The following is a 121,896-nucleotide window of genomic DNA, read 5'->3' on the forward strand; positions in this document are numbered from 1 at the left end:
GATCAAGCACCACACTCCAAGAGGGTTTGAGCAAAATGAAGCTACTTTACAATGCTATAACAATGCTATAAGGATATCCAGAGATAGTTTGTAATAATATATCTAGAATACAAATGTATTGTCCATCGTTACTGAAATTCAAAGGGTTGAAGTGCCTTGCTCAAGGGCACAGAGGCAGTAGGTGGCACAGAGATTCTGATGCCGGCAACCCTCCGGTTATTGGACTGTCTCGCTAACCTCCAGACCACCACCACTATAAAGAACCTGGCTCCACAAAACAATGTGCTACTTTATACACAATTTCTTCACGTAGCTGCTGCTCCCTACGCTGGGTTATGGCTAGAAGGGATGTAGCTAATGTCAAAGTGCTGAAAACAACAGCAGGGCGCTAGTTAAAATTGTAAAAATACATTTTGTTTATTTTGATGGGTGAGGGAGAAATAACCTGTAATATTGGTCACCATCTGGATGTCACAGTGACATGCCAATTAGCTAAAGCTACTGCCCTCGGGAAGCACGACAACAAGCCGGTCACCGGTGTTGTATAGAGGTGCTTGCCGATCCGGTCGCACAGCCTCGGACAATCTTTTAAAAGTTTTCAGTTGATGTGTGAGTAAAGACAGGGGACATCAATAATATATACTACCAATGGCTTAGTTCAGTGCAGTGGCATCCTATCACAAGAACAATAATAAAACACCTATTGTTTCACTGTCCATGGAAACAATAGGCCCAGCCTACAGCAGGTACAAAAATATATATTCTTGATTAGTAGATTGACTCAATGACTCAGAGTTGACTTAACATTTGTCAGACTTTAGAACTTAATTCCTTCACACAACACAAAGGAATGGGGTACCAAATAAGTAATTACTTTCCATTTAAGAATCGGAAAACTATTCCTTCAGCCTCTAGTCCAAAGAATAGACAAATTCTCCTTTCGGGAATGTGTATCATATTCTCTTATTATCCATGCAGTTATTTATTGGTGCTTTAACTTTAGAGAGTCTTTTCCCTCCATTTTAAGGGCCACTTTAAAAATCAGAAGACTGCCTCATTGACAGCCCTGCTCATTCTGCCAGATGATTACAGGCCTCTGCCTCTCCGAGCATGAAGGCTCCTCACATAGAATGATCAATTGATTGGTTGTGTTGAGGAGGACTTGAAATAAATAAATGCATGATGGAGTTATGGTGTTTGTGAGACTGTGAGAGGTATTACATCACAGGTTTGTGAAAGTTTCTGTTTCAGACTTGTGACAAAACCTTCATATAACATTTAATTGAATAACTGGTATAGACCTAATCATATGCCGGAGTGAGCAGGACCAAAAATCAGAGGAGTTGGAGAATTTGGCATTTTTCGAACACCAGAAACAGCTTTTTCCTGCAATCTAGAGCCATAATTATTAAAATATGTTTCTTTTTCTGCATATCTAAGCCTAACTCTTGAGCTGTCTGTCCTCCTGACTGGTGGTTCTTTTTTTTAAGAAACAAAATATGTTTATCTGCATCTCTGCTAAAATCGGAATATATTTTTTTAAGGGATGTGATTCTTAATTCAGTACTTTTAGTAATTGCTTGCTTTTCTAAAATCTACCATGCTTGCCAGCAGGCTTGCCAGCTAGAATAGTTAGACAAGCTTGCAAGAAAGGCATTTCACTGTACTTGTGCATGTGACATTAAAACTTGAAACTTGAAACAAGCTAGCTACTCTAACTTGATTGATAGCCTGAAATGGCTTCTTGGTAGCTAGTTACGTTGTTGGGAGATTGGGAACCTATCTGGCCTAGCTAAAACCAACTTCATAAAATTACTAGGTGGCTAGTATTAGAAAAACAACAACAAACAATGTTGTTTTCTTTATCAATATATACAGTGCATTCGGAAAGTATTCAGACCCCTTGGCTTTTTCCACATTTTGTTACGTGACAGCCAAATCTTCATCAATCTACACACAATACCCCATAATGACAAAGCAAAAACAGTGTTTTACAATTTTTGGCAAATTTATTAAAAATAGAAATCAGAAATACCTTATTTAAATAAGTATTCAGGCCCTTTGCTATGAGACTCGAAATTGAGCTCAGGTGCATCCTGTTTCCATTGATCATCCTTGAGATGTTTCTACAACTTGATTGGAGTCCACCTGTGGTAAATTCAATTGATTGGACATGATTTGGAAAGGCACACACCTGTCTATATAAGGTCCCACAGTTAACAGTGCATGTCAGAGCAAAAACCAAGCCATGAGGTCAAAGGAATTGTCCGTAGAGCTACGAGACAGGATTGTGTCGAGGCACAGATCTGGGGAAGGGTACCAAAAAATGTCTGCAGCATTGATGGTCCCCATGAACACAGTGGCCATTCTTAAATGGAAGAAGTTTGGAACCACCAAGACTCTTACTAGAGCTGGCCGCCCTGCCAAACTGAGCAATCGGGGGAGAAAGGCCTTGGTTAGGGAGGTGACCAAGAACCAGATGGTCACTGATAGAGCTCCAGAGTTCCTCTGTGGAGATGGGAGAACCTTCCAGAAGGACAACCATCTCTGCAGCACTCCACCAATCAGGCCTTTATGGTAGAGTAGCCAGACAGAAGCCTCTCCTCAGTAAAAGGCACATGACAGCCCGCTTGGAGTTTGCCAAAAGGCACCTAAAGGACTATTATACCATGAGAATCAAGATTCTCTGGTCTGATGAAACCAAGATTGAACTCTTTGGCCTGAATGCCAAGCGTCTTTGGCCTCCAAAAAAGTAAATGGAAACGCCCTCACAGCTCAATGGTAGATAGATTATACAGGCTTTACTATGACCTTTATGTGAGACAAGAGCAAAATAATATAATTGATTTAGGCTACATTATTACATGCTGTTTCTGATCAGTGATGGATGAGCAAACGAATAAATGAGCTACCACCTCCACTTGTCCAGCCAGAGATCAGACTGGTCTGCCCCTGCCATGTAGGCTAATGATAGGTATAAGGGCAATGTTGAACAAGCTATCCTCCTTATTCTCCTGTGGAAATGTTGAGATTAAATTAATTACCTGCATCATCTCAGAGGGAGGTGAAACGGTGCATGAAGCTCATGAAGGTAGGCTATAGACAGGCATTAATGTAACACACACACATACATGCACGCATGAACACTCGCGCGCACGCACACACGTACAGCCGCTCTCACACACATACATACGCGCGCGCGCGCGCAACTCGCACGGCGAAGGGGAATCACTGAAGCTTGGATTTCACGTCGAGCGGCTCTTGCCCAGTGCAATATGTTGCTAATCTGATAGACTGCGCGTTGAATCATTTCAGAGAGCCGCTTCATGCTTATCAACTTCAACCAGGGAAACCAGAGGCGGTTTTATCTCTTGCCCGAGCTCTCTCACTTTTTAACAAGGACATAGCCCACGCGTAAAACCTCGACAGGACACGTGTAATTTTGAGTCAGAACGGATGAAATAGAAGCAGGTTTTCTTCTAGGTTCTGAATAACGACGGGTGAAGTTTTGATTCATTAGGATCTGCAACCCATCGAATGCTTACTGTCAAAGTGCATGTGTGTTTTTTAGTAACAAGAAGGAACGTTATAGCAATTTCCTAATTGCGGAAATTCAGAGGAACTATTCTTTGCAAGGGGTCCTACAAGTATGTATGATATCAACATGTTTGTACTACTAGATTCCCATCTGGACCTCCTTTAGAATTGTAGAGATCTGTGCGGTGATTGAAGTAGTTTTTATGTGTAAACCTTTTCCCCCTTCTTATTGGAATAGTTCAAACAACATAGACCCTGTGGTTGACAGTCTTTCCCTTTACCAATGATGTCAAATCTCGGATTTTAAGATTTTCAGAGAATGGTAAATGATCGATGGAAAATCATGAACAGTGTTTCAGAACTCGAAGATGGACATCAGCATAAATCTCAGGTAGGCATTGCATGCTGCAAAGACTCATTCCTTGCTCTGCTCAAAAACAACAACAGAAAACAGGTGAAAAGCCTGCAGGTACCAGAAAGTATTTAATATAATAGCATTCATATTGTAGTGGCTCATAATATTGCATAGCTATTGCACATAGTTACACATAGAAAACAAATGACAATTTATTTCGTGGGGACTAAATGTGCCTTTTTAGGGAAAGCCATAGCCTACCTATCACATACGGTATATCTACAGTTCCGACTTTAAAGTTATGCTAATATGATGTGAATTGTGTGTTAAATTCCAATATTATATGATTTGCTTGTAGATCCATAATAGTGTAGGCCTATCTATTTAATTGCGTACATTCATTTATTGTCGTCTATCCATAAATTGTTGTTGAAGCGCTTGTATTGATGATGATTTCTAATTGACAAATGGAAAGATGTCCAAATGATCCATGGAAAAACAGAAATTGAAGCCTTCTCTACCATTGGGCTTTTTTCCCCTTAGCTTGTCATATTTTGAAATTAAAATATGTTGACCATTCATTGTCGGTCCACTTACTCAACAATTTGTGCATCTATTGCAACATGAGCCAGCTGCAAATCTGCGAATTTGTTTTTTAAATAAATGCCTGTGTGATGTGATCCTCATTGAACAGTTTCTTATGTCACCTATTAGCTGTATACTCGGTACTGGTACCCCGTGTATAAAGCCAAGTTACCGTTACTCATGTCACCTATTAACTGTATACTCGGTACTGGTACCCCCTGTATAAAGCCAAGTTACCGTTACTCATGTCACCTATTAGCTGTATACTCAGTACTGGTACCCCGTGTATAAAGCCAAGTTATCGTTATTCATTGTGTATTTATTTCTCGTGTTATTATTTTTCTATTATTTCTCTATTTGTCTCTCTGCATTGTTGGGATGGCCCTGTAAGTAAGCATTCCACTGTTAGTCTACACCTGTTGTTTATGAAGCATGTGACAAATACATTTTGATTTAAATTGATTTATAACAGTCACTGAAGTGAGTGAGAGCACTTCTATATGCTAGTTAACCATCTCAGTGGAGTATTTGGCATTGTGGAATGACATGCATAGGTTGGGCTAGGGTTGTCAAGTAGTATTATTTAAATGGAGTTTGGTGTCTGAGATGATACATTTTGGCATGATACACTTCTCTTTTTGCAGAGTATTAGAGAAGTACAGCATTAAGGGTCTTTTTATACAGATTAAGCTTGTATAGTAGGCCAGTGACTTTCAGCTTTTTGTTTAGTTGAAAGTGTGGATTTCTGCTGACAGGTGAACCAGGGGATCATAACCTTAGGAGCTTCTTATCACAGGTGAACCCACCATGCATGTTTTTCTCTCATTGTCATAATGACTATGATGTAGACTTTTAAGTTCACACACACACACAGAGAGAGAGAGCTGTCTCCATGTGAGCCCAATGAGTTTCCGACATCACCCTGATCAGCGTTCAATAAATGCTTAATTGCTCCAGTATGGAACAGCTATCATCGAGATGTTTGTTACAATTGCATCAACGCTGTTTAATGACTACAGGATCTGTGCATCTTTAACTTAAGTATTCCAACAGACCAATCCCAAACGTTCTTTCGTCCTTCACTCAAGTGACACAATACAAATGAATTTATGAATCATCCTTTCATAGAAACCAGTTAGGGATTCATTGGCTGCTTTGACTGGTGTTTAACAATAAAACACCCTCCCTACCGGAGAGACATAGGTCCCCATGGGACCAGTACAACTAACGCCTCTCATCCAGTGGAAAGAAGGAGAAGTGTATGGAGGCAGAACACTAACACACACACACAGAAATGCACACAGTATGATGGATGCGTTCGGTAATCCCTTCCCTTGCTCTTGGTGGCACATGCTTTTCCTGTGGAGTGTAATTTGATGAAACAGATGGCCTTGGCCCAACAGGTAGTGTATCTGTGAAAGAGGTTGACGATGTCCAGCCAGGGAGAGGTACCATATCTGTATAGCCCATATACAGTGTATCTTCTCATTAGAAAGATGGTACTTGAAATACTGTTTAGATGAACAGACGACCGCATTCAATAGCATTGAATGTTTTAACTCTCAAAGCAAAACAGGTATAGCCTGCTGATTCACATGGAACAGTTTCTTATGTCACCTATTAGCTGTATACTCTGTACTGGTACCCTGTGTATAAAGCCAAGTTATCGTTACTCATTGTGTATTTATTCCTCGTGTTCTTATCTTTCTATTATTTCTCTATTTTTCTCTCTGCATTGTTGGGAAGGCCCCGTAAGCAAGCATTTCACTGTTAGTCTACACCTGTTGTTTATGAAGCATGTGACAAATACATTTTGATTTAAATTGATTTATAACAGTCACTGCAAGTGAGTGAGAGCACTTCTATATGCTAGTTAACCATCTCAGTGGAGTATTTGGCATTGTGGAATGGCATGCATAGGTTGGGCTAGGGTTGTCAAGTAGTATTATTTAAATGGAGTTTGGTGTCTGAGATGATACATGTTGGCATGATGCTCTCTTCTCTTCTGGCAGTACAAATATAGCCCATAACTATGTTATATCTATGTTTATTATCAGCGTGCAGTTGACTACTACAAGGCTTTATGTAAAACTGAAATCCTTACAAAGAATGCTCGTATACAACTGACTGGGAACTCTGGCTTTGGTTGAGGCGAAGGAGATGAGATTACCGTTCTGTTTTATAGAGTCTGCCTCCATTCCTCACTGTTTGCTGTGACCAAGTGTTGTAGGCCTATCTACAGTATGAGCATTTTTGGAATGCTGCAGCAGTTGGCACATATTTTTAGCCAACAAATTATTTCTGTTGTGGACAGATCTTCTTCAACACCGTTACAGTATATCCTGTGAGTGAATCAGAAAATGAATCAGAAAAGTTAATGACCATGCATTTAGGGCATGCTGAGTTGATGGGGAAGGTTAGTGAAGCTTTAGGATTTATGGCTGTGGATAGTTCCACATGGACTCTGTCTGTACATTGGACCAGTGATGTAGTGGTAAAACAAAAATAGATGAGTAAAGTAACACTCCCTAAACTTTCAATGAATTTTTCCGCAAAAGTTGGTAAACTGTCAAGCAAAAAAAATGGTGGGTAAACTGTGTTTACTTGCAATTGCCCTCCACTACACCACTGCGTTGGACTAAATTAAGTATAGGTCGAGAGGCAGATATGAGAGTAGATTCTTGGATGGAAGTTATCAGCCTCATGAGGCCCAGTAAGACTGAATTTAACTCCATAAGTGGCCTTGATTGTACGGTAACACGCTGACCGCAGATCAGGGAGCACGGACGCACACGCACACAGACAGACACTCCACACACACACACACACACACACACACACCTGATAACTGGCTTTCTCTCCTTTGGCGTAATGAGAGAAGAAAGGGAATCAATCCATCTCTCTCTCTCTCTCTCTCTCTCTCTCTATATATATATATATATATATATATATATATATACAGTGTATATATATATATACAGTATATATATACAGTATATATATATATATATATATATATATATATACAGTATATATATACAGTGGGGAGAACAAGTATTTGATACACTGCTGATTTTGCAGGTTTTCCTACTTACAAAGCATGTAGAGGTCTGTAATTTTTATCATAGGTACACTTCAACTGTGAGAGACGGAATCTATAACAAAAATCCAGAAAATCACATTGTATGATTTTTAAAGAAATTCATTTGTATTTTATTGCATGACATAAGTATTTGATCACCTACCAACCAGTAAGAATTCCAGCTCTCACAGACCTGTTAGTTTTTCTTTAAGAAGCCCTCCTGTTCTCCACTAATTACCTGTATTAACTGCACCTGTTTGAACTCGTTATCTGTATAAAAGACACCTGTCCACACACTCAATCAAACAGACTCCAACCTCTCCACATTGGCCAAGACCAGAGAGCTGTGTAAGGACATCAGGGATAAAATTGTAGACCTGCACAAGGCTGGGATGGGCTACAGGACAATAGGCAAGCAGCTTGGTGAGAAGGCAACAACTGTTGGCGCAATTATTAGAAAATGGAAGAAGTTCAAGATGACGGTCAATCACCCTCGGTCTGGGGCTCCATGCAAGATCTCACCTCGTGGGGCATCAATGATCATGAGGAAGGTGAGGGATCAGCCCAGAACTACACGGCAGGACCTGGTCAATGACCTGAAGAGAGCTGGGACCACAGTCTCAAAGAAAACCATTAGTAACACACTACGCCGTCATGGATTAAAATCCTGTAACGCACGCAAGGTCCCCCTGCTCAAGCCAGCGCAAGTCCAGGCCTGTCTGAAGTTTGCCAATGACCATCTGGATGATCCAGAGGAGGAATGGGAGAAGGTCATGTGGTCTGATGAGACAAAAATTGAGCTTTTTGGTCTAAACTCCACTCGCCGTGTTTGGAGGAAGAAGAAGGATGAGTACAACCCCAAGAACACCATCCCAACCATGAAGCATGGAGGTGGAAACATCATTCTTTGGGGATGCTTTTCTGCAAAGGGGACAGGACGACTGCACCGTATTGAGGGGAGGATGGATGGGGCCATGTATCGTGAGATCTTGGCCAACAACCTCCTTCCCTCAGTAAGAGCATTGAAGATGGGTCGTGGATGGGTCTTCCAGCATAACAACGACCCGAAACACACAGCGAGGGCAACTAAGGAGTGGCTCCGTAAGAAGCATCTCAAGGTCCTGGAGTGGCCTAGCCAGTCTCCAGACCTGAACCCAATAGAAAATCTTTGGAGGGAGCTGAAAGTCCGTATTGCCCAGCGACAGCCCCGAAACCTGAAGGATCTGGAGAAGGTCTGTATGGAGGAGTGGGCCAAAATCCCTGCTGCAGTGTGTGCAAACCTGGTCAAGACCTACAGGAAACGTATGATCTCTGTAATTGCAAACAAAGGTTTCTGTACCAAATATTAAGTTCTGCTTTTCTGATGTATCAAATACTTATGTCATGCAATAAAATGCAAATGAATTATTTAAAAATCATACAATGTGAATTTCTGGATTTTTGTTTTAGATTCCGTCTCTCACAGTTGAAGTGTACCTATGATAAAAATTACAGACCTCTACATGCTTTGTAAGTAGGAAAACCTGCAAAATCGGCAGTGTATCAAATACTTGTTCTCCCCACTGTATATCTCTGTCTCTCTGTCTCTCTGTCTCTCTGTCTGTCTCGCTCTCTTGTCTCTCTTTCTCTCTCTGTCTCTCGCTCTCGCTCTCGCTCTCGCTCTCTCTACATCTTGTTCTCATGTGCTCTCTGTCACATGTCAGTCAATGCTAGCAATTGTCTCATTTCCTAGTTTGATATGTCTTAAAGGTAGACTCAGCCATATAACATCATCATACAAACAACAGGGCAGTTTCCTGCTTATAGACATCAACAACAACAGACTGCTCTTCCAATTTGCTCCCTCCCTTGGGGCATGCCCGCTTTGGGGAGAACCAACAGCGGCTGTAAGCAGGAAGTTGTCCGGTTGTTTATGATAATGTCATATTACTGAGTCTACCTTGATCAATATATTCTGTTTTATGACAGCAGCCATTTGTCCTGTATTGAATTTGTTTATCGTCACATGACCTTCTGCTAAGAAAATGTGAATGAGTGAACACAGCAAACATCAGTTAGCAGCACAATGTTGACGAAGTTTGATATCTGCAGAAAAACATAATTACACACCCCTAAAAAATTTATAATAATAATGGAAATGGGAACTTTTATTTCCACCTCAAAAGGCTGTTTTTATTTTTATGCATCAATAAGAACGCCACAGAGTTACTTTTACACCCAAATAATGTAACTTGATGTCAGATGATGATGTCTTCGGCATGTGTGTGTGTGAGCGCACACTTGTGTATGTGTTTCAGCTAGGGACTGGACTGTGATAGCAGACGCTGAGGAAGTCTGCTTACAGGGAAACATGAAGCGGAGATATTAATAGGGCCCCCTACTCTCCCCTCCTAATGTCTCTCAGACAGTTATCTCTGGGAGATGGCTCATTAGAGCATCCTGTCCTGCCACTGGCCCATCCAATGACTAGCCCACAATCTGCCAGCTCCCATTTGCTGCACGGTCGGACCTATTAAGATGTCCGAGTACGCCCACGTTACTGTCGTGTTATGATGAGTTTCTAGGGTATCAAGTGATTACGAATGTAAGGATGTACTTAGACACTTTTGATGGGGAGTTCATACAATATATTTAATATGTACCATGGTTAGTTATAACAGAAGGACAAAGCTTTGCCTCTATCATCTCCCTCACTCCAGAACAAAGATCCACTCTCTCTATATATACACTCTGTTACAAGTCTCTCCACGAACATCTGGTAATCATCATGGGCACTCCCATTCTTTGATGTTATTACTCTTTATCCCAAGTCAGTATATCCTGTCCATCAATCATGCTATCATAAACATCAGTAATCTCCTTTGACATAACGGAATGTAGACTCCGTGGCACCAAGCCAATTATCTACTAACTAACCTGGTCCCCACGATACTATGACATGACATCATAACACTATAAAAACCTAATATCAGGTCGTCAATCTGAACATGACAGTATGGAAACGATGGGTTGTTGTGTTTGCGTCTGTTGCATTAGCTTCTTACTGTATAAGCCAATTGATCCTAGATGTGGATATAGGATCAATTAATCAGATGTGGATATAGGATCAATCATTCACCATTTACCATGAGGAATCAATTTTTTGGATGAATTGTCCCTAGAATATAAATCTACAGGCTCAGGCCTCCTTGACTAAATTGGTACAAGTTATGGGGTTATTTTCTTGAGCAGTGAAAAGCAAGTTGTTAACATTTAGTCGTTGAAGCGGCAGAGCTCAAATCGTATCTTCAACAATGAAAGCGAAAAATACTCTGGCTAAAATGTCAGACGGGTTATAATTTGAGCTACCTCTACTGCCAATGCACACATGTTCTACCCTTTTCTCTCTGTTTCCCTCATTCTGATGTCCAACCATTCTTTGTTCAATGTGTTTTTGTTTTTTTCATATTCAATGTACCTTTTTTTATAGACTGCTTTGGTAACAACCTTCCATTTCTACCAAGCCTAAGGGAACCCTGAGGGCTCTTATAGCCCTGTTATCACTGACGCCAGGGATCACCCTGGTGTGAAGCCACCCGAAGGAGGTGCAAATGGCTTTGACCTGCTCCACTAGCCGGTCAGCAACCAGCGAAAGGAGCAGCAACACACACACTTACACACACGCACACAGACACATGCACACACACACAAACACACACACACACACACACACACAAGCCATTAAAATGAGAAGAAATGACGGTGTAGTAGAGAAACATTAATGCTGTTGATGACTTTTGAGTGGACTTGGCATCTGTCCCATCAGATCATAGACTGATAGACTGTCAAGCACCATAATCCATTATGGACAATCGAATCAGGCTTTACAGTACATTCTAAAACTCTTACCAGCCATGTCAATCTGTCAGACCGGCCTCAAGTCATCACAGTTCCAATGTGCCAACCTGACATCTAAGCAGAGCAGTGGTGTCACGGTTCCCTCAGACAGAACCCAGAAGCAGACCAGGACAAGGAGAGTTGAACGAAGGTGAGGGTTTATTACAGATTCAAAAAGGTGCAGGATAATCCAGGGAACAGAGCGGGCGGCGTGGATGAGTTGTTGAGGGTGCAGTGGTTGGTCCAATGATGGCTCGGCAGCCGCCGACCATCAGGCAGAGGTAGGGTGAGGGTTCCGGACGAGTGACTGGAGATGGAACAAAAACGGAGGTAAGTCAACAATAAACCAACAAGGTACAAAACAACAAAACTAACGCTAGAAGCTCTAGGACTGATACTCTGATAAACCTACTGTTCATGGCTAACGATCCGGCAGGAACTGGATGTTTGGCCAGAGCCTAAGAAGGGTGATGATCAGGACCAGGTGTGCAGATTGCTGATGGGATGCAGGTGCGGAAAACAAGAGAGCTCCCCGGAGCGTTCCCGAACCCTCGGGAAACTGGAGATCACGAACAGGAAAAACTAGTCACCAGACAGGACCCGACTCAGACTGCCGGGATCGTTACAGTACCCCCTCCGACAGACGCCACCGGGCGGACCTCCCGGAGCGCCAGGATGGAGGCGGTAGAAATCACTGATGAGGTCAGCATCTAGGACCTGTCGCCGCGGAATCCAACTCCTCTCTTCAGGACCATACCCCTCCCAGTCCACGAGATACTGGAAACCCCCGGCCCCGCCGTCTGGAATCCATGATGCGACGCACCGTGTAGGCAGGACCACCTCCCGATCATCCGAGGAGGAGGAGGAGGAGGCGGAGGAGGCAACAGAGGACTGAGGAAGACAGGCTTGAGGCAGGAGACATGAAAGGTGGGATGGACTCTGAGCGTCCTCGGTAGTTTGAGTCGAACTGCCACTGGATTGATCACCTTCTCCACCACAAACGGACCAATGAACTTCGGTAACAACTTCCTAGACTCAGTCCGTAAAGGAAGATCCCGTGTGGCCAACCAGACCCTATCTCCGATGGTGTAGGTGGGAGCGGGGATCCGGCGACGATTCGCCTGGAGCTGATACCGGTCCGAAACTCTAAGGAGTGCCTTTCTGGCCCGATGCCAGGTCCGGTGGCAACGGCGAATATGGGCCTGAACAGAAGGCACTGAGAGCTCCTTCTCCTGAGAAGGGAACAAGGGAGGTTGGTAGCCATACAGGCACTGGAAGGGAGACATCCCAGTGGCAGATGTAGGGAGAGTATTGTGGGCATACTCAACCCAAGGCAACTGAGAGACCCAGGAGGTGGGGTTGGAAGAGACCAGACAGCGTAGCGTGGATTCCATCTTCTGGTTGGCTCTCTCCGCCTGACCATTGGATTGGGGGTGAAAACCAGATGTGAGACTGACTGTAGCTCCAATGGCCAAACAGAAGGACTTCCAGACAGCAGAGGTAAACTGAGGGCCACGGTCGGAAACGATATCACTGGGCAAACCGTGGACCCTGAAAACCTCCCTAACCAGGATCTCGGACGTCTCCGAGGCAGAGGGAAGCTTGGCAATTGGCACAAAGTGGGCGAACTTGCTGAATCTGTCCACGATAGTCAGAACGACCGTGTTCCCCTCAGAGCGGGCAACCCAGTGACGAAGTCCAGGGCCAGATGCGACCATGGTCGCCGGGGAATAGGAAGGGGGGTGAAGTAGTCCAGAGCTGGGCCGATTGGTACTCTTATTCTGCGCACACACTGGACAGGCAGCAACAAAACCCCGAGTATCCTCGGCCATGGCAGGCCACCAAAAAGCGTCTGCGAAGAAACGCCATTGTCCGAGCCACGCCAGGGTGACAAGCCATCTTACTGGCGTGGGACCATTTGAGGACAGCAGGACGAACCGACTCAGGCACAAACAACCGACCCGGGTGGACCGTTACCGGGACCGGGCTGAGTCCGAAGGGCCGCCAGCACCTCCTCCTCAATCTTCCACATAACTGCTCCCACGACGCAGTTCCGGGGGGAGAATTGTCTCGGTCTTGGACCCACTCTCCTCCGTCTTGGAGAACATCCGGGACAAGGCGTCCGCCTTGCCGTTCTTAGATCCAGGTCGGAACGTCAGGAAAAACTTGAATCGTCCGAAAAACAACGCCCACCTGGCCTGACGGGAGTTGAGGCGTTTAGCCGATTGCACGTAAGCAAGATTCTTGTGGTCAGTCCAGACAATAAACGGTTGCTCCGCCCTCCAACCAGTGGCGCCACTCCTCCAAGGCAAGTTTCACCGCGAGAAGCTCCCGGTTACCCACATCGTAATTCCTCTCCGCAGGCGAAAGGCGACGAGAGTAGTAGGCGCAGGGATGGAGTTTACTGTCTGTGGAGCATCGCTGCGACAGGATGGCGCCAACTCCCACATCAGACGCGTCCACTTCAACGGCGAACTGACGGGCCGTGTCCGGTTGAGAGAGAATCGGTGCGTTGGTGAATCGCCTCTTCAAATCCAGAAACGCTCGATCCGCCTCCGGATTCCACTTGAAGGTCCTGATACTGGAAGTCAAGGCAGTTAATGGAGCGGCCACACGGCTGTAATCCCGGATGAATCTGCGGTAGAAATTCGCAAACCCCAAAAATCTCTGGAGCTGCAATCTCGTACCGGGCTGGGCCCATTCCAGAACCGCTCTAACCTTCTCCTGGTCCATCCTAATCTCTCCCCTGGAGATGATGTACCCGAGAAAGGATGTCGTGTGGGCGTGAAACTCGCACTTCTCGGCCTTCACGAACAGGCGATTCTCCAACAATCGCTGCAGAACCTGCCGGACATGCTGGACGTGGTCGGAAGGTTCCTTCGAGAAGATCAGAATGTCATCCAGGTAAACAAACACAAAGAGACCGATCATATCTCTCAGGACGTCGTTTCACCATACTCTGGAATACCGCTGGAGCATTGGTCAGTCCAAACGGCATCACCTGATACTCGAAGTGACCCATCGGTGTATTGAAACCCGTCAACCACTCGTCCCCCTCTCTGATCCGGACCAGGTGATACGCATTGCGTAGGTCTAGCTTGGTGAACACCGTAGCACCCTGTAAGGAGTCGAAGGCAGAACTCATCAAGGGCAGGGGATACTTGTTCTTGACCGTGATGTCATTCAACCCCCGATAATCAATACACGGTCGAAGAGAGCCATCCTTCTTACCCACAAAGAAGAATCCTGCCCCCAGGGGTGATGACGAGGGACGAACGAGACCAGCAGCTAGGGACTCCTTGATGTAGGTCTCCAACGCCTCACGTTCAGGTCGGGAGATACTGTATAACCTTCCCTTGGGGTAGACAGCTCCAGGAACCAGGTTGATGGCACAATCATATGGTCGGTGGGGAGGGAGTGACAGAGCCTTCTGCTTACTGAAAACTTCCCCCAAATCGTGATATGTCTCGGGAACCAGGGACAAATCTGGGGGTTTAGCCTCAATCACCTGACTGGGAACCGAATGGGGGCAGGCAGTCTTGAGACAGTTAGCATGACAATCAAGGCTCCAACTCGTTACCTTGCCCGTCACCCAATCGAACGTGGGATTGTGTTCCTTCAGCCAGGGGTATCCAAGGACCAGAGGAACATGGGAAGACGGCAGAATGAAGAATGAAATCATCTCAGAATGATTCCCCGACAACCGCATCTTAACCGGTTCAGTCCTCATCGTGATACGTGCCAGACTACTGCCGTTCAGAGTGGTCGCTTCAATGGCTTCCGGCAATTGCTCCTTGGAAAGCCCCAGCTGTTCCACCAACTCGGCATCAAGAAAGCTTCCATCGGCACCTGAATCGATAAAAGCGTTAAGCGCTAAGCTCTGATTCCTGTTCACAAGGGTAGCCGGGAAACGGGGTCTGACAGAGGTACTGAGAGGTTGAAACTGGCTCGCTAAAAGTCCTCCCAACTTTAGCGAGCCGGGCAGTTTGACGACCGCCGGGAACAAGTGGAGATGTAATGTCCCGAGCTACCACAGTAGAGGCAGCAGTTGGTCTTACGTCTATGTTGACGCTCCTCCTTGGTTAACCCGTGCCGCCCCACTTGCATGGGTTCAGAATCGGGAGAGAGGACCTCTCCACTAATCCATTGTGGTGGAGAATGATCGACGTGTTCTGGTCCACCACCCGACCCGACTGGGAACTGAGAAGCTGATCGATTGACGGACCCCATTGCTTCTCCCTCCTTCGCTCTCGGACTCGATTATCCACCCGAATAGACAAGGCTACCAAGCTGTCCAGGTCACTAGGCTCCGGATAGGAGATCAACTCATCCTTGAGCTGCTCCGACAGACCCTGGTAAAAGGCCGCTTGCAGAGACTCCTCGTTCCACCCACTCTCCACCGCCAACGTCTTGAACTCGATCACGAAGTCGGCCACGCTGCGAGTTCCTTGGTGAAGCGAAACAGGCGCCCTAGCTGCGTCCCTCCCTCGGACGGAATGGTCGAAGAGCTTCCTCATCTCGGCCGTGAACCCCTGGTATGAAGCCATGCAGGGGTCTTGTCGTTCCCAAACGGCTGAAGCCCACTCCAGCGCTCGACCACGCAGCAACGCAATCACAAAGGCTATCCTAGCCTTGTCTGTGGCATAAGAGTAGGGCTGTAGATCGAACACTAATCCACACTGCATAAGGAAGGAACGGCATCTTCCCAGCTCCCCCTCATATCTATCCGGCGTCGGAACCTCGGGCTCACGGAAGGACACAGCTCCAGAAGCGGCAGGCGAGATGGGTGAAACCGGTAGTGGATCCTCCACCGGAAACTTGCGTTGGTTCTGGACCTCCGTCAGACCGGTAGAAAGGTTCCGAACTGACAACGCGATCTCCTGTAGTACCGTGCTATGATGGCCCAACATCTTCTCCTGATGGGTAATGGCATGGCGAACAGAGTCCAGGTCCGCTGGGTTCATTATTGGCCGGATCGTTCTGTCACGGTTCCCTCAGACAGAACCCAGAAGCAGACCAGGACAAGGAGAGTTGAACGAAGGTGAGGGTTTATTACAGATTCAAAAAGGTGCAGGATAATCCAGGGAACAGAGCGGGCGGCGTGGATGAGTTGTTGAGGGTGCAGTGGTTGGTCCAATGATGGCTCGGCAGCCGCCGACCATCAGGCAGAGGTAGGGTGAGGGTTCCGGACGAGTGACTGGAGATGGAACAAAAACGGAGGTAAGTCAACAATAAACCAACAAGGTACAAAACAACAAAACTAACGCTAGAAGCTCTAGGACTGATACTCTGATAAACCTACTGTTCATGGCTAACGATCCGGCAGGAACTGGATGTTTGGCCAGAGCCTAAGAAGGGTGATGATCAGGACCAGGTGTGCAGATTGCTGATGGGATGCAGGTGCGGAAAACAAGAGAGCTCCCCGGAGCGTTCCCGAACCCTCGGGAAACTGGAGATCACGAACAGGAAAAACTAGTCACCAGACAGGACCCGACTCAGACTGCCGGGATCGTTACAAGTGGAGCTTTTTGGCTTCCATGTACATTGATTAAAGATTATGAATATGATAGAGAAATCACTTGTTATTGCCCAAACACCAGAGTTACAGTACATTCCAACAGACTGTAGTCGATAATGTGTATCTGAAAACTCCAAAGATTTATTTCCAGTGGTCTCTGGATTCTAGACTTCACTCCTCTGCATTTGGTATGGCCGACATCATATACATTTCTAAACAACACATTGCTATGCAATGTCTCTGTGTTGCCCGGCTAATGCATTCTGCTCTGATTAATGCCGACTTGTAAAGATGCTGTGAGCCACTAACTGAAAATAATGGATTACTGTGATTACCTGCAGTGGCTGAAACTGCCTTCCGTTCCTTTCTTCCAATGATAAAACGTTTCCATTTGCTTTCTACTTAAATGAGCGCTTACTGTTCATTTATCTTTGTAGTTGCAGGCAGGGCTGGGTCAAGGCGAGGGATAAGAAGATATCTATTTTCTACCTAGTGGTTGGTATTCATTTGATCCTACGGCACCATGGCTCCTAATGAATAGTCCTCTCCTGTCTGCTATCCACCACTGATTTCAATGTGACCTTTGAACTAGAATATAACTATTAGGAACCCTATTACCTCCTGACGATTTATTAATGAAGATTCTATTTTAACGGCAAGACCTAATACTGCATTTAGATGAGGGACACAAAAAACGTCATACCAGTAGGCATAGTGGGACAGGAAAGCAAGAAAGACGGTGATGGCAAAAGCAAGCCAGCATGACGGTATGCGTTGCTATGGTGATTTCAGTAAATAAACAGTGCAAATCAACATCCGGTAGAAAACAACACTACGGCAGACAACAAAAGTTGAAATATTTGAACTCTGGCGGCAAGTCCCATCTACCGTGGCAGCTGAAGGCATTCACCGCCAGCCTCTACGGCATATACCGTCGTTCTCTAATTGAAAACAATGACATCCGGTTTGGCGTCTAGCGTCTACCTTGTGCCATCTAAACGCAGCATAAGTCTATATTACTGTAGGAGGTTATGTGGATAAGCATGTTGCAGACAGTGAAATTTAATGAACAACGGTTCAGACCATTCATCCAGTATGTGAAAACTCCAAGGATAAAAAAAAATGTCTCACCCCCAAGCCACATCCAGGCCTGTGGAAGTGGTCTCCGGAGCCCGGCTCCAGCCTGCAAGACAAATTGCAGAGGAACCTGCCTGCACACTGGTGGCTACTGACACTGCAGCTGGAGACCCGGTCTGTCTGAACAGGAACTGTCTTTAGGCTGCAGGAGAGGAGGACAAAGGAACAGAGGCAAACACATAACTACATTCAGGCACATTGCACACATACACACCAGTGTTTCCCGTAAATGCATATAGGGGAAACACTGCACACACACACACACACACACACACACACACACACACACACACACACATACACACACAGACAGACAAACACACACTTGTATACAAAGTACCGATACGGTCCTATTTCTGCAGGTGCTTACCTGGTATTCATTAAAGGGATAATCCACCCCCAGAAATAGAAATCATGAAACTCCTGTCAATTTGGTGAAAGCCTATTTTCTATCAGTGGGTAACATTTTCTCCATGATTTAACTTCTAAGTGTTCCGTCTGTGAAGGAAGTTCCAACTAGGAACGCATCATAGCTACATGGTTCTCGTCACTGGAGATAGGGGTAACACACTATCACAGTTCATAACGCTTTTAAAACAATTATCTGCACTCCAGATCGCCAAATCAGCCAATAGATAGTATGGGCATACTTGTCTAGAACACATCCATCCGTTTATATCGTCATGACAAAGTATATATTTAGCTTACATCTGCTCAATCTAAACAGTGTACCAAATTATTAAACTCAGTTTCTCCTTCAAGTACCATCTCGCAATGCACCCTGTGTGTCTGTGGGAAACGTGGGAAAGGGCTGTTGTTGCCATAGCAACATACTCTGCACTCGCTCTGGGCAGAGCGAACTGCAAATTGAACTATGTGAGATATATTCCTAAATTGATAGTGCAGTTTGTTTAGGCGATTTTACAGCTAGCTAGCTACTTCACATGCTGATATTGACTTTGGCATTATTGTGTGTAGTTACATTTGCTAGCTAGCAGCCAGCCCAGAGAGAGTGCATTGCATTGTGGGTTTTGGAGTCGACTTGAACAGATTTCCACAACGATTTTCACATGTTGCTACCAACCTTGTTATAACGACAAAATTAAACATTTGTTCACAAAAAAACTATGTTTTCACATATTAGTGTTATTTTGCCATCCAAAATAGCAGTTGCTTCAAATGTTGATTTCTTACATTGTGAAATTAATGACACATCATGAGGATGGCCGCAAGTTTTTAGATAAGAATGAGATTCCCTTTTTTCATCCTATTGATTGATATCGGTGGAATTATCGTCCGATACCGATATAGCGTTAAAAGGCCAATATCAGCCGATCGGTCGGCTCTAGTGGAATTGCACTTTAGTTAAAATAAAAATAAGTTATTCCCATTGTGGCTCATAACTTCCTTATATGAGGTGAACATTTTGAGTTACCCTCTGTTCATATTTGCATTTGAATAGCTATGCATCATACGTACTGCTTACAGTACATTACCCCCTAGTTCCTCTACTCAGCTGATAAATATGCATCCGGCCATCCATTCTTTTAACATTATACAATATCAGTACAGGATAGCTTAACCACAACTGGAATCGAGCTCTTTCCTAATAATTTCTGCCCTTCCCATTGCACTCAATATCAGTTTCTCAATTAGAAACAACCTCCCTACCACTACCACTGAATGTACTGTATGTATTGCTCAGTATTGTCCTAAATACAGTGGCTTGCGAAAGTATTCACCCCCCTTGGCATTTTTCCTATTTTGTTGCCTTACTACCTGGAATTAAAATGGATTTTTGGGGGGGGTTGTATCATTTGATTTACACAACATGCCAGAAAACTTGAGCGTGCATAACTATTCACCCCCCAAAGTCAATACTTTGTAGAGCCACCTTTTGCAGCAATTACAGCTGCAAGTCTCTTGGGGTATTTCTCTATAAGCTTGGCACATCTAGCCACTGAGATTTTTGCCCATTCTTCAAGGCAAAACTGCTCCAGCTCCTTCAAGTTGGATGGGTTCCGCTGGTGTACAGCAATCTTTAAGTCATACCACAGATTATCAATTGGATTGAGGTCTGGGCTTTGACTAGGCCATTCCAAGACATTTAAATGTTTCCCCTTAAACCACTCAAGTGTTGCTTTAGCAGTATGCTTAGGGTCATTATCCTGCTGGAAGGTGAACCTCCCAGTCGCAAATCTCTGGAAGACTGAAACAGGTTTCCCTCAAGAATTTCCCTGTATTTAGCGGCATCCATCATTCCTTCAATTCTGACCAGTTTCTCAGGCCCTGCTGATGAAAAACATCCCCACAGCATGATGCTGCCACCACCATGCTTCACTGTGGGGATGGTGTTCTCGGGGTGATGAGAGGTGTTGGGTTTGCGCCAGACATAGTGTTTTCCTTGATGGCCAAAAAGCTCAATTTTAGTCTCATTTTAGTCTCCTTTTGGCGAACACCAAACGCGTTTGCTTATTTTGTTCTTTAAGCAATGGCTTTTTTCTGGCCACTCTTCCGTAAAGGCCAGCTATGTGGAGTGTACGGCTTAAAATGGTCCTATGGACAGACACTCCAATCTCCGTTGTGGAGCTTTGCAGCTCCTTCAGGGTTATTTTTGGTCTCTTTGTTGCCTCTCTGATTAATGCCCTCCTTGACTGGGCTGTGAGTTTTGGTGGGCGGGTTTTTGTGGTGCCATATTCTTTCAATTTTTTTATTATTCGCAAATGGAAGAAACACAAAATAACTGTCAATCTCCCTCTGCCTGGGGCTCCATGCAAGATCTCACCTCGTGGAGTTGCAATGATCATGAGAACAGTGAGGAATCAGCCCAGAACTACACGGTAGGATCTTGTCAATGATCTCAAGGCAGCTGGGACCATAGTCACCAAGAAAACAATTGGTAACACACTACGCCGTGAAGGACTGAAATCCTGCAGCGCCCGCAAGGTCACCCTGCTCAGGAAAGCACATATACAGGCCCGTCTGAAGTTTGCCAATGAACATCTGAATGATTCAGAGGAGAACTGGGTGAAAGTGTTGTGGTCAGATGAGACCAAAATTGAGCTCTTTGGCATCAACTCAACTCGCCGTGTTTGGAGGAGGAGGAATGCTGCCTATGACCCCAAGAACACCATCCCCACCGTCAAACATGGAGGTGGAAACGTTATGCTTTGGGGGTGTTTTTCTGCTAAGGGGACAGGACAACTTCACGCATCAAAGGGACGATGGACGGGGCCATGTACCGTCAAATCTTGGGTGAGAACCTCATTCCCTCAGCCAGGGCATTGAAAATGGGTCGTGGATGGGTATTCCAGCATGACAATGACCCAAAACACACGGCCAAGGCAACAAAGGAGTTGCTCAAGAAGAAGCACATTAAGGTCCTGGAGTGGCCTAGCCAGTCTCCAGACCTTAATCCCATAGTAAATCTGTGGAGGGAGCTGAAGGTTCGAGTTGCCAAACGTCAGCATCGAAACCTTAATGACTTGGAGAAGCTCTGCAAAGAGGAGTGGAACAAAATCCCTCCTGAGATGTGTGCAAACCTGGTGGCCAACTACAAGAAACGTCTGACCTTTGTGATTGCCAACAAGGGTTTTGCCACCAAGTACTAAGTCATGTTTTGCAGAGGGGTTAAATACTTATTTCCCTCATTAAAATGCAAATCAATTTGATTTTTTTGTTGTTATTCTGTCTCTCACTGTTCAAAGAAACCTACCATTAAAATTATAGACTGATCATGTCTTTGTCAGTGGGCAAACGTACAAAATCAGCAGGGGATCAAATACTTTTTTCCCTCACTGTATATACTGAGATCATGTGACCGACCATGTGACACTTAGAATGCACACAGGTGGACTTTATTTAACTAATTATGTGACTTCTGAAGGTAACTGGTTGCACCAGATCTTATTTAGGGGCTTCATAGGAAAGGGGGTGAATACATATGCACGCACTACTTTTCAGTTATTTATTTTTTTGAATTATTTGAAACAAGTTATTTTTTTCATTTCACTTCACCAATTTGGACTATTTTGTGTATGTCCATTACATGAAATCCAAAATAAAAATCCAATTAAATTACAGGTTGTAATGCAACAAAATAGGAAAAACGCTAAGGGGGATGAATACTTTTCCAAGGCTCTGTATGCTCTCACTTTGGTGTGATGACAAAGTGCAAATATCAGTGACGAAATCCAATGAATGCTTAAACAGAACAGCAGGGTGGCTTGTGTGTTTTCCCCTCTTGGCTAGAGGATCAGACTAACACACACACAAGAGGGAGTCTTAATCACCCAGCTGCGGAGGAATAAGTCGACTACTGAGCCCGGAGCACAAAGAGTCCCCTCTGGCCATTTCATTAGACCGTTTAAAAAGACAAAGGAGACCATGTCACAGCCCCACGACATATTGGATATTTTTGTACGATATCTTCATTAGGTTTGAGAGTTTGTTGGTTACTGGTGAAACTAGTCAACATGAGAAAGATGAAAGCTTGGTAGCCAGCTATCGATATACAGTGCAGATGTAGGCTCTTAATTTGATCACCCTGTTGCTTGAGAACTTTCCTGCAATGCAGGACATTTAAAACTTGTAGTGTATTGAGGTTTAAAAAGGCTTCTGAAGTTTGAAAAATGTATCAACCCCTACAAAAATTTCCATTAATTATAATTAACATTTCCTATTGCTGCAGGATTATTTTCCTGCTGAAGCAAACTGGCTCAAATTACAATCCTACATCAGTATAGCCCAGCTTTGCACTGTATCTCTGCAGCTTTGTCACTTCTAGGTAAGCCCAGTAGGAAATATGCCTAAAGCCATTTTAAAGATCAAGGGTAAGCCTCAGCATCTGGTCTCCTTATATTACAGACCTATTTGTAGGGATTGGTGCTCTCCCCAAAAATGATATGTTAGGATACAGTATGAGACATCCTCCTCTTGATTCGGGCAAACTCTGATAGCTTTCTGGGATTATTCTCCCATGGCTGTGGTGTCCAAAGATCAAACCGTTTTCTTAAATTTTCCATGTGCCCTGCAGCCCTCCCCTACTATGAAAGCTTGTCATTGACTTTATAAGTCTGGCTTAGGGGTTTGGATGACCATGCGCTAAATGGGCCCTCAGCAGCGTACTCTTGCAGGCATAGCAACCAGAATAGACCAATCCGGGGGAAATATGTACAATTGGTTAGACGTTAAAGAGACAAACATGAACTGTGCCGTCGAGTTGCCCGTTCACTATGTATGCATGGATGAGAATCATAGCATGACAGTGCCAGCACGGTCACAGGGGGGCAACTAGCTCCCTCGTGAGTATGCTTGAGAATGTTCAGTGTTTGTCTTGAAGGTGAGCTAATTCACCCCACTTATCTCTGGCACTTTCTGCCAGCTGCTGTTTCCAGATTATAATATAAATAATAATATGCCATTTAGCAGATGCTTTTATCCAAAGCGACTTACAGTCATGTGTGCATACATTTTTACGTCTGGGTGGTCCCGGGGATCGAACCCACTACCCTGGCGATACAAGCGCCATGCTCTACCAATTGAGCTACAGTGGCTACTGTCAGATTGAGTCCACTGTACATACAGTGGGGAAAAAAAGTATTTAGTCAGCCACCAATTGTGCAAGTTCTCCTACTTAAAAAGATGAGAGGCCTGTAATTTTCATCATCATACGTCAACTATGACAGACAAATTGAGAATTTTTTTTCCAGAAAATCACATTGTAGGATTTTTTATGAATTTATTTGCAAATTATGGTGGAAAATAAGTATTTGGTCAATAACAAAAGTTTCTCAATACTTTGTTATATACCCTTTGTTGGCAATGACACAGGTCAAACGTTTTCTGTAAGTCTTCACAAGGTTTTCACACACTGTTGCTGGTATTTTGGCCCATTCCTCCATGCAGATCTCCTCTAGAGCAGTGATGTTTTGGGGCTGTCGCTGGGCAACACGGACTTTCAACTCCCTCCAAAGATTTTCTATGGGGTTGAGATCTGGAGACTGGCTAGGCCACTCCAGGACCTTGAAATGCTTCTTACGAAGCCACTCCTTCGTTGCCCGGGCGGTGTGTTTGGGATCATTGTCATGCTGAAAGACCCAGCCACATTTCATCTTCAATGCCCTTGCTGATGGAAGGAGGTTTTCACTCAAAATCTCACGATACATGGCCCCATTCATTCTTTCCTTTACACGGATCAGTCGTCCTGGTCCCTTTGCAGAAAAACAGCCCCAAAGCATGATGTTTCCTCCCCCATGCTTCACAGTAGGTATGGTGTTCTTTGGATGCAACTCAGCATTCTTTGTCCTCCAAACACGACGAGTTGAGTTTTTACCAAAAAAGTTCTATTTTGGTTTCATCTGACATTCTCCCAATCCTCTTCTGGATCATCCAAATGCACTCTAGCAAACTTCAGACGGGCCTGGACATGTACTGGCTTAAGCAGGGGGACACGTCTTGCACTGCAGGATTTGAGTCCCTGGCGGCGTAGTGTGTTACTGATGGTAGGCTTTGTTACTTTGGTCCCAGCTCTCTGCAGGTCATTCACTAGGTCCCCCCGTGTGGTTCTGGGATTTTTGCTCACTGTTCTTGTGATCATTTTGACCCCACGGGGTGAGATCTTGCGTGGAGCCCCAGATCGAGGGAGATTATCAGTGGTCTTGTATGTCTTCCATTTCCTAATAATTGCTCCCACAGTTGATTTCTTCAAACCAAGCTGCTTACCTATTGCATATTCAGTCTTCCCAGCCTGGTGCAGGTCTACAATTTTGTTTCTGGTGTCCTTTGACAGCTCTTTGGTCTTGGCCATAGTGGAGTTTGGAGTGTGACTGTTTGAGGTTGTGGACAGGTGTCTTTTATACTGATAACAAGTTCAAACAGGTGCCATTAATACAGGTAACGAGTGGAGGACAGAGGAGCCTCTTAAAGAAGAAGTTACAGGTCTATGAGAGCCAGAAATCTTGCTTGTTTGTAGGTGACCAAATACTTATTTTCCACCATATTTTGCAAATAAATTCATAAAAAATCCTACAATGTGATTTTCTGGGAAAAAAAATCTCAATTTGTCTGTCATAGTTGACGTGTACCTATGAAGAAAATTACAGGCCTCTCTCATCTTTTTAAGTGGGAGAACTTGCACAATTGGTGGCTGACTAAATACTTTTTTTCCCCACTGTATGGCAAGAACATTAGAACGTCTCACCATGACTGACAGGAAGTGTGCTTTAACATGAATTACCGTCCCAAACGAAACACAGGATATCAACATCTGAGGCAAAAACAACAACAACAACAACAACATATGTTTGGCTGCTGTCCTGATTGCTTTTTTACCCCCTACTGTACATAGGTAGTGGTACACATTCTGTGACTGTGACTGTGTCTGCGTCTGCCCAAAGACTGATCTAATAATAATAATAATAATATGCCATTTAGCAGACGCTTTTATCCAAAGCGACTTACAGTCGTGCGTGCATACATTTTTGTGTATGGGTGGTCCCGGGGATCGAACCCACTACCTTGGCGTTACAAGCGCTGTGCTCTACCAGCTGAGCTACAGAGGACAGGCAGTGGCTCGGTTGATGTCCTTGATCTAGACCCCAACGTCTTTCCCCATTCCCAAGTGGAAGACCAACCACCCTCGACATCTGCACTGACCTTCTAGAACACGGGGAGTGAACTTCTAGAACACTGAACACGGGGAGTGAACTTCTAGAACACTGAGAGCAGTCAAACCTCACGACAGCAGGCCAGTTAAGGGTTCTAACTGCTTCACTGAGCAGAGGTAGTTACATTTCCTGCAGCTACTCTTCCTGGGGTCCAAACACATTAAGGCAGTTAAATCACACATAAAACAAAGATAAAATAGTACATCATATAACATTATTACACCACTACATATCTACAATACAAAATTTATAATACCACCATACAACAATATTAATAAATAATATGCCATTTAGCAGACACTTTTATCCAAAGCGACTTACAGTCATGCGTGCATACATTTTAAAAATGTTTTGTGTATGGGTGGTCCCGGGGATCGAACCCACTACCTTGACGTTACAAGCGCCGTGCTCTACCAGCTGAGCTACAATGTACGTGCATGTAGAGTGCGTGTGCTAGCGTGTGTGTGTGCGTATGCGTGTGTCTGTTCCTGTGTGAGAAGGTAGAAAGCTTCAAGTTCCTTGGCGTACACATCACTAACAAACTTAAATGGTCCACCCACACAGATGGTGTGGTGAAGAAGGCGCAACAGAGCCTCTTCAACCTCAGGAGGCTGAAGAAATGTGGCTTGGCACCTAAAACCCTCACAAACTTTTACAGATGCACAATTGAGAGCATCCTGTCAGGCTGTATCACCTCCTGGTACGGCAACTGCACCGCCCGCAACCGCAGGGCTCTCCAGAGGGTGGTGCGGTCTGCTGAACGCATTACTGGGGGCAAACTACCCGCCCTCCAGGACACCTACAGCACCCGATGTCACAGGAAGGCCAAAAAGATCATCAAGGACATCAACCGAGCCACTGCCTGTTCACTCCGCTATCATCCAGAGCGAGGTCAGTACAGGTGCATCAAAGCTGGGACCGAGAGAATGAAAAACAGCTTCTATCTCAAGGCCATCAGACTGTTAAATAGCCAACACTAGCACACTAGAGGCTGCTGCTGCTGCCTATTGAAATCACTGGCCACTTTAAGAAATGGAACGCTAGTCACTCATAGGTATATACTGTATTCTTGAATGTTCTACTGTATCTTAGTCCATGCCAACTCTGTCATTGCTTGTCCATATATGTATATATTCTTAAATTCCATTCCAGATTTGTGTGTATTGGGTATATGTTGTGACATTTTTAGATATTACTTGTTAGATATTACTGCACTCTCAGAGCTAGAAGCACAAGCATTTCGCTATACCCGCAATAACATCTGCTAAACACGTGTATGTGACAAATAAAATGTGATTTGATTTGATTTGTGTGTGTGTGTGTCTCTTCACATTTCCCGCTGTTACATAAGGTGTATTTTTATCTGTTTTTTAAATCTAATTCTACTGCTTGCATCAGTTACCTGATGTGGAATAGAGTTCCATGTAGTCATGGCTCTAGATAGTACTGTGTGTCTCCCATAGTCTGTTCTGGACTTGGGGATTGTGAAGAGACCTCTGGTGGCATGTCTTGTGGGGTATGCATGGGTGTCCCAGCTGTGTGCTAGTATTTTAAACAGACAGCTCGGTACAATCAGTTTGTCAACATGTCTTACAAAAACAAGTAGTGATGAAGTCAATCTCCACTTTGAGCCATGAGAGATTTACATGCATATTATTAATGTTAGCTCTCTGTGTACAGTTAAGGGCCAGCTGTGCTGCCCTGTTCTGAGCCAATTGTAATTTTCCGAGGTCCCTCTTTGTGGCATCTGACCACACGACTGAACAGTAGTCCAGGTGCATTAAAACTAGGGCCTGTAGGACCTGCCTTGTTGATAGTGTTGTTAACAAGGCAGAGCAGCACTTTATTATGGACAGAGTTCCCCATCCAACATGTTTTGGCCATGACAGTTTACAATCCAGGGTTACTCCAAGCAGTTTAGTCACCTGAACTTGCTCAATTTCCACGTTATTCATTACAAGATTTAGTTGAGGTTTAGTGTTTAGTGAATGATTTGTCCCAAATACAGTGCTTTTAGTTTTTTAAATATTTAGGACTAACTTATTCCTTGCCACCCATTCTGAAACTAACTGCATCTCTTTGTGTTGGTGTGTGGGCAGGTTTACATTTATTGGGATGAATCTTGTCCTGGAGGCTATCAGCTGCAGAGTCAAAATTGTCTATATGTCAAAACAATTCATGAAAAAAGTGTTTTGGTCTTAATTTAAGGTTAGGGTTAGGCATAAGGTTATCAGCATGGTTAAGGTTAAGGTTAAGGTTACGTTTAAAATCAGATTGTATGACCTTGTGGCTGTGCCAGCTAGTGATACCCTGCAGAGCTGCCTCCATCCCAATGAATGTCAACCTGCGATGTGTTGTGTCTCTGTGTGTGTGTGTGTGTGTGTGTGTGTGTGTGCTCGAACCAGGCCTTTTTGGCATGTACAGTACTGAAATTAAATTGCTGCTGCGTCAGCCTCATTATTCCCAGCCGGCAAGGTTTTTTGATTTGCTGCCAGGCTTTTAGCATGAGACACGTATCCTGGACCCTGTGCGCCCTCCCAGTACCCATAGCATGGGTACAACATTAAGGCCAGCACCCCAGCTCATGTCACACCAGAGGGTCTTGACTTTTACTATCCCTGCCTCTTTTTAATGGTGCACAGATCTGAGCTAGCTTCCCCTCTGACTCCCTCCACATAGGCTGTGTCTGAAATGGCACTCTATTCACGGTATAGTTTGCACTACGTTTGACCAGAGCCCAGGGTGCCATTTCGGACGCACCCTAGCTTCCGCTCTGCCACCCTCCACATAGAAAACCGTAGTGCAGTTGAAGACATCCTGAGGACAAGCATGCTCTGTTTAAGTGAGGTCTACAGCTCAGAATGGTTCAGATCCAAGGTTATCTGCTCAAGTGGATTATTGTGTGAAGTGTTTCAGGCTGAGTCATGATCTGGGAGCTATTAAACCATCGCCTGACAATTAACAGCCTGATAGCCTCCCAAATAGCATGGATCAGCATTATGTAGTACAAGCATATATACTGGCCTTGTGCAGGAGAATACAGTGCCTTCAGAAAGTATTCATACCCCTTGACTTATTCCACATTTTGTTGTGTTACAGCCTAAATTCAAAATGGATTGAATAAATAAAAAAATCTCACCCATCTAAACACAAAACTCCATAATCATAAAGTGAAAACATGTTTTGAGAAATCTGTGCAAATTAATTGAAAATGAAATATATAAATATCTCATTTACATAAGTATTCACACCCCTGAGTCAATACATGTTAGAATCACCTTTGGCAGCGATTACAGCTGTGAGTCTTTCTGGGTAAGTCTCTACGAGCTTTGCACACCTGGATTGTACAATATTTGCACATTATTCTTTAAAAAAATTCTTCAAGCTCTGTCAAGTTGGTTGTTGATCATTGCTAGACAGCCATTTTAAAGTCTTGCCATAGATTTTCAAGCCGATTTAAGACAAAACATTAACTAGGCCAATCATCTTGGTAAGCAACTCCAGTGTATATTTGGCCGTGTGTTTTAGGTTATTGTCCTGCTGAAAGGTGAATTTGTCTCCCAGTGTGTGGTGGAAAGCAGACTGAACCAGGTTTTCCTCATAGGATTTTGCCTGTGCTTAGCTCTATTCTGTTTATCCAAAAAAAAACTCCCTAGTCTTTGCCGATGACAAGCATACCCATAACATGATGTAGCCACCACCAAGCTTGAAATATGAAGAGTGGTACTAAGTGATGTGTTGTGTTGGATTTGCCCTGTTTTTTTTGTTGCAGTTTTACTTTAGTACAAACAGGATGCATGTTTTGGAATCTTTTTTATTCAATACAGGCTTCCTTCTTTTCACTCTGTCATTTAGGTTAGTATTGTGGAGTAACTAAAATGTTGTTGATCCATCCTCAGTTTTCTCATATCACAACCATTAAACTCTGTAACTGTTTTAAAGTCACCATTCGCCTCATGGTGAAATCCCTGAGCACTTTCCTTCCTCTCTGGCAACTGAGTTAGGAAGGATGCCTTTATATATGTAGTGACTGGGTGTATTGATTAACCATCCAAAGTGTAATTAATAACTTCACCATGCTCAAAGGGATATTCAATGTCTGCTTTTATTTTATTTTTTACCCATCTACCAATAAGTGCTCTTCTTTGCAAGACAATGGAAAACCTCCCTGGTCTTTGTGGTTGAAGTTGTGTTTGAAATTCACTGCTCGACTGAGGGACCTTACAGATAATTTGTATGTGTGGGATACAGAGATGAGGTAGTCATTCAAAAATCATGTTAAACACTATTATTGCACACGGAGTGAGTCCATGTGACATGTTCAGCACATTTTAACTCCAGCACTTTTTTAGGCATGCCATAACAAAGGGGTTGAATAATTATTGACTCAAGACATTTCAGCTTTTCATTTTTAATACATTTCTAAAAACATAATTCCACTTTGACATTATCTGGTATTGTGTTTAGGCCAATGGAACATAATCTCAATTTAATCCATTTTAAATTCAGGCTGTAACACAACAAAATGTGGAAAAAGTCAAAGGGTGTGAATACTTTCTTAAGACACTGTACACTGTAGCTCCCAAAAGCATCTGACTTAATTCTTAATGATCATGTCTAGTGAATGGGCTTTTAGAGGTCGGTTCAGTTTCAGTTTGATTATTAATGTATTATTACGGTATCATTTGATTATTATTATTATTACGGTCTCATATGGTTGGTGTGTTTATCCGCCTCTGTCCGTGGCCCGAAAGAATAGGTGCAATGGATTATGGTCATTGTAGTTAATTACCACGTTTATGCACTGAACTAGGTTGCATATTTGCCTAATGAAAATTACAACTTCCAATCAGCCTAGCGTCCCACATAGTTTTTGACTTAATTTATCTCGTGAATTATTTGATTTCTATCTAGAGAAACAGCGCGTTGAGCTCACAAAAAAAAGACTAAATGGAATTCCAGTAATTGAACCGACGTCGGTCAATTAGTTGTTTAATAACTCCCCAAAAAACTACATTTCATTTAATCGCTCAGCACTACCACTTGGGAAGGTGGATGATATCATCTCCCATAGTATTGATCAATAATAAATATGATATGACAGAGATTAATATTTTTGGCAGTCGCTGTATTCTCATCTGTCCTTATTTCTAAGACTTAATTGAGGTGTAAAAAAATGACAGTAAAACCCACAACAATATTTACACACAAAAAACACAGGTCCACCTCAAAGTGTCCCTTCCTTTTAGTTTATGCTCCATTCCATTGTGAGTACTTGACACTTCGCCTTTCACAGTCTAAAGAAGCAATCAGTACTGCTGTCACCCCCTGTCTCCTGTTTGAGTCAGCAGCAGTGACCTCCCCTAGTCCTGAGGTGTTCAGTGTCACTGCCTGTCTGGGCCCTGTCTGGCTGCACCAGGTGAAACAGGAGAGAGGAGAGGAATTGAAAGGAGAGGGAAGGAGAGATGAGGCGGAGTAGAGGTAGATGAAGGGGTGGAGGAGAGGAGAGGAAAAAGGGGGGCTCATTGTGTTCAACAGCTCACTGCTGGTGCTGCCCATGCCTGTACTCCCAGTGAGCGTTTCTCTCTCTCTGCTGCATGGACGGATAAAAGCTGTTCTCAAATATTGTCTGTGCTCGGCAGAGTTTGCTTTTTCAATCCCAACCTCGGTGCCAAACATGGCCAGAGGTGGCAGAGATGCCAAGATATGAGCGGCTGCTTTGACGTTGTTGTGTGCCGTCGGGACTAGCAGTGGTACAGCATCAGGACCCTCTCACTCTCTCTGAACGCTGGGCAGACTTGTCTTGCTTTGACGATTCAAGGGCACCACGGCAGAATTGGATATGAGAGGTGACTACTTGCCTCGCTTTCAATTGCCTGTGGAGGAGAGTGCACACAAAGAGATTGATGTGACACACACACACACACTCACACACCTCTTATGTGGCTGTTTTGGTGTTGTGTGAAAGGCTGATAATTCTTGCAGACAGGCGGCATTGTTGCTTTGGTGTAACAAATTGGTCGGGGACTCTTTCCTCTTGTGCAGCATGGCGCAGTAGGCTGGGATCCTTTGTGCACATTAATTGTCTTTAAAATAAATATGACAATGCCTGCAGAGGATGCTGTGGAGGATAGTAAGTAGCTCCACACTCTGTGGAGGGGCCAGGCCGGGCCTCGTTTTAACAGGCTGGATGCTCCACTGCAGCAGTGGCACTAATTCAATGACTGGCTGTATTTCCCATTTCCTCTCTGATACCGTGCCCAGTGGGCAAAACTGGTAGCAATGATGTAATTCTGATGTCTTTTGTGACGTCATGGTCGGGTTGTATGTAATCTGATGAAAAGAAAAACACATTGGTAACTGGTTGCAATCTGGTTGGTCAGATAACAACCGACATCCTTCCCAGATCAACTTCATTTCTTTATGATTGACATCGTTACCTGGTTTTAATCCTGTCATTTGACGTCTCTGCAACCAGAAAATGAATTTACAACCACAAAATTATGTCATTATGACATCCCATGCCAAATTTTGCGAGCTGAGTAACTTTATAGAGTACATTCATTACTAGGAGGCAGTATACACTGTAGGAGGGAGAAGACATTATGACCATGCTCTAGGTGATGCAGTAGTGATAGAGCATGTACATATGTAGAAACATAATTTGATCGCTCTTTTGTTGCTGAGGATTTTCCTGCACAGCAGCAAATGCAAACTTGTAGTGTAGTTGAGTTTTAAAAAGACTTGATCTGCCCTAACGAAAAGTGTATCAACCCCGACTAAAATGTGCATTAATTATAATCCACATATTAATTCACATTTCCTGTTGCTGCTAGATTATTCTCTTGCTGTAGCAAACTTGCTCAAATTAAGATTCTACATCTGTAGGCCCCACTCCCAAATACAATGCTACTGTATGTCCACTCACTGCGGTAGTTCTGTAGCTGTCAGTATGTAGTGTTTGTAAGAGAATGCACAAGGAAAATGTATGAAAACATTGCTCTGGGATCACAAGAGAGAGCAGTCTCTCCTATCAAGTAGAAACAAATTTAAATGGGATTTGAAAAACAGCAGGAGGGGGAAAAAACGTTTTCCTTGAAAAATAAACTACAAAGCAAGGCCTTCAACATGGCAGTGACAGGGTTTCCTGGGCTGTAGTCTCTGCCCCTCATATCACTTAATTGTTCATTTAACTTATGTCATGAACACGGAAAGCCTATTGTAGTTCTCATTTATTTTCATATTCTATGACAATGGATGTCAATGATATGTTTTGGATATTTAAAGATTTCAGAATTGTCTGTGTGTAAGGATTGTGAGGTTATGTGTCTAGTGGTTAGAGGGGTTTTCTACGAGTAGGTGAGTAATAATCTGATTCGTTGAGGCAAGGTTGGATCATAAAGAATGTTTGCCCATCTCAATCAACATTTATTTGCGAGTTGAAAGGGAACGCATGTACAGTATTTCAGATAATCTATCAAAATGACATTATACAGCACATTTTGTTTTGTCACAATTTACTGTCAATCTGTGCATTCTATAAGCGGTGGTTTTACTATTTCTCACTTTTTGAAGGCCATACCTGAGATGTGTTATTTGTAATTATAAATCACATATTGATGTCAATGAGATGTATGCACGAAAGTTTGAGTAAGTTACACGCACTTATCTCATATTAAGATTCAGCCTAGAAATCTATCTAGGTTAAGTTACTGTACCTTCACTGGTGTGTTCTATTCTGGATGCACACATAAACCCTTTATAAGGCGTATATAGATATCAGTAATAAGCAAACCATGCTACAAAAGGTTAATAGAATAGAATATAATTACTTAATTTTTCCAGAAGGAACTTCAGTTGTGGCAAGTCGGATAAGATAAGATAAAGAAACATATAAATAGCAACATTAACACGATACAAATGATGACAAGGTACAGTGGGGGAAAAAAGTATTTAGTCAGCCAACAATTGTGCAAGTTCTCCCACTTAAAAAGATGAGAGAGGCCTGTAATTTTCATTATAGGTACACGTCAACTATGACAGACAAATTGAGAAAAAAATTCCAGAAAATCACATTGTAGGATTTTTTATGAATTTATTTGCAAATTATGGTGGAAAATAAGTATTTGGTCACCTACAAACAAGCAAGATTTCTGGCTCTCACAGACCTGTAACTTCTTCTTTAAGAGGCTCCTCTGTCCTCCACTCGTTACCTGTATTAATGGCACGTGTTTGAACTTGTTATCAGTATAAAAGACACCTGTCCACAACCTCAAACAGTCACACTCCAAACTCCACTATGGCCAAGACCAAAGAGCTGTCAAAGGACACCAGAAACAAAATTGTAGACCTGCACCAGGCTGGGAAGACTGAATCTGCAATAGGTAAGCAGCTTGGTTTGAAGAAATTATTAGGAAATGGAAGACATACAAGACCACTGATAATCTCCCTCGATCTGGGGCTCCACGCAAGATCTCACCCCGTGGGGTCAAAATGATCACAAGAACGGTGAGCAAAAATCCCAGAACCACACGGGGGGACCTAGTGAATGACCTGCAGAGAGCTGGGACCAAAGTAACAAAGCCTACCATCAGTAACACACTACGCCACCAGGGACTCAAATCCTACAGTGCCAGACGTGTCCCCCTGCTTAAGCCAGTACATGTCCAGGCCCGTCTGAAGTTTGCTAGAGTGCATTTGGATGATCCAGAAGAGGATTGGGAGAATGTCATATGGTCAGATGAAACCAAAATATAACTTTTTGATAAAAACTCAACTCGTCGTGTTTGGAGGACAAAGAATGCTGAGTTGCATCCAAAGAACACCATACCTACTGTGAAGCATGGGGATGGAAACATCATGCTTTGGGGCTGTTTTTCTGCAAAGGGACCAGGACGACTGATCCGTGTAAAGGAAAGAATGAATGGGGCCATGTATCGTGAGATTTTGAGTGAAAACCTCCTTCCATCAGCAAGGGCATTGAAGATGAAACGTGGCTGGGTCTTTCAGCATGACAATGATCCCAAACACACTGCCCGGGCAACGAAGGAGTGGCTTCGTAAGAAGCATTTCAAGGTCCTGGAGTGGGCTAGCCAGTCTCCAGATCTCAACCCCATAGAAAATCTTTGGAGGGAGTTGAAAGTCTGTGTTGCCCAGCGACAGCCCCAAAACATCACTGCTCTAGAGGAGATCTGCATGGAGGAATGGGCCAAAATACCAGCAACAGTGTGTGAAAACCTTGTGAAGACTTACAGAAAACGTTTGACCTGTGTCATTGCCAACAAAGGGTATATAACAAAGTATTGAGAAACTTTTGTTATTGACCAAATACTTATTTTCCACCATAATTTGCAAATAAATTCATTAAAAATGTGATTTTCTGGAGAAAAAAAATCTCATTTTGTCTGTCATAGTTGACGTGTACCTATGATGAAAATTACAGGCCTCTCTCATCTTTTTAAGTGGGAGAACTTTCACAATTGGTGGCTGACTAAATACTTTTTTCCCCCACTGTATATATAAAAGATAACTGTCAGTCACACAAATCTATTTTAATTTAAGAGCCGTGCTATGCAAAATAAAAATAAGTCAGACAATTTAATTTGTATTTTCAAAGCTCTACTTGTAAATGATTTGTAAAGTATCTATGTAGTGCTTATGAAGCCTTTATGAATGCTCTATAAAGCCTGTATAAGTTGTTTATTTAAAGTGGGTCCTAATCTAATGCTATTCTCTCCTCTCTGTGTCTCTCTCCTTTCTCCCCAGAGGATGGGCTGTAGCTACTTCCTGTGCACCATCATGCTCTTTGTGGCCGTCCTCCTGGCCGTCACGGCAACGGGTACCATTCTCTTCATGAACCACTATCAAGCCCCGCCCCCCAGCACTAATAACGGCCCCCCGCTCATCTCCACCAACCAGGACGAGGGCAATGCCCTGGTGACAGTCGAGCGGGGCGATGGCTCCCGCATCAACATTTTCATCGACCCCAACTGCCCCGACTACAACAACAACTTCCTGCGGCTGGAGGGCGTGCAGAAGTCGTTGCTCCACTCGCTGACTGACCACGACACAAGCCTGAAGTCGGTGAAGGGCCAGGACCGAGCCTTGCTGGTGAAGTTGGCTGAGGAGGTGGCCAAGCTCTCGGCCCACGCCAGCCAGCTCAGGTTGGAGTACGAATCTCTGAGGCGAGGCCAGGGGAACCTGGGACAAGAGCTCAACACTCTGCAGACGGAGCAAGGCCGACTTATCCAGGTTAAAGCCCTTCCCTCAACGCCCCATAGGCCCCAAATACCCATTCCTCAGCTGACCCAGGGAAAGTGGGAGTTTAATGGTTTCTTTACTTTCATCCAAAGTGACTTCCACAGCTGTCCCATTTTAGATTTTTCTAGCTGAGTATGTTCTGTACTGGAGTAATCCAGGTTAAGTATTGTGCTCAAGGGCATAACTGCACTATTCTCCACCTGACATTCAGGCCACCAACCTTCTGGTCAACCTTCTGGTAGCTACCATTTACTGCTTGCCTCTACTGCTGCATATGCTCATGAAACTCATACACTCTTAGAAAAAAGGGTTCCAAAAGGGTTCTTCCTCTGTCCCCATAGGAGAACCCTTTTTGTTTCCAGGGAGAACCCTTTTGGGTTCCATGTAGATCCCTCTGTAGAAAGCATCCTACATGGAACCCAAAAGGGTTCTACCTGGAACCAAAAAGGGGTTTTCAAAAGGTTCTCCTATGGGGACAGCCGAATAACCATTTTAGGTTCTAGATAGATACAGCGCATTTGGAAAGTATTCAGACACCTTGACTTTTTCCACATTTTGTTACGTTACAGCCTTATTCTAAAATGGATTGAATAAAAAACATTTCCTCATTAATCTACACACAATACCCCATAATGACAAAGCAAAAACTGGTTTTTAGAAACTTTTATTACCAATAAAAAACAGAAGTACCTTATTTACATAAGTATTCAGACCCATTGCTATGAGACTTGAAATTTAGCTCAGGTGCATCTTGTTTCCATTGATCATCCTTGAGATGTTTCTACAACTTGATTGTAGTCCACCTGTGGTAAATTCAATTGATTGGACATGATTTGGAAAGGCACACACCTGTCTATATAAGGTCCCACCATTGACAGTGCATGTCAGAGCAAAAACCAAGCCATGAGGTCGAAGGAATTGTCTGTAGAGCTCCGAGACAGGATTGTGTCAAGACACAGATATGGGGAAGGGTACCAAAACATTTCTGCAGCATTGAAGGTCCCCTAGAACACAGTGGCCTCCATTCTTAAGTGGAAGAAGATTGCCAAACTGAGCAATCGGGGGAGAAGGGCCTTGGTCAGGGAGGTGACCAAGAACCTGATGGTCACTCTGACAGAGCTCCAGAGTTCCTCTGTGGAGATGAGGGAACCTTCCAGAAGGACAACCATTTTTGCAGCACTCCACCAATCAGGCCTTTATGGTAGAGTGGCCAGACGGAAGCCACTCCTCAGTTAAAGGCACATGACAGCCTGCTTGGAGTTTGCCAAAAGGCACCTAAAGGACTCTCAGACCTGATGAAACCAAAATTTAACTATTTGGACTGAATGCCAAGCGTCACGTCTGGAAACCTGGCCAATAACATCCCTATGGTGAAGCAAGGTGGTGGCAGCATCATACTCTGGGGATGTTTTTCAGCGGCAGGGACTGGGAGACTAGTCAGGATCAAGGGAAAGATGAACGGAGCAAAGTACAGAGAGATCCTTGATTAAACCCTGCTCCAGAGCACACAGGACCTCAGACTGGGTCGAAGGTGTACCTTCCAACAGGACAACGACCCTAAGCACACAGCCAAGACAACGCAGGAGTTGCTTCGGGACAAGTCTCTGAATGTCCTTGAGTGGCCCAGCCAGAGCCCGGACTTGAATCCGATCAAACATTTTTGGAGAGACCTGAAAATAGCTATGCAGCGACCCTCCCCATCCAACCTGACAGAGCTTGAGAGGATCTGCAGAGAAGAAGGGAGAAACTCCCCAAATACAGGTGTGCCAAGCTTGTAGTGACATACCCAAGAAGACTTGAGGCTGTAATCGCTGCCAAAGGTGCTTCAGCAAAGTACTGAGTAAAGGGTCTGAATACTTATGTAAATATAGTATTTCAGTTTTTGATTTTTAATACATTTGCTAAAATTCTAAAAACCTGTTTTTGCTTTGTCATTATGGGGTATTGTGTGTAGATTGGTGAGGGAAATCAACAATTTAATCAATTTTAGAATAAGGCTGTAACGTAACAAAATGTGGAAAATGTCAAGGGGTCTGAATACTTCCAAATGCACTGTATATACTCTATAAAGGTTTTTGGTTTGAATAATAGCTCAAAAGTTGATCTCCCAGCTTCCTCGCACTTCCTACTACAAAGTCTAGGTTCACCAGACTAGACTACCCTTAAACAAAAGTATTCCCATTTTTAGACAAATTGGTTAGTTCAAATCACAAGCCCCATGTTCTCCAGCATATACACTACATGACCAAAAGTATGTGGACACCTGCTCGTCGAACATCTTATTCCAAAATCATGGGCATTAATATGGAGTTGGTCCCCCCTTGCTGCTATAACAGCCTCCAATCTTCTGGGAAGGCTTTCCACTAGATGTTGGAACATTGCTGTGGGGACTTGCTTCCATTCAGCCACAAGAGCATTAGCGAGGTCGGGCACTAATGTTGGGCGATTAGGCCTGGCTCGCAGTCGGCATTCCAATTCATCCCAAAGGTGTTCGATGGGGTTTAGGTCAGGGCTCTGTGCAGGCCAGTCAAGTTCTTCCACACTTATCTCGACAAACCATTTATTTATGGACCTCGCTTTGTGCACGGGGGCATTGTCATGCTGAAACAGGAAAGGGCCTTCCCCAAACTGTTGCCACAAAGTTGGAAGTACAGAATCGTCTAGAATGTAATTGTATGCTGTAGCATTAAGATTTCCCTTCACTGGAACTAAGGGGCCTAGCCCGAACCATGAAAAACACCAAACTTTATAGTTGGCACTATGCTTTGGGGCAGGTATTGTTCACCTGGCATCCGCCAAACCCAATGGCGGTGAGCTTTCCACCACTCCAGCCAACGCTTGGCATTGCGCATGGTGAACTTAGGCTTGTGTGTGGCTGCTCGACCATTGAAACCCATTTCATGAAGCTCCCAACAAACAGTTATTGTGCTGATGTTGCTTCCAGAGGCAGTTTGGAACTCGGTAGTGAGTGTTGCAACCGAGGACAGACGATTTTTACACGGTACGCGCTTCAGGACTCGGCGGTCCCGTTCTGTGAGCTTGTGTGGCCTACCACTTCGCGGCTGGGCCATTGTTGCTCCTAGACGTTTCTACTTCACAATAACAGCACTTACAGTTGACCGGGGCAGCTCTAGCAGGGCAGATATTTGACAAAATGACTTGTTGGAAAGGTGGCATCCTATGACGGTGCCACGTTGAAAGTCACTGAGCTCTTCAGTAAGGTAATTCTACTGCCATTTTTTGTCTATGGAGATTGCATGGCTGTGTACTCGATTTTATACACCTGTCAGCAACAGGAGTGGCTGAAATAGCCGAATCCACTAATTTGAAGGGGTGTCCACATACTTTTTTATATACTGTACACTGTAACTAATAGAGGTCAACCTGGTATTGTCCTTTCTGCTGTTTTGACATGAACAGTTTGTTTATTCTCATCAGCACTTATTTCAAACTCACGCATTAGATCAATCCCGAGCGTGGTAAGAATGAGATTAGTTATTTTTACACAATCTGCAATATCCCACTGGGAGCCTGACAGCGGAAGGAGTTCATTCTCAAGTACCTGGGTTAATATTTGTCGAAAGCACACACACACATATAAACACACACACACCATTATCACTGTGAGTTTCTCACTAAGACAAACTACACCATTGTAATCCGATTAGTCCTGCATCAGGAAGACAATAACACTGTCTGTACACATTTACTGTAACAGAGTGTATATAGTATTTTGTGTGGCCTGTTGTTAAGTCCCACTGCTGTTGCTCGGCCATTGGAAGACTTGCTTGTCAACTCTGTGGACAGAGATGTGACCAACATCATTTAAAACTCTGCATCAACGTGGGTGTGTTCATTAGGGCATTCAATAGAAAACGTTTCAAAACTCTTTACAACACGTTTTCCTCTAATGAACACGACCTACTGTAGTGTTGCGCAGTGGACTTTTCTTAGCAACGTTCAGATCAGTCAATTTTCATTTAATTTTCTAACGAGAAAATAAATAACACTTCAGTCCCATTAGGGAGGTGATAACCTAGAGAGGAAGCTATAGTCACATCCCAGGGGCTGCTCTGCCTGCAGCAGGCTTTAGATCGTCAAGGGGACGGATACATACACTCACCGTATAGGATGTGAATATATATTTGCTGAAGAAGGCTCAAGGTTAGGTAGTTTTATCTTGTCATAGAAGTGTTTCATAGTGCTTATTTTCAGGGGGTAAAGAATAAACACACCATAAATTGTATTCATAGCACAGGGGCATTTTCACTTGCGATTACCAAATTATATTTTCATTGGTTGAGTGAGTCTCACATGCACTACATATTTGGTTTTTGTCACTATTGATTCGAGAGTGATTTGGAAGGATCTTAACTGAGGACCCAACACATATACAGAACAGGATATCAACGATACCTCAGTCACCTATCAAAAAGGGATTATTCATGGTGAATGAGTCAGGTGAAGCTGCTGCAGTATTGGCATTTATCATGCATTTTCAATGCTGTTGTTCCCCTCTCTAATCAATAGAGGAGCTTTCATCTCCTACTGAATGGTAATGGTGATATGCTAAGTGTGTGTCCTCTGAGTGCCTTTGAAACCCGGATGGCAGTGTAACCCTGGGAGCCTGACTCTGCACAGGAGCACTGTCACTAATGAGGCCTGAAGACACCCTATATCCCCCTCATTATCTCAACACACACACACACCACCTGCATGGAAAATACAAAATGCTTCATACTATAGGCTACATACTGTAGGATACTGTTCATATGATACTGTAGCAGCAGAAGGAGAAATGCAAAATACAAAGCAACAAATCTTCAAGATCCATTCAACAGTAACTAGAGCCTAAATTGCACCAGAGTACTGTATGTCGGGATGCAGACAATAACCGTCTTCCATAGCCCAGTTGTCAAACCAATTAAAGGCCCAGTACAGTCAAAATTATGTTGTTCCTGTGTTTTATATCATATTGTACAACAGCTAATGAAACTAACACTGTAAAAGTGTGAAAACATTTGATCAGTGCTATTTCCTGATAGTTGCTGGTTGAAAATACAATCTACACAGGACCTTCTAATCAGCAGGTTTTCATGGGCGGGAGTTTTGGCTTTTCCATGGTTAATAGACCAATAACAAACAGAGTTCCAAACAGCTGGTTTCAAAAATTCCCTCCCCACTCAGACCATTCGCAGTCCTAGCAAAATCCTTGAGAAATATTTTTTGCCTAAAAAGCCCCCCGCCCCCCAAAAAGCCAATTTTAATGGAAATATATTACAGTAGCTAGGTTTCCATCCAATTGGTGACAGATTTTCTTGCAAATATTCTAGAATCCTCATAAAGACAATATGCAGATTTTCACACAAATGGTGTGTTTCCACCAAACGGACTTGTTGCGGATAAAAGTCAGTGCGTGATGATGTATTGCACACAAAATATACTTTTTTGCTTACGTTTTCATGTACCGAATAAAAATCTAAAGTTCAATGTGTTTCCATCGCATTTTCAGCTCTGCCAATAGTTTTGTCACAAAAACTGTTGTGTTAAATAGCACATGTGCCTACTCTGGTCTTGCACTTTATCCAACAGATCGCAGATACAGTGCAGTTAGGGTTTGAGGGTAGGCTAGTCTACATGATGAGATTATTATGGATAAGATCGAAAATATTTGTATTTGTCAAACGGCAGTCAAGCATCAATCATCATCTCACCAGAATAAGACCCTCCATATTTATCCATATATATCAAGATCACCGTGCATTCTCACCACCCTGTGAAGTTCATCATAATTTATTTAATCTGTAGCCTAATAAAATGCGTGGTTTCCCGAGTCATAGTGGGAGAACCACACACCATATCATCGCGTGACTCCAAGTTTACTTCGATATGATGGTTATTATATCAATATTTGCGCATAAAGGCGTTTCCACCACCATTTCTCGCATAATTAACTTTAAAAAGATCCCACCATGTCAAACAAACAAATTGTCTGCAGGCATTTATAAAATTGTACCGAAACTACTTGTTTCCATCACAGTTGTCGTGATTTTTTTTATACGCTATGACTTTACTTACATAAAAACTGTGGATGAAAATGTGGTTAGTGATATAAAATGGCTGCATTGGGCCTTTAAGGTCTGCCAGAGAGAAAAACACTTTTTGGAAAGTCTTTGTCTGTATCTCCTCTCATACCTCTCTACTTGTTTGCCAACTCACTCTACTTCTGTAATATTGGATTTAACTACAAAATGGAAAAAGAGATCTACTTTCCTAACCTACTGTCTTTTCTACCTTTTATCAGGGGGAATCACAACAGCTAAGTAGGTCATAATTAAGCAATAATACATTAGAGACCATGTGTTGTGACATTTCTATCATGGCTGTGACGTGGTCATAACAACGAGATGAAACCAATCTATTATGACCCGTCTATGGAAAGATGAGACTCTAACAAACACGTACATGTTAGTTGTTTTGTTATAAGATGCCCACTAGCCTCACAAGACTCGTCTGAAGGTTGCCAAGTACCAGTTAAAAAAAATTAAGGGAAGTACAGTGGGGGAAAAAAGTATTTAGTCAGCCACCAATTGTGCAAGTTCTCCCACTTAAAAAGATGAGAGAGGCCTGTAATCATCATAGGTACACGTCAACTATGACAGACAAAATGAGGGAAAAAAATCCAGAAAATCACATTGTAGGATTTTTAATGAATTTATTTGCAAATTATAGTGGAAAATAAGTATTTGGTCAATAACAAAAGTTTCTCAATACTTTGTTATATACCCTTTGTTGGCAATGACACAGGTCAAAAGTTTTCTGTAAGTCTTCACAAGGTTTTCACACACTGTTGCTGGTATTTTGGCCCATTCCTCCATGCAGATCTCCTCTAGAGCAGTGATGTTTTGGGGCTGTCGCTGGGCAACACAGACTTTCAACTCCCTCCAAAGATTTTCTATGGGGTTGAGATCTGGAGACTGGCTAGGCCACTCCAGGACCTTGAAATGCTTCTTACGAAGCCACACCTTCGTTGCCCGGGCGGTGTGTTTGGGATCATTGTCATGCTGAAAGACCCAGCCACGTTTCATCTTCAATGCCCTTGCTGATGGAAGGAGGTTTTCACTCAAAATCTCACGATACATGGCCCCATTCATTCTTTCCTTTACACGGATCAGTCGTTCTGGTCCCTTTGCAGAAAAACAGCCCCATAGCATGATGTTTCCACCCCCATGGTGTTCTTTGGATGCAACTCAGCATTCTTTGTCCTCCAAACACGACGAGTTGAGTCTTTACCAAAAAGTTCTATTTTGGTTTCATCTGACCATATGACATTCTCCCAATCCTCTTCTGGATCATCCAAATTTACTCTAGCAAACTTCAGACGGGCCTGGACATGTACTGGCTTAAGCAGGTGGACACATCTGGCACTGCAGGATTTGAGTCCCTGGCGGCGTAGTGTGTTACTGATGGTAGGCTTTGTTACTTTGGTCCCAGCTCTCTGCAGGTCATTCACTAGGTCCCCCCGTGTGGTTCTGGGATTTTTGCTCACCGTTCTTGTGATCATTTTGACCCCACGGGGTGAGATCTTGCGTGGAGCCCCAGATCGAGGGAGATTATCAGTGGTCTTGTATGTCTTCCATTTCCTAATAATTTATTCAAACCAAGCTGCTTACCTATTGCAGATTCAGTCTTCCCAGCCTGGTGCAGGTCTACAATTTTGTTTCTGGTGTCCTTTGACAGCTCTTTGGTCTTGGCCATAGTGGAGTTTGGAGTGTGACTGTTTGAGGTTGTGGACAGGTGTCTTTTTATACTGATAACAAGTTCAAACAGGTGCCATTAATACAGGTAATGAGTGGAGGACAGAGGAGCCTCTTAAAGAAGAAGTTACAGGTCTGTGAGAGCCAGAAATCTTGCTTGTTTGTAGGTGACCAAATACTTATTTTCCACCATAATTTGCAAATAAATTCATTAAAAATCCTACAATGTGATTTTCTGGATTTTTTTTCCTCAATTTGTCTGTCATAGTTGACGTGTACCTATGATGAAAATTACAGGCCTCTCTCATCTTTTTAAGTGGGAGAACTTGCACAATTGGTGGCTGACTAAATACTTTTTTCCCCCACTGTATATCGTATATGGAAGTAGTTTAGTGCCTAAAAAAAGGGGTTACATTTTTTTTTAAATATCATTCCCTGATCTTTCTTCCTGATCTTTAGATATAGGACAGACACTTCAAAACAAACTTCCTTTTTATTTATTTTATGACTATCTGTTTTTCCATGTATGAATCTGTTATTCAATGTGTTTCTATGGGCTAATAGCAGTAAGACCAAATTCAATGTTTCATCAAATAATTATTTTATATATTCTTTTTATAACTAAAGGGGTCCTAAAATTCCTAATTAAATATCTAAATTATCCTTGGTATGACCTTCATAAAACAATTCCATATGTTAGCCTAGTATGGCAAGCAAAAGTGGTTGCATAAGGAGAGTGTGAGGTATAGGGGCTGTGAAACTAGCTTTGCAGTCCTTTGTAGCTTAGTTGATAGAGCATGGCGTTTATAACACCAGGGTAGTGGGTTTGATTCCTGGGACCATCCATATGTAAGATGTATGCACGCATGACTGTAAGTCGCTTTTGGATAAAAGTCGCAGATATTATTTGCAGGGCATCATTTTTAGACAGTTGTGGTAGAAGTGGATGGTTCCAGAGTCTGGTCTAGTGGTACAGTAGTGCTGCTGACTTCAGACCATCTCCCCCAGGGGTTCTAAACATGTTTGAGCCCTTCCTATCTGACTACCCCCTCTGCATCTGTCTCCTTTTCTCCTTTCTACTACGCTGTCCTAAATAATGGAATACGAAAGGGAATTGGAATTCCGATCTCCTTAAAAAAAAGTAATAGAGGTGGTGCTGTAGTAGTTCACTACCTCGATTCCCGCTGTGAATTCAATGTCCTGCAAGAGCTCTGCTGCATACTGTCACTTTATTATCAAAGTAACCTCATTAAAACGATCACTACAGGCGATAGATACCCGGTCCGTCGCTACAGTGCTAGATTCCATCAGGGCCGGGGTGATTATAGCCTCTGTCACAGAAACAACCATCTCTGCCCTTTGCCGTCTCTACCCTCAGAAAGTCATGGGAATCAAGAAGGAGGCATGACTCACCTCGATTCATCTGTCACCCGAGCCGTTAAATTAATACTGGTTGGCACTTCTCCCCCTCCCTTGTCCTTGCCCTCTTTTCAAGTGGCATCCCCTTACTGACAGCCAGCCCGACTCTGCTGCACATTCACATTCACATTTACACACTGAGTGTCTGAGACCCATAGCCTAAGATGTAGAAACACTCTCAGACGAAATTGACATTTAGAGAGTAGAGCCAAGGCCTTCTCCCTCATACAAGGTAGCAGGTAAAAGCGAGGAGTGTCGTTGTGCTTTCCAGGCAGTGCTTTCTGGGAAGCCATTTGACAGTGTTGAGAATAGTCAGTGCGTGTAGAATAGAGAGATAAGAAAAACGTTTTGGAGGAAAGGAGAGAGAGGTGGGGTAATTTAGTTATTGATTTTAATGGAGAGACCTCTGTATGTGTTTTCAATTATAAAGGGGTGATAACTGAATCTCAGAGCACAGTGTAATTTCTATATTTGGCACCCCCCTTGTCATATTTATTGTTATTTTGTTGTAGGGCACATATGATATGTTTTCAAATGATAATTGTAGGCCTACATCACGTTTTCCAAGCCGAGAGTTCGAGCAAATCATATCCTGGAGCATTTTCACAGTGACAAAATGTATCGTGGCACAATTTTACAAGACAACATATTGCTGGAAATACAGATACTGTGTTCTGCTCGTAGTTTTATATTCTGTGTATTTTTCCCCCACAAAGTACAGTATATCAAAGTACAGTATACCAAAGTACAGTATATCAAAGTACAGTATATCAAAGTACAGTATACCAAAGTACAGTATATCAAAGTACAGTATATCAAGTACAGTATACCAAATTACAGTATATCAAAGTACAGTATATCAAACTGCTGTAGGAGTTGTTCTACCGCGTGAGAAAAGAGAGGGCTTCAGCAGATCAGAGGAGAAGAGAGGAGTGGAGTGTACACCTCCTGTGGTTAGCATGTATTTTTCATACCAGCGTTGTGGTTTGAGGCCCACTCGTGATTGACAGGCAAGTGCTGTTGCTACAGAAGTGTGTTAGGGAGGGGGCGAGGGTAAGGTTGGGGGGGGTATGTGCAGAGAGTGATCATGTTTTCACCATGTGCACAGGAAGTGCGCTCCCATCAGCTGTCATCAATGTCAACCCCGGGGCATTGTGGGTCTCCAAAGAGTTCCTATGTCACCTCTCCTTACTGTAGACTTAACCTCATACAACCATCCAGAAATCTTGTGAGCTTACATTCTGTTTCGCTACTCAGATTCCAGTCTGGTAATTACGAGGCTACTGTAGACTTCCTAAAACATCCTCATTCTGATGAATGAACACTCACACTCAGGGAGAGCCCTTTTCTAATAGCATTTACTCCCAATTGTGTGGGGTTTACTGTTAGTCGTATGTCTATCAAGAGAAATCTAATCTAATTTGTGTGTGTGTTGTTAAATTGTTTTTCCAACTACAGAGTGGGTGTTTTAATGGATGTTTGTGTGTTTGTTTCCAGCTGCTATCTGAGAGCCAGATCAACATGGTGAAGGTGATGAACTCAGTGAACGATGCCCTCAACTCCATGCAGAAGGAGACGGGGAACCTGAAGGGCAAGTTCAAGGCAGACCTCCAGAGAGCACCTGTCCGCAGTGCCCGGCCCAAAGGCTGCTCCAATGGTAGGCCTATGGATGGACACCAGTGGTGGCTGGTGGAAGGAGAAAAAGGCAATGAGTGCATGGACATCTCCTAACTACACCATGTCAGCTGTAGAAATGGTTGATCCTTTGAGCTGAAGTGAACCATATGTTTGGCCAACTAAATGTATTTACTGTCTGACAAGGCTATTGTTGTTCACAATTGCACTAGAAGGAAAAAAGCACAGCTTCATATTGAAATATGTTTGCATACTACCTCTGATACCCCAAATTATTTTTGTACAAAAATTGCATTTCTATACTGTACAATATTTGGACATGATGAAGTGAAGCTGTCTGGACAGATTCAGACAGGGCAGACTATTAAGAGAAGAAAATGTTGGAGCTCACTGGTTTAATTGAATAATTTCTATGATAAAATCCAGGATTTAAACGTTAATCAGGTGTCTATCTGATCTCGCTAGGCTCCAGACCTCGGGACTGCAGCGATATCTACGCAAGTGGCCAGCGGGAGGATGGGATCTACTCTGTCTTTCCCATGCACTACCCTGCTGGCTTCCAGGTCTTCTGTGACATGACAACGGACGGAGGAGGATGGACGGTGAGTGTCTGATCCCTGTATCAACCTGTGTCACGCCCAGCTGTTGTGTAGGGGAATCGCCAATGTTTATGAATGGTCCCAGCAAACCAGGAACATTCCCAGAACATTAGCTAAGATTCCCATTAAAGATGCACGATGCAGAAATTGCTCCGCCATTTCCTGGTTGCTAAAATTCTAATAGTTCGCCTATTTTCAGTTTATGTCACAAAACAAGCAACTATAGTGTAGAGAATCATTGTACCATCTAAACTGCTGTAAAATATATTTTACATAATCAAAAATATTGTATTTTCAGCTGTTTGAAGCTGGTGTATAAAAAAAAAGTTACAGACGCAAAAACAAAATTTTAAAACAGGATAGAAATAGTGCACATAGAACAGATCTATCACTTTTTAGACTTGCTTTCAATGATAATGACAGATCTATAACTGACAGTTCTATGTGAATTTGATCGGTTCGCCCAAAAAGTTACATATTGCAGCTTTAAGTTCTAGTTAGGGTTTTATCTAACATTAGGATGATAACATCCCAAAAACATTCAAATAATGTTTTTAATAACATTTATTTATTTATTTGTTATATGTTTTAAATGAAATATCCTTGGAACATTCACTAAAATGTTGTGCACACCATCTGAAACAACCACCACAGAACATTCCCCAAAAGTTCTCATTAAGTTTCCAGGTAATGTAATAACACAATGTACCAGTAATGTTTTCCCAGCAAACCAAATATTGGTTCTGTGAAAGTTCTCAGAACATTCGTTAGGTTGCGGAAAATGTTCTCATAACACAAACACTGTCCAGTCGTGCTGATGAATATACTGTACAATGCTTGTATAAAACATTTGCCTGATGTTGCAAGAACGTTCCCAGAACACATGTTGTCTGTTCTTTGAAGGTTTCCAGAATGTTTCATTAGGTTATGGGTACAGTCTGGTGGGAACATTGTGCGGACATCACAAAAGATATGTTCCTAAAACACTAAAAAGTGTCTAGTTGTGCGGATGATTATACAATGTTTCTTTTAGGGTGAAAAAAACATTCACCTGATGTTACAAGAACGTTCCCAGAACACATTTAGTCTGTTCTTTAAAGGTTCCCAGAATGTTTCTTTAGGTTGTGGGAACGTTGTGGGGATATGACAAGAGATAGGTTACCAAAAACATTAAAACTGTCCAGTTGTGCTGACATTCAGATAATTTGTATCAGGGTGTTGCTGTTTGGTGTTGACCTCAATTTCAAACAATTTCTGGGTAACAATTAAGTACCTTACTGTGATTGTTTTCAATTAAAATTGTCCCCCCCAAAAAAGAAGTGCTAAATCATATAATACAGTGTTACAAGTGCACAGCATAAGAGGATGGGAACATTTTAATGACTCTGAAATTGTGTTCTGTGTCCTGATTGACAATATTAGACTGAAAACGGAAGCTAGCTGTTCTCCGGCTACACCATGATGCTACCCTACTGTAGACCTTCATTGCAAAACTGTGTGTTTTAATCAATTATCTGGTGACGTGAATATATTTAGTATAGTTTTATCTAAAAAGGATAATAATAAAAATTTTATGAAATTCACTGAGGAGAATGGTCCTTCCCTTCCTCCTATGAGGAGCACACAGGTAGCTTAGTGGGTAAGAGCGTTGTGCCAGTAACCGAAAGGTCTCTGGTTCTAATCCCCGAGCTGACTAGGTGGAAAATCTGTTGATGTGCTCTTAAGCAAGGCACTTAACCCTAGTTGTTCTGGATAAGAGCGTCTGCTAAATGACTAACATTTACAAGAGACAGACAGACAGATGCAAGCACCAAACCAACGTTGTTTGTTTGTTGTTAATTGCGACACAGAGCAGTTAAAAGTATGGCCTTTTCTAAAAGTATTACTCACTAATTAATCTGGCATATTATATTATTTAATCAAATACATAGGAGCTTTAATTGTGGTCCGCAAACTATTAGAAAAGTTCTAAAGAAGTTTAACTTTCAGGGCATGTTTGGACAAATTCATTTGTGTTACTTTTCTCATCACTATTATTAAAGTGACCTCCATTACTTTATTGCTCAAAAAGCCAATTATTCTGGCTCTATGAGGGATCACTTAAAAGTGCCTCTTTCTCAATTTTCAAATGCATCACAATGTGTTTAAAATACAATGCCCAATTAACTTGTCAAGTGCCTTGAAGATAATATCCAGGGGCTCCTTGGCTTTCCTACCTCTCTTGCATTTTATGTTGTTCTAGACCAGGGCTGCCCAACCCTCTTCCTGGAGATCTACTGTCCTGTAGGCTTTCAGTCCGACCCTAATTTAGCATATCTGATTCAGCTAGTTAAGGTCTTGTTGAGCAGCTAATAAGTAGAATCAGGTGTGTTAAATTAGGGTTGGACTGAAAAGCCACAGGACGGTAGAACTCCAGGAAGAGGGTTGGACTGAAAAGCCACAGGACGGTAGAACTCCAGGAAGAGGGTTGGACTGAAAAGCCACAGGACGGTAGAACTCCAGGAAGAGGGTTGGACTGAAAAGCCACAGGATGGTAGAACTCCAGGAAGAGGGTTGGACTGAAAACCCACAGGACGGTAGAACTCCAGGAAGAGGGTTGGACTGAAAAGCCACAGGACGGTAGAACTCCACGAAGAGGGTTGGACTGAAAAGCCACAGGACGGTAGAACTCCAGGAAGAGGGTTGGGCAGCCCTGTTCTAGACTGTAGTGTAGCACAGAGCATCACACTTTACATATGACAACATGACATGAGGTCAACAAAATCCTGCATGGAGTTTGCTTTATTTGTCGGTCACCCGCTGGACATCCTCTGCTTTTAAAATGGCCACCCGTATGTCAGTAAAGTGGAGGCTCTATCCCGCTGGTGCAGTTTGAATAAGTTCCATTTATTTATCCTGCTGCAGTCACTCTCAAGGTCTGCAGAAACCCCCAGATGGCTTGCGCTGAGAGGAGTTGCGGTGAAATTGCCTTTGAAACTGAAAAGAGTGTGATATTCATACATTCCCCCCGCAGGATGGCAATAGCTGAAATAGGGACCGTGCAGCATTGCCTCTACGACTTGTTGAGGTCTCCATGGCTCTAGAGTCATCTCCCCTTAGCTTGATGTCAAGAGACGGGCTCAGGCTGGTTTAGTAGGGCAGTACCAGGAGACACATTCCCAGACCAATGAATCATTCATGGGGAGCCCTTTGTTAGCTCTCCATTAAACCAACTGTGGGCAACCATCGCTCATTAGGACCAATGGCTCTGATATACTAATTAGCCATAGTAAGGCAATTAATAAGGAGAATATTACAGACCAAGCTGCTTCCCACCAATGAGAGCATTAGTTTCCCATATTTCAGATACATTTTCTTCCTTCTGAGCACATCTCAGCAGTGGGAGACGGAAGGCGAAGAATGGCGCTTTTACAGGGAATGAATACTCACAGCGACCCTATTCATCATCGCTGGCTTCCAGCAGTTTTCTGATGAGGATGCAGTCTCATCTCTCTCTGCACCGCTGAAGAGCTGGGAGCTGTGCTTTCCTGAGGTACAGGAGGGCTGCTGGTACACACTCAGACATGCACCATCTCTCCCCTCTCTCTCTCTATCTCTCTCTCTCTCTCTCTCTCTCTCTCTCTCTCGCTCTTCTTTTTCCTCCATTTGTTTGCCATATATAAACACATGAATAGAATATGAATGAGGAACCAATTTATGATGTGTGGTACGAGCCTTAGCCAAGTGCTTCAAGGTCATAGTGTTGGAATCCAGTATTACCGTAGTGTTAGCCTCGTGAGAAAGACAGATCATATCATACAACCCTAATGGAAAGCATGGATGAAGGTACACTACATGGCCAAACGTATGTGGATACATGCTTATCGAACATTTCATTCCAAAACCATGGGCATAATATGGAGTTGGTCCGCCTTTTGCTGCTATAACAGCCTCCACTCTTCTGGGAAGGCTTTCCACTAGATGTTGGAACATTGCTGTGGGGACTTGCTTCCATTCAGCCACAAGAGCATTAGTGAGGTCTGGCACTAATGTTGGGCGATTAGGCCTGGCTCGCAGTCTGCGTTCTAATTCATCCCAAAGGTGTTCGATGGAGTTCAGGTCAGGGCTCTGTGCAGGCCAGTCAAGTTCTTCAACACCGATCTCGACAAACCATTTCTTTATGGACCTCGCTTTGTGCACAGGGGCATTGTCATGCTGAAACATAAAAAGGCCTCCCCAAACTGTTGCCACAAAGTTGGAAGCACAGAATCATCTAGAATGTCATTGTATGCAGTAACGTTAAGATTTCCCTTCACTGGAACTAAGGGGCCTAGCCCAAACCATGAAAAACAGCCCCAGAACATTATTCCTCCTCCACCAAACTTTACAATTGGCACTATGCATTCGGGCAGGTAGCGTTCTCCTGGCATCCGCCAAACCCAGATTAGTCCGTTGGACTGCCAGATGGTGAAGCGTGATTCACCACTCCAGCAGACGCTTGGCATTGCACATGGTGATTTTAGGCTTATGTGCAGCTGCTCGGCCATGGAAACCCATTTCATGAAGCTCCCGACCAACAGTTCTTGTGCTGACGTTGCTTCCAGAGGCAGCTTGGAACTCAGTAGTGATTGTTGCAACCGAGGACAGACCATTTTTTATGCGCTACATGCTTCAGCACTCAGCGGTCCCATTCTGTGAGCTTGTGTTGCTCCTAGACGTTTCCACTTCACAATAACAGCACTTACAGTTGACCGGGACAGCTCTAGCAGGGCAGAAATTTGACAAACGGACTTGTTGGAAAGGTGGCATCCTATGACGGTGCCACGTTGAAAGTCACTGAGCTCTTCAGTAAGGCTATTCTACTGCCAATGTTTGTCTATGGAGATTGCATGGCTGTGTGCTCGATTTGATACACCTGTCAGCAACGGGTGTGGCTGAAATAGCAGAATCCACTAATTTGAAGGGGTGTCCACATACATATGGCCATGTAGTGTATTTTCTCTGAGGCAGCCCTGATGTTGACAAAGTGACAAAGTGCACAGGACAAGCACTTAGTGGTTCTTTGTAGCTCAGTTGGTAGAAAATAGCGCTTGTAACGCCAGGATAGTGAGTTAGATTCCCGGGACCACCCATCCGTAAAATGTATGCATACATGACTGTAAGTCACTTTGGATAAAAGCTTCTGCTAAATGGCATATATTATTATTATATATTATTACAAGCCAGAGTGAGTTGGCAGATGTCACTCAGATCTCTCTGATTTCAGTTACATGTTGAGGCTTAGCATCAGCTGTGGTGGTGAAGGAAAGGGTTACCTGCTAATACACTTTTTGACAGTTAATCGTTCCCCTGGTGGATGCCCCATAACCAGGCCTTCTTTTAGATGAGCTGCTGTGAAATACTGGGCATCTAACTCGATTGGGATGGTGTTTTAATCTGGTCTCCACCTGTTTGGCCACTCCCACTGTGATGTCAGGTTAGGATACTGTAGCATCTTGCCTTTGAAGTTTGCTGGAACCCCAGAGGCAGTAGAGAGGTTAACCATCCCAGGTCTGCCCTGTTTACATTGGGAATGTAGTTAGTGTGTTTTGACAACCATTTTACTCTTGGGTCAGCTTCAACGTGTAGGGGGTTGCCTCTCCGCACTGGCCCCCAGCACTCTGTAGACGGGTGTGTTATGACACTCTGGTGCGCTAATATGCCTATGACGGAGTGTCTCCATCAGGTCTCTTCATGCACTACAGGAGAGAGGTCAAAGGTCAAGACCTCAGAGGCCCAGCATCTATACATTATTATCACATTATAACCATCATCTGTATGGGTCGTCACTAGCTACCATAGCAACAAAGTCATAATTATGGCTAAACCCTGCCTATTTCTACAATTTCTCGTCTTAAAATATTTTTACGATATAGCCAATTTGGACTGTGATAACTAGTGACAACTAGTTACTGTAGTGATAGATGATAATGACAGTATGCCATCTGCTTTTATTCCATTTCAGAAATGCCTATCTGTAGTTGGAAATGGCAGAGTTGTAGTATTGCCAGTGCTTTTGATCCAAAAATGCTTTTGATATGTTTGATTTATTTTGTCTTGTTTAAAACAGCCTCTCAGGTAGATGATCTTACTGGGAACCAGTCATCCAGGAATCATTCTCTGTCTGTAACCAACTGGTGGGATTGCTCCAGCACACAGGTCCTCACTGTCTCTGGCACGACAGAGCATGGCAATAAGTTTCAAGTTTTAATGTCACATGCACAAGTACAGTGAAATGCCTTTCTTGCAAACTCAAAACCCAACAATGCAATAATCGCTGTTGCGCCTTCTTGTTTGGACCATTTCAAGTCTTTAGTGATTTGGACACTGAGGAACTTGAAGCTGTCTACCTGCTCCATTGCCGCCCCGTTGATGTGGATGGGGGCATGCTCGCCCCCCCTGTTTCCTGTAGTCCACGATCAGCTCCTTAGTCTTGCTGACGTTGAGGGAGAGGTTGTTGCTCCTGCACCACACTGCCAGGTCACTGACCTCCTCCCTGTAGGCTGACTCATCGTCGCCGGTGATCAGGCCTACCACCATCGTGTCGTCAGCGAACTTGATAATGGTGTTGGAGTCGTGAGTGACCACACAGTCATGGGTGAACAGGGAGTACAGGAGGGGACTAAGCACACACCCCTGTTGGGCCCCTGTGTTAAAGGTCAGCGTGGCGGAGGTGATGTTGCCTACCCTGACCATCTGGGGTCAGCCCATCAGGAAGTCCAGGATTCAGTTGCAGAGGGAAGTGTTCAGACCCAGAGTCCTAAGCTTGGTGACAAGCTTGGAGGGGGCAATGGTGTTGAACGCTGAGCTGTAGTCAATGAACAGCATTCTCACGTAGGTATTCCTCTTATCTAGGTGGGTGAGGGCAGCATGGAGAGCAATTGATATTGCGTCGTCTATGCATCTGTTGGGGCGGTATGCAAATTGGAGTGGATCTATGGTGGCTGGGATGGTGGAGTTAATGTGTGCCATAACCAGCCTCTCAAAGCACTTCATGATTACAGATGTGAGTGCAACAGGTGCGGTAGTCATTGTGGCATGAAGCCTTAGAGATTTTAGGAACAGGAATTATTGTTGTCATCTTAAAACATGTGGGGATTACAGACTGGGACAAGGAAAGGTTGAAAATGACCGTGAATATGCCTGCCAGCTGTTCTGCGCATGCTCTGAGAACGTGCCCTGGAATACCGTAGGCGCCCGCGACCTTGCGGGTTTTAACCTAATTAAAGACCCTTCTCACGTCGGCCTCAGAGAGCGAGATCATCCAATCCTCTGGGTTGGTGACGGCCCTCTCAACCGGCTTGATGTTGTTGTTGTCAAAGCGTGCATAAAATGCATTGAGTTTGTCTGGTAGAGAGGCATCGTTGGGCAGATCACGGTTGGGTCTTCCTTTGTAATCCGTAATAGACTGTAGCCCCTGCCCCCCTGTGGCGGGCTTCAGAGCCTGTATAATATGATTCTACCTTATTCCTATATTGTCCTTTTGCTTGTTTGATGACTCTGCGGAGGTCATAGTTTGTCTTCTTGTACTTATTCCTGTCTTCGGCCGTAGCATCAGGGTTGTGTATGATAGCTCTGTGTGCGGTAGCCCTGTTCTTTAGTTTAGCGCCAACCTCAGTGTTAATCCAGGGCTTTTGATTGGGGAAGCAGTGAACCCTCACCGTGGGTACAACAACGCTGATGCATTTTCTAATGAAGCCGGTGACGGAGGTGGTTAGCTCGTCAATGTTATCGGCGGAGTCTCTAAACATATTCCAATCAGCACAATCAGCCCCGTGTAGCTCAGTTGGTAGAGCATGGCGCTTGCAACGCCAGGGTTGTGGGTTCGTTTCCCACGGGGGGCCAGTATGAAATAAATGTATGCACTCACTAACTAACTGTAAGTCTCTCAAAATAAGCTTGTAATTTTTATTGTCCTGAGGTGGAATGTATACAGCAGTCATGATAACAGCTGAAATCTCCCTCGGGAGGTAGAAGGGTCGGCATTTGACCATCAGGTATTCCAAGAGGGGTGAACAGTGGGTTGATAAAATAATAGCAATCCAGTTTCAATTTGAACCTGTAAAGTTTGACACTACCTTTTCTATTAAAGCTTCTCTCCAAGCTGAGCCCCCGTAGCTCGGCAGTCCTCTCCGCTCTTTCTGGTTTTTCAGTAATTACTTTATTTTTCTACCTCTCATAACTTGGGAAATGACATTGGAGTAAATGTGGGCTTAATTTTTATTCGTATTTTTAATTATTTGTAGTTTACCCCATTTTCTCCCAAATAGCTAGTTACGACCTTGTCTCATCGCTGCAACTGCTCAATGGGCTCAGGAGGGGCGAAGGTCGAGACATGCGTCCTCCGAAACATGACCCGCTGTCACGCCCTGACCTATAGAACTCTAGTTAGTTTGGTCAGGGTGTGAATATCATGTGTGTGTTGATTCTATGTTTGTATTTCTATGTTTGGCCGGGTGTGGTTCCCAATCAGAGGCAGCTGTCACTCGTTGTCTCTGATTGGGGATCATACTTAGGCAGCCAGTTTTCCTGCCTGTGTTGTGGGATCTTGTTTTGTGCTCGGTGAGTTTGGCTTGTGTGTATAGCCTTCCGACGTCACGTTTCGTTTATTGTTTTGTCGAGTGTTTATTAAGTTTAAATAAACATGTATGCATATCACGCTGCGCCTTGGTCCGTCCCGTCTATGAACGAACGTGACACCCGCCTAGCCGCCTACTTCTTAACACACCGCTTGCTTAACCCGGAAGTCAGCCACAACAATGTGTCGGAGGAAACATTGTTTGACTGATGACCGAAGTCAGCTTGCAGACTTATTTCTGATGGCAGACCTTAAAAAGTAAAGAAAGATAAAAGTGACATAGATACCGGAGAGGCAACTCCGTGGCACATCTTCCCCTTTTCTATAGCGGCGGTTTGAATTTGACTACTAAAGGTCTAGAGCAGCTCTGACGATTCTTGGAGTGACTCTTTTTATACTCTGAAAGTTGATGCTGTCCTAAGGTTGTTTTAAAACCTCTGAACCCTGCATACTTAAAGGAAGTGGCTTGACCATTGATCCTGCAGAGAGTCATGATTTACCATGATTAGAGATGGGTTGTAATTGTAATGCAGTTCTCAGTCAGGAGAGATATTAATAAAAAGCACATTTAATCCATATGGGATTCAAATGTCCCTGTTCCTAGCAGAACTTGTGATGTGGTGATTTGAAGGAGTCAGGCGCAGGAGGGTAAATCACAGAATAACAGGATTTATTCCGGAATACAGAGTTACGCAATAAAGCGTCAAAACAGTCCAGTGCGCAAAACAGGCGCACTGAAACCAAGAAGGCACACGGGAAAATAACCCGGTGATACAAAATACAAGGAGCTCCACCGAGCTTCACTAATCTCACAATATACAATCACACACAAAGACAAGGGGGCAGAGGGAACACTTATACAGGTACTGATGAGGGGATATGAACCAGGTGTGTGTAATAAACAATACAAAACAAATGGAATGATGAGATGAGGAGCGGCAGTGGCTAGAAGGCCGGTGACGCCGAATGCCGAAGCCTGCCCGAACAAGGAGAGGAGGCAGCCTCGGAGGAAGTCGTGACAGAACTAGACATGCAATCAGACTGAATGCACTATTTTTTTCATTTTATTTTATTTGCTAAAAGGAAGAGAGTTAAAATGAATGCTTTATTCATTATTCATTTTGTCTCAAGAAGGTTTACTGAAATATTTATCTTTGGTATACAGTACAGCGAATTGTAGACATTTTCAGTTGGATGTACTATTGCAGATGTTTTTTTTTGTTTTTTTTAGGTTAGATGTATTTTTGATGTGTATACCACTCTTTCCAGTGCCCTGGAATTCATTAGTTCCTGACATGTCTTTAAAAAATTGTTTTAAAACTTCCTGTATGTATTCTCTGTTGGATATGGTTTGACCAGTATTTCTGTATAAAACTTAAAATCCTACTCTCAGATTCTATGCAATAATTCCATTGTGAAGAAGCAGATCGTTTGTGGTGATACTGTATCTTGACATTCAAACAGTATGTTCTGTATGGATCTAGCAGCAGTACAGGAGTCAAAGAGAATGTCTAGTTCGTCCTTGTAAATATCTTGTCTTTAAACGTGTCTATTTTCCTATGGTTTGGAAATATCAAATGAGTCAATTGTTAATGATTCCTCCTTCATATACTGTAGATTATTAATTCTTAATGTGTTTGAATTTATCATTAGGCATGCCTGGAATTGGAAATCCAATGTAATTTTCATCCACAATATTTCAGCAGTAGATTTTCCACAGTTCCTGTCTGAATTGGTTAAATATGATCTTGGCAGGCGATTGAACTTGCGTTGCTGACATGAGGATAAGAGTAGGAGGGCAATGGGGGAAGTGGAGTGGCAGTGGATCTACACACAGTATCCACAAGACAACGTCAATGTTATTGCAAGTGTGATCCAGATAAGAGGGAACTCTGCTAGTGTGCTTGTCCACTTCAAGGTGTATAATCTCTAGTATGTTCTCTAAAGAGTGACATTAATTGAATTACATAAAGTTCTCTCATTCTGAGTGAATGGCTTTGCAGATATTGGAGGGGCTATGTGTAGAAGTGACAGTATATTTTGGAGAATATTGTTGGGTCAGTGTATATATCACAGGAGGTTGGTGGCACCTTAATTGGGAAGGACGGGCACTTGGTAATAGCTGGAGCGGAATAGGTGGAAAGGTATCAACAACATCAAACACATGGTTTCTATGTGTTTAATGCAATTCCATTCGCTCTGTTCCAGCTACTATTATGAGCCATCCTCCCCTCAGCAGCCTCCACTGGTATATAAGTATATCCGTGATGTTGTTGGGTACAATGGAAGACAGAATAGGGTCATGTTCATTAGGGCATGCAATGGAAAACCTTTTAAAACGTTTTGAAACAGAAATTATCATTTCTATTTGGAAAATTCCAGCTAATCCCTCCCTGTTTTAGCCTGTTCCACTGTCATGCGTTCAGTGTCTCTCCTACACTTATTCCCTGTTTCATCTAAAGCTTTTGCCACCTACAGTAAGTCTGATACATACTCTTAAATGGATGTTGGAAAGTCAGATCATTTGAGTTGAGGTTCAAAGCTCTTGAACATCTGTGATTCTGTCAACACAAGTCAGACTTGACAGAGATGCCTCCGTTGATTACAGTACCACCCAACAGCCAATCAAAAGCTGAAGATCTAAGTCTACCCCAATCGGCTTGTGACAGCACCTCAGCCTTGCTCCCTCTCTGTGTCCAAATAGAAAAACTGAACCCCTTACAGCTTATTGGAGCTCGCTAAGTAGTTTATCAGTAATAGAAAATGATTACAAGGGCTTCATTTGCAAAGGTAAGTAGAGCAGTGCTTTACAGGTGGCTTTCATTTGTATTTGTATTTGTATTTATTAGGGATCCCCATTAGCTGCTGCCAAGGCAAACATATTAAAGCACTTACATTACATATAAAATAAAAGATAAAACAGTACATCATATAACATTATTACACCACTACATATCTACAATACAAAATGTTTAATACCACCATACAACAATATCACAATGTGTGTGTATGCATGTGTCTGTACCTTTGTGTGTGTCTCTTCACAGTCCCCGTTGTTCCATAAGGTGTATTTTTACCTGTTTTTTAAATCTGATTCTACTGCTTGCATCAGTTATGTGATGTGGAATAGAGTTCCATGTAGTCATGGCTCTATGTAATACTGTGCGCCTCCCATAGTCTGTTCTGGATTTGGGGACTGTGAAGAGACCTCTGGTGGCATGTCTGGTGGGGTATGCATGGGTGTCCGAGCTGTGTGCTAGTATTTTAAACAGACAGCTCGGTACATTCAGTTTGTCAACACCTCTTACAAAAACAAGTAGTGATGAAGTCAATCTCTCTTCCACTTTGAGCCATGAGAGATTGACATGCATGTCATTAATGTTAGCTCTCCGTGTACTTTTAAGGGCCAGCCGTCCTGCCCTGTTCTGAGCCAACAACGCAGGTCCCTCTTTGTGACACCTGACCACACTACTGAACAGTAGTCTAGGTGCGACAAAACTAGGGCCTGTAGGACCTGCGTTGTTGATAGTGTTGTTAAGAAGGCAGAGCAGCTCTTTACTATGGACAGACTTCTCCCCATCTTAGCTACTGTTGTATCAATATGTTTTGACCATGACCGTTTACAATCCAGGGTTACTCCAAGCAGTTTAGTCACCTCAACTTGCTCAATTTCCACATTCATTGTGAGATGTTGTTGAGGTTTAGGGTATAGTGAATGATTTGTCCCAAATACAATGCTTTTAGTTTTGGAAATATTTAGGATTAACTTATTCCTTGCTACCCATTCCGAAACTAACTGCAGCTCTTTGTTAAGTGTTGCAGTTATTTCAGTTGCTGTAGTAGCTGACGTGTATAGTGTTGAGTCATCCGCCTACAAAGACACAGTGGCTTTACTCAATGTTGTTAGTAAAGATGGAAAAAGTAAGGGGCCTAAACAGCTACCCTGGGGAATTCCTGATTCTACCTGGAATATGTTTGAGAGGCTTCAATTAAAGAATACCCTCTGTGTTCTGTTAGACAAGTAACGCTTTATCAACATTATAGCAGGGGGTGTAAAGCCATAACACATACGTTTTTCCAGCAGCAGACTATGTCAAAAGCTGCACTGAAGTCTAACAAGACAGCCCCACAATCATTTTATCATCAATTTCTCTCAACCAATCATCAGTCATTTGTGCTGTGCTTGTTGAGTGTCCTTCCCTATAAGCATGCTGAAAGTCTGTTGTCAGTTTGTTTACTGTGAAATAGCGTTGTATCTGGTCAAACACAATTTTTTCCAGAAGTTTACTAAGGGTTTTTAACAGGCTGATTGGTCGGCTATTTGAGCCAGTAAAGGGGGCTTTACTATTCTTGGGTAGCGGAATGACTTTAGCTTCCCTCCAGGCCTGAGGGCACACACTTTCTAGTAGGCTTAAATTGAAAATGTGGCAAATAGGAGTGGCAATATCGTCTTCTATTATCCTCAGTAATTTTCCATCCAGATTGTCAGACCCCGGTGGCTTGTCATTGTTGATAGACAACAATACTTTTTTCAACTCTTCCAAACTGACTTTACGGAATTCAAAAGTACAATTCTTGTCTTTCATAATTTGGTCAGATACTTGGATGTGTAGTGTCATCGTTTGTTGCTGGCATGTCATACCTAAGTTTGCTTATCTTGCCAATGAAGAAGTCATTAAAGTAGTTGGCAATATCAGTGGGTTTTGTGATGAATGAGCCATCTGATTCAATGAATGATGAAGCCGAGTTTGCCTTTTTCCCCAAAATTTCATTTAAGGTGCTCCAAAGCTTTTTACCATCAATTTATTTTTGTTTCATAGTATAGTTTATTTTTATCTTTATTTAGTTTAGTCACATGATTTCTTAATTTGCAGTACGTTTGCCAATCAGTTCGACTGCCAGACTTATTTGCCATACCTTTTGCCTCATCCCTCTCAACCATACCATTTTTCAATTCCTTATCAATCCAAGGGGATTTAACAGTTTTTACTGTCATTGTCTTAATGGGTGTGTGTTTATTAGTAACTGGAATAAGCAATTTCATAAATGTGTCAAGTGCAAAATATTCCTATTTTGTTCTCTATTGTACCTCAAGCAAGGGGGGAGGCCGATGACATCAGAGAGCACCATCAGACCAAGTGTGTGTGTGCATTAGTCTATTCATGCGTGGGATATTGTTATTCATCAGGAAAAGTTCTAAAATAGCTTTAAATGGCTTTGGAGAGGCCCAGGGAGGCCACAAGCAGATCAGAGTGACAGAGAATAGCCTGCTATTTGCATCTTCAGACAATAGTAGATTGTCTTTCTCATGTTTAAAGATACAGCAATGGACATTATATACTGTAGCTTTTGGTCATGGAATAATCTATGCAGTTATGGGTACAGATATTCTTAGTTCCCCATTGTATTTCTGGTGTTTGGGACACTGTGTAATCTAATATGTGCATTCATATGTGGTCATAACCGATCAGATGTACCTAATACTTTTATTGATCAAATCTGTATAGAGAATCATAAAGTAGCCTTTGCAGTGTGATCTATTTGAGAAAATGTACAGTTGGAAGAAAAAGCCTTTGTTGTGGTGGAGTGATGCATTTTCTCTCTGAGGCTTTGAAAGCTGGCGTTGGTCAGCCAGAGAAAAAGCAGGGGTCATGACACACAAGGGGGTGCAGCAATCTTGCACAGCAGAATGACGTCAATGGGAATGACTTTGGGCTAGAATGGTGCTGTGCTATTGGAAAGTGGTTTACGGAGACACTCTGTAGCCCATCTGTCTTTTGGGCTTGTTAACAGGCCTGTATGGAGCCTTGTGATGGAACTGGGTAAGTTCCGTTGAGCAGAGGATTGTAGGGAAGAGCAATTTGTACTGCCAACGTGATGTACAGATTAATTTGAGCCAGTTTGGTACAGCAGGAAAATAATCCTGCGGCAACAGGAAATTAATTATTATGTGGACTATAATTAATGGACATTCTTTGTAGGGGTTGATACATTTTTCGTTAAGGCAAATCAAGTCTGACATTTTAAAGTGGAAATTACAAACTGTAGAAGCCGTTTTAAACCTGTGCAGGAAAATTCTCAGCAAATAAATTAAGATAAATTTAATATCCTGCTTCTGTAACGACAACAGGAGCTCTGAAAATATGCCGGCATAGTGTACTTGTGGAACTGTCAATATGTTGACTATTGTTGCTGATAGTGGTAGTAGTTGTAGTAGTCGCAGTCGTCATCTTAGCAGTAGTCAGGGCGGAAGGTAGCCTAGAGGTTAAAGCTTTGGGCCAATAACTGAAAGGTCGCTGGTTTGAATACCTGAGATGACAAGGTGAAAGAAATCTGTCCATGTGCCCTTAAGCAAGGCACTTAACCCTAACTGCTCTAGGGTCACCTTTGATAATGGCTGACCCTGGCTGTGACCCCACTTTCTGAAGGTGTCTCAGAGGGAGTTGGGTGTTACAGGAGGGGTTCGCAGTTTTGGAGCGACCCACTAGGTGTCATAGTCCGACAACCTTAGGCACCTCCTCACTCACAGTCTGGACTCATTATTATCCTATTGGTGTCACCTGTGTCTACCTGTTCACCTGTGTATTTATGCCCTCACTTCCCTGTGTTCTCTTGCTCTGTTTTCTCTGCTAGTTTCTCGGTGCCAAACAGTACTAATCAGTGTCTGATCGCGAGACGTATGTACAGGTACTTGAGAAGTGTTCTCCCTGTTTCATTGTTGTTTTCAGTTGTAGTTAGTATTTCGTATGTTTGCTGTCAGCCTGTTTTTGGAGACCAATTTGCTCTTCCTTTATTTTATCGTGACAAGTCTGTTATTTTGTATCCTGGTTACGGGACCACCAGTAAAGATCCTTGTTTCACCATCTCTGCCTACTGCCTACTGTCTATCCTGCACCGCACCTGGGTCACACCTCACACCAACCCTTACAGAAAACAGAGCCAATATGGACCCAGCGGAGGCAGTACAGTATCGTAGCGCATTGGTAACGCAGGGAACTATGCTGAACCAGCACGACCGCAGCCTGCAGCAGATCACCGAGAATCTCCGCCAGCTGACGATCGCCTTGCAGAGCCGGGTGGACACCCGACCAGCCCCGGCAGCCGGTGGAGCGGAAGCCGCGGCAGTGGCGTTTCCAGTCTCGCGGGAACCCCGCCTACCACCTCCGGAGAGGTACGACGGATGTCCAGCGGGCTGTAGGGAATTCCGCACCCAATGTTCCCTGGTATTCAGCCTACAACCCTCCTCCTTCCCAACGGAGCAGGGCCGGGTGGCCTACATTATCACTCTGTTGACGGGTCGGGCCCTTTCCTGGGCTACCGTGGAGTGGGAGAGCCAAACTCCGGCGTGCTCCGACTCCTACCAATTCACCCGGGAGCTACGCAAGGTGTTCGACACCTCTCGGGTGGTGTCGGGGCACGAGGCTGGGAGGCGGCTCACGGCCTGTCGGCAGGGTGACCGTTCGGTGGCGGACTACTCTGTGGAGTTCCGGACACGGGCTGTAGAGGCAGGATGGGAGGAGGCTGCCCTGGTTGTCCTTTACGCGTAGGGACTATCGGAGGGGATGAAGGACAAACTCTCCTTCAGGGAGCTGCCTGAGCAACTGGACGGCCTCGTCGACCTCTCGGTGTGGGTAGACAATCTGTGAGAGGGCACACGAGAGAGGGATGACGCAAGGCGCGCTTGTCCAGGATGGAGAAGCAGAGACGTCTGTGCCAAGGACGTAGCCTGTACTGCGGCCAGACAGGTTACCACTGCGACTCATGCCCGAAGAAGCCGGGAAACGGGAGGGCTCGCTAATATCGGGAGGGGTGCTAACAAGCTGGAACTGAAAGCACAACCCCAGAGACTCCCAGACTTTCTCCCCGTCAGGGTTCAGTGGGCCCACACTGCGCGTCGGGCGCATGCACTGGTGGATTTGGGGGCCGCGGGAAACCTGATGGACGCGGGGCTGGCCCAAGGGTGGAGCATTCCGTTACTCTCCCTCTCCGAGCTGGTTCCGGTCATGGGCCTGGACGGCCGACCATTGGGGTCGGGCTTCATCACCCGGCACACTGTCCCCGTGTGTGTCCGGGTGGCAGCGGGGCTATGGGAGGATATCCAGTTTTTTAATTGTGGACTCTCCGGAGTGTCCCCTCGTCCTCGGGCACCCCTGGCTGGTCGCCCACAAACCCCGGATAGACTGGTCCACGGGGCGGCTTATCTTTGCGGGAGGCTCCGCCTCCGTCCTGTTCCGGTCTCCACCGACCACTCATCAGCCCAAACCACCATCCCAGACCACCTACCAGTCCTCACCTCTTCCCCAGGTCCCGCACTCCGAACCGCTTACCGCCCTAGCGGCGGGTGCCATCGGGAGGACGGCAGCTACAGACTCTGTCACCGGCCCAGACCTGGCAGGTGTTCCCCGGGATTATTGGGATCTGGGGGAGGTGTTTAGTAAGAGGCGTGCCAAGGGCCTACCTCATCACAGGCCATACGACTGCGCTGTCGATCTCCTGCCAGGCGTCACGCCCACACGAGGGTAATTGTTTTCCTTGTCCCGGCCGGAGACGCTGGCCATGAGGGAGTATATCGACAAGGCACTCGTCGAGGGTCACATCCGTCCCTCTACCTCTTCGTGGGGAAAAATGACGGTGGGCAGCGGCCGTGCATTGATTACCGGGCGCTCAACGACATCACGGTTAAGAACCGCTACCCACTCCCCCTGATGACGACGCCATTCGAGTCGTTGCAAGGAGCCCGGGTCTTCACCAAGCTGGACTTATGAAATGCCTACAACCTGGTGAGGATTCGGGAGGGGGACGAATAGAAGAAGGCTTTTAACACACCCAGTGGGCATTACGAGTACCAAGTCATGCCGTTCGGTCTAGCCAACGCGCATGCGGTGTTCCAGGCATTGGTCAATGACGTGCTCCGGGACCTCCTCGACTACAGCGTCTTCGTGTATTTGGATGACTTCCTAATATTTTCAAAGAATATGAGTGAACACCAGCAGCATGTTCGGCAGGTCCTCCAACGCCTTCTCCGTCACCAGCTCTACGTCAAGGCGGAGAAGTGCGTGTTCCACACAGAGACAGTCTCCTTCCTGGGGTTCATCGTCACCCAGGGGGACCTACGGATGGACCCAGCCAAGGTCAGCGCGGTACTGGATTGGCCCCAGCCCTCATCCCTCAAGCAACTACAACGTTTTTTAGGGTTCGGTAATTTTTATTGCCGATTTATTCACAATTTTCGCTCCCTAGCCACTCCCCTGACAGCCCTCACTCAGACGAGCGTGCGCCCCTTCACCTGGACCCCGGAATCGGGGAACGCATTTGATGCGCTTAACCGTCGCTTTACATCGCCCCTGGTCCTAGGGCATCCTGATCTGTCCCTGCCTTTCATTGTGGAGGTGGATGGTTCAGACGTTGCGCTAATCCTGTCCCAGCGGTTCCTCACGGACGGTAAGACTCACCCCTTTGCGTTTTTCCGTGAGCTGCTAGCGGTCAAACTCGCCCTGGGGGAGTGGAGGCATTGGCTAGAGGGTGCCGCCCATCCATTCGTCGTATGGACTGACCATAAGAACTTAGCCTACATTCAGGGGGCCAAGAGGCTCAACTCGCGCCAGGCCAGGTGGGCGTTGTTCTTCACCAGGTTCCGGTTCACAATCTCATACAGCCCGGGGTCGAAGAACACCAAGCCTGACGCGCTCTCCCGGCAGTTCGACCCTGTGGACCTGGTGGAAAGGGATGATGCCATTGTCCCCAATGCCCTGATTGCTGCTCAGATTCGTGGGGAATCGATAGGCTGTTCAGAGCAGCGCTACGGCGGGAGCCCGATCCGGGTGGTGGTCCATCGGGGAGGATGTACGTACCCAAGGCTGCGCGCTCACGACTGCTTCAGTGGGCGCACGCGTCTGACCTCACCAGCCATCCGGGGGGCGCCAGGACGTTCGAGTTCCTGCGTAGGAGGTTCTGGTGGCCATCAACTGAGGGGTCTACTCGCGCCTTCGTGGCGGCTTGCCCGGTGTGCGCGTGCACGAAGAGCTCACGTCAACCCACTGCAGGGCTGCTCTGACCCCTGCCTATCTCCAAGCACCCGTGGTCCCACATCTCGTTGGATTTCATTTCCGCCCTACCCCCTGTGATGGATACACAGTCATCCTGGTCGTTGTGGACCGGTTTTCGAAGGCTTCCCACTTCATTCCCCTTCTTAAACTCCAGTCGGCCCGGGAGACGGCTCAGTTGGTGGTGCAGCACGTTTTCCGGGTCCACGGCCTTCCCCAAGATGTGGTGTCGGATCGGGGTCCTCAGTTCGCCTCCAGGTTCTGGAAGGCGTTCGCCACCTGCCTCGGCGCCTCCGTCAGCTTGTCTTCCAGCTTCCATCCTTTGTCGAACGGGCAGACGGAGCACGTCAACCAGGATCTGGAGGGGGTGCTGAGGTTCTATGCCTCCAGCAACCCAGCTACGTGGAGTCAGCGACTGGCGTGGGCGGAGTATGCCCACAACACCCTTCTCTGCTCGTCCACCGGCCTGTCCCCATTCCAGTGCCAATACGGGTACCAACCCCCCCCCCTATTCCCCGAGCAGGAAGAGGAGGCGGTGGACCCGTCAGTCCAGGCCCACATCAGTCGCTGTCGCCGCACCTGGAGGCAGGTATGGGCGGCGCTTAAGCGGGCCTCGGTCAGGTCTCAACATCAGGCCAACTGTTACAGGAAGGGGTCACAGTTTCAGAGCGACCCACCAGGTGTCATCCTCCGACAACCTTAAGCACCTTCTCACTCACAGTCTGGACTAATTATTATCCTATTGGTGTCACCTGTGTCTACCTGTTCACCTGTGTATTTATTCCCTCACTTTCCTGTGTTCCCTTGCTCTGTTTTCTCTGCTAGTTTCTCGATGCCAAACAGTACTAATCAGTGTCTGATCGCCAGACGTATGTACAGGTACTTGAGAAGTGTTCTCCCTGTTTCATTGTTGTTTTCAGTCGTAGTTAGTATGTCATATGTTTGCTGTCAGCCTGTTTTTCAAGACCAATTTGCTCCTCCTTTAATTTATCGTGACAAGTCCATTATTTTGTATCCTGATTTTGGGACCACCAGTAAAGATCCTTGTTTCACCATCTCTGCCTACTGTCTATCCTGCACCGCACCTGGGTCACACCTCACACCAACCCTTACAGTTGTGATATACCAAAAAACACAGTTCCAATTCACACATACATATAACACACTGTTGTACATGTGTGAAATAGGACAAATATAAGCACCCACCAAATTATAAGTATTAGTCGTAGTAGCAGTAGTCTTAGTAATAGTAGTTGTATTAGTAGTAGACATAGTAGCAGTAGTCTTAGTAACAGTAGTTGTATTAGTAATAGGCGTAGTAGCAGTAGTAGTAGTTTTAGTAACAGTAGTTATATTAGTAGTTGTAGAAATAGTCTTAGTAACAGTAGTTGTATGAGTAGTAGTTGTAGTAGCAGTAGTCTTAGTAACAGCAGTTGAATTAGTATGATACAATGGCGCCGGAGGGGATGGCTGCCGTTTTATGGGCTCTTAACCAACCGTGCTATTTTGTTTGTTTTTTTCGCATTGTTTGTAACTTATTTTGTACATAATGTTGCTGCTATCGTCTCTTATGACTGAAAAGAGCTTCTGGACATCAGAACAGCGATTACTCACCTTGAAATGGACAAATAATTTTTCTTTAACGAGTCAGACGAGAGGGATTTGTTCCAGACCCCTGATAGGGCCCTCATCCCCGTCATTCGCAGTAGAAAGAGACGGAGATATCGCGGAAGGAGATCGGGGTGCCTGGTAAGGAGCCAGCGACGAGTGGCTAATCTGCCTTTGCCATCGGTACTATTGGCCAACGTACAATCACTTGATAATAAAGTGGACGAACTACAAGCACGTATATCCTACCAATGGGACATTAAAAACTGTAATATCTTATGTTTCACCGAGTCGTGGCTGAACGACGACATGAATAACATACAGCTGGGGGGTTATACACTGTATCGGCAGGATAGAACACCAGCCTCTGGTAGACAAGGGGTGGCGGTCTATGTATATTTGTAAACAACAGCTGGTGCACGATATCTAAGGAAGTCTCGAGGTTTTGCTCGCCTGAGGTAGAGTATCTCATGATAAGCTGTAGACCACACTATCTACCAAGAGAGTTTTCATCTATATTCTTCGTAGCTGTCTATTTACCACCACAAACCGATGCTGGCACTAAGACCGCACTTAATGAGTTGTATACGGCCATAAGCAAACAGGAAAACGCTCATCCAGAGGCGGCGCTCCTAGAATCTGTTTTACCTAATTTCTACCAGCATGTTAAATGTGCAACCAGAGGGAAAAAAACTCTAGACCACCTTTACTCCACTCACACAGACGCGTACAAAGCTCTCCCTCGCCCTCCATTTGGCAAATATGACTGGAATATGTTTTGGGATTCTTCCGATGGCATTGAGGAGTACACCACATCAGTCACTGGTTTCATCAATAAGTGCATAGATGATGTCGTCCCCACAGTGACTGTATGTACATACCCCAACCAGAAGCCATGGATTACAGGCAACATCCGCACTGAGTTAAAGGGTAGAGCTGCCGATTTCGAGGAGCGGGACTCTAACCTGGAATCTTATAAGAAATCCCGCTATGCCCTCCGACGAACCATCAAACAGGCAAAGCTTCAATACAGGACTAAGATCGAATCGTACTACACCGGCTCCGACGCTCGTTGGATGTGGCAGTGCTTGAAAACTATTACAGACTACAAAGGGAAGCACAGCCGCGAGCTGCCCAGTGACACGAGCCTACCAGACGAGCTAAATTACTTCTATGCTCGCTTCGAGGCAAGTAACACTGAAACATGCAAGAGAGCATCACCTGTTCCGGACGACTGTGTGATCACGCTCTCTGTAGCCGATGTAAGTAAGACCGTTAAACAGGTCAACATTCACAAGGCCGCAGGGCCTGACGGATTATCAGGACATGTACTCCGAGTAGTAGTCATAGTAGCAGTAGGCTTAGTAACAGTAGTTGTATTAGTAGTAGTAGTAGTAGGAGCAGTAGTCTTAGTAACAGTAGTTGTATAAGTAGTAGTCATAGTAGCAGTAGTTGTATTAGTAGTAGTTGTATTAGTAGTAGGCATAGTAGCAGTAGTCTTAGTAACAGTAGTTGTATTAGTAGAAGGCATAGTAGCAGTAGTAGTAGTAGTCTTAGTAACAGTAGTTGTATTAGTAGTAGTATTAGTAGTAGTAGCAGTAGTCTTAGTAACAGTAGTTGTATAAGTAGTAGTCGTAGTAGAAATAGTTGTATTAGTAGTAGTCGTAGTAGTAGTAGTCGTAGTAGCAGTAGTCTTAGTAACAGTAGTTGTATTAGTAGTAGGCATAGTAGCAGTAGTCTTAGTAACAGTAGTTTTATTAGTAGTATGCGTAGTAGCAGTAGTAGTAGTAGCAGTAGTCTTAGTAACAGTAGTTGTATTAGTAGTAGGCGTAGTAGTAGTAGTAGTAGTAGTAGTAGTAGTAGTAGTAGTAGTAGTAGTCTTAGGAACAGTAGTTGTATTAGTAGTAGGCATAGTAGCAGTAGTCTTAGTAACAGTAGTTGTATTAGTAGTAGGCGTAGTAGTAGTAGTAGTAGTAGTAGTAGTCTTAAGAACAGTAGTTGTATTAGTAGTAGGCATAGTAGCAGTAGTCTTAGTAACAGTAGTTGTATTAGTAGCAGTTGTAGTAGTATTAGCAGTCGTCTAGGTCAGTGCAGAAGCTCCAGGAGAAGGGTTAAGTCCACTGTCTCAGTTGATTGACAGCTCTGGGGGAGGACAGTACGTTATCAAATCCTCTCCACGGCATCGTGTGGCGTCTAATATTCCCTACCAGATTGACAAGAAGAGGGCATGTTTTTTGGCACAGGAAAGGCCTCTCCTTTTACAAACCAGGAGATTGGCATGCTATTCTACTGAGCCAGTCTTGGCTACTCCAAGAGTCTTCCTGGGAATATTCCAATGACATGATCTGATTCTTGTGTCTTTGCACTGTGTGGTTTTGTTTGAGAAGTATGAATGCAGGCTTTCAGCAGCTGAGCCAGCTGAGCCCTCCGACACACCATGTACACACCGCAGAAACACAAGCCACAGACTATCTAATGTCTCATACTGGTGCATTAGGGTCATAGTGCCGAGATGCGATTTGTGCCAAGGAGAAATATGATGTTTTGAGACAAAATAAAAGGATGATGGAACAAAACAATATCTATCAGGTGCTATTTTAAATGTTCACCATCATTTTCAGGCCCCCTTTAATCTCTTCTACAGTGCTTTCGGAAAGTATTCAGACCCCTTGACTTTTTCCACATTTTGTTACGTTACAGCCTTATTCTAAAATGGATTAAATTGTTTTTTCCCCCTCATCAATCTACACACAATACCCCATAATGACAAAGCAAAAACAGGTTTTTAGAATTGTTTTGCTCATTTATATAAAAAAAAAAAAATGAAATACTACATTTACGTAAGTATTCAGACCCTTTACTCAGTACTTTGTTGAAGCACCTTTGGCAGCGATTACAGCCTCGAGTCTTCTTGGGTATGACGCTACAAGCTTGGCACACCTGTATTTGGGGAGTTTCTCCCATTCTTCTCTAAAGATCCTCTCAAGCTCTGTCAGGTTGGATGGGGAGCGTTGCTGCACAGCTATTTTCAGGTCTCTCCAGAGATATTAGATCTGGTTCAAGTCCGGACTCTTGCTGGGCCACTCAAGGACATTCAGAGACTTGTCCAGAATCCACTCCTGCATTGTCTTGGCTGTGTGCTTATGGTCGTTGTCCTGTTGGAAGGTGAACTTTAGCACCAGTCTGAGGTCCCGAGCGCTCTGGAGCAGGCTTTCATCAAGGATCTCTCTGTACTTTGCTCCATTCATCTTTGCCTCGATCCTGACTACTCTCCCAGTTCCTGCCGCTGAAAAACATCCCCACAGCATGATGCTGCCACCACCATGCTTCACCATAGGGATGGTGCCAGGTTTCCTCCAGATGTGACGCTTGGCATTCAGGCCAAAGAGTTTAATATTGGTTTCATCAGACCAGAAATGTTTGTCTTTAGGTGCCTTTTGGCAAACTCCAAGCAGGCTGTCATGTGCCTTTTACTGAGGAGTGGCTTCTGTCTGGCCACTCTACCATAAAGGCCTGATTGGTGGAGTGCTGCAGAGATGGTTGTCCTTCTGGAAGGTTCTCCCATCTCTACAGAGGAACTCTAGAGCTCTGTCAGAGTGACCATAGGGTTCTTGGTCACCTCCCTGACCAAGGCCCTTCTCCCCCAATTGCTCAGTTTGGCCGGGCGGCCAGCTCTAGGAAGAGTCTTGGTGGTTCCAAACTTCTTCCATTAAGGAATGATGGAGGCCACTGTGTTCTTGGGGACCTTCAATGCTGCAGAAATGTTTTGGTATCCTTCCCCAGATCTGTGCCTCGACACAATCCTGTCTTGGAGCTCTACGGACAATTCCTTCGACCTCATGGCTTTGGTTTTGCTCTGACATGCACTGTCAACTGTGGGACCTTATATAGACAGGTGTGTGCCTTTCCAAATCATGTCCAATTAATTTAATTTACCACAGGTGGACTCCAATCAAGTTGAAGAAACATCTCAAGGATGATCACTGGAAACAGGATGCACCTGATCTCAATTTCGATTCTCATAGCAAAGGGTCTGAATACTTATGTAAATAAGGTATTTCTGTTTTGAGAATAAAACATTTCTAAAAAACCTGTTTTAGACCTTGTCATTATGGGGTATTGTGTGTAGATTGATGAGGAATTCTGTTTATTAATACATTTTAGAATAAGGCTGTAACGTAATTTTTTTTCGAAAAAGTCAAGAGGTCTGAATACTTTCCAAAGGCACTCTCGTCTTCTTCCAAATACAAACGTTTTGGAAGTGATTAGGAGTAGCCTAGTCCTATACTGTATGTACTGTAGCCAACTCTTCCATCGTTGCCATGCGCCATCCCAGCATATTTTCTAGTTACCTTTGTAAACCCAGAACATTAGTAGGGATGTTTTGAGAACCTGAAAATGGCAAGTTTTCCCAGAACTTTTGAGGTTTCCATGGATGTTCCCATGATATGACTATAACGTTTTCTCCATGAACATTCAGATAACACATTCTAGAAACCATTGTGGCATGTCCTTCTACTAATGTTTATTAAATTAAGTTTTCGTTGTTAAAACATTAATGGGATGTTGTCATAAGCTGGAGACCCAATTGGGCACCTAATGGAACACTGTATAACTTTGTTGGAACGTTCACTGTTTGCTGGGATGATGGGCCTACTAGGCCATTGGAAAGTTGTTCCCAGGTTAAAGGTTATCCACCACTGCGTCCTGTCCATGACAGCTGTACCATTCCAACATGCTGTTAATGAAGAGCTAAGCTATGGGAGTCTGGAGTTCTCAACACATTCTGAGCAGAGCAGACCACACAAACACACCAGACAGAATTGTTTATTTTATTTTATTTTACATTTATTTAACTAGGCAAATCAGTTAAGAACAAATTCTTATTTACAATGACGGCCTACACCGGCCAAACCCGGACGATGCAGGGCCAATTGTGCGCCACCCTATGGGACTCCCAATCAGAATGAGAGGGACTACCGGCGGTGGAATCAGTAGCCCTTTCCAAAAATCAGGTATTTCTATGGCAAACGGTTTTGTTATATTTCAGTCTTCTGTGATGTATATAAAGTGTAATATTGGGATGCAAACTCTAAATGTAATACATTTCAACTCTATATCCGACATGGTACAGGTGTCTTCTTTTTTTTAAGCCCATAACCATGTGTGTGAGGTGTAATATTAGATTTGTTTGACTACCAAGAAACTCTCTGTGTGACCCCGATTTAGCCCACTGCAGTAAAAGGTTAAGCTCTTGTCACATACAGTTGAAGTCGGAAGTTTACATACACTTAGGTTGGAGTCATTAAAACTTGTTTTTCAACCACTCCACAAATTTCTTGTTAACAAACTATAGTTTTGGCAAGTGGGTTAGGACATCTACTTTGTGCATGACACAAGTCATTTTTCCAACAATTGTTTACAGACAGATTATTTCACTTATAATTCACTGTATCACAATTCCAGTGGGTCAGAAGTTTACATACACTAAGTTGACTGTGCCTTTAAACAGCTTGGAAAATTCCAGAAAATTTTGTCATGGCTTTAGAAGCTTCTGATAGGCTAATGGACATAATTTGAGTCAATTGGAGGTGTACCTGTGGATGTATTTCAGGGCCTACCTTCAAACTCAGTGCCTGTTTGCTTGACATCATGGGAAAATGAAAAGAAATCAGCCAAGACCTCAGAAAAATAATTGTAGAGCTCCACAAGTCTGGTTCATCCTTGGGAGCAATTTCCAAATGCCTGAAGGTACCACGTTCATCTGTACAAACAATAGTACGCAAGTATAAACACCATGGGACCACGCAGCCGTCATACCGCTCAGGAAGGAGACGCGTTCTCTATCCTAGAGATGAACTTACTTTTTTGCGAAAAGTGCAAATCAATCCCAGAACAACAGCAAAGGACCTTGTGAAGATGCTGGAGGAAACAGGTACAAAAGTATCTATATCCACAGTAAAACAAGTCATATATATCGACATAACCTGAAAGGCCGCTCAGCAAGGAAGAAGCCACTGCTCCAAAACCGCCATAAAATAGCCAGACTACGGTTTGCAACTGCACATGGGGACAAAGATCTTACTTTTTTGAGAAATGTCCTCTGGTCTGATGAAACAAAAATAGAACTGTTTGGCCAAGATGACCAACGTTATGTTTGGAGGAAAAAGGGGGTTGCTTGCAATCCGAAGAACACCATCCCAACCGTGAAGCACGGGGGTGACAGCATCATGCTGTGGGGGTGCTTTGCTGCAGGAGGAACTCGTGCACTTCACAAAATAGATGAAAATTATGTGGATACAGTGGGGAGAACAAGTATTTGATACACTGCCGATTTTGCAGGTTTCCTACTTACAAAGCATGTAGAGGTCTGTAATTTGTATCATACAGTGGGGGGGAAAAGTATTTAGTCAGCCACCAATTATGCAAGTTCTCCCACTTAAAAAGATGAGAGAGGCCTGTAATTTTCATCATAGGTACACGTCAACCATGACAGACAAATTGAGGGGAAAAAAATCCAGAAAATCACATTGTAGGATTTTTTATGAATTTATTTGCAAATTATGGTGGAAAATAAGTATTTGGTCACCTACAAACAAGCAAGATTTCTGGCTCTCACAGACCTGTAACTTCTTCTTTAAGAGGCTCCTCTGTCCTCCACTCGTTACCTGTATTAATGGCACCTGTTTGAACTTGTTATCAGTATAAAAGACACCTGTCCACAACCTCAAACAGTCACACTCCAAACTCCACTATGGCCAAGACCAAAGAGCTGTCAAAGGACACCAGAAACAAAATTGTAGACCTGCACCAGGCTGGGAAGACTGCATCTGCAATAGGTAAGCAGCTTGGTTTGAAGAAATCAACTGTGGGAGCAATTATTAGGAAATGGAAGACATACAAGACCACTGATAATCTCCCTCGATCTGGGGCTCCACGCAAGATCTCACCCCGTGGGGTCAAAATGATCACAAGAACGGTGAGCAAAAATCCCAGAACCACACGGGGGGACCTAGTGAATGACCTGCAGAGAGCTGGGACCAAAGTAACAAAGCCTACCATCTGTAACACACTACGCCGCCAGGGACTCAAATCCTGCAGTGCCAGACGTGTCCCCCTGCTTAAGCCAGTACATGTCCAGGCCCGTCTGAAGTTTGCTAGAGTGCATTTGGATGATCCAGAAGAGGATTGGGAGAATGTCATTTGGTCAGATGAAACCAAAATAGAACTTTTTGGTAAAAACTCAACTCGTCGTGTTTGGAGGACAAAGAATGCTGAGTTGCATCCAAAGAACACCATACCTACTGTGAAGCATGGGGGTGGAAACATCATGCTTTGGGGCTGTTTTTCTGCAAAGGGACCAGGGACGACTGATCAGTGTAAAGGAAAGAATGAATGGGGCCATGTATCGTGAGATTTTGAGTGAAAACCTCCTTCCATCAGCAAGGGCATTGAAGATGAAACGTGGCTGGGTCTTTCAGCATGACAATGATCCCAAACACACCGCCCGGGCAACGAAGGAGTGGCTTCGTAAGAAGCATTTCAAGGTCCTGGAGTGGCCTAGCCAGTCTCCAGATCTCAACCCCATAGAAAATCTTTGGAGGGAGTTGAAAGTCCGTGTTGCCCAGCGACAGCCCCAAAACATCACTGCTCTAGAGGAGATCTGCATGGAGGAATGGGCCAAAATACCAGCAACAGTGTGTGAAAACCTTGTGAAGACTTACAGAAAACGTTTGACCTGTGTCATTGCCAACAAACGGTATATAACAAAGTATTGAGAAACTTTTGTTATTGACCAAATACTTATTTTCCACCATCATTTGCAAATAAATTCATTAAAAATCCTACAATGTGACTTTCTGGATTTTTTTTTCTCATTTTGTTTGTCATAGTTGACGTGTACCTATGATGAAAATTACATGCCTCTCTCATCTTTTTAAGTGGGAGAACTTGCACAATTGGTGGCTGACTAAATACTTTTTTCCCCCACTGTAGGTACACTTCAACTGTGAGAGACGGAATCTAAAACAAAAATCCAGAAAATCACATTGTATAATTAATTTGCATTTTATTGCATGACATAAGTATTTGATACATCAGAAAAGCAGAACTTAATATTTGGTACAGAAACCTTTGTTTGCAATTACAGAGATCATACGATTCCTGTAGGTCTTGACCAGGTTTGCACACACTGCAGCAGGGATTTTGGCCCACTCCTCCATACAGACCTTCTCCAGATCCTTCAGGTTTCGGGGCTGTCGCTGGGCTATACAGACTTTCAGCTCCCTCCAAAGATGTTCTATTGGGTTCAGGCCTGGAGACTGGCTATGCCACTCCAGGACCTTGAGATGCTTCTTACGGAGCCACTCCTTAGTTGCCCTGGCTGTGTGTTTCGGGTCGTTGTCATGATGGAAGACCCAGCCACGACCCATCTTCAATGCTCTTACTGAGGGATATATATATATATTTTTATTTTTTTATTCCCACACCTTTATTTAACCAGGTAAGCCAGTTGAGTACAACTGCGACCTGGCCAAGATAAAGCAAAGCAGTGCGATAAAAACAACAACACAGAGTTACATATGGGGTAAAACAAAACAAAGTCAAAAATAGAACAGAAAAATATATATACAGTGTGTGCAAATGTAGCAAGTTATGGAGGTAAGGCAATAAATAGGCTATAGTGCAAAATAATTACAATTAGTATTAACACTGGAATGATAGATGTGCAAGAGATGATATGCAAATAGAGATACTGGGGTACAAATGAGCAAAATAAATAACAATATAGGGATGAGGTAGTTGGGTGGGCTAATTTCAGATGGGCTGTGTACAGGTGCAGTGATCGGTAAGGTGCTCTGACAACTGATGCTTAAAGTTAGTGAGGGAGATAAGTGTCTCCAGCTTCAGAGATTTTTGCAATTTGTTCCAGTCATTGGCAGCAGAGAACTGGAAGGAATGGCGGCCAAAGGAGGTGTTGGCTTTGGGGATGACCAGTGAGATATACCTGCTGGAGCGCATACTACGGGTGGGTGTTGCTATGGTGACCAATGAGCTAAGATAAGGCGGGGATTTGCCTAGCAGGGATTTATAGATGGCCTGGAGCCAGTGGGTTTAGCGACGAATATGTAGTGAGGACCAGCCAACAAGAGCGTACAGGTCACAGTGGTGGGTAGTATATGGGGCTTTGGAGACAAAACGGATGGCACTGTGATAGACTACATCCAATTTGCTGAGTAGAGTGTTGGAGGCTATTTTGTAAATGACATCGCGAAGTCAAGGATCGGTAGGATAGTCCGTTTACGAGGGCATGTTTGGCAGCATGAGTGAAGGAGGCTTTGTTGCGAAATAGGAAGCAGATTCTAGATTTAACTTTGGATTGGAGATTCTTAATGTGAGTCTGGAAGGAGAGTTTACAGTCTAACCAGACACCTAGGTATTTGTAGTTGTCCACATACTCTAGGTCAGACCCGTCGAGAGTAGTGATTCTAGTCGGGTGGGCGGGTGCAAGCAGCGTTCGGTTGAAGAGCATGCATTTAGTTTTACTAGTGTTTAAGAGCAGTTGGAGGCTACTGAAGGAGTGTTGTATGGCATTGAAGCTCGTTTGGAGGTTTGTTAACACAGTGTCCAATGAAGGGCCAGATGTATACAAAATGGTGTCGTCTGCGTAGAGGTGGATCTGAGAGTCACCAGCAGCAAGAGCAACATCATTGATATACACAGAGAAAAGAGTCGGCCCAAGAATTGAACCCTGTGGCACCCCCATAGAGACTGCCATAGGTCCAGACAACAGGCCCTCCGATTTGACACATTGAACTCTATCTGAGAAGTAGTTCTGAAGTAGGTGAACCAGGCGAGGCAGTCATTTGAGAAACCAAGGCTATTTAGTCTGCCAATAAGAATGCGGTGGTTGACAGAGTCGAAAGCCTTGGCCAGGTCAATGAAAACGGCTGCACAGTACTGTCTATTATCGATCGCGGTTATAATATCGTTTAGGACCTTGAGCGTGGCTGAAGTGCACCCATAACCAGCTCGGAAACCGGATTGCATAGCGGAGAAGGTACGGTGGGATTCGAAATGGTCGGTGATCTGTTTGTTAACTTGGCTTTCAAAAACTTTTGAAAGGCAGGGCAGGATGGATATGGGTCTGTAACAGTTTGGATCCAGAGTGTCACCCCCTTTGAAGAGGGGGATGACCGCGGCAGCTTTCCAATCTCTGGGGATCTCAGACGTTACGAAAGACAGGTTGAACAGGCTAGTAATAGGGGTTGCGACAATTTCGGCTGCTAGTTTTAGAAAGAAAGGGTCCAGATTGTCTAGCCCAGATGATTTGTAGGGGTCCAGATTTTGCAGCTCTTTCAGAACATCAGCTGTCTGGATTTGTGTGAAGGAGAAGCGGGGGGGGCATGGGCAAGTTGCAGCGGAGGGTGCAGAGCTGGTAGGAGGTTCTTGGGGTTGTATTCATCCTTCTTCTTCCTCCAAACACGGCGAGTGGAGTTTAGACCAAAAAGCTCTATTTTTGTCTCATTAGACCACATGACCTTCTCCCATTCCTCCTCTGGATCATCCAGATGGTCATTGGCAAACTTCAGACGGGCCTGGACATGCGCTGGCTTGAGCAGGGGGACCTTGCGTGCGCTGCAGGATTTTAATCCATGACGGCGTAGTGTGTTACTAATGGTTTTCTTTGAGACTGTGGTCCCAGCTCTCTTCAGGTCATTGACCAGGTCCTGCCGTGTATTTCTGGGCTGATCCCTCACCTTCCTCATGATCATTGATGCCCCACGAGGTGAGATCTTGCATGGAGCCCCAGACCGAGGGTGATTGACCGTCATCTTCAACTTCTTCCATTTTCTAATAATTGCTCCAACAGTTGTTGCCTTCTCACCAAGCTGCTTGCCTATAGTCCTGTAGCCCATCCCAGCCTTGTGCAGGTCTACAATTTTATCCCTGATGTCCTTACACAGCTCTCTGGTCTTGGCCATTGTGGAGAGGTTCGAGTCGGTTTGATTGAGTGTGTGGACAGGTGTCTTTTATACAGGTAACAAGTTCAAACAGGTGCAGTTAATACAGGTAATGAGTGGAGAACAGGAGGGCTTCTTAAAGAAAAACTAACAGGTCTGTGAGAGACGGAATTCTTACTGGTTGGTAGGTGATCAAATACTTATGTCATGCAATAAAATGCAAATTAATTACTTAAAAATCATACAATGTGATTTTCTGGATTTTTGTTTTAGATTCTGTCTCTCACAGTTGAAGTGTACCTATGATCAAAATTACAGACCTCTACATGCTTTGTAAGTTGGAAAACCTGCAAAATCGGCAGTGTATCAAATACTTGTTCTCCCCACTGAAGCAACATCTCAAGACATCAGTCAGGAAGTTAAAGCTTGGTCACAAATGGGTTTTCCAAATGGACAATGACCCCAAGCATACTTCCAAAGTTGTGGAAAAATGGCTTATGGACAACAAAGTCAAGGTATTGGAGTGGCCATCACAAAGCCCTGACCTCAAACCTATATGAAATTTGTGGGCAGAACTGAAAAAGCGTGTGCGAGCAAGGAGGCCTACAAACCTGACTCAGTTACACCAGCTCTGTCAGGAGGAATGGGCCAAAATTCACCCAACTTATTGTGGGAAGCTTGTGGAAGGATACCTGAAACGTTTGACCCAAGTTAAACAATTTAAAGGCAATGCTACCAAATACTAATTGAGTGTATGTAAACTTCTGACCGACTGGGAATGTGATGAAGAAATAAAAGCTGAAATAAATAATTCTCTCTACTATTATTCTGACATTTCACATTCTTAAAATAAAGTGGAATAACCTAAGACAGGGAATTTTTACTAGGATTAAATGTCAGGAATTGTGAAAAACTGAGTTTAAATGTATTTGGCTAAGGTGTATGTAAACTTCCGACTTCAACTGTACATAGGACACATTATTCAAGTTATTTTGTGAACTAATACCATGTTGTGGAATGTGTAAGAAGACTTCTTCCGATGCCGACAGACAATGTGTGTCATCTCTTTTTCTCCAGGATGCTGTCATCTAGCATGGCGCTTCACTGTGAATGACTGAATGACTGCTCTGTATTGGGGGCTGGCAAAGAGATTCATTGGAACAGGTGAAATTGCTTTTGGGACTCACTCTTTACGGCGAGGCACAACAGACAGACACATCAGAGACAGGGGAGGCAGCGAGCAGTATCCCCGCCCCTTTCGGTTTTATGACACAATAACATCTTTCTTTTTAGTGTTTACCCAGCATATGGGGCTTTCGAGTCAGCGCTTTTCTCTGCAACGTTATTACAAGTGCCCCGTAGCTATACACATCAGTCATCACCCAATTTCCCATCTCTCTATCTCTCCCAACGCCCAGGACTGTGTCAGCCAGCCTGATATGCGAGCCCGGTTTCTTTACGCCATCTAAACACCCCCAGCATCAGGCCCTCTGGGAATATTCATAGCCCAGCTCATCAAATATTTATTAAAACATGAGAATTTGCCTTTATTTTAATCACCTGGTTTACACAAGGTGCCCTGGTGATTGGGGCAGATTAACCGTCGAGAGGTGGCTAGTTGAGCATTTCCACAGATTAGAGTGAATAAATAAAACGTCTTGGGTTGCGTGGTGGGTTGGAGCGGGGGTAGGAGGAGTGAACAGATTTATTTTCAGTAAAACCTCTACATATTAATTTTGAATGTAGCCCAAAGTACCTGCCCAGAATGTTGGCATGCTTTATTGAGAGAATTAGGGTGTTTTCACAGATCTCATGACCAAGGTCAGCTCTCTTCAAAGAATGCATGCTGCTACATGACTAAACACATCAAATGACATTGACCTAGCAGTTAGCACGTTGAGCCAGTAACCGAAAGGTTGCTGGTTCGAGGAGCAGACAAGGTGAAAAATCTGTCGATGTGCCCTTGAACAAGGCACTTAACCCTAATTTGCTCCAGGGGCCCTGTACTACTATGGCTGACCCTGTAAAACTACACATTTCACTGCACCTATCATACTGCTATGGCTGACCCTGTAAAACAACACATTTCACTGCACCTATCCTGTGACAGTAAAACATATATATATATATTTTTTAAAGAGGAATAGATGTGCAGTCAGTCATTAGGCTCCACATGCTTTAAAAGAGCCTTACCTTTAGTAACATTGATTACTTGAGCTTCTCCAATAGATCACTGATGACTGGGCTAGAGATGGGAATGCTAAGAGGCATTTTTAGCAAAACACTCCCGACTGTATAATAATAATAATAATAACTGTATCACTATCATAATTACATTTCACATAGACGGTTCCTCTGTCACAATGTATTTGTTTTTCAGTCGACGTGTGTGTGGGCTCTCTCCTGGCTGTGGCTGCTTGGCTTGGTGGTGTGGAACATGTGAAAGAGATAGAGGCTCATTTACATTGATGGCAACCCTCGCCTCCGCTGGCATTTTCATCGGCCATTGATCCAGTGCCTGGCTGATTAATCGTCTATAAAGGGATCAGGAGTCAATTAGTGTCTGAAGCTCACTTCTAATTCCAGCCATGCATCAGCATCCTAGCAGCCCTACCGGGACCACACAGTTTACACAGACTTTCTGGAGCTATTGAAGCTATTGACTTTGCCAGGCATCCCAATATTGTACCATTTGAATGTTAAAGTGTTTGTTTTCTCTTGATTTTGATAGGACCTCTGCATACCAAAGACAAAGACCAACCTCTCGGGGGGAAAGAGCATTGTTTTATCTTAGCTATGGGTTTTCGTAGCATTCAGCATTTCTAAGAAAGCAAAATGAATTATAGGATGATGGGAAAATTGTGACAGATGGCATTTTAGTCTTGTTTCTAATGCCAATCGAGTACAGTGTCTGAGACATTTAGGAGAAAGATATGTTGACATGATATGGAATTTCCGATGGTATTTTCATTAAATGGGGCTGGCAAAACAAACCATTCAGTTTCATATTCACTAGGCACCAAACGGAAGAAAACGGACTGAAACGGAGGGACTACTGGAGCTCGTCCAATAAGATCGTTTTCTGTAGCAATCTTTTTTTATATGGTGTGCATTCATTAATACAGCCCTGGATTAGGTTGCATTTGGGCATTCCTGTTCACACAACAATATACTGAAATGTTGCCATGGTAATAATTCGGGGTGTTTCTTCTTCTGTTATTCCTCCCAGGTCATTCAGCGCAGAGAGGACGGCGCAGTGAACTTCTTCCGAGCGTGGGACGCATACCGCGACGGCTTCGGCAAGATCACCGGGGAGCACTGGCTAGGTGAGCACTGACAAACAGGATCAATACCATGCATGACTCCCTCTATTGGTTCGATAACGCTTCACGTTCTTGTCACATTCCCAAAGTCTGCCCATGAAGAAAGGACAACATTTGATTTTGGTGTGTAATACCAAAACTTGTTCCACACACAAGAACAATAATTTCAAGCAGACAAGACAGCTGAATCAAATTAACGCTTACACAGAAGCTACACTGGGTTGTCGTGAAAACAGTAGGTATTTTACCTGAAACACTGGAAGCGTAACTTTTGCGGCAAAATCTTGGAAATAGAAACATAGCTTTACACTAAGCAGCTCCATTTGGGAATCGGACAGGGTGAGGCCCCTTCTTTGGCCCCCAGCTCGTCCTCACTGTCTCTCCTCTTTGTGGCCTGAAGTGCGTGAATACAAGAGTGTGTAGGTGGAGTATAGTGTGTACTTGCATGGGTGCTTGTGTGTCTTTTGTTTGCCCTCAGTGAGTGAACCGGAGCCCTAATTCAGGGTTGGGTGATTGGAAATGACAGGCCTGCCACAAAGCATCAGCATGTCAAGATTGAGTTCTCCAAGACAGGAGCAGGCAAGAGGAAAACTGCTGCTCACCACATGTTATGAAAGTGATTTTACCTACAGGCTCTTTATGTACTGCGGGAAGCATCGAGGAGGAGGGGTTCAACATACATTACAAATGTAAAACTTTATCAATATCGTAACTTTTGAGAGCATTCACTTTATAGGCACCATCTGTTTTGATCCAGGGTTTTAGTATGGGACCTGTCAGTAAATTGTACGTAGATCCCATCCCCTGGTAGTACCTGGAGGTACTGGATAAAACTGTTGTCATCTCCACTTGGAAGATGAGCCCACCTACTATATACACACACACACACACACACACACACACACACACAACACATTCTACCGCAAAATCAAAAATATTTAAATTAATTGTTTAGGTTAAGTTAGTTGACTTATTACTGATGTTATCTAAATAACTGTTTATGGTCGTGGCAATATGATCCTGCAGATTAATTTCAGGAAGATACAAATTCTATGTATGTTTCGTCTTGCAGCATAAGAATTTGCCTGAAATATGAAACGATGTGTTATTTTGATATTGGGGAGATATGAATATTAATATGAGTATTTTTATGTCATCAAAGGGTATGTTTGAAATTGCAATTCCATATTTTTATTTTGTAATGCATTAGCATATTCATTCTAAACCAACCTAGCAGAGGACTTAAGATAAGCATTCCCTTTTATCAGTCATTTTCAAATAATGAATTTGAATTGGTGATAGAAAACATTCATTCCAATACTCTCCTATAAAACTCAGAATCTTTACTCAGCATGCCAATATGACCAGTGCCAAGCACACCACACATAGAGACACATGCATGTACACACATACTTTCAGCTCCAGCTCCAGTGATCTGCAGGGGTAGGAGGGATTATAAAAGCCTTGCTCTGTGCACTGTTGGAATCCCATTAATGAAGCTCAAGTGTTACTTTTGAGACGGCTGTTTTTTATGATGAAGTGAACAAAACCCCAAAGCCTTATCCCTCATTCTCTCTAAAAGAAGAAGGGGGTGTTTTCAATCCCATGTCTTCATGAGTCTGAGGGGGACCTGACACAACTGCCACGACGTGATTATGACAATCATAACATAACAACACGACACATAACATAACTGTAGTCATTTTACCTGCCTGGCCTGTCAGCACACATTACATTCTTCTCTCCCAGTAATTAATTAATGACATGGGCCATGCCTGCCAATGCCTCCTGGCATATTGATCGCAGTCTGCATGGTAATGCCTTATTGCTCATTAAGCACTGCATGCTGGAGAATGAGGACCAGAGAGTGTGCTGCTAGCGATACAATCTCATCACTATGCTCGTTTAGAAGAACACACACATCCCAGGGACAGGTAGGGACCAAATTATCCGAATGTCATCATCCTGAAAAATGACAGTCCATTAGAAGGTGTTTTAAGCACCTCTACAGTTAATGTATGAAGTGACACACATTTTGATGAACTGGGAAGGCTACTGTTCTTGACCCAAATGTATTTTGGGGATACGTTTTTTTTGCCACAATGCCACATACTCTATTTCAGCTATAACAACTGATTAAAATGAGAAACTGCGAGGTTAGATTTTGGTCTAACAAGTGCCTTGCACCGATGAGATAGATCTATGTTGTCATGCAGGTGCATTCGCATAATTCATTTGACAGCATACTTTTTACATTAACTTAAGAGGAGGTGAGTTAAGGATAGCCGGTTAAGTGTTCACATCCGCCTGGGATTTTCTTCCACCATTTTGAATTGCCATGATGTGGAGCATAAAGTCTGTTTTGGACTGGAATTCAAATAACTCAAACCTTTTTCACACTACTGAGCTAAGCCGAGCCGAGCTGTACTGTGCTGGCCAGGTAGCCACCACAGTTGCTGGAAAGGACAATGTGAAAAGAAAGCTTTGATAGCCTGAGGAACTAACAAAAAAGGGAAGGACTTACGTTCAGTAAGACACACTCATTTTCGTTTTCCGTTGCAAAACGTTTTAAAACGTTTTCCATTGCATGCCGTAATGAACACGACCCAGGCTAGGGAAAGCAGGCTAGTGGGATGTGGCCATGACAGTTTGTCTTGTCAGGCCGTTGCCCCTGTTTCCCTGAATGGAATGCTGACTCTGTAACTTCCTAATCCTTCTGCAAACTCCCTTGTTTCTCTCCACTCTCTCCCTCACTCACTTGCAATCTTTGTTTTCATATTCAAATTTACAATTCCATTGATTTCAATAAGCTTAGATAAGCAATTTCACCCTTGGTGCATGATTCAGTCACCTTGCATCTCTGCCCATTAGAATTTTAACCAATGCACAGAGAGTAGGATATGGAGCCTTTGCAGAATAGCTCTTCCCATGCCTCACTACATGGCCCACTTTTTTCACTAATGGGAGGAAGGTCCATTATAAACCACTGAACTCTGATGGGAGATGTGGTAACAAGACTTTCTGAGCAGAATCCTCTTGTGTTACTGCTGTTGATCATCGCTTACATAATTCCTTTCTCTCAGGACTAACTGCTATTGTGGTAGTGATTGCTCTTTGTTTAAGCTAGCTGTTGTAGCTAGGTTTTTTAAATTGCCTAGATGATTTGTTGCCAACTTAAATACAAGCATTTTAACTTTAACACACATTTCAAAGAGTGCCATTTCTAAATATGAAAACACATATAGTATAAATATACTTTATTTCACAGCTAAGTGTTCTACCATTCATGTAGGTCTAAACCCTTAGATCAGAATATCGAATAAGCTAACATATGGAATTGTTTTAAGATGGTTAAATTATCCATTTTATGACTATTTCATTTGGAATTTTAGGGGCCCTGTAGGTATATAAAAAAAAGTATAACAAAATGATGAAACATTGAATTTGGCCTTTACTGCTATAGCCCATGGAAACACATAGAATAAAAATTGTGGCAAAACAGACAGTAAAAAATTAATCTTAAGGAATAAGGTTTTGAAGTGTCTGTACTATATCTAAGAGATATATAAAAACAAAAAAACTAAATTTAGACCCATGTTTGGTCACGTTATTCGTGGCACTTTTTACCCCCTATGCACGCTGTGCCATTTTTACAGCCCTGTACTGGGTTACCTTCAGATGACTTCCCTGAAGCTTGTGTGCTTCATAGCACAAAACAATCGAGTCTCCCCTTTCGATATTCGTGACATATTAGTTTGTAGCTCAAACGGTTCGGTCTGAACAGTTGGTTTTGTGAGAAGACCTCTTCGAAATTAGGACGCCCGCGCCAGAGAGTTCAGATGACTGCGGTAAAGCTTGTGGATGTCTTAGAGTGAAAACAGCCGACACTTATTAGTTTGTAGCTGAAACGGTTCTGGTTTTACAGACGATTTTGTGACTATTTTCTAATCGCAGTTGGAGATTTACCAAACTAGTGGAGATATTTGTTATGTGTAGACTATAACCTTGTCCCACTCCAGGCCTCACAGTGGTCATTATGGAGTGCTGTTGCTCAGTGAGCTACAGGCATTATCTCTCTCACAGCTCTGCTCCTCCTACTCTCTCTGGGTTTAAACACATTGACCCCTCAACACACACACACACACACACTGCACTGACTCTACCCACATACTCACACATACTTATTCTGACACCCCAACACACACACACACACACTACATACGCCCACACACACAAAACATGCACACACATGTATACTGTCTACTCGCACACACACGCACGCACGCACACACACACACACACACACACACACACACACACACACTCACACTCACACTCACACACACACTCTCACCAGTGGAGGCTGCTGAGGGGAGGATGGCTCATAATAATGGCCGGAACGGAGCTAATGGAATGGCATCAAACACCTGGAAACCATTTATTTGATGTATTTGATACCATTCCACTGATTCCCCTCCAGTCATTACCAGTTCAACCTTCCCAAGTTCTCTCACGTCACCCTGCTCCTCCGCACACTTCCAGTTGAAGCTCGCATCTGCTACAAGACCATGGTGCTTGCCTATGGAGCAGTGAGGGGAACGGCACCTCCGTACCTTCAGGCTCTGATCAGTCCCTACACCCAAACGAGGGCATTGCGTTCATCCACCTCTGGCCTGCTGGCTCCCCTACCTCTGCGGAAGCACAGTTCCCGCTCAGCCCAGTCAAAACTGTTCGCTGCTCTGGCACCCCAATGGTGGAACAAGCTCCCTCACGACGCCAGGACAGCGGAGTCACTCACCACCTTCCGGAGACATTTGAAACCCCACCTCTTTAAGGAATACCTGGGATAGGATAAAGTAATCCTTCTACCCCCCCCTTACCCCACCCCCCAAAAAACATTGTAAAGTGGTTATCCCACTGGCTATAAGGTGAATGCACCAATTTGTAAGTCGCTCTGGATAAGAGCGTCTGCTAAATGACGTAAATGTAAATGTAAAAATTACCACAAGCCCGTTCTCCCCAATTAAGGTGCCACCAACCTCCTGTTACTCACACACACACACGCACTTTCACACTCACCACATATGCTGCTACTGCTTATTATCTATCCTGTTGCCTAGTCACTTTACCCCTACCGATATGTACATAGCTACCTCAGTTACCTTGTACCCCTGCACATCGACTCGGTACTGGTACTTCCTGTATATTGCCATGTTATTTTTGACTCTTTATTGTTATTTGTTATTCACTGTGTATTTAATCCTTGTGTCAATATGTCATTTTGTAAAATGTTTTTTTATCTTTAACTCTGCATTGTTGGAAAAGGACTCGTAAGTAAGCATTTCACTGTTAGTCTACACCTGATCTTTACAAAGCATGTGACAAATACATTTTGATTTGATTTGATTTGACACGCCAGCCCTTCCATTACAGTCTTCCCATTCAGTTGATGTTAATTGAAATACTGCTGACAAACTAATGGTCACAGTATGTCTGTTTTATTTTGTGTGTGAGTGCCTCTGAGTGTTATGCACGATGTGTGCATTTGGATCGCTATTGTTTACTTAAAGTGATGAGATGGGCTGGATCAATCATGTTTGATGTCCTGTGTTTTCATAGCGTTGTTTGTGCAGACAGATGAGTTGTATCCATTGGTCAGGAACCAGATTCAGCCAGGTATTCACTGGTGAAGTTTTTCTCTTGATGTGTCCATTGTAAATTGATATTTAGTCCCTTCAAAGTACAAACAGCACTTGCAGGCAAATGATAAGGTGTTCACAGCCGCTGCAGAGTTATCCTCAGTGTATTGAGTAATGTAGGCTACAGTTCTGTCTTTAGTCTGATATGTGTATGCCCTGTATTGTAAGCCCTCCCTGAGTCCCTAATCTTATATAGTCATGACATGAAGTCAATCGCTATAAACAACTTTGGATGGCGAAGAAGGAGAAAGATAAAGAGAATGTAACACATTGTATTTCATTGTTCTAGAATTATATCTCATAATAGCACAGAGGCTATGAACAGGGGTCACCAACAGTGAATATATTGTTGTAATTGCTAAATTATCTTGACCATAATGCATTGAGCTCCATGTCAAAAGATAGCGTAACTGTTCAGAGACGTTCTCATAATGATATATCTGTCAGCACAATACTAGTGTGATTCCTGATCACACAACTAGTTTTGATCTTCGCCTCTAGACTATTCTAACCATAGGTCTCTCTAAATCCCTCTCCCATAACGCTCCTTCATCTCTGACTACTTGTCAAATACCACTATGGCCTGTGAATTGATAAATGGGCTCTAATCCGGTTCCAATCGGCCTTTTTCCCACAATGTACCAGTTCCCACTCCCAGTGTTTCCTACATTGGATGGAATAAGTCAGCGAATTGTACTGAATTTCATAGAGATGAGCCACCATGATATCAGCTATTCCCTGTTGTGTCGTTTGCCAACATAAACACACAGCCAATTTTCACTGGGTCCTAATCTTTCTAAGGTTTAAGTCGTGTGGACCGGTCTCCCGCCGTGTTCGATAAAACATTGTTTGGCTCAGCATTGCTAATCATTTGTTTCAATAATCTTTTGTGGTTTTCTTAGACTAACTACTTATCTTACTCTGTGAGTAACTCTCTCTCTGTGCTTGTTCCACTGTCCAGAAATCGACTGAAATAAATTAGAACCCCCAGTGTTATTTTGTGCCAACCCATTTTGCATAAAATGTAGATGCTATCAGCCACTGTATACACCATTAAGCCTTTTTATCAATCCAATCCATGCCTCTGCAATTTGCAGCCAACTTGTGTTCAGCTGAGGTGACTTCCAAGGCAGGGAAATGGGATGAACAGAGCTACAAGCAGATACCCTAACTATTTTCCCTTGACTAATCTTGGCCACATACCATACGATGTTTCCTCGGTATCGCAACTTGAATATTCATTGTTTTGAATTAAATGCATTTTGTACTTTCAAAGATATAATTTTTGGACTCTCCGTCTGTGTGACCTTGTTGATGCGGTTGAGAAGTCGCCATCACTAATTTTTCCTTTTAGTTTAATCTGAGAGGCGTAATGACTAATCTTGTGTACTTTGCGAAGTGCTAAGAGGGAGATGATGCCTGACTAACCGAGGAGACAAAATCAAGTCAACGCCCTGGAAGATAAGATGCTGATAAGATAAGATTAGCTTGATTGTATTTCTGAATTTCTCTTGATGCTACAGTATCATATAGCCAGTACAGAATTTCAGGGGCCTCATTTATCAATCATGTGTAGGCACATATCTGTGGGTAAACCATGCATGGGATCATTTCCATGCAAAGTGTGAGATTTATCAATATGAGCATTTGCTTGAGAGTGTGTGTAAATTTATGCACAGCCATGACCATGCTTATGCACAGTGCCAAGTGGTGGAATAAGGGAACTGCTTGTCAAACGTAGAATGGGGAAAACACTTTGAGTATACAAAACATTAAGAACAGCTGCTCTTTCCATGACATAGACTGACCAGGCGAATCCAGGTGAAAGCTACAATCCCTTATTGATGTCACTTGTTATACTGAACAAAAATATAAATGCAACATGCAACAATTTCAACGATTTTACTGAGTTACAGTTCATATGAGGAATCAGTCAATTGAAATAAATTCATTAGGCCCTAATCTATGGATTTCACATGACTGAGAATACAGATATGCATCTGTTTGTCACAGATACCTTTTTTTTTTAATGGCCTCACAATTGGCCTCAGGATCTCATCACGGTATTTCTGTGCATTCAAATTGCCATCAGTAAAATGCAATTGTGTTCGTTGTCCGTAGCTTATGCCTGCCCATACCGTAACCCCACCACCACCATGGGGCACTCTGTTCACAACGTTGACATCAGCAAACTGCTCGCCCACACAACGCCATACACATGGTCTGCAGTTTTGAGACCGGTTGGACATACTGCCAAATTCTCTAAAACGACGTTGGAGGCGGCTTATGGTAGAGAAATTAACATTAAATTCTCTGGCAACAGCTCTGGTGGACATTCCTGCAGTCAGAATGCCAATTGCACGCTCCCTCAAAATGTGAGACATCTGTGGCATTGTGTTATGTGCCTTTTATTGTCCCCAGCTCAAGGTGCACCTGTGTAATGATCTTGTCGTTTAATCAGCTTCTTGATGTGCCACACCTGTCAGGTGGTTGGATTATCTTGGCAGGAGAAATACTCACTAACAGGAATGTAAGCAGATTTGTGCACACATTTTTAGAGAAAAAGCTTTTTGTGCGTATGGAAAATGTCTGGGATATTTTATTTCAGCTCATGAAACATGGGACCAACACTTTACATGTTCCGTTTATATTTTGGTTCAATGTACAGTAAATTCATTTTGTTGAAGGGGAGGAGACAGGTTTTTTTTTTTTTTAACAGCAGAAAATCCTGTGTTTTTATGTCAAACTATATCTGACATGTTACAGGTGTCTTCTTTTTTTAAGCCCATAACCATGTGTGTGAGGTGTATACTTTTGTTTCAAAGTAGATTTGTTTAAGACTACCAAGAAACACTCTGTGTGACCCTGATTTAGCCCACTGCAGTAGAAGTTTGTGTCAAGAATTGCAACGCTGCTGGGTTTTTCATGCTCAACAGTTTCCCGTGTGTATCAAGAATGGTCCACCACCCAAAGGACATCCAGCCAACTTGACACAACTGTGGGAAGCATTGGAGTCAACATGGGCCAGCATCCCTGTGGAACGCTTTCAACACCTCATAAAGTCCATGCTGTTCTGAGGGCAAAAGGGGAGGGGGGGTGCAACTCAATATTAGGAAGCTGTTCCTAATGTTTGGTATACTCAGTGTATACGTTGAAAATAATCATTGTGAATTCATACAACATGCCGATCGGCATCTCACAGCCCTCGATGAGCCAATGTTTTGGATGTAATCATCAGCAAAACAAACTATAACATACTACCGGTGTGCATATGTCGCTCGTAGGATTGTTTGATAAATCATACTTTTTCTATGCTTACGAACATTCCGTTCGTAAGTACTATTTTAGAATAGTTTCTATGCAATATAGATAAATAAGGCCCCAGGATTTCATAGCTAATAGACGTTCTGATTGTTCAGAAGAGCCTATAGCTGTGTGTTAAAGCAAACAGATTTGAGCATCCAATCATGTTAATCTAGAGAGACATGTTAATATACTGATGGAGAATTTATCATCTTTGAATTAATTATACTGTCTCTTAGGCCGTGTCTACACTTGATACTTACATGCGACTTCTGCTATCAGAATACGAAGATCGCATTGAAAAGACAGGTCTAAACGCATAAATGTCGCATTTTGAGGAGGTGGTCAGGAACGCATTGTGTGCAGATTTCTCCTCAGTCTGGACATAATCAGGCTACCGAAAGCGCATACAGTGGGAGACGTGGTCAGCACTCCGCCCACAAGACTCCAGAAAGCATGGGTTTTGGGAGCAAGAGGCACCTTTTCATTATAACGTTGGAATGAAATACGTTCCTAGTGTGTGAGGAACGTGTTTGCTGGCCTCATAAATGATAGCCAGCTAATCTTTTGTTTGACTAGAATTATGCTAACCCGTTTGTAATCCCTTTAGCTTAGCTTGCCCGCTAGCTGGCTGTTAGCTACAGTAGTTAGCTACTGCCATCAAGTTGTTGTTGTGTTATTATCATATTTTGCCTATTATACCGTTTGCAGAATGCATACTGGCATTTGAATATAGAGCAGGGAAAATTAATCCGGACACAATGTGGACATGAAGGACACATTTAAATGTAAGTGTAGACGCATGATGTGTTCAGAATTCTATATCAGATCTCCATGATCAGAATACAAAAACTGCATTAACTGTCAAGTCTAGACACAGCCTTATATAGTCTCTCCCCATCATAATTGTACAAGCTTCATTAGCTCAGCTTTCGCAGAGAACGGCACTTTATTTTTAATTGAATAATTGCTATTTCATAAGCCTGTAGGTTAAACAATCACAGAGGTTAGCTGGATATTGGGCAGTCTTCCCCCGGGAGTGTTCCCCTCAGATTGCTGAATCCAGGAGGACTCTTCTCACAGAGAAGAATGTCAAATACAAAACAAGAGCTGTATCAAGCCTAATTAAATCTTCACCCTTATTTGCGTATAACTGCGCTAAAGGTGGAGAACGGCTTTGCCAAAGCAACTCTGCACAGAGACAAGAGCCTCCTCAATGCAGACAGGTGCTGGAAATGAGTGATATCAATACTGATGCAGTGGTGTGCCTGTCTACGGTGCTGAAGCCACAGGCGAAACCAGATATGTAAAGTAGGGTGACGTAGGGAGGGCCCCAGGTGTCATGGTGGGATGATTAATTTAGAGCAGAACTAAGAGGCTCCATGTCACCCTTTTTGACAGGCGTTCAAAGAACCCCTAACCTAGACCTGCGACTCTCAGGGTCGGTGCAGACGTCTGTGTGATGTACTCTATGAAGTCAGCCTCCTCTACCTCTCACCTCTCTCTATGCCATTATCTGACAGGGGAGGGAGAACAGCCGAGCTAGATGTGTTACCAGGAACAAGCACTACTGAAAAGTAAAATCCTGCTGCTGCACAGATGGAAGAGTGTGTTCTTAATAATGGGTGGCCAGGAATGTTGCATCTGGAGGAAAAGGTAGTCTAGTCATGATCATAACCAGGTGGAGAGATTAATGTTTCCTCCTGGCACAATGAAAAAAAAGAGCTGGTTAAGAAATGCATCAAATGTGGCGAATCGGATTCGTAACATAAAGTATAATAATATAATCATAATCATTATATTTTTCCAGGACGTAACATCATACAAAATGGACGACATAGTACACAATTCGATGATGTAGTACACCACTTTCAAAACTACTGGCTGGAATTATACAAAGGTTCTGGAGCATCACTTCTACACCTAAGTGTTAAGATTTCATTTGAGATAATGAATATGCTGTTAAATGTCTCCACTGCAATGAGCACTATTTTATCGGATAAGAGATTCTCAAGGGGTCTAATTAAAACCTAAGCACAATTATGGAAATTCACAGGAAAGTACAGTTTGAATTTCCAAAGAAATGGCTTTGATGCTGGAAAATGTTAAATGATTTGCCTTGAGATATGTAAACTGTCAGTCTAAAAGCCAAAAGGAGCAGGGGTGAAAAGCTACATACTGTGAAGGTGCGTGTGGTAAAGCGTCTTAGCACAGGGATGTAGAGTTAAGACAATACTGAAAAACTCACATTTACAGGCATGAGAATTGATAGATTTACCATTTTGAGTTGATAAGGACAGACCTACCGTATTGTGCCAGACGGCGCAACTGGGATGAGTGAGTGAAGGACAGACAAAAAGAGGTTCCATTGGAAAACAGCCTGGAGAGGTGTTCATCTCATCAATAATTCAATAGGAAACATACAAACTGCCAAGTAAATGCATTTTTTTTATTTGTGCTTTTTCAGTGTACATATCTATCTCTATCTGTATCGACAAACTGTAAGTCTCTATGGCCTGAGGCTCTGCATGTACCAATTAATGTCTCAAACTTTTTCCCAAATGATGAAATAACTATCAGATCTATGTGATTGATACACATTGCTCTAGTCTAGATGGTGGTGAACTGTTATGGAGATGTATGCAGACAGTGCCACGTCACTTAGTGCATCTGTGCATCATGCATATTGTCTAAGATGTCCTTGAGCTCCTCAGTTTCACATGTCTACAACACCCCCTTAAGTTAGCCCTTAGCTGCTCATTCAGTAAGCAGTCCAACCTTGTGTGTGTCTGATGAAATAAACAGTGAATACAGAACAAGTTGAAGGGCACACGAAACACAGTGTAGCTGCCCAATATTAAGACAACGTATACCAGAATATGAAGCTGTTTGCCTTCTGTGTTATTCTCCTGCCCTCTGTGATGTGCAGGCTGGGGAGAATGTCAGACAGTCTTTGTAGACCGCTCCCTGCAGAGGGATTAGCAGGCAGTAGCAGCGATCAATGCCCAAAAAGGCATGGTTATCAAAGGGGGTTTGTGTCGACAACACTGACAACCACACGAATTTACCCTGAGACACTGAAGGCTGTGGTGGTTTATTTACTGTAGTTACTGAGTTATCTGTGGGTGTCTTTAATCTCAAATTCTGTAGTCCATATTTTTCAGGGGCAAAACTAGTACATATGATTTCATATTAGGGATGATGCCATGATGCCATGTTACAGCTTGCTTTGCCACACACCTAAGTGCATGCAGAGTTCCATCTGATCTGTGGATGGGTGCAATAGTTGAGAGTCGTAATAGTATAGTAATAGTAATAGAAATTCATTGTTGAATTTCTTACATGATCGTAACACACCCTTACAAAAAGGAACATTCCCTACAGGAATGGTGCCCCGTCTGAGGGAAACCCCTTTATATTATATCGATACAGGCGCACGAGTGGGCACACTGTTGCACCTGTGGGTGCCATTGTGGAGACTGATGATGACCTTCCAGTGTAAATAGCCCATCTATTTGCTGTGGAATGAACCCATTAAACAACACTGTTAATGCCTGATGATGGACTCTGGAGATGTGCTCTGCTGCTGGGAGAACCCTATCAAACGGATCCTGCTGTTTGAACAATGTGTCTGCACTGGGAGGAGAACGGATTAGGGGGAAGAGAGATTAGGCCACTTGGTGTGGCTCTCCACTGTAATATTAAGGTCATTCTCGAGTGCTGAACCTTTTGGAGTTTAACTTAATCTAAAATCGATTGGTCAATCAGCGTGCTAGCGATGCATTCCAAGATTTCTAAATGAGAACATTAACTCTTTCTGGTATTTGAGACCACCGCACCATAGCACAGCACATACAATGTGCATACAGAGCATTATGGGTAATAATGTGATACATGTAAATTGTGACTTTCTCTGCAATTTTTTCCTCACTGGCTATCTGTCTAATGATCCTATAGCATCTGCGAAGCATTTCAAACAGCAAGAAGCAGTCAGTGAAAACGAATGTGGCTACCTGCAGTGGAGGCCCACTGGGCACACACTGGTTGAATCAACGTTGTTTCCACGTCATTTCAATGAAGTGTGGAATAGATGTTGAATTGACGTCTGTGCCCAGTGGGGGTTCACTTGTAGGAACCATACAAGGTGTTCCACAACTGTCGACAACAGCTGTAGAGACGCAGCATGCTTGGCTAGCACCGGCAAAATCTCCTGGCCTATTGATTTTCTGTCCTGGTGGTACAGCACATAGACCAGTCTACAGCCTACAAAGAGAATTCATATGAGGGAGAGCACAGAAGTTCCTTACCAAGCACCCATATACTTGCAGAGAGACAGGTGCACCCCACTGGGTCCGAAAGACCTGAAAAGTTGGTTACTGTGCCTTGGACGCTGTTATGGTTCAGTGACGGAAAATTATGCAAGTGTTCCATTGTGCTATTCCTATACCTCCATCTTTAATCACAGCTGTTCATGTCAGATCATGACGGGCCTCTTCTCTGTGTTTCGTCTCAGGTTTGAAGAGGATGCATGCCTTGACCATCCAAGCCAACTACGAGCTGCGAATTGACCTGGAGGACTTTGAGAACAGCACAGCCTTCGCCCAGTATGGAGCCTTTGGAGTGGGACTGTTCTCTGTTGACCCGGATGAGGATGGCTACCCGCTGACTATTGCTGACTACTCAGGCACTGCAGGTACTGCAATACCCTACTGTACTGTAGCCATTTATTATGGCTCATCCTATAAATTCTAGTTTGTTTAAACTTCTTTAAAACATTTATATTGGTCCTATTGATCTTCCTATTGGTCCTATTGATCTTCCTATTGGTCAATTCCCCCCTCTCTGTGAAAATATATACAATTTTGAAACATCTAAATATCTGGAAAATCTGATTCAGACATCTGTCCACCAATACGAGAGATTTTTTCAGCTGTAGATGATGAGTAGCAGCAGCCAGTTTGTGTATGTGATTCTCCTTGGTTCAGCTCTGTCGCAGGGGGCTCTTTTGGACGTTAATTGGGTCCCTCTACTCAGTTAGTCCCAGGTTCCCCTCCTCAGCCCCTCACTCATGGTTGGGCCCAGCCAGACAGACTGTTGACCTTCTGGAGCTGCTGGAAAGGGCAGGTATAATGACGCTGTAGGATGCCTCCGTGGCCACGGCCAATAAAGCAGGTCGTTAGGTTATTACGGCCCGACAGAAACAAACAGTCAGATTATCATAAATCAGGAGGAGAATAATGCTTCCACTCGTGTTTTATTAGTGAGGTAGTCTTTAAAGGGCTGCTGCTTGGAATTCAGGGAACATTGATTCCCAATCTTATCAATTAAAGCGTTTTTTTCATCAGATGAATTGAGGCGCTAATATAAAAAAATGAGACGTTTATTTAATTAAGATTGATGCTGCAGCAGAACTGTGTTGGCTTTAGCACAGTCCCGAGTTTTCTTTCAATACCTGCATTTAAATTATTTGTTCCTCATATTTGGTTTCAATTGAATGACATTTGGGAATAACAGATTGAGATTTGACTGTTGAAACTAATGACAAAGTATCTGTTCACAAATTGACTCGGACTAAGACAGCGCTTGTACGTTATTTCACTGTTTGCGCTCCATCCGTTCACCCACAAAACTGTCGCTGCCCTTCTATTCTTTGATACTTCATCGTCAATCCCTGCATAGATGATTTAACTATTATCCTTAACAAACATAATGGTTCTATCCTACATACACTATCAGTCAAACGTTTGGACACACCTACTCATTCAAGAGTTTTTCTTTATTTTCACTATTTTCTACATTGTAGAATAATAGTGAAGACATCAAAACTATGAAATAACACATATGGAATCATGTAGTAACCAAACAAGTGTTAAACAAATCAAAATATATTTTATATTTAAGATTCTTCAAAGTAGCCACCCTTTGCCTTGATGGTATTCTCTCAACCAGCTTCACCTGGAATGCTTTTCCAACAGTCTTGAAGGAGTTCCCACATATACTGAGCACTTGTTGGCTGCTTTTCCTTCACTCTGCTGTCCAACTCATCCCAAACCAACTCAATTGGGTTGAGGTCGGGGGATTGTGGAGGCCAGGAAATCTGATGCAGCACTCCATCACTCTCCTTCTTGATAAAATAGTCCTGTTGCAAAACAAATGATAGTCCCACTAAGCCCAAACCAGATGGGATGGCGTATCGCTGCAGAATGCTGTGGTAGCCAAGCTGGTTAAGTGTGCCTTGAATTCTAAATACATCACAGAGAGTGTCACCAGCAAAGCACCCCCACACCATAACACCTCCTCCGCCATGCTTTACAGTTGGAACTACACATGCGGAGATAATCTGTTCACCCACACCGCGTCTCACAAAGACATGGCGGTTGGAACCAACAATCTCCAATTTGGACTCCAGACCAAAGGACAAATTTCCACTGGTCTAATGTCCATTGCTCGTGTTTCTTGGCCCGGGCAGGTCTGTTCTTCTTATTGGTGTCCTTTAGTAGTGGTTTCTTTGCAGCAATTTGACCATGAAGGCCTGATTCACACAGTCCCCTCTGAACAGTTGATGTTGAGATGTGTCTGTGACTTGAACTCTGTGAAGCATTTATTTGGGCTGCAATTTCTGAGGCTGGGAACTCTAATGCACTTATCCTCTGCAGCAGAGGTAACTCTGGGTCTTCCATTCCTGTGGCGGTCCTCATGAGAGCCAGTTTTGGCATAGCGCTTGATGGTTTTTGCGACTGCACTTGAAGAAACTTTCAAAGTTCTTGACATTATCCGTATTGACTGACCTTCATGTCTTAAAGTATTGATGGACTGTCATTTCTCTTTGCTTATTTGAGCTGTTAATATGTACCAAATAAGGCTATCTTCTGTATACCCCCACTACCTTGTCACAACTGATTGGCTCAAACGCATTAAGAAGGAAAGAAATTCCACAAATTAACTTTTAAGAAGGCACACCTGTTAATTGAAATGCATTCCAGGTGACTACCTCATGAAGCTGGTTGAGAGAATGCCAAGAGTGTGCAAAGCTGTCATCAAGACAAAGGGTGGCTATTTGAGGAATCTCAAATATAAAATATATTTTGATTTGTTTAACAGTTTTTTGGTTACTACATGATTCCATATGTGTTATTTCATAGTTTTGATGTCTTCACTACTATTCTAAAATTTTAAATATTTTTTTTTAAATAAAGAAAAACCCTTGAATGAGTAGGTGTGTCCAAACGTTTGACTGGTACTGTAGATGTACATAGGGCTGTGACGATTCATGACACTTTGTTAGCCGGTTTTTGTCATGCAAAAGACTGCCGGTCTCACAGTAATTGACCGTTAATTAACATAAATACGTTTAGTATCGCCAGGCCTCCACGCATACAAGCTGCATAAAAGCCGCTGATGCGCACCTTTGCAACATCTAAAAGTATAATAAATCAATTGAATATACACCATCACAATAAATCTATTATTTATTTTAGGCAGGTCTAAAGAAACATTATGATATGGAGAAAACATATTTCAAAAGAATAGAATATATGTTGGCCTACTGTATGTTATCTGGCTATGCGCCATGCCATAGGCTGTAGGCTTGTTCGTTTAGCTGACAAGATATGCTTACACAGTTCTTTCTGAACGTTTTCAGACCCCTTGACTTTTTCCACATTTTGTTACATTACAGCCTTACTCTAAAATTGATTCAATTGTTTTTTACCCCCTCATCAATCTGCACAGAATACCCCATAATGACAAACCCAATTTATTTTTGCAAATGTATTAAACTGAAATATTACATTTACATAAGTATTCAGACCCTTTACTCAGTACTTTGCCGAAGCACCTTTGGCAGCAATTACAGCCTTGAGTCTGTATTTGGGAAGTTTCTCCCATTCTTCTCTGCAGATCCTCTCAAGCTCTGTCAGGTTGGATTGGGAGCATCGCTGCACAGCTATTTTCAGGTCTCTCCAGAGCTGTTCAATCAGGTTCAAGTCCGGGCTCTGGTTGGTCCCCTCAAGGACATTCAGAGACTTGTCCCGAAGCCACTCCTGCGTTGTCTTGGCTGTGTGCTTAGGGTTGTTGTCCTGTTGGAAGGTGAACCTTCGCCCCAGTCTGAGATCCTGAGCGCTCTGGAGCAGGTTTTCATCAAGGACCTCTCTGTACTTTGCTCCGTTCATCTTTCCCTCGATCCTGACTAAATCAAATCAAATCAAATGTTATTTGTCACATGCGCCGAATACAACAGGTGTAGACCTTACAGTGAAATGCTTACTTACAAACCCTTAACCAACAATGCAGTTTTAAGAAAAATAAATGTTAAGTAAAACATTGATGAGTAAAAAAAAAGAGCAGCAGTAAAATAACAGTAGCGAGGCTATATACAGGGGGTACCGGTACAGAGTCAATGTGCGGGGGCACAGGTTAGTCGTGGTAATTGACGTAATATTACATTTACATTTTCGTCATTTAGCAGACGCTCTTATCCAGAGCGACTTACAAATTGGTGCATTCACCTTATGATAGCCAGTGGGACAACCACTTTACAATATTTTTTTTTTTTTGGGGGGTGGGGTAAGGGGTAGTAGAAGGATTACTTTATCCTATCCCAGGTATTCCTTACAGAGGTGGGGTTTCAAGTGTCTCCTGGCGTCGTGAGGGAGCTTGTTCCACCATTGGTGTGCCAGAGCAGCGAACAGTTTTGACTGGGCTGAGCGGGAACTGTGCTTCCGCAGAGGTAGGGGGGCCAGCAGGCCAATAATATGTACATGTAGGTAGAGTTAAAGTGACTATGCATAGATAATAAACACGGGGTGGGGGTATAATGAAAATAGTCTGGGTAGCCATTTGATTAGCTGTTCAGGAGTCTTATGGCTTGGGGGTCGAAGCTGTTAAGAAGCCTTTTGGACCTAGACTTGGTGCTACGGTACCGCTTGCTGTGCATTAGCAGAGAGAACAGTCTATGACTAGTGTGGCTGGAGTCTTAGACAATTTTTAGGGCCTTCCTCTGACACTGCCTGGTATAGAGGTCCTGGATGGCAGGAAGCTTGGCCGGGCCGTACGCACTACCCTCTGTAGTGCCTTGCAGTCGGATGCCTAGCAGTTGCCATACCAGTCAGGATGCTCTCGATGGTGCAGCTGTATAACTTTTTGAGGATCTGAGGACCCATGCCAAATCTTTTCAGTCTCCTGAGGGGGAATAGGCTTTGTCTTGCCCTCTTCACGACTGTCTTGGTGTGTTTGTACCATGATAGTTTGTTGGTGATGTGGACACCAAGGAACTTGAAGCTCTCAGCCTACTCCACTACAGCCCGTCGATGAAAATGGGGGCGTGCTCTGTCCTCTTCTTTTTCCTGTAGTCCATAATCATCTCCTTTGTCCTGATCACGTTGAGGGAGAGGTTGTTATCCTAGCACCACACGGCCAGGTCTCTGACCTCCTCTCTATAGGCTGTCTCATCATTGTCGCCGATCAGGCCTACCACTTTTGTGTCGTCGGCAAACTTAATGATGGTGTTGGAGTCGTGCCTGGCCATGCAGTCATGGGTGAACAGGAAGTACAGGAGGGGACTGAGCATGCACCCCTGAGGGGCCCCCGTGTGGAAGATCAGCGTGGCAGATGTGTTGTTACCTACCCTTACCACCTGGGGGCGGCCCGTCAGGAAGTCCAGGATCCAGTTGCAGAGGGAGGTGTTTAGTCCCAGGGTCCTTAGCTTAGTGATGAGCTTTGAGGGCACTATGGTGTTGAACGCTGGGGGCTGGGGAAAAAGCAAATGGAGGCTGCACGCTTTCCCGCCGCTGCGTTTTTCAAAGATGTCTGGTAGGCTACTTCGGTTTTATAGCAGAGCGTGTACTTAATATGAACAGCTGAGAAGTAAATATAAAAACACTTATTTCACTCCACACATCAACCACTGTTTGAGGAGCACGCTCTCGCTGCGTGACAGGTGATATTCTGCCCAAACTCTGTGTGCCATGGGCTCTCCAACCCTGTTCCTGCAGCTACCCAGTGCTTAATTGGGAAACCAAGTGAAATCTGTTTGGGAACATCGATAGTAAAATATTTTCACAACGAAAAAAAATTCATTAAACTGTTGACAGCCACTTTCTCTGCGCGCTCGAGAAAGGAATAAAGGAGCGAGGGGAGCAAATGGAAATTTACGGTGGTGAGATATTCTGTAGCTAAAGGTAATGTGTCAGCCTATTAAATTATGAAAATATAAACAATGCCCTATTACTATAGGCTATTCAAAATCGCCCTGCACAATCAATAAACCAACTGCATCGCCTAGGGCTATATGTTCTCTCCCAGACTCATGGGTAGAAATGTTGGAGTGTAGCATAAGGTAACCAATCCATCCAGTATGCATAATAATACAGTCCACACTCAAAGGCGATTACTCAAATTTGTTTAATTTTGGAGTATAGGCTAGACCAATTATGTACCAAAGACATCTTAAATCAGTTTTGTTTAATGTTTTTCTGCCATGAGTAATATGCGGTAGGCTATGTATTGTATAACGGCACAATCATAATTTTAATTCAGGGTTTTTTCGGGCTTGGGCTCATATGCCTATGCATAACCTCTAATATGTGTATGAGTGTTTTGAATTAATCATCACCTTAGAAAGCGCTGTCCATTTAGTTGTGTTAGGCTTTGAAACAACATCCACAATGACCATGTTTTCCACTCAGTTTCAACCTACTGTTGAACTTCTTTCTTCAAATTGATTATCACATTGAGGTGAGTTTTAAAAGCATGATACTCTTTTGATGATTTTCGATTGCATTTGCATTGATGTCAGAGTGGTTAGAGGGACAATAGAGCCCTGAGTACCAGACCATTATGACCCGATGGTTGTTAGCGAGTTGGGTACTACCAATGCATGTCCAGAGTGCATAACAGGAGATTACCGTGACTCAATGGTCATGACTGCCGGTGTGGCGGTAATATGGTCACCGCAACATCCCTAATTGTACATCAGAGAGAAAGAGAAAGAAAGAGAGAGAGAGAAAGAGAGAGCGAGAAAAAAAGAGACAGAGAGCGAGAGAGCGAGAGAGCGAGATACAGAGAGAGAGAGACAGAGAGACAGAGAGACAGAGAGACAGAGAGACAGAGAGACAGAGAGACAGAGAGAGAGAGAGAAGCTCGAGGTGCAATTACCTGTGGTGATGATAAGGCCCACTGCCTGAGTGTCCTAGTAATGGTAAACACCTTGAGTGCTTACTCTCAGAACTTAAAAGAAACTCTTTAATGACAGTTTGTTACCTAACCGAAATATTTTAACCATTTCATTAGGAGGGCCAAAAAGGAATACGCTTACCCAGGAGTGTTGAATAATTTTTGCTACAATGCTCGTGGAGAAGTGCATAAATTCTCTCTGATGTTTTAATGTATTCCTTATGATTATGAGTTCTGTTGCATGTTTAAATACTTTCGCTGTTCTCGTGTAGGTTTCTTCTCTGATTTTTTTTATTCAAACGTGTCCTACATTACATTGCATTATATTTTTATAATGGTACAGTAGGCATCCTTTTTCGGAAGCGTCTTATGGAGTTTAAGATGTTAATCATTAATACAGTGTTTCATTATCATATCCCTGTCACGATCGTTACAGGAAGCGGACCAAGGCGCAGCGTAATAAGCGTACATACTTTATTTGTACTGAACACGACACAAAAACAATAAACAACGATGCGTGACGTCCTGAAGTTATACACAACACAAACCTTAACGGAACAAAATCCCACAAACCCGAATGAAAAACAGACAGTTTAAATATGGCTCCCAATCAGAGACAACCAACGAACAGCTGACACTCGTTGCCTCTGATTGGGAGTCACTAAGGCAAACATAGAAAACAACAAACCAGAACCCCCAACATAGAAACACACCACATAGAACAAACACACCCTGGCTCAACAACTAGAGTCCCATAGCCAGGGTGTGACAGTACCCCCCCCTAAAGGCGCGGACTGCGACCGCGCCTCAAAAAGAGCAAAACAGGGGAGGGCTGGGTGGGCATACCTCCTCGGCGGCGGTTCTGGCTCCGGGCTTGACCCCCACTCCTTCTCTAACCCCCCAAAGTACCCCTGCTGGCCGGAGCTGGACTGAACACTGGTGGAGCGGATTGCTCTAGCTCCGACGTGAAGCCTCTGACCGGTGCCGGACCAGCCACCGGTGGAACAGGCACGGGCCGTGCCGGACTGACGACGCACACCACTGGCTTGGTGTGGGGAGCAGGAGCGGGCCGAGCCGGGCTGTCGAAGCGCACCCCTGACTTGGTGCGGGGAACAGGCACGGGCCGTGCCGGACTGACGACGCACACCACTGGCTTGGTGTGGGGAGCAGGAGCGGGCCGAGCCGGGCTGTCGAAGCGCACCCCTGACTTGGTGCGGGGAGCAGGAACGGGCCGAGCCGGGCTGACGAAACGCACCACTGACTTGGTGCGGGGAGCAGGAATGGGCCGGACCGGGCTGACGACGCGCACCACTGACTTGGTGCGGGGAGCAGGAATAGGCCGGACCGGGCTGACGACGCGCACCACTGACTTGGTGCGAGTGGCAGGAACAGGCCGGACCGTACTGGGAACACACACCACTGGCCCTACGTGGGGATCAGGAACAGGCCGGACCGGACTGGCAACACACGCCAGTACCTCTCGCCGTGCCTCTACAACCTCCTTCCCCCTGGTGACCAGTGACTCCCGTAACCTGGCGTCCTCCTCTGCCAATCCGCTGGGCCGCTCTGCCGCGGTCTCCTGCTGGCCCGTCGTCCACGGCGTTAGCCCCCCCCTAAAAAAATTCTGGGCGTCTCCCCTACCCGTGGACCAGGTCTCCATGTCCCTCGCCAGCCTTTCGCCCTTCTGCCACAAGGTCAAGCCCTTCTCCTCCTCACTCGGCTTGACCCAGTCGAGGAGGCGAAGGAGATCTGTTAGGGATCTCCCTGGCGATGGCTCCTGGACACGCTGCTTGGTCACATCTTGGTGGGATTTTCTGTCACGATCGTTACAGGAAGCGGACCAAGGAGCAGCGTAATAAGCGTACATACTTTATTTGTACTGAACACGACACAAAAACAATAAACAACGACGCGTGACGTCCTGAAGTTATACACAACACAAACCTTAACGGAACAAAATCCCACAAACCCGAATGAAAAACAGACAGTTTAAATATGGCTCCCAATCAGAGACAACCAACGAACAGCTGACACTCGTTGCCTCTGATTGGGAGTCACTAAGGCAAACATAGAAAACAACAAACCAGAACCCCCAACATAGAAACACACCACATAGAACAAACACACCCTGGCTCAACAACTAGAGTCCCATAGCCAGGGTGTGACAATCCCGTCACTATGTTTACAATAATTAAATATTATAAAGGTTGCCAACCTTTTTATCGGTAATCCACGAGCTTGTTGATTAGAGGAACAATAGGTAGGCCTACATTGCTCCGGGGTACATCTTCCATAGGAAGAGAGGCAGACTGACATAGGACTACAGTTTTCCCTAATAAACACTGTGATTGCATGATTTTACTAGTATCATCACCACGCTCTTTCATCTTTATGATTTTTATTTGAATCCCCATTAGATGTTGAAGAAGCAGCAGCTATTATTCCTGGGATCCACACAAAACATAAAGCATGACAAAATACAGAACGCTAATGGACAGGAACAGCAACACACATTTTAACTAAGAACACTACGAATAAAGAAAAATAATAAGAAGAAAGAGAAAATAAATAAAAATGAATAATGCTAAGAATAATGTGTTAGCTGTGTGCGTGTGTGTGCGTGCGTGCGTGCGTACATGTGTGCGTATGTGCGTGTGTGTGTGTGCGTGCGTGTGTAGTGTGTGTGTGTTAGAGTGTGCGTGTGTTTGCGTGTGTGCGTGTGCGTTTGCGTGTGTGTGTGCGTGTGTGTGTGTGCGTGCAGATCAGAGGGAGGCAGGTAGAGAGGCTGTAGGCTTTATGTACGGCAGTAGTGGTGGCCTTATTAAACCCTATGGTGTACTGTATGTCTCAGGGATGTAATGTAGCAGCCAGTGGCATGTTAATCTCCTCTCAGTGAATCACCAAGCTCTACTCTGCAGGTGCTGATTCTGCTGTGACTGGACCAGACAGCTGCTTCTTGCCCACATAGCACCTTGTTTTCTTGTGCTGATATCCTCTCAGATGTTTATTTTGCTTCCAGACAGTATATTATGTCTTCATTGTCTTGTAATCTTGGGCTGATGGTAACGAGGAAAATCTATCCCCATCTATCACACAATGCAGAGCACAGATCCTGTTGTATATTTCAATTTCCCACCAGGAGCCTCAGTAGAGACAGATTTAACTCTTGTTTTTCCAGGTGAGTTGGCTGAGAACACCAAGTTACACTGTAGTATGAGAGGTCAGATTGGGAATTTAGCCAGGACACCGTGGTTAACTCCCCTACTCCTATGACAATGCTATGGGATTCTTACAGACCGCATGATTTGTTTTGTTCTTGAAGACTGTGAAGAGACACACACACACACCACATGGGAACCGAAAATGTATTTCTATTCAAAATCCTATTTTCCCTAACCCCTAACCCTAAACATAACCCTAATTCTAACCCTAACCCTAATTGTAACCCTAACCCTAAACCTAACCCCTAAGCTTAAAATAGCCTTTGTCCTCATTGGGATGTGGGAAATGCCCCCACGAGGGACAATTTTCCTTGTTTTACTATTCTTGTTGGGACATTTGGGGATTTCAGGTCCCCATGAGGATAGAAGAACAAGACCACAGACACAGACACACACAACCCACACATATCTCTCTCACGCACACACAATCACACACACACATAGAACCTGGCTATAGGGAAGTAACTGACTTCCCTGTCCCTGTGGTTTAAAAAAAAATTCAATTAGCAGTATACTGTTATATTTCACGCAGCAGTAATGGTCCTTGTTGTTAAACCTCTCACACATATACCACCATACATGTCATCATGATCCTGCCAAAATGTAAAAGTGCTAAAATGCTGGATGTGAAGGAGGTGAGCGCTAACATTCAACATCTCTCATTCCCCACCCTCCCTCTCTTTCTCTGTCTCTCTGTACTCCCTGCTGCTGCACCCACCCCTCCTTCTGTTCTGTCTGTCTCTCTGTCTCTCTGTGTGTCTGTCTGTCTTTGTAAGGCGACTCAATGCTCAAACACAACGGGATGAAATTCACCACCAAGGACCAAGATAACGACCACTCAGAGAACAACTGTGCCTCCTTCTACCACGGCGCCTGGTGGTACCGCAACTGCCATACGTCCAACCTGAACGGACAGTACCTGGGTGGGCAGCACACCTCCTACGCCGACGGCATCGAGTGGTCCTCCTGGACGGGCTGGCAGTACTCCCTCAAATTCACTGAGATGAAGATTAGGGCCACGAGAGAGGAGAACAAATGAGATGGAAACGATATTACGAGAAACCATAGACTAATGGACTTAGGTGTTTTTAATGACACTCAACCTGCCGAGAATGAGAATGAGGACTCTGCTCGTACTGTAATCCCTGTCCAAAAACATTCTAATCCCCTCTTGTGGTGTTGTGTTGAAGCCTCCGAGGTTTTGTAACCTTCTGCAATCTCTCGCTGATCTGATCATGTTTGTAATAATTATGTGAAAATAATGCAGGCAATGTCAATACTACAGTATCGTTGTGGAATTTTGAAATATGAAATGTTAGGATTTCTCTCATTCCCTTAAATTAATAGAATTTCTTACAGTTTATTTTGTCTGTCCCTGTTGCTTGTATATACAGTTAACTTTGCATCTGACAGCATCCTGAGTTCTCCTAAGTGTTACGCAAGTGGCTTCAGTGAACCAAGTTTGCTTGATGAGTAACCTTGCTTGAGACCTGGAGACTTGTGTTAGCTCTCCGAGTCAGTTACATGAGCTCCTGGTTGACCCCTAGCTCCTGGTTGACCCCTAGACATACCTTGTGATCATGTGTCAGTCCTGTGCCCAGTAAGACACATTCTTGACAAAGACATTATATCAGTGAGACAGGGGTTTTCAAGCCAATCACTTCACAAATGGCAGCCTCGTATTTTACGTAACATTTTCAAAAGACAGTGACCCCACAAGAGTGGCTTTGAGCGGCATGCGTGTGTGACCTGTTACAATGATAGTAGAGAGAATGAAGAGCGTAGGTGAGAGGGCTGGGCCAGCGGGCTGGGCCAATTATAATCAGAGGCCTGGATCTGTGTAGACTTCCAGTTGGTGGTGGAAACCTTCTCAGACAGTAGCTACTAGCCTATACGTTCAGCTCGTTGTCTGAGGAGGCTTCCCTGTTTCTCACTTTCTATCCTTTACTTTACAATCACTGAGAGACAAGTCTGTTCACCGATATGCTGTCTTGACTCAACTGAAATCAGTCGTTTCAGTATACTGGTTTTTGGCTGCGTTTACACAGGCAGCCCAATTCATTAATCAGATCAGCTCTGAAAAAGATCTGATGTGATTGGTCAAAAGACCAATGAGTGTAAAAAAGATCAGAATGTGGCTGCCTGTGTAAACACAGCCTTCTAGTCTCAGTCCTCTTCAGTGAAGCGTGTGTACAGGAGGTGGTTAATAAAGTAAGGCAAACCGTTTTCTGTACTCAGTCAGAGTACCAAATATTGAGATTCCCTTACGGGCACCCACAGTAGAAAAATCAATCCAAAACACATTATTTGTGTCATAATACAACGACTGCTGGCAACTCATTCCCCGCAAAAAGCAGCCATTTGACCAGGCGTTGAATGGCATTGTGTCACTGGTACAGTAGGACTGTATAGTGTGTTTTTCTCCTTTACAGTGATTTGACAATTTTACATCTGTGTGGTGCCTCCTAAGCTGTAAAAGTCGGAATGACAACGTGTCAGGTAGGTTAGCGGCAGGTAGGTAGCCTATAAGACTGCTGGGCCAGTAACCGAAAGGTCACTGGTTCAAATCCCTGAGCAGCCTAAATGAAAAATATGTTGCTGTGCCCTTGATCAATGCACGTAACCCTAGTTGCTCTGGATAAGAGTGTCTACTAAATGACAAAAATGTAAAACATTTGCTGTTACAAAGTTGCAATGGCATATTGAGGCTCACAACTTGGAGTCTTGAGACAACATTATGTGTTTACTATGAATTCCGTATTATGTTGCAGCCATTGTTCATTTACTGTAATCATGTATTTATTTCCTTATTTAACCTCTGTTTGTTTTGTCATGATGTGGCTAGTGTTTCCATTTAAAGGTTGAGTGAAAACATATCTTATTAGCCTCACCAATATGTGATAGGTAGAGAGTTTAGCGGAACCTCAAAAGATGGAGTCGGCAGTAGGGGAAACTGCGCCACTGTCCGCCCCATGGCCGTTGTTATTGTTTTGTTCATGAAGCAGGGCAGAGATGTCCGTTGGGAAAAAAACAGTGTTTGTTGTTTACAATAACTTCTTTGTTGTTGTAATATCGCAATCTAATGTGGCAGTTTAACCATTAAGGATTCCAGCTTGAAGGTGAGATTTTAATGTTGATATTATTTTGAGTCTGTTTATAATGGAATGCTGTTGTTGTAAAAGAGCCCTCAGTCCAATATGAGCACTTTAAAAGCAGATACGTTGAGATTGACATACAGTAGAATTGTTATGTTTTTGTCTCAAAAGGAATTAAAAAATAAACCATTGTTTAGATGTGTAAAGTTCTCTCATCACAGCATTTTAAGATGAAGGTTTGAAGGGGCTGGGTGGTAACTTATGTTTAGAAGCTTAATAAAGGTATCTTACATGTACTAAGTACTAACATTTATCATTTTACAAGCTTGCTTTCTTATGATTGTAGCCTTATGGTATAGCTCAATAAAATTAGATGATAATCTATGATTCCACGATAAGAGAGATGTTGAACAAAACATTCTAAATAAGAGACTACTGTCAGTTTGTAATTTGGGGGAGGGACAAAAATATTGTTTTTCTACATAAATAGGCTGCTATGATATATTAGAAATATGATATCCTCCCTGAAAATGAGTGTCTGTGACTTTAAGGACCTCTGGAACCTCTAGTGGTGATCTGTTGAACTGCATCCTTATCCAAGACCCTAATAGGCCTAACCCACCATCCGTGGAAGTTACTAAGGCGTGAAATTGTGCATGTTCTTCAGTTTAACTCCCCCTTAGGAAGACGACTGACTTCTGCTGTTCTCATCGTTTTTTCCCCCTAAATGCACAATGTCCATCAACGTTCTCTTTCGCTCCATTTTTCTTTTTGTTCATGAACCAAAAAAGAAGCAGAAATGGTTTGTTGAGTGGAACGGAATGAGACCAGGCAGACATTTGTAAACAGTCTATCATATACTACAATGACTATTAGCTCTGGATGTTTTCAATCTAAACCAACTCTCGTGACCGGGCTATTTCCCGGGATATGGTGATGTCCATTGCTTTTTCTTGAATCCTTTGACTGTGTTTGAATGTTCTCAACAGCATTTATTAAATACTCATTTTGTAAATGAGTCTCCGTTGGTGCATTGGAACTATTTCTGTGTCATCCCCATGTTATATTATCTATGCCTGTAATTACTCTTCACAAGTCAGGGAGGCTAGAACAAGGCTTTCTAGAGGGGGGCTCATAAGTAGGTAATTGAAAAGATGAGCCTAGAATAGATTGTGTGTCTCTCTCTCTCTCTCTCTCTCTCTCTCTCTCTCTCTCTCTCTCTCTCTCTCTCTCTCTCTCTCTGCAAAGCCTAATTTCTGGACACTTTGACCACTTGAAATAATATGAGCTCCCTCTTGCAGGCATCTTTAAATGTTGCAATCAAGTGTTACAGACCAGGAATGGTGAGACGGTGCCTTTGGAAATGTCAGTGGGAAGTTAGCCTAGTTTAGAAAGAAGGAAAGAAGTCCAATCTCTTGATTGGTAGAATTTATTTATTTTCTGCAATATTTTTAGCAGGACAAAATGCTTAATAGTTTAAAAAGTACAAATGGTATCAAACAGCTGCAATCTATGTGTGGCATGTCAACACGTTTTAAAAAGGGAATGGGGTATGTTGAATATCTAGAGTAGTCTTGAAGCAAGCACATTAATTATGGCTTTAGGCACAACAAACCTTTGTCAATGAGGAAGCTAAGCATTAAGAATTCAATGGATGGATGGAATAGCCGATGACATCCAAGCATCATTATGCAATTTACAACAGGCCATTATGGCACCAGGAAACAAGTAGTTGATGCATAAACAGAGAGTCCTCAACTGTGTGTGCCCCGTCCAGCCAAGCACTCTAATTATCCCATCATATGGCAGCAATAGACTCATTGGGTGAAGTATTTGACAATTACATTTTCACAGCAAAGGGCTGTTATGTGAGGAGCACAAAAGGAAATGGGGAGCGATACGGTGTGTCATCATTACCCTATAAGAAGCCTGTGTTTCTGTTCTGTTTCTCAGCAGACTTGGGTTCAAATACTATTGGAAATATTTTAAATACTTTAGCTCTAGTTTGCTCTACTCTGCCGGGAGTACCAAATGGGAGGGGTTTGCACTCTTGTGATTATTCTATTGGTTCCATTGTGCCAGGCAAGCTCAAATTAAGCCCAGATCAAGTTTTTGAAATAATTTTAAATAGTATTTGATTTGAACCCAGGTCTGTTCCTTATCAGGCTCAGTGAAGTACATAGACACAGACAGTACAGTTTGATGTTTACAACAACTCTCAGTTCTTTGTGTGTTCAGACTGAACTGCATACAGTTACTGACACAAACGGTCAGTTCTAGAAAATCTCTCCTATTTAGGGAGGTGTCCAAGTAATGTGTAAAACAAGAGGGGTGGAGAGTTAGTGATGCGTGGGTTGACTCATAACCCGCAGTCCACATGCTTATACCGGCAGGTTTAGGGACATGAAATCGTCGCGGGCAGGTTGAATAAAGAGAAAACAATACCTTTAAAAAATCCATAAATGTATCATTCTTGTGCAACTTATATCTATAGGCTACATTGAGGTTTTTCTTTCATTATTTTAGGCTATCTGACATTAGTTCATAAGCCTAAGCTTCAGGGTCTAACTGTATGCGCGTAGGGTAGGGGGTAATCTGAAGCATCCATTTAGAACTTCCACTCACCACCAAATATGGTGATGAGAGGAAGTCCAGTGGCAGAAAGTTGGAGAAGATAGAGCTAGATGAAACTTGGATGACATTCTGCAAATTGATGAAAAATTCAATCTCAATACAGTTTTTTGTTCCCAAAACTAGAGTCTGTTACGAACAGAATGCAATACGTTTTGTAAACATTAATCTTTCTAAAAGTTTCGAAAAATTGCATTGATAGGAGTGCAAAGGCGAATTGAGTTATTGCACACACGCACTTCACAGAGTAGGGGTTCCCTAATGGCAATATGCAAATACATGCTAGAAAGCGCCAATAGGATCTCGCTAGCTTGTGCTTGGCTCTGCCCACGTCCTTGCTTGTTCTGCCCCCTATGCTTAATTTGCTCCAATTGGTAACAACAACGGTGGTGTATCTTGGGTTAGTTACTAGTATCTTTGGTTGTACTGTACAGTGCTTCAACTTTGAACTGATTATTTTAGAATAATACTAATGTGAATAGAAAATATGCTGTTTTGCCAAGAGAAATGGATCTGGGCTATTGTGAATGCTCCTGTAAACTGCACTTTCAAAACATCCTTGCAGATCACTTGCATCACTGTTAGTTTTGCCATGGCAGCCTGTTGCCATGAAACAACAAAGCAGATAGTTATGGGTCAGGTTTATGGGACCTTATGAGGAGTCAATGCTTATCTCATATTATGTGTTGTGTGTTGTTTTTTTACAACCGCCATGTTTTAGTAATGTGCTCATTATTGTAATCATCTTCAATTACCTAACTGAGTTATTCTGTATATTGAAAAAAAACAATCAATTTTTACTGACAGAAACAGCAACATAGGCAAACTTGTCACATAAATCAGGGGCAGTGTTCAGTGTTGAGTGGCAGGATGTGTGGAAGTGGTGGAACAGGGACTTTCCTATTTGGCGGATGTGACGGCCGTGGAGGCAACTGAACCCCCTTGCAATTTCTGAGAAACAGGTTACAATAACTGTGTGTGTGTGTGTGTGTGTGTGTGTGTGTGTGTGTGTGTGTGTGTGTGTGTGTGTGTGTGTGTGTGTGTGTGTGTGTGTGTGTGTGTGTGTGTGTGTGTGTGTGTGTGTGTGTGTGTGTGTGTGTGTGTGTGTGTGTGTGTGTGTGTGTGTGTGTGTGTGTGTGTGTGTGTGTGAGAGAGAGAGAGAGAGAGAGAGAGAGAGAGAGAGAGTGAGTAGGGGGTAATAACATTACGTAAGCTGGCTCCAGGAAATATTTACCCCTCATTTGCACACCATGCTTGGAGTTGATAACTTACTCACCGTAAAGTACAACATTGCTCGGCACCACATGGGGTTTTAACATGTTTCCAGGTTACCGCAGAGGGGAAACCCACGGTAGTTTTCTCAGTTCAAAAAGGTTACAAAGGTTGACACTATTTAATGGACACATCATATAGTAGGAGAGAATAGTGACAATTACTATCTTAAACATAACTTGGTGAATTATAAATGGAGTCTAGTTTAAAACCAGCTGGCAACTTACACAGTGATCCATCTGCACCAGGTGAAAATGAGTATCCTTCTGGATTTCCTCAAAGTATTTGCGATGATGTACCCCAGCAGAAGTACCTGTGCAGCAACTGTAATAACGTACTGAATGAGGCACGTCAGACTTTGTGTGGCCACCGCTACTGCCTCGCTTGTGTCAGTTGGTTAGTGAGGTAAGGCATTTCAATTATTTATATTCTAAATTTTGTGAAACATCTTCAACAATAACCAAAGTTAACCATTTCCTCATTTATCATCCACACTCTTGCCAGTATGTAACACAGCCTACAAGTTTCCCTTTTTTGCCTTTCCCTTAAGTTAAGATATTACAATTCTGTTAACATATCTGTGTATATTGTATTATAAATCTAATCCCATTTGTTCATTGTTGTTATTTAGTAATAACAACAACCTTGTTTGCAAGATGTGCAAAGAAGAAGATCCAAGCTCAGAGAGTGAAACAAGCATACTGACATCAGACAATGTATGTATAGCATTACTGAACTTTGTATACATGCTGGAATAGCACAAGTTGATAGGGTTGAATGATACAGCAGACCTATATGACCTTGATTATGGACCCAAAACAATTATGTCATGCATAACTTACTGTAGATAGCTCTGCAGACAAACCTTCTTTAACAACACATTAAAGAGGCAATCTGGGATTGGTACATTCTTTTTTAACTTTTACATTTATGATATATAGCCATGGATTGTTGAAGAATATAACTTATAAATGCCTCATGAGCTTAGCTCAACTGTCGTAACCCATCAGAAACCAAAATACAAGCCTGTTTTACTCCATTGTTTGTAAACAATGTAATTGTTAATAAACACGGGTATGATTCAAAACATGGTTAAAATTATAATTTTGATCTCATGGAGGGTCAATCCTTGCATCCATAGCTCCGTCTAGTGTTTACATTTCTCCAGCCCCATCCACCATCCATCTACCTTCCTCAACCTTCCATCTACCTTCCATCTACCATCCATCTACCTTCCTCAACCTTCCAGCTATCTTCCTCAACCTTCCATCTATCATCCAATCTACCTTCCACCTACCTTCCCTTACCTTCCATCTAACTCGGGCATTTACCTTTCATCTACCTTCCATCTACCTCTGGCATTTAAGCCCTTGAATTCCTACGCAAAATAAATGTGCAATAGTAAGTATTGTAGCTGGATAGATTAAATTATCTACTATTATCTGACGTATGCAGCGTTTACCGTGAATGCAGTCTCCGCTAAAGCAGGAACATGACCTTTAATTACATGTCTACTGCACTGTAGCGCAGCTCTTCAGCGCTAGGGGTTGAATAGAGCCCTAGATATTGTTTATAAAACTGATAATTGAATTAAACTCTTCAAATCCCCAAAACAGGAGACTCATAGGTCTGACAATGACAGTGACATAATCTACCCCTTCTAATCAGAGCCTATATTCTGATTTTAGATGAAAGGCCATAGAAATTGAACTCACCAGAGAATTGCATTGACCTAAACTATTTCATTGTTCTGGTCTAACTCTTCTCAGTGGTGTAAATAGAATGGCTGTAGAGTTCACAATGTTGAACAAGTTGAAATGTGTCTGATGTGAATTAGTCCATTGCTGAGGCTCTGAGTCCATAGAAAAATAATTACTAAAAAGGATATTCCCATTCAAGTCAAAAGTCAGTGTTATTTTTCTATGACTGAGACATGTGTCTCACCAATAATTATAGTGATAAGTAATATGTTAAGTCAGCAGGTAACATAAAACTAATACGTTAGCATACGTGACATATAACTACAATGGTTAAAAGGCATTATTTTTGACTTATTCTAATGAGCCCATGTTGGTCATCACCGTAACCGAATGCTTGTGATCTAAGTCTAGGCCCAGCAGAATGTGGTTCAGCATGAGCTCCTCCAAACATCCTAATCAGAACAACAGACACTCCATAATCAGCTCACTTGTTTAATTAGAATGTTGGTCTGTTGTGCTAAAATAATGGGCCCGTAGTATATTCATATCAATATGACGGAACATTTGGAAAAATATATTTTCATGACGGATTACTCCTATATTTTGATTCAATCGGGTTAATGAGGCACATTGAGTACTTAGCGAGCATCACAGCGCAATGGAAACTAATTGCTGAAGCTTGTAACAGTAACTCACATTTTGTATCTTACATTTAGCATTCACCTTCCCTTTTCTATGGTCACAAAGCAAAGGCTTGACTGCCTCCGACTGTTCCTTCCACAGTGGGTGCATTGTTGGTCGTCAGTTTTAAGTAGCTACTGTTGTATTGAATGATTATTATGATGCTGATTAAAGAGATAGAATGGCTTTGTGTGTTTATTGCTTCTGAAATTCAACAGTATAGAGACACAGACAGCAGCACTTCAAAGATCTACTTCAAACTGTATTAGCTCACAACAATGAGAGCCGGAAAACTTTGTCATTCAAACCAGTATAGCACTGAAGAAATCGGCAGTGTGATAAATAGAAATCAGGCCATTCTTTATTATGCATAAACATTTTCCCTCTGAGGATTAAAGTGATTTAAAGTGGAAGTACTGAATTAGTCATTTAAGTACTAAAAGTTGATCTTAATTCTCCGATGTGTTACTCCAGTTATTCAGTGATGCAGCCATCAATAAGGAGATCTTGGAGTTGAAAGTGCATTGTGCTAACCAAGGTTGCTCCTGGAGGAGTATTCTCAAGGACTTTGAGGTATTGACACTTTTTTACACATTTGAACGATACAATTAAGAATCTACTTTTTTGTGACAGTGAGACTGATATAGCTTTATTTTGTATTATAAAAAAATACACTGTAATGGGTAGGTAAAATGTAAAATGTTCTTTACAGTACTTACGTAATTAGATCAGGGTCAGGGGCCAATTTGTCATCTAAACTAAATTAAAATACCAAGTCCTCTTGTAGAAAACTCAGACCAAATCTTTTAAATTGGTGCCAAAATAATTCAAACATTTTTAGAGCTAAGTTATTTCGATCCCAATGCTACAATTTTAATGAGGACAATACTTACTGATTATACATCATCCAATGTTGCTAAGACAATTAGGTTGTTTATTATAAGTATATCATCTCATAAAGTTTAGTTGAAATGTTGCCTTTGAAAGTTTATTTGAAAAAGAAGGGGAAACAGAATCTAATAAAAAGAACAGAGGTCTATTTTGAATTATCTAGATCAAGTTCAGAAAAAATTGGCCCCTGATGGCTGATATTGACTTTGCGCTGAGATCGAGATGTTGATGTTGAAATTAATTGATTCACTGAAATGTTGTGCTGAGCTCGGGTTGGTTATCAATTGTTTTGTTGTCCTTTCTGAATTGTCTTGAATCCTCTTTCAGGAGCACCAGGGGCAGTGTGAGTATGCCCTAATCCCCTGCAACATAGGCTGTGGTCACATGGTGTTGCGAAAGGCCTTGGCCTGCCACCTGGAGAAGGCCTGTCCAAACAACATGTCAGTGTGCTCCGCATGCTGCCACTCTATGAGCCCCATAGAGCTACAGGTAAGACAGGCCCAAATAATTCAGTTCCAGCAGTGCATTCAGTAGCTGTCAAACTAACCACCTCATCTGAGTTGCAAGTACTGCCACTGACAGGTCTCGCTGACATTCTCAGATGTTCAGCCCTGGTATGAAGTGTTTTTCCTCCTACAAAATGGCTAGATAAGACGTAAAGAGTTCCATGAATTTTGAAAGTTTGGAACACCCCCAATAGAAATGTAGTGCATGCTGACTAATGGAGTTATGGAAATAAATAGCCAGCGTAGTTTCCTGTAGTTCTAAACTGCAGGAGCTACAGTAGTAGGGAATTTGAACAAAAATACATTGGAATTGGTCTCTAGTGAAAAACCTTGGTTGGGGTCTTGGAGATTGGTTCAGTATGACATTGGAGGGGTCCACGCAGCGCAGCTGAAGCTGCAGGGTCTCTAGTGTTTACTGCTGCCCCATATTCCCTTTCGCTAGTGTTTTGAGGAGGATGGGGGGCTGCCGAGAGCTTTGGACTGCAGCGAAGGGGAGCAGAAAGCCACAGAACACTTTAGACTCAAGTAAAGTTAGGTTAACCATTAGGGGTAGGGCATCATGATTCAGGATAAAATGTATACAATTGATTGTAAGAACCGATTGCAAAAGCTCTAAGTGCAGACTACTCACTACACTGAAACAGTAATACTGTACTACTTTACTGTTCTACTGTACTGTACTACTTAAGTAATACTGTACTTAATCAATGGTATTACTAGATATCTCGTGTAGCTATTGATTCTATGAAAAAAAAACTGTAGGCTTACATCTGACTGTTTCTGTCTATCTTCAACATTTTTGTGTGTTGTTTTACAGACACACTCATGTCACAGTCTTGGGGAGGAAAAAGCTGATAAAAAACAAAGGAAAGGAAAGGTAGGAAAAAATATGTTTGTTCTTAATGTAGCGGCTGTCAAATCCAATTATGTTATTTGTTGTATAGCTGATGGTTGTTGTGAAACACTTTTTTGTTGCCACATTAGATGTTAATTGTCAAAATTGTCTTGATTCTACAGAATAATCCTATTCCAGGTTCCAAGGCAAAAGAGTATTGTGTTTTCTCTGAAGTTGGTTGCACATTTAAGGTTTCTATTAATTCCATTATTGCATTACAATAAATTGGGCATCAAATACAAAGAGTGTGGCATATTATAAAGCTTTTGCAGTACAGTTATTGATGTTTTTGCCTTCTAATCCCATGTATTTTAGGGGACCACAGAGAAGCTGAGAGTGCATGAGAACAGTAGCCATGTTGGCCACCTTCAGCTCCTGCTGCGTGCCGCCACCACCACCAGCAGTGACCTGCAGGCCTCCCCACTAACAGCCCCTGCCTCAGGCAAGGAGGAGAACAGGGCTATGGATGAGCAGCTGCCCCATCTCAGAGAGGCTCTGTCTGGCCTGACACTGCATTGGGACATGGGACTGTCAAGGGGGGATGGGGAGCTGGAGACGGAAGGAGGGGACGGAAGGGATAGCTCGGCAGCTCACAGCCTGCGAGATGATGATCAGGTGACCATCCTCCTGGACCTAGGGCGACAGATAGACACACTGCAGCAGAGGGTCCAGATATCGGAGAACATCATCTCCGTCCTGAACAGGGAGGTGGAGAAGACCCAGCTGAGCATGGAGGCTGTGGAGAGGGAGAACCAGAGCAACCAGGAAATGATTTATCACTTAGAAATAAAGGTACAGTATATCTTGAGTCAGAGCATAAACTCATCTTTGTGGACCAGCTGATTAATTCCAGAGCACGCAGTGAACTTCCAAAAAAGTTTAATCACACTCCAATAAGTTCAGTTGAATCATACTTCTTAAAACAACCATTAAGAAGTGCATGCGTCCACTATCCTCCCAAAAGTAGGCTAATATGTTCAAGAAAGTAACTTTTCTGATGCTCCTAATTTGCAGTGGTGGAATTGTAGCCTAAGTATTGCTGCATTCACCCACTATTCTTGAAGAAATGCTGGTCTGGCTGAACAGTGAGGGGGAAGGGAGAGCATCAAATGTCACATATTGGTCGGAAAAATGGACTGTTGCCTAGAATGAATTTGGCCTTCCTGAAAAATATCCATTTATATGCCACTTCCGCAAGCATTCCTCCCTCACTCTTAGAGTAGACGGCCTCTTCTCATGTAACAGTACATATTGATGTAGGATCTTAATTTGAGCCAGTTTGCTACAGCAGGAAAATAATCCTGCAGCAACAGGAAATGTGAATCATTATGTAATAGACATTTTTGTAGGGGTTGATAAATTTTTCGTAAGGAAAAATCAAGTCTGAAATTTCAAAGTGGAAATTACGAACTTTAGAAGCCTTTTTAAACCTGAAAATACACTACGAGTTAAACATTTCCTGAATTGCAGGAAAGTTCTACTACAACAGGGTGATCAAATTAAGATCCTACATCTGTAGAATACAATAGGTACTTTATTTATCCTAAGAGGACATTTTATGTCAAACAGCAGCAGACAAAAAAGACACACTGTACAAGACAAACAAACAGAATACAAAATCAGGAGCCATAAAAAGTGCCATAAACATGCCATACCATTAAAGACCACAAAATATGTCTTCAGAATGCACAAGCTATTGTTGATGTGAGTCATTTTATGAAAATCACAATTCAACAACGCCCTTACTCATAATGAATGGGAAACTATATGTCATTATCCAGTGACAGCTGTCGGGGATTTCAGCTTTTGGGGGATTTCCTACTGTAAATATTTGATCAATCTGTTCTTAAGAACATATTTCCTGCAATTCAACACATTTTGCCATGACTTATGCCATGTTAATGATCTGAGTGAGAGTGACTAACAAAATCAATGGGGGCCCCCTGGAGGTCAGGGCCCCTGGGCACGTGCCCTCCGTGCCAGGTCAGTATTCGGCCATGATTACTACAAGTATAGATAACTGGCTAGACTAATTTACCAATCTAAATATTGTTAGCTGACATGGCTAATTGTGTGACTGACAAAGCAAGAGAAAAACTGCTGACGCACAACCAAATTTCGAACTTGCACCTTGTGTATTCTAATATTGTAAACCTCAACAGTAAGTTGAGACCCTGACTGAGTTCCTAATAAAACATTTAAAAGTTATTATTACATTTTTGGGGTCGGGGGCCCCCTAGCGGCCGGGTGGCCCTAAGCGACCGCTTATGTCGCTTATACCTGTAGCCGTCCCTGTTTATCAGTGAAACACATTACAATGGTCTCTGTGCTTTTTGCACTGGCCACTAAAATGTATCAGCTTAATTAACAGAAGAAAGCAAGGTAATTGTACATTGTCAAGAAGTTTTCATCTGTTGTATTCGCTGTAATCATATGCTCCAATATTTATCTCAAATCAAAAACATAACTTTCTTGAACAGTGAACAAACAGGAGAAGTAATTATATATTTTCCATATAATCATATCCCATATCACAGTCAGGTGAAATGGAACGATCCTAAACATAATATTTGTCTATGTATTATCTGACCAGGATAATGGGGCTGAGAATATAAACTTGTCTTTGCTTCAGATGATTCAGCACCAATGCAATGTCAACACTTGCGACAACAATACATTTCAGGAAGTTCAGCGGGGAGAGAATAAATTGTAGGGGGGACAGAATAGATGTATCTGACAACAATGACAATACAAATGTTTTCTGTGTGATGTCTGTTGTTTGTATAGGCCCTGTATAGGTTCCAAAAGGGTTCTTCGGTTGTCCCCATAGGAGAACCCTTTTGGGTTCCATGTAAAACCCTCTGTGGAAAGGGTTCTACATGGAACCAAAAATAGTTCTACCTGGGACCAAAAGGGTTCTACATGGAACCCAAAAGGGTTCTTCAAAGGGTTATCCTATGGGGACAGCCAATGAACCCTTTTAGGTTCTAGATAGCACTTTTTTTCTAAGAGTGTACTGTATTATACAGATGTAGGATCTTAATTTAAGCCAGTTTGTTACAGCAGGAAAATAATCCTGCAGCAACAGGAAATGTGAGTTGTTATGTGAATTATAAATAACGTAGAAAGCCAGGCATAAGGCCGAAACTCATGCTCTTTATATTTTTATTTTTTATTAGCACCTTGCACTTTCAATTTTTGTATTATTTTGAGCATGGATTCAATTAATTTAATCGGCCTCCTTGGGTTATTCCTCCTCATGGTTTTGAGTGCGAGTACTTTTTTAACTCTACGATTATAAATAACTAACATTTTTGTAGGGGTTGATACATTTTTCGTAAGGGAAAATCAAGTCTGAAATTTCAAAGTGGAAATTACAAACTCTAGAAGCCTTTTAAAACTTCAAATACACTACAAGTTTAAAATGTTCTGCATTGCAGGAAAGTTGTCCTGCAACATGGTGATCAAATTAAGACGTCTGTATGTGGAGGATGTTGAATCTCCTGAGGAGATTAATAAAGTTGTATTGAATTGAATTGAATATTGCCCTGTAGGTGACAGAGCAGGAGCATAGAATGGCCAGGAAGGAACTGGTCATCAGCTCCCTGAAACAAAGTCTCAGCGCCCACCAGGAGGTCTCTTATGACGGGACCTTCATCTGGAAGCTGTCTGACCTCAGCTCCAAAATGAAGGAGGCCGTCTCTGGCCATGGGAATAGACCAAACCTGTACTCTCCAGGTACAGTACTCTTCCAACTTTAACTAAAACCGAGGAACCGGTGGTGAAGGGCAGTCTATTCACACGGAGAGACAGTCTTCTATGCACATGACATAAAATAGGCATAAATTAGAAAGTGCTTCATTTGAACTAAATTGTTTTTATGGAGATGCTTTGTTGAAACATTATACAGACAGCACTGGGTCAGAGGCACCAAGTTCCCGCCAATATTAGTTGTATCCACTGAAACACTTTGTGTTTGTGTCCTCTCTCCTTCTTCTAGCATTCTACACAGCCAGGTATGGATTCAAGGTGTGCATGAGGCTGTACCTGAATGGTGACGGGGTGGGAAAGGGCACTCATATCTCTCTTTTCTTTGTGATCATGAAAGGGGAGTATGACCTACTTCTCTCATGGCCATTCAAGCACAAGGTAAGGAAGGCTCTCTGTGTTATACCTGTGTAACATACATCATAAATTGTTTATTTAAAGGGATGAGGTTTTCAACTGAAATGATATTTGAGATTTGTGTCTACAGTAAATAAAACCCAACAAAAACTCTGCATGACTCTTTGTAGATGTAGTTCTCATCTCTTTCCCTCTGCATCATTAACATAATAAAAAATGATCAGCCATCTTGTGAGTGTCTGTCAGACATGTTAATGTCTAATCAGCATATCTCCTCGCCAGGTCACTTTCTTCCTGCTTGATCAGAATCACAGAGAACATGTGATTGACGCCTTCCGGCCCGACCTAACCTCATCATCCTTCCAAAGGCCTGTCTCAGAAATGAATGTGGCCAGTGGTTGCCCGCTTTTCTTCCCTCTTGGTAAACTTCGCTCGCCCAAGCATGCGTACTTGAAAGACGACACAATCTTCATCAAGTGTGTTGTTGACACTTCATCCTGAGCCATGCTTCAAATGATCTATCAAAGGAGGGGTGGGGGATGGGGGGGACGGACGGACGGACGGGGGGATTACAATAGGGACTAAGGAATGCGTTGGTTTTCACACCAACCTTATGTTATGTTGAGGACACTTTTAGGGTTCAGAGAGCTAGATATTTTTTTTTGCTTTACATATAAATATATATTTAATCTATTCTTTAGAAGAAGAAAAAAAATTCTGAAATATCATTGTATGGTTGTACTT

The 121,896-nt window shown here is 43.4% G+C and overlaps 2 protein-coding genes across 3 annotated transcripts; both read left to right on the forward strand.

Annotated features, from left to right (window-relative positions):
• Positions 1-3,240: 3,240 nt before the first annotated feature.
• On the forward strand, positions 3,241-106,719 carry fibcd1a (fibrinogen C domain containing 1a). 2 transcript variants are annotated; one of them, XM_041900405.1, is made up of 8 exons: positions 3,241-3,647; positions 3,846-3,928; positions 35,523-36,008; positions 46,691-46,850; positions 47,294-47,430; positions 81,868-81,964; positions 95,477-95,656; positions 106,133-106,719. In XM_041900405.1, the coding sequence occupies exons 2-8, from the start codon at positions 3,857-3,859 to the stop codon at positions 106,393-106,395; spliced, it is 1,395 nt and encodes a 464-aa protein (XP_041756339.1). In that variant the 5' UTR covers positions 3,241-3,647; positions 3,846-3,856; the 3' UTR covers positions 106,396-106,719. The 2 variants fall into 2 exon arrangements, with proteins under 2 accessions (XP_041756339.1, XP_041756340.1); XM_041900406.1 differs by lacking the exon at positions 3,846-3,928.
• A 5,562-nt stretch (positions 106,720-112,281) lies between these two features.
• traf1 (TNF receptor-associated factor 1) lies at positions 112,282-121,678 on the forward strand. Its single transcript, XM_041900407.2, has 10 exons — positions 112,282-112,759; positions 112,986-113,070; positions 115,210-115,308; positions 115,954-116,115; positions 116,950-117,009; positions 117,150-117,218; positions 117,343-117,819; positions 120,582-120,765; positions 121,028-121,176; positions 121,435-121,678. The coding sequence occupies exons 1-10, from the start codon at positions 112,548-112,550 to the stop codon at positions 121,651-121,653; spliced, it is 1,716 nt and encodes a 571-aa protein (XP_041756341.1). The 5' UTR covers positions 112,282-112,547; the 3' UTR covers positions 121,654-121,678.
• Positions 121,679-121,896: the final 218 nt, after the last annotated feature.

Source organism: Coregonus clupeaformis, chromosome 16, assembly GCF_020615455.1.
Source record: "Coregonus clupeaformis isolate EN_2021a chromosome 16, ASM2061545v1, whole genome shotgun sequence".
NCBI lineage: Eukaryota > Metazoa > Chordata > Actinopteri > Salmoniformes > Salmonidae > Coregonus > Coregonus clupeaformis.

Coding starts and splice junctions, on each gene's coding strand:
- fibcd1a (XM_041900405.1), top strand. CDS start 3,857: ATGGTAAATGATCGATGGAAAATCATGAACAGTGTTTCAGAACTCGAA. Junction 36,009..46,690: donor AGCAAGGCCGACTTATCCAG/GTTAAAGCCCTT, acceptor GTTTGTTTCCAG/CTGCTATCTGAGAGCCAGAT. Junction 81,965..95,476: donor CACCGGGGAGCACTGGCTAG/GTGAGCACTGAC, acceptor GTTTCGTCTCAG/GTTTGAAGAGGATGCATGCC.
- traf1 (XM_041900407.2), top strand. CDS start 112,548: ATGGAGTCTAGTTTAAAACCAGCTGGCAACTTACACAGTGATCCATCT. Junction 117,820..120,581: donor TTTATCACTTAGAAATAAAG/GTACAGTATATC, acceptor ATTGCCCTGTAG/GTGACAGAGCAGGAGCATAG. Junction 120,766..121,027: donor ACCAAACCTGTACTCTCCAG/GTACAGTACTCT, acceptor TCCTTCTTCTAG/CATTCTACACAGCCAGGTAT.